The sequence below is a fragment of the Pseudophryne corroboree genome, chromosome 11 (genome assembly GCF_028390025.1).
Source record: "Pseudophryne corroboree isolate aPseCor3 chromosome 11, aPseCor3.hap2, whole genome shotgun sequence".
Lineage (NCBI taxonomy): Eukaryota > Metazoa > Chordata > Amphibia > Anura > Myobatrachidae > Pseudophryne > Pseudophryne corroboree.
In genome coordinates this window covers 274,070,471-274,214,649 of record NC_086454.1, presented here as the reverse complement: position 1 = coordinate 274,214,649, position 144,179 = coordinate 274,070,471, and positions in this window count along the sequence as shown.

Below are 144,179 nucleotides of genomic sequence, written 5' to 3'. Positions count from 1 at the left end.
TTCATCTTTCCTTGTACAAACTGGCTCTACAGTGGCAAGATGTTGTCCTCATCCTCAGATCCCCCCCTCAGTGTTTACATCCTGATCTTCACAGAGAAATAATATTCAACCAAAACCACATCATTAAGGTGTCAGTGGACTGCTTACGCTATTACCCAAAATTTCTGAACTTGACAATAACTTATGATGAATGCGCTGCAGGTGAAGTATAAGGGAGGATGTTCCTAGGTGGTTATTGTCCTTACCCCTACTTATTATGGATTGACAAAGGCAACAGATGGCTTGACACCTGTTGTCCGTATTTGTGGAGAAATAATTCCACACTGAAGAGGTGGCTTCTTTGGTATTTTGCCAAGGCATAACAATGGGCTTTTTCATCCCATGGCCAACAACTGCCTCCACTGCTGCCTTATTCAAACAAACCACATCACCATCAGAATCCTCATAGTCAGCTTCCTCTGCAGCGCCAGCTACACCCATATCCTCCTCATCCTGGTGTACTTCTACAGTGACATCCTCAATCTCAATATCAGCAACTGGACTGGCAGTGCCCCTACTAGCACTTGCAGGGGGCATGCAAATTGTGGTAGGAGCCTCCTCTTCCCATACAGTGTTGTGAAGGTCAGGCCAAGATATCGCAACAGCAGACAATGCCAGCACCCCTGTATTTTCACAACACCCCTGTATTTTACAGCATACAGCAGTATGTTTTTAATTTTTAACAACTGCACCTCTAAATTTTTACAACATACAGGACCAGCAGCACCCCTGTATTTTACAGCATACAGCATGCTTTCAATTTTTAACAACTGCACCACTGAATTTTTAAAACATACAGGGTCAGCAGCACCCCAATATTTTAAAGCATAGATGAGCAGTGTGCTTTTAATTTTTAACAACTACACCTCTGAATTTTTACAACATACAGGGCCAGAAGCACCCCTATATTTTAAGCATACAGGAGCAGTGTGCTTTTAAATTTTAACAACTGCACTCCTGAATTTTTATAGCCTACAGGGCCAGTGTAATGTTATTTAAAACAGCAACACCCCCATGTTTTACAGCATACAGCAGTGTGCTTTTAATTTTTAACTACACCCCTGAAGTTTTACAACATACAGGGCCAGCAGCACCCCTATATCTTCCAGCATACAGGAGGACAGTGCCCCCGCACCCTGTACAGCACAGTGACAGCCAGGACCGCAACACTTATGTACAGCTGCAGTACATGAAACACCAGTGACAGCCAGTGACAGCCAGGACAGCACCCCTAACAGCACAGATACACCACAGTGAGTGCAGCAGCACCCCTACAGAGCACACGCTAACCCCACCCGATGCCACCACCCACAGAGAGAGACAGAGGTCTGTCTCCCTCACTCTCCAAGTCTGGAGTGAAAATGGCTGTGACTTGCGGCTGTTTATATGGAATCTAAAACCCGCAAAATTCCAACAGCGGGATGATGACGTTTTGCCTCTTTCTGGTTTCCGAGTCTGGTGGGAAGTCCCAAGTCAGACTCGGACCCGGGCTCGGAGCATGAAGTTCAGGGGGATTCAGTTCTTAGGGAACCAAAACCGCTTATCTCTAATACATAGATATATATTCTATGACAGTTGATAAATTTTACTTTAATATTTAATTTGAACAGTATATATATAATTGATCATCTTTGTACAGTAACTAATTTATGATAGATAGATAGATAGATAGATGCAATTTTCAGCATTTTAACATTAAATAATACAAAATGATACAAAAAGACTAAAATGACTTGGAGTGCAAAAAAACTAATATGAAATCTGAAAGTTCAAAACCACTAGTACTGTAACAGATATATAGTATGCACATTTTTTTTTCCTAAACAAGCTTTAATTCGCAAACAGCAGGGCACAGCTCTTCCTGTCAAATTGCAGTACAGTGGGTGATATGAAGAGCCAGCGGGAGATCTTGTAAGTTATTACTGGACAGAGCTTGTGGATAAAGTGCTCCACTTATATGAATGTACAGAGAGATATTTCAGATATAAAGATAAGGAACATTTTAGATTGGAGAGCTACAGAGAGCTGTAAGAAGACAGAAATAATTGCATAAATCACCAGAGTTAATGTTAGGAAGTACTAGACAAATAGTGTAATCTTTAAATAAGCTTGTTAAGGGGGGGTGTAGTACTGCTGACCGGCGGTCTCCTGACCGCCGGTCAGCTTACCGACGCCGGGATCCCAGCAGCATACCGACGCCGGGATCCCGGCGGGGAGGGGTGATTGCAGCAAGCCCCTTGCGGGCTCGCTGCGCTCGCCACGCTGCGGGCTCAGTGGTGACCTGCAGTCACCACGGGTTCTATTTCCACTCTATGGGTGTCGTGGACACCCACGAGTGGAAATACTCCCTGTTGGTCGGCATGCCGACCATCAGGATAGTGACCCGTCGGGCTGGTGGAGGAGGTTATGTGACTGTCGGTCAGCTGACCGGCGGTCACATGAATACCACCCGTTAAGGGGTTAGATCATAGGTTCTCAAACTCGGTCCTCAGGACCCCACACAGTGCATGTTTTGAAGATAACCCAGCAGGTGCACAGGTGTATTAATTACTCACGAACACATTTTTAAAGGTCCACAGGTGGAGCTAATTATTTCAGTTGTGATTCTGTGAGGCGACCTGCAAAACATGCACTGTGTGGGGTCCTGAGGACCGAGTTTGACAACCTGTGGGTTAGATGACTGAACGAGTCCATTGGGGGTGCACCTTGCTGTAGATAAACTCTACATGAAGGATCATTTTAGTAATTAGAGTTATTTATAATGTTTAGGAACAAATTATCTGATGCTACATATTATTGACATCATTGCGCTGAGATATCCGCCCACGGCTACATTTAGACACAATAACACAAACAACTGAACTAAGCAATGACCAGGGAGATCAATGGTGTAACTTTGTTGACTGTTGCTTACTAGCATTATATTTTGTTGCTAAACTCGTTGAAAGTCTCTAGTACAATTGTGGACTGGCCTATCTTTTACTATCAGACAATGAGATTATTATTACCACTCCAGGATTGATGTTAAATTACAGCTTGAAAGCTCACTGCTAGAAGATAATATCATTACCAAAGTGTTCCACATGAAGACCAAGAATTTGTACCCTACCATATATAATAGACAATTCAAAAATGATGTATGGTTCTGTACGTGGAACAATAATCTTAATATTTTGAGAAATCAGGGTAATCGTTTATGTCCTATGCAGAAGTGGGTATGACCCACATCCCATGACCCATGACTCCTATTAAAATACCGGTAAGTTTACCAGTACCATTATCCTATGAAAATGGTTATGATAGTCCCAAACTATAACTATAAAAAAGCATACAAATCCTAAATATTATCAAAACAAGTAAAAACTATAAACTCAAAAAACAGCTACAATTGTTTTGTTACTGGGTGAGTTATTTTGTAAATCTTTTTCATAGTAAGCCTGTGTAATCAGTTTTATCTACAATTAAAATAAATTTTTGCTTTACGAAAAGTGACTTTGCTCTATACTTTTGTACATACCTCTACGACTTGAATTATCCATTGGGTGATGACTGGGGCCAATTAACTTTCATAACATTCATGACTAAAAAATGTGTACAAATTATGGTATTTGCATTGGCCATAATGCACTCTGCAAAAACTAACCTCTTATTCTTATTTTTCTTATGTTACTAGGGGACTGGGGATGCACGAAATAAGTAACGAAACCGGAAATTTTTTCGGATTTTGTGTTTTGGTTTTGGATTCGGTTCCGCGGCCGTGTTTTGGATTCGGACGCGTTTTGGCAAAACCTCCTTGATTCGGGTGTTTTTTTTTACAAAAAAAACTCAAAAACAGCTTAAATCATAGAATTTGGGGGTCATTTTGATCCCATAGTATTATTAACCTCAATAGCCATAATTTCCACTCATTTCCAGTCTATTCTGAACACCTCACACCTCACAATATTATTTTTAGTCCTAAAATTTGCACCGAGGTCGCTGGATGGCTAAGCTAAGCGACCCAAGTGGCTGACACAAACACCTGGCCCATCTAGGAGTGGCACTGCAGTGTCAGACAGGATGGCAGATTTAAAAAATAGTCCCCAAACAGCTGATAATGTCGATATTATCTTAAAACATAAAGCTATACTTTTAAACTCACTTTTACCATGGAGCCGCTGCGGCCGCTAAACTTAATATGCACTCTGCGTACCTTTTACGCTATTTGCGTAATGAGTCCAGTACCATGTACGGACTCTGCGTACAAACGCCGCGCTGGGGGTACAAAGTACACGCAGCGCGTACACACTCAATTAATACACTTTTAAACCTTATACAGTTAGGAAATGTAATACACTTTAAACCCTAGCAGGGAAAAGAGGACACAACACCGATTTGTAGTTAATCACTGGGTTCTGACACCACAGAGTAATATTTCTGAAAGGGGGTTAACAATACAAATTATGCACTACAATACAACTGTTATGAGCCACGGCTGTGGCTCATTCCTGTTTTGCATTTTTGTTCTGTATTTTATGTTATACTTCTGTTTATGTTCCCCGTGGGTGTCATGGGGTGCTCGGAGCTCACCCTTAAGGAGGGGATACTGTTATGAACCACAGGTAATGGTTCATTCCTATTTTATGTTTATAAAGTTGTCTTGCATGCCAGGATTTCCCGTTGCTCTGTTTTAGAATACTCTTGTCTGCTGCCGCTGGTGAGTCTGTGTAATTGCAGCTTGTTCCCATGTGTTCAGCCTCACCTGGCTGCTAATTGCATCTTGTCAGTTTAGAGTCATGCAACAGGGCAGCTGCATGGGATTATTAATTAGGCCTCTCTGTTATATGCTGGCTGTTTGCAATTCACAGATGCTGGTGATATTCCTTGGTTTGCAGTCTGCTTGAAGTGTGAGCTGGTTCCTGTCAGTCCCTGTGTTGATTCCTGTGTCAGTCCCTGTGTCGATTCCTGTGTCTGATCCCGTGTCCTGCTGTGAGGGGTTCCTGCCCTGAGGTCCAGTGGCTTTGCCTGTCCCTGGTCAAGTCTTCTGGTGTCCATCGGTCTGTCGTTTGGGATTCTGCCTGTCCTCCAGTTCTGAGAGTCGGTGTCGGCAGCATTAGAAGTTCCTGTCCGTTTGCCAGTATTCGTACCGGTTCCGTGAGTAGCGGCTCTCCCGCGTCCGTTGGCCTAGGCCGCTGTATTCCATTATTGTTTCTGTCCCTGGTGTTTTGCAGAGGGTTCTGCTTATGCTGTCACCGCCGGTACACAAAGGTATTGTGTCGGCGTGTGATCAGCATTTCCTTTGTTGTTCTTTCCCTTTGGCGGTTTCTCCGCACATACTTTAGGTTTTTAGTTAGCTTGTAGCCCCTGGCCTGTTTGCTTAGTTAGAGGTCCTCTTGTTATCATTCTGCCTCGGATTTCCCTTTGTCTCTCATTAAGACCGGGGGGCACCGGAGTTGGGCAGACATAATCCGCCCTTCAAACGTGGCTGCCAAGGGCTCAAGAAACCATAGTCTCGCAAGGGATTTCCGATAGCACGGGTGAGACAACAGAGTTAGGGCGCCAGGGGCTATTCCCTTTCCATTCCCCTTTCCCAGCGTTACGTCCTGGTGCTCTGGACTCACTTCATGAACATCTCCCTTGTTCTGAGCACCAGGAACCTAACATTATCACCAGCCATACCACAAAAAAGAAATAAAACTTTTTTTTCTTTTTTGGCCCAGTCCAGTGTCTAGTCTAGAATCCAGTCCTGTCTAGAATTCAGTGTGCAGAATCCAATCCGGTGTTTAGAATCCAGTCTTGTCTAGAATTCAGTGTGCAGAATCCAGTCCGGTGTTTAGAATCCAGTCCTGTCTAGAATTCAGTGTGCAGAATCCAGTCCGGTGTTTGGAATCCAGTCCGGTGTTTGGAATCCAGTCCGGTGTTTGGAATCCAGTCCGGTGTTTGGAATCCAGTCCAGTTTAAAAAAAAAAAAAAAAAAAAAGTCTTGTTTTGTTTAGTAAACATTTAGCCTTGCCTTTTCTTGTCTAGTTTTGAATCCTCCTATGTCTACTATGCAAGCCCTGCAGGCATCTCTCGCAGCCCTGAACTCTGTATTCAGTGCTTTGAGACCAGAGCGACTAGAAGTTTTGCAGCAATCCCTAAAGCAACTGCAAAACCTACTGACTAAAATCTTGCTCATCTTGCCAGAAGTCGTTGAGAGTACATCTATCTCTAAAGAGACTCTTGTTCACAGTATGGTGACAAGAGAATCCTCTGGTTTAATTGAAGAGAAAAGGTTTAAAAGTTTTCTGCGGCCCAGGCTCTCAGAAGAGGAGCGTCTGCGTTGCAGAAACTTAAACTTGTGCCTATATTGTGGGGGTTTAGGCCACTATCTGCAGACCTGTGAGTTGCGCAAGCCAAAGTGTGGTGACGAGTCTTGCCCTCTGGCCAAGTTGAGTCAGGATACATGACCTACTCCTGTCTCTACTGTGGCAGAGGTACTTGTCACACAACCCACACTAAAAAGCTCTCTGTCCTATAATTGGGGTCCTTGGGCAAGGGAGCCCCATTATAGATTCAGGAATCAAAAGAGAATGTTTCTCTCCTCTCTTGAGGTTCCTGTGGAAGCGGAGTTGCAAGCCCCTGGAGTGGTGCCCGATGCCCAGGGTCCTGGAGTGGTGCCCGTAGCCCAGGGTCCTGGAGTGGTGCCCGTAGCCCAGGGTCCTGGAGTGGTGCCCGATGCCCAGGGTCCTGGAGTGGTGCCCGATGCCCAGGGTCCTGGAGTGGTGCCCGTAGCCCAGGGTCCTGGAGTGGTGCCCGTAGCCCAGGGTCCTGGAGTGGTGCCCGTAGCCCAGGGTCCTGGAGCGGTACCCGATGCCCAGAGTGCTGGAGCGGTACCCGATGCCCAGAGTGCTGGAGCGGTACCCGATGCCCAGAGTGCTGGAGCGGTACCCGATGCCCAGAGTGCTGGAGCGGTACCCGATGCCCTAGCTTATAGAGGGACATCAAATATTATAGTTCAGGTGTCCATACCGGAAGGGGTCTCAGAAGCTGTTACCCCAGGTAGGGACTTGAAAAGCGCAACCCTAGAAAGGGTCTCTAAAACCATAGTTCTTGAAGGGAACTCGAGAAGCAAAACCCCAGAAGGGATCTTTGAAGTAATATCCCCAAGTGGGGTCTCGAGAGACGCAGCCCCAAAGAAGGGTCTAGAAGTCGCTTCCCCAGGAAAGAACTTAAGAAGCATAGCATTAGTGGAGGATCTGAACGTTATTGCTTCAGCAAAAGTCCCGGAAGTCATAGTCCCGGGAGAACTTTCGATAATTATCGACTCAGAGAGGGAGGCCGATGGCCCGATCCCAGTCAGGGAGGCCAACGGCCCGGTCCCAGTAAAAGAATCCGAGGTGCTGGCCCCAGCGGGGTTCCCGGAGGCCACTGCCCCAGCGGGGTTCCCGGAGGCCACTGCCCCAGCGGGGTTCCCGGAGGCCACTGCCCCAGCGGGGTTCCCGGAGGCCACTGCCCCAGCGGAGTTCCCGGAAGTCACTGCCCCGGGTGGGGTTCAGGAAGTCACTGCCCCGGGTGGGGTTCAGAAAGTCACTGCCCCGGGTGGGGTTCAGAAAGTCACTGCCCCGGGTGGGGTTCAGAAAGTCACTGCCCCGGGTGGGGTTCAGAAAGTCACTGCCCCGGGTGTGGTTCAGAGAGTCTCAGCCTCGAGTAAGGTCAATAGTGACCAGGTCCTAGCAAAGCACTCCAGTCAGTCAGATGGGAAGGAAACAGATCCTGACTCTGGTATCTCAACATCCATAATCTTTGATGGGAACTTAGCCCAATTTTTGGCACTTTACAAACATTATTACATTATTATGTTGTCTAGACCATTTCTGGGCATCACTTCAGAGAACCTTGTGCTTGTTAGGGTCTCCTGCCCTGTGCTGCCACGTCGTCATGGCAACCGGGAGACAAGTGCTAGTGGAGTAACCTGAGCGCAGCTGATACTCCGGTTCGGGTCTTTTGCTGTGCAGTGGTTATAGGCTCTGTGCACGGCAGGGGATCCGGTGCTGGTTTTTGTGCTCACAGTCTGTGAGGTCTGAGTGGGGCGTGGACAGCACCTGCTTTATAAGGCCTCTTTTCAGGGTAAGCAGATGTTGCTGAATCTCTGTTGGTTAGTCAGTTCATGAAAGTTAGCCAGTACTGTGTAGCTTTGTATTTGTTTGTTGCTTACTGCAAATAGGCCTGGGGATTTGGTATTACACTCTGCCAATCCAGACCTAGCAGTAAGACTGGAGTCAGTCGTTTAGCTTGCTGGGGTTCTGTTATTACTCTGTGAACTTAGCAAGTTTGCGGCTGTATTCTAACACTTGCCTGTCTAATCCTGTCTCACTGTGCTAGGTGTCAGGGGTCAGTTTAGTGGCAGTAAGCTTAAACCTGTGCACTGCAAGTGAGAATCAGGATTGTGGAGGCTCTCATTGTGTCTATCATTCCATCTCTTACCAAGGAGTTTACTGCCACACCCGTTGGTAACCCTTTAGGGTTTTGCTGTTGCCCTTAGCAACAGCATTTCGGGTTCTCTACGTATTAAAACACAACATCTTGCTTTTTACATCTGAGCAGTTCTAATACAAGGGAGATACCCAGTTCCTTAGCCTCTGGGCTTCTCTGTTCACTGTGTGTGTATTTTGTTACCCTATCACCTTCTGTGTACGTTATGTCATATTCCCCAGTTTGTCTGTGAGTCCATTTGTTTTGCATAACAGTTCAAACACCAGTACATTCCTGCAGACACTGGAGTGCATAACAGTTCTGACACTAGTACTTTCCTGCAGGCACTGGTGTGCATAACATATTCAGCAGCCTAATACTCCTGTTGAAATTTTGTGGGAATATGGAGCATACCCCTCAAAATACGTTGCAACAGGTGGTCGATCAGGTGCAGGTCCTGACTCGACAATTTAATGATTTGTCCATTAAAATGCACACCTCCCAGGCTGCTGGCGGAGCTCCCACAGCAGCAGCACCTGCAGGGGTTAAGGAGCCGAAAGTAAATCTCCCGGATCGTTTTTCTGGAGATCGCTCTCAGTTCTTTTGTTTCAAGGAGAGCTGCAAGCTATACTTCCGGCTTAGGCCTCAGTCTTCTGGGTCGGAGATTCAGCGGGTGGGCATAGTGATTTCCTTGCTACAAGGAGACCCACAGGTCTGGGCATATGGGTTGCAGCCTGACTGTCCGTCGCTTAAAAGTGTTGATGCTTTTTTTACGGCAATGGGCATGTTGTATGATGACCCTGACAAGACGGCCTCAGCCGAGGCTCAGATTTCGATCCTTAAGCAAGGGCGAAGGCCAGTTGAGGTTTACTGTACGGAGTTTCGGAGGTTGGCCCATGATACCCAGTGGAATGACCCAGCCCTGAGACACCAGTACCGAAGAGGTCTTTCTAACCAGATAAAGGACCAACTGGTACAATATCCCTTGCCTGATAGCTTGGATCAGCTCATGCAGTTATCCATCCGGGTGGATAGACGGCTGAGAGAGCGTAGGCTTGAAAGGGAGACTGAGATTTCCTTCCTTCCCAAGGGAACCTCAGACTCTGAGGAATTTTCAGAGGAGCCTATGCAGATTGGGGCTACCCGCCTCTCCTCACGTGAGAAGACGCGGAGGAGACAGCAGGGGTTGTGTTTGTACTGTGGGAATAAAGGTCATGTGGTAGTATCATGCCCAGAAAAGCCGGAAAACTTCAGGGCCTGAGGGTGATGGGAAATATCCTGTCAGGCCAGAAGTCAGAATTTCCCAAGAAGACTTTTATCATTCCGGTGACCTTGAAGATCCTCGGTCAAACTGTCAAGACTGAGGCCTTTGTGGACAGTGGGGCCGACGGGGTTTTTATGGACCGCCAATTCGCCCTGAAACACTCTGTTCCCTTAGTACCCTTGGCATCGGAAATTGAGATTTGTGGGTTAAACGGGGAACCATTATCCCAAGGTAAAATTACCTCTTGCACTAGCCAGATTTCTTTGTTTATTGGAGCCACACACTCTGAAAAATTGTCCTTTTATGTGACTGTCTGTACTTTTGCCCCATTGGTGTTGGGGTTACCCTGGTTAAGGGCCCACAATCCTCAATTTGACTGGGTCTCTGGGGAGATTCTTAGTTGGGGTACTGATTGTTTCAGGAGTTGCTTGAGCCTTCCAGTCAGGCTCTCGCAGCTAAGTTTGCCAGGATTGCCAGGGTGTTATGCAGATTTTGCGGACGTGTTCTCCAAAAAAGTTGCAGAGGTACTACCTCCCCATCGCCCCTATGACTGTGCTATTGATTTGTTGCCAAATGCTAAGCTTCCCAAGAGCAGGTTGTACTCCCTGTCACGTCCTGAGACTCAGGCTATGGCAGAGTACATTCAGGAGAACTTGGCTAAGGGATTTATCAGACCTTCACAGTCTCCAGTTGGGTCGGGGTTCTTCTTCGTGGGTAAAAAGGACGGTTCGTTGCGACCCTGCATCGACTTCAGGGAATTGAACCGTATCACGATTAAAAACTCATACCCACTGCCTCTCATTTCGGTCTTGTTTGACCAGCTTCGTACTGCCACCATTTTTTCTAAGATTGACCTACGCGGTGCGTACAATCTAATCCGAATAAGAGAGGGGGATGAATGGAAGACTGCCTTTAATACCCACTCAGGGCATTATGAATATTTGGTGATGCCTTTTGGGCTCTGTAATGCCCCGGCAGTCTTCCAGGATTTCATGAATGATGTGCTCAGGGAATATTTGGATAGATTCTTAGTTGTATACTTAGATGACATCCTAATCTTCTCCCATTCCCTGGAGGAACATCGGAAGCATGTACGCTTAGTCCTCCAGAAACTCAGAGACCACCGGCTTGGGGCGAAGCTGGAGAAGTGCGAATTTGAAGTTCAGCAAATCGCATTTCTAGGATATATTATCTCCCCAGAAGGTTTCCAAATGGAGGGTTCCAAGGTACAGGCAGTCCTGGATTGGGTGCAGCCCACTAGTTTGAAGGCGCTTCAGCGTTTCCTGGGCTTTGCGAATTTTTATAGACGATTTATCGCTGGATTTTCGTCTATAGTGGCGCCCTTGGTGGCACTCACTAAGAAAGGGGCGGATGTTGCTCACTGGTCTTGTGAGGCTAAAGCGGCTTTTGCCCGTCTCAAAAGGGCATTTGTTTCGGCCAAGGTGCTGCGACACCCAGATCCAGAGCGTCCTTTTGTGGTGGAGGTGGATGCCTCTGAGATGGGTATTGGGGCAGTGCTTTCTCAGATGGGAGTGTCTGATAATCGCCTTCATCCCTGTGCTTACTTTTCCCGTAAATTTTCGCCTGCCGAGATGAATTATGACGTGGGTAACCGGGAATTGTTGGCTATTAAGGATGCACTCGAGGAGTGGAGACACTGGCTTGAGGGGGCTAAGTTTGTGGTCTCAATTCTCACTGACCATAAGAATCTGGCATATTTAGAGTCAGCGAAGCGTCTCAATGCCAGGCAGGCACGATGGGCTTTGTTTTTTGCTCGCTTTAATTTTTTGATAACATATCGCCCTGGGTCAAAAAACATCAAGGCTGATGCGCTCTCGCGGAGTTTTGCTCCAATCCAGGAGACCACCGAGGAGCCGTTGCCCATTGTTTCCCCATCATGTATTAAAGTGGGCATTACCCAGGACCTCTTATCATTAGTCCTTAGAGCACAGGAGCAGGCTCCTCCAGACCTTCCGGTAGGTCTTTTGTTTGTGCCTCCTAGGTTAAGACAGCGAGTGTTCCTGGAATTCCATGCCAAGAAGTCTGCAGGTCACCCGGGTATTGCCAGAACTCGGGAGTTGCTATCTAGGGCGGTGTGGTGGCCCTCGGTGGCTAAGGATGTGGATCAGTGGGTTCGGGCATGTGACATCTGTGCCCGAAATAAGACTCCTAGAGGGGTTCCTGTTGACCCATTACATCCACTCTCTATCCCATCTAAGCCATGGACCCACATTTCAATGGATTTTGTGGTGGACTTGCCCAAATCCTCGGGGATGACAGCCATCTGGGTTGTCGTTGACAGGTTTTCGAAGATGGCGCACTTCGTTCCACTGGTTGGGCTGCCATCAGCCAGACGCCTGTCTGAATTATTTATGCTGCATGTTGTGCGTCTCCACGGGTTGCCACTTGATGTGGTCTCTGACCGCGGATCCCAGTTTGTGGCCAAATTCTGGAGGGCATTTTGTTCCGATCTCCAGATTTCTGTCAGCTTGTCGTCAGGCTACCATCCGCAGTCTAATGGGCAGACTGAAAGGGTGTACCAGTCCTTGGAGCAGTTCCTCAGGTGTTATGTCTCCAAGTGTCAGACTGACTGGGTTGCTCATCTGTCCATGGCGGAGTTTGCCTATAACAACGCGGCTCACTCTGCTACAGGGATCTCTCCCTTCCTTTGTGTGTATGGGCATCATCCTAAGGCCAATTCTTTTGACCCCCTGGACTCCACGCCTGGTGGTTCCTCTGTGGTTTCGGTCCTTAGAGGTATTTGGCGGAAAGTGAAGAAAGCCCTTGTGTCTGTGTCATTAGTGACCAAAAGGGTTTTTGATAAGCGGAAAAGACCCTGCAGCTTCAAATTAGGAGACTTCGTCTGGTTGTCTACCAAGAATTTGAAGTTGAGACAGCCATCTCATAAGTTAGGGCCCCGGTTCATCGGCCCTTATAAGATCACCAGGGTTATCAATCCGGTGGCATTTCAGTTAGATCTGCCCCGTTCTTTGGGTATCAATAAAACATTTCATTGTTCCCTTTTAAAACGGGCGATTAGTAATCCTTCTTCCAGTGGAAGACCTTCCCCTCTTCTAATACGTGGCCAGAGGGAGTTTGTTGTTGAAAGGATTCTTGACTCCAAGGTGGTTCGGGGTCGGCTGTCATTTTTGGTGCACTGGAAGGGGTATGGCCCGGAGGAGCGGTCGTGGGTGCGCAGTTGTGATCTTCATGCCCCCAGACTGATACGCTCTTTCTTCTCGCAGTTCCCCGATAAACCCAGTGGTAGGGGTTCTTTGACCCCTCGTCAGAGGGGGGGTACTGTTAGGGTCTCCTGCCCTGTGCTGCCACGTCGTCATGGCAACCGGGAGACAAGTGCTAGTGGAGTAACCTGAGCGCAGCTGATACTCCGGTTCGGGTCTTTTGCTGTGCAGTGGTTATAGGCTCTGTGCACGGCAGGGGATCCGGTGCTGGTTTTTGTGCTCACAGTCTGTGAGGTCTGAGTGGGGCGTGGACAGCACCTGCTTTATAAGGCCTCTTTTCAGGGTAAGCAGATGTTGCTGAATCTCTGTTGGTTAGTCAGTTCATGAAAGTTAGCCAGTACTGTGTAGCTTTGTATTTGTTTGTTGCTTACTGCAAATAGGCCTGGGGATTTGGTATTACACTCTGCCAATCCAGACCTAGCAGTAAGACTGGAGTCAGTCGTTTAGCTTGCTGGGGTTCTGTTATTACTCTGTGAACTTAGCAAGTTTGCGGCTGTATTCTAACACTTGCCTGTCTAATCCTGTCTCACTGTGCTAGGTGTCAGGGGTCAGTTTAGTGGCAGTAAGCTTAAACCTGTGCACTGCAAGTGAGAATCAGGATTGTGGAGGCTCTCCTTGTGTCTATCATTCCATCTCTGACCAAGGAGTTTACTGCCACACCCGTTGGTAACCCTTTAGGGTTTTGCTGTTGCCCTTAGCAACAGCATTTCGGGTTCTCTACGTATTAAAACACAACATCTTGCTTTTTACATCTGAGCAGTTCTAATACAAGGGAGATACCCAGTTCCTTAGCCTCTGGGCTTCTCTGTTCACTGTGTGTGTATTTTGTTACCCTATCACCTTCTGTGTACGTTATGTCATATTCCCCAGTTTGTCTGTGAGTCCATTTGTTTTGCATAACAGTTCAAACACCAGTACATTCCTGCAGACACTGGAGTGCATAACAGTTCTGACACTAGTACTTTCCTGCAGGCACTGGTGTGCATAACAGTGCTTTATCTGATTTATTCTTTTAGAGGAGAGCCTTTTGAGTGGGCGACCAGCCTAATGAAAGCTGAAGATCCCATTCTTCAGGATCCCCCAGCATTCAGTGATGCAATTATTAAAAGATATGGTTCCAAAGAAATTGGTTCAGGTTCCTCTAAGTCACCCGTCTTGTCTGCTGAGAGTCCACCAAATACTGTAAACTCGGCACAAGAGTCCCAGCCCGTTGTTTTGACTGCAGGATGTGCTTTTTTGACTTCTTCTTCTAATAATAGTACTTTACCAGAAAGTTCAGCTCCCAAGGGTAAGAGACCTGTCTCTGATTTGAACGCAGCCTTGCTGGGTGGTACCATCAGTTCAGACAATGTTTGGGGAATTACCTTGGTCAGACCTAAAGAGCTTTGTAAAAAGAAGAAGAAGAAAAAGAAATAATTTTTGACTCTTGCCTTGATAAAAAAAAAAGAGAGATTTTTTTTTTCCTTGTCTTGTGTCCAGTGGCCACCATCAAGGGGAGGGCACTGTTACAAGTTGTTGCTACAGCTTGTTTTTTGTTTTCTTGTCTGTTAGACCAGTGTGTCAGGTTTTTTTTTTGTATCCCTTGTTCTGGATAGTCTGAATTTTGGGGTCTTTTGACCCCTCCTCAAGGGGGGGTAATGTTATGAGCCACGGCTGTGGCTCATTCCTGTTTTGCATTTTTGTTCTGTATTTTATGTTATACTTCTGTTTATGTTCCCCGTGGGTGTCATGGGGTGCTCGGAGCTCACCCTTAAGGAGGGGATACTGTTATGAACCACAGGTAGTGGTTCATTCCTATTTTATGTTTATAAAGTTGTCTTGCATGCCAGGATTTCCCGTTGCTCTGTTTTAGAATACTCTTGTCTGCTGCCGCTGGTGAGTCTGTGTAATTGCAGCTTGTTCCCATGTGTTCAGCCTCACCTGGCTGCTAATTGCATCTTGTCAGTTTAGAGTCATGCAACAGGGCAGCTGCATGGGATTATTAATTAGGCCTCTCTGTTATATGCTGGCTGTTTGCAATTCACAGATGCTGGTGATATTCCTTGGTTTGCAGTCTGCTTGAAATGTGAGCTGGTTCCTGTCAGTCCCTGTGTTGATTCCTGTGTCAGTCCCTGTGTCGATTCCTGTGTCTGATCCCGTGTCCTGCTGTGAGGGGTTCCTGCCCTGAGGTCCAGTGGCTTTGCCTGTCCCTGGTCAAGTCTTCTGGTGTCCACCGGTCTGTCGTTTGGGATTCTGCCTGTCCTCCAGTTCTGAGAGTCGGTGTCGGCAGCATTAGAAGTTCCTGTCCGTTTGCCAGTATTCGTACCGGTTCCGTGAGTAGCGGCTCTCCCGCGTCCGTTGGCCTAGGCCGCTGTATTCCATTATTGTTTCTGTCCCTGGTGTTTTGCAGAGGGTTCTGCTTATGCTGTCACCGCCGGTACACAAAGGTATTGTGTCGGCGTGTGATCAGCATTTCCTTTGTTGTTCTTTCCCTTTGGCGGTTTCTCCGCACATACTTTAGGTTTTTAGTTAGCTTGTAGCCCCTGGCCTGTTTGCTTAGTTAGAGGTCCTCTTGTTATCATTCTGCCTCGGATTTCCCTTTGTCTCTCATTAAGACCGGGGGGCACCGGAGTTGGGCAGACATAATCCGCCCTTCAAACGTGGCTGCCAAGGGCTCAAGAAACCATAGTCTCGCAAGGGATTTCCGATAGCACGGGTGAGACAACAGAGTTAGGGCGCCAGGGGCTATTCCCTTTCCATTCCCCTTTCCCAGCGTTACGTCCTGGTGCTCTGGACTCACTTCATGAACATCTCCCTTGTTCTGAGCACCAGGAACCTAACAACAACAGAGTAAATGGCTACAGTCAATGTACATACGTGAGAATATTCGCATGCGCTTCCCGGTCCGGTCCTCCGCTTTCAGGTAGATAGCGTTGAGAGTCTTGTCTGTCCGGCCAGGCAGCAACAGGCTTTTTATACAATATTTCCAAAAGCAATACAATGGATACTGTAATCCCTTTGTCCATTGGACACAGGGATGCATCTCTACAGTACAGGAGATGTCATAGGTTGATTTGAAAAGGTGGGCGATGTCTTTCTCAACTGTTCTTGTGGGTGGTCTCCTCTGGATTCCTGCCGCATACATAATATACAGTAAATACAGTTTATATCTATATTCTGCTTCTGCACATAACTTTCCACAGGAATATGCGATCTTCCTCAAACCAGCACCGGAATGTTACCCTTAAAATACCCTACAGCTGGATACCAGACACCACCTTATAACCTTAGTCTGTCCCCTCCTATCATGCAAAGGTGAATCCCCTTGTTCTGGAATCATTTAAACTGTTGATACTTGCTGATTTGGAGCAGGGGGGCTATGTGTACAATGTGCACTATTTGGATTAAATATGTAATGTTTTGATAGCCCTCCATGCGTTCACAAATCCCACCGTAAATACCCACACCACGCGCAGGACCGCAGGAGCGACCATACGCAAATTGCGGATATGTGCACGCACGGCGGAACAAGTGCATGTGCAGTGGGCATGTGTGTGTATTTTATACGTGCTGTGTGTTCTGCAATATTTTTCGACTTTGACAGTCCACCCTTTGGCAGTCAACATTAACTGCCACTATCTAATCACTAAACAGAAAAATATCAATACAATATCTACAAACGATTGGATGGTAGGAGGAGAGTTGTAGGCGGGAAATGTATGACCTAGTGGGATAGTAAAAAGCATGTATGTATGAATCCATGTCTGAGGGGCATGTATCATTGTGCCGTAAATGTTCTAGATAAGCTTCGAGGTATTGCGAAGTATACATTAAATCCTTCTTATCCCGTATTAAGGGTATGTAAGTGGGCCAACAAACACTACCGAGCTCTTTTCGGCTTCTTGTTCCAACAAATGGGGTGCACATTTAGTTGATGATACATGGAGGGGGAACATATGTGAGTGCTAGTATATGTGGATATCACCTGTCGACTATGTGTGTCATTAATTGAAGGTTGTAGAGATGAAGATAAGACACATATATAAAATACATTCACATAACATTTTCATAATCATTCTTGGGTATGGTCGATGTCTTTTCCGGATGGGTGTATCTGGGCAGAGGGGGAGACAAAGGAAAAATGGGTGAAAGAAACAGGCCATGGAATTCATTTGCAATCCTTATCATAACACTGTCTCTATGGATGGGTCGTATATTAAATCTGCTGCTGTAACAGCGCCCCCGCTCCTTAAACTCATCAAATTTGTGCCGTGCTTGCGCCTCATTAGAATTCGAACACACCTAAATATCAAACCAATAATTATGACGACTCCCAGGATACAAAGGAGAAACTTTCCTACACTCATAATAACATTTTGAGCCCACTCTCCTAATCCTGAGAACCAATTTAGTGGGTTTAACCATGAGACCCAGCCGGTCAGCTCATTACCCACAGCGGTCAGGGTAAGGTTGTGTCTCCTCCGGAACTCCCACTTCAACTGCAATATATCATCCATCTTTTGATCGATAATCTCTGTGGGGTCGTCAGTGCTGTTTGTAATATACGTGCAGCACTTCACACCATATTGAGTTGCCAAAGTGACACAGTACCCACCCGTCACAGCTGTGTTATAATTGAGGACCATCCTGTGCTGGATCAGTTCTGTCTTGTAAGCTTGTAACTCCCTACCCGTATACCTGAAGGTGTCGTCATACATCTCAGTGATATTATCTATCAAGTTCGCTAGCGCATGGATATACCTATAATTTATAATTCCTCTGGCAGTACGGGTGATGTCTAATGCGAGAAGGAATTGAATTCCGGTGGATTCGTGGATCAAATCAGAGGCTACGTGCTCTGTCCTCTCTATGAGGTGTCTCTTGACTATGTGTTCATAGTGAGTATGAGTATAAGGAGCCTGAGCACTGCGGTGAACATCTTTCATCTTATCATGGGTTATGGTCATGCCTCTGGCAACACTCTTCCAACATAACACAATCCCTCTGAGTTCGGGGCAAGCCACTTATACGCCTTCCTCCCACATATGAAATAGGCATCATCAGGGAGACCATATGGGACAGAATATGACATTACCATATTACAAACTTTCCAAGTGAAAAACCCCATCCCTAGTTCTCCCATCTGTTCAGTACAAGTATCAGGCTGGATGATATGAGCACAGTACCCTGGTGATACTTCTCCAACCCACATAGTCTTGCTTCCTCGAGTATACCTATACCAATAATACATTCCACTGTTGGCTATTTGGCATACAAGTTCAGAGTCTATAGGTATCCTATCAGCTCTGTGCGAAAAGGCCATGGTCTGGTTATTCCATGTCACTTCCCAATTTCCCGGTTTTCGGTAATTGGAAATATTGAAACATAATAAGGATCTATCTACATGATACTGGTGGAGCTTCAAGCTAGGGGGCCTAGAAATATTGAATTTCTTGTCCACTGGTCTCCCACCCCGTAATTCGAGTACCTCATCTATTGCTAAAGGGTACGGTACTAATCCTGACTTGTGAGCACACCCAGCATTCTGTCTGGTTTAAGACCTTACCCACTAGTGAGTGGTAATCACTCAATGGATGACGGTCCATGTTGATATTAAGGTTGGACTGACATCTCTGGATGCACCCATCCTCGACTATGTTCTCACAATTCCTACAAATGCAATTTTCTAAGCCAATAACCCTTCACAGTGCCTCCGAGCTCCCTGACTACCAGATCACTTTCTGATACTCGCCTTTGCTCGAGTGATGTGTTGCTCTTGAGATTCTACAAATCCATTCTCGCCATCAGAACCCATTCCAGATCCTTTCTCAACCTCTCTGGGACCCTCACCAAAACAGACTGTCCTGGTCAACAACAGGATTAACAGGAAAACCCGGAACGCAGTCTCTTGGGGTAAGTCCATCTTGTTAAGGGAAGAGAAGGGAAACAAGAAGGGGGAGAAAGAGAAGGAGAGAAGGAGGGTAGTGGGAGATGGAGAAAATAAAAAAAAACTGGTGCGACAACTGCCTCTGGTCTTGTTGTTCTCCGCGATCAGGTGCCATCTCAACAGTACTGCCTCTCAACCTTCCCGTAACAGACACTCCAGTGATACGATGTTCTCTCCGAGTCAGCGACCTTTCTGTAGGGAACATAAATCTTGCATTTCAATGTGTTTAACTGTTGTGTATTATTAGTTGTGTGAAGTAAACCATCTTTGGAAAGTGAAAAGAGAGGGGAAATAATAAAATGAAAATTTGTCAGATTTGCGTTCACCGTCAGGCTGTCACACCATCATGTATATCGGTATCTATGCACAGTCTACCTTCACCAGTATTCCCATTCTCCACCCTTTGTGCATGACCAGGCACACTGATACTGGTGTCCCTATGCTAGTGAGATATACAGGATTTAGGCAGAGCTCTGAAAGACCGAGTAGGCATGTGGCGTTTGAACTATAATCCTGTCAGTGAACGTAAGAAATGAAGAGGAAACTTTGAAGACAAATCACAGAGTTTAGTAACAGGTAAGTTTGTAAAGGCAAAGAAGATTTTTACAAAGTTTGTCATCTGTATTGGGCACTACGGGGAATGATTCCCTAATCGGTCTGTTCCGTTAAAAAAAATTTTTTTTATGTGTGTTATATCTCTACTGGGACTATCCCAGCCATCAATCCAGTGTCTTGTCCATTCTAAGTTCATGGGGAACCCGGTATCCTTGAGATAATTTCCTCTACCTGTGATGGACATGCATCTAAAACAGTGAAATGCACTATTTGTCTTCGTGGGTATCTAACATATTTTGTGCTTCCTGGGTGGGAGCACTCTATATGTATACCATCTCTAACAAAACTCCTGTTAAGTTACTTAGAGGTCACTTCTGCTAGAGAGAGAAGCAGAAGTTTAGAGGTCTCCTCCTAATCCCAGTTAGTTCTGTCAAAAGGGTAAAGTTGCATTTATTCTGTTCTTCCCATTAACCGAATCTGTGTTTTTCTATACTGTATCGTGATTCCTTACTATATGTCCCTTGATCCCGTCTATGTGTTTAATAACGTGGCTTGTTTATTCTGTCTAGTGGTCTATATTGGCTATGTGCTGTACTGCTCTTACAATCTCTAGCAAAATGTCCTTTATTTTTACAAATGTAACATATTCTCGGTCTTTTGTTACTACTAGGGTTTCGGGGTTTGGGCTGATGAGACTTTGGTGTAAGAGCCTGCATACTTTCAATCCTCAGCCTCTCCTCTTGCAGTTTCCTATGCCTAGCAATATTCCTATGGTGTTTAATTGAGCACTCTCTAAGGCAAGCTACTGTGACCCCTCTCCAATTAGGCAAAGATGTTTGTACCCTGTCCCTTACTGTCTTATTGAGTCCGTCCATTAGCACTGACACAGCTACCTTCCTGTAATTCGTATCGTTCCCTGTATCTGATACCCCCATGTATCTATCCATTATTTGCAGGGCCATGTTATGCACACCAGTGCCTGCAGGAATGTACTGGTGTCAGAACTGTTATGCACTCCAGTGCCTGCAGGAATGTACTGGTGTTTGAACTGTTATGCACACCAGTGCCTGCAGGAATGTACTGGTGTCTGAACGGATAGGTATGCAAAACAAATGAACTCACAGACAGACTGGGGAATATGACATTACGTACACAGAAGGTGATAGGGTAACAAAATACACACAAAGTGAACAGAGAAGCCCAGAGGCTAAGGAACTGGGTGTCTCCCTAGTATTAGTAATGCTCAGATGGGAAAAGCAAGATGTTGTGTTTTAATACGTAGAGAACCCGAAATGCTGTTGCTAAGGGCAACAGCAAAACCCTAAAGGGTTACCAACAGGTGTGGCAGTAAACTCCTTGGTCAGAGATGGAATGATAGACACAAGGAGAGTCTCCACAATCCTAATTCTCACTTGCAGTGCACAGGTTCAGCTTACTGCCACTAAACTGACACCTGACACCTTGCACAGTGAGACAGGATTTAGGCAGGCAAGTCTTAGAATACAGCCGCAAACTTGCTAAGTTCACAGAGTAGTAAAAGAACCCCAGCAAGCTAAACGACTGACTCCAGTCTTACTGCTAGGTCTGGATTGGCAGAGTGTAGTACCAAATCCCCAGGCCTATTTGCAGTAAGCAACAACAAATACAAAGCTACACAGTACTGGCTAACTTTCAGGAACTGACTAACCAACAAAGATTCAGCAGCATCTGCTTAACCTGAGAAGAGGCCTTATAAAGCAGGTGCTGTCCACGCCCCACTCAGACCTCACAGACTGTGAGCACAAAAACCAGCACCGGATCCCCTGCCGTGCACAGAGCCTGTAACCACTGCACAGCAAAAGACCCGAACCGGAGTATCAGCTGCGCTCAGGTTACTCCGCTAGCACTTGTCTCCCGGTTGCCATGACGACGTGGCAGCACAGGGCAGGAGACCCTAACAGTACCCCCCCTCTGATGAGGGGTCAAAGAACCCCTACCACCGGGTTTATCCGGAAACTGCGAGAAGAAAGAGCGTATCAGTCTGGGGGCATGAAGATCACAACTGCGCACCCACGACCGCTCCTCCGGGCCATACCCCTTCCAGTGCACCAAAAATGACAGCCGACCCAGAACCATCTTGGAGTCAAGAATCCTTTCAACAACAAACTCCCTCTGGCCACATATCAGAAGAGGGGAAGGTCTTCCACTGGAAGAAGGATTACTAATCGCCCGTTTTAAAAGGGAACAATGAAATGTTTTATTGATACCCAAAGAACGGGGCAGATCTAACTGAAATGCCACCGGATTGATAACCCTGGTGATCTTATAAGGGCCGATGAACCGGGGGCCTAACTTATGAGATGGCTGTCTCAACTTCAAATTCTTGGTAGACAACCAGACAAAGTCTCCTAATTTGAAGCTGCAGGGTCTTTTCCGCTTATCAAAAACCCTTTTGGTCACTAATGACACAGACACAAGGGCTTTCTTCACTTTCCGCCAAATACCTCTAAGGACCGAAACCACAGAGGAACCACCAGGCGTGGAGTCCAGGGGGTCAAAAGAATTGGCCTTAGGATGATGCCCATACACACAAAGGAAGGGAGAGATCCCTGTAGCAGAGTGAGCCACGTTGTTATAGGCAAACTCCGCCATGGACAGATGAGCAACCCAGTCAGTCTGACACTTGGAGACATAACACCTGAGGAACTGCTCCAAGGACTGGTTCACCCTTTCAGTCTGCCCATTAGACTGCGGATGGTAGCCTGACGACAAGCTGACAGAAATCTGGAGATCGGAACAAAATGCCCTCCAGAATTTGGCCACAAACTGGGATCCGCGGTCAGAGACCACATCAAGTGGCAACCCGTGGAGACGCACAACATGCAGCATAAATAATTCAGACAGGCGTCTGGCCGATGGCAGCCCAACCAGTGGAACGAAGTGCGCCATCTTCGAAAACCTGTCAACGACAACCCAGATGGCTGTCACCCCGGAGGATTTGGGCAAGTCCACCACAAAATCCATTGAAATGTGGGTCCATGGCTTAGATGGGATAGAGAGTGGATGTAATGGGCCAACAGGAACCCCTCTAGGAGTCTTATTTCGGGCACAGATGTCACATGCCCGAACCCACTGATCCACATCCTTAGCCACCGAGGGCCACCACACCGCCCTAGATAGCAACTCCCGAGTTCTGGCAATACCCGGGTGACCTGCCGACTTCTTGGCATGGAATTCCAGGAACACTCGCTGTCTTAACCTAGGAGGCACAAACAAAAGACCTACCGGAAGGTCTGGAGGAGCCTGCTCCTGTGCTCTAAGGACTAATGATAAGAGGTCCTGGGTAATGCCCACTTTAATACATGATGGGGACACAATGGGCAACGGCTCCTCGGTGGTCTCCTGGATTGGAGCAAAACTCCGCGAGAGCGCATCAGCCTTGATGTTTTTTGACCCAGGGCGATATGTTATCAAAAAATTAAAGCGAGCAAAAAACAAAGCCCATCGTGCCTTCCTGGCATTGAGACGCTTCGCTGACTCTAAATATGCCAGATTCTTATGGTCGGTGAGAATTGAGACCACAAACTTAGCCCCCTCAAGCCAGTGTCTCCACTCCTCGAGTGCATCCTTAATAGCCAACAATTCCAGGTTACCCACGTCATAATTCATCTCGGCAGGCGAAAATTTACGGGAAAAGTAAGCACAGGGATGAAGGCGATTATCAGACACTCCCATCTGAGAAAGCACTACCCCAATACCCAATCTTAGAGGCATCCACCTCCACCACAAAAGGACGCTCTGGATCTGGGTGTCGCAGCACCTTGGCCGATACAAATGCCGTTTTGAGACGGGCAAAAGCCGCTTTAGCCTCACAAGACCAGTGAGCAACATCCGCCCCTTTCTTAGTGAGTGCCACCAAGGGCGCCACTATAGATGAAAATCCAGCGATAAATCGTCTATAAAAATTCGCAAAGCACAGGAAACGCTGAAGCGCCTTCAAACTAGTGGGCTGCACCCAATCCAGGACTGCCTGTACCTTGGAACCCTCCATTTGGAAACCTTCTGGGGAGATAATATATCCTAGAAATGCGATTTGCTGAACTTCAAATTCGCACTTCTCCAGCTTCGCCCCAAGCCGGTGGTCTCTGAGTTTCTGGAGGACTAAGCGTACATGCTTCCGATGTTCCTCCAGGGAATGGGAGAAGATTAGGATGTCATCTAAGTATACAACTAAGAATCTATCCAAATATTCCCTGAGCACATCATTCATGAAATCCTGGAAGACTGCCGGGGCATTACAGAGCCCAAAAGGCATCACCAAATATTCATAATGCCCTGAGTGGGTATTAAAGGCAGTCTTCCATTCATCCCCCTCTCTTATTCGGATTAGATTGTACGCACCGCGTAGGTCAATCTTAGAAAAAATGGTGGCAGTACGAAGCTGGTCAAACAAGACCGAAATGAGAGGCAGTGGGTATGAGTTTTTAATCGTGATACGGTTCAATTCCCTGAAGTCGATGCAGGGTCGCAACGAACCGTCCTTTTTACCCAAAAAGAAGAACCCCGACCCAACTGGAGACTGTGAAGGTCTGATAAATCCCTTAGCCAAGTTCTCCTGAATGTACTCTGCCATAGCCTGAGTCTCAGGACGTGACAGGGAGTACAACCTGCTCTTGGGAAGCTTAGCATTTGGCAACAAATCAATGGCACAGTCATAGGGGCGATGGGGAGGTAGTACCTCTGCAACTTTTTTGGAGAACACGTCCGCAAAATCTGCATAACACCCTGGCAATCCTGGCAAACTTAGCTGCGAGAGCCTGACTGGAAGGCTCAAGCAACTCCTGAAACAATCAGTACCCCAACTAAGAATCTCCCCAGAGACCCAGTCAAATTGAGGATTGTGTGCCCTTAACCAGGGTAACCCCAACACCAATGGGGCAAAAGTACAGACAGTCACATAAAAGGACAATTTTTCAGAGTGTGTGGCTCCAATAAACAAAGAAATCTGGCTAGTGCAAGAGGTAATTTTACCTTGGGATAATGGTTCCCCGTTTAACCCACAAATCTCAATTTCCGATGCCAAGGGTACTAAGGGAACAGAGTGTTTCAGGGCGAATTGGCGGTCCATAAAAACCCCGTCGGCCCCACTGTCCACAAAGGCCTCAGTCTTGACAGTTTGACCGAGGATCTTCAAGGTCACCGGAATGATAAAAGTCTTCTTGGGAAATTCTGACTTCTGGCCTGACAGGATATTTCCCATCACCCTCAGGCCCTGAAGTTTTCCGGTTTTTCTGGGCATGATACTACCACATGACCTTTATTCCCACAGTACAAACACAACCCCTGCTGTCTCCTCCGCGTCTTCTCACGCGAGGAGAGGCGGGTAGCCCCAATCTGCATAGGCTCCTCGGAAAATTCCTCAGAGTCTGAGGTTCCCTTGGGAAAGAAGGAAACCTCAGTCTCCCTTTCAAGCCTACGCTCTCTCAGCCGTCTATCCACCCGGATGGATAACTGCATGAGCTGATCCAAGCTATCAGGCAAGGGATATTGTACCAGTTGGTCCTTTATCTGGTTAGAAAGACCTCTTCGGTACTGGTGTCTCAGGGCTGGGTCATTCCACTGGGTATCATGGGCCAACCTCCGAAACTCCGTACAGTAAACCTCAACTGGCCTTCGCCCTTGCTTAAGGATCGAAATCTGAGCCTCGGCTGAGGCCGTCTTGTCAGGGTCATCATACAACATGCCCATTGCCGTAAAAAAAGCATCAACACTTTTAAGCGACGGACAGTCAGGCTGCAACCCATATGCCCAGACCTGTGGGTCTCCTTGTAGCAAGGAAATCACTATGCCCACCCGCTGAATCTCCGACCCAGAAGACTGAGGCCTAAGCCGGAAGTATAGCTTGCAGCTCTCCTTGAAACAAAAGAACTGCGAGCGATCTCCAGAAAAACGATCCGGGAGATTTACTTTCGGCTCCTTAACCCCTGAAGGTGCTGCTGCTGCGGGAGCTCCGCCAGCGGCCCGGGAGGTGTGCATTTTAATGGACAAATCATTAAATTGTCGAGTCAGGACTTGCACCTGATCGACCACCTGTTGCAACGTATTTTGAGGGGTATGCTCCATATTCCCACAAAATTTCAACAGGAGTATTAGGCTGCTGAATATGTTATGCACACCAGTGCCTGCAGGAATGTACTGGTGTCAGAACTGTTATGCACTCCAGTGCCTGCAGGAATGTACTGGTGTTTGAACTGTTATGCACACCAGTCCCTGCAGGAATGTACTGGTGTCTGAACGGATAGGTATGCAAAACAAATGAACTCACAGACAGACTGGGGAATATGACATTACGTACACAGAAGGTGATAGGGTAACAAAATACACACAAAGTGAACAGAGAAGCACAGAGGCTAAGGAACTGGGTGTCTCCCTAGTATTAGTAATGCTCAGATGGGAAAAGCAAGATGTTGTGTTTTAATACGTAGAGAACCCGAAATGCTGTTGCTAAGGGCAACAGCAAAACCCTAAAGGGTTACCAACGGGTGTGGCAGTAAACTCCTTGGTCAGAGATGGAATGATAGACACAAGGAGAGTCTCCACAATCCTAATTCTCACTTGCAGTGCACAGGTTCAGCTTACTGCCTCTAAACTGACACCTGACACCTTACACAGTGAGACAGGATTTAGGCAGGCAAGTCTTAGAATACAGCCGCAAACTTGCTAAGTTCACAGAGTAGTAAAAGAACCCCAGCAAGCTAAACGACTGACTCCAGTCTTACTGCTAGGTCTGGATTGGCAGAGTGTAGTACCAAATCCCCAGGCCTATTTGCAGTAAGCAACAACAAATACAAAGCTACACAGTACTGGCTAACTTTCAGGAACTGACTAACCAACAAAGATTCAGCAGCATCTGCTTAACCTGAGAAGAGGCCTTATAAAGCAGGTGCTGTCCACGCCCCACTCAGACCTCACAGACTGTGAGCACAAAAACCAGCACCGGATCCCCTGCCGTGCACAGAGCCTGTAACCACTGCACACCAAAAGACCCAAACCGGAGTATCAGCTGCGCTCAGGTTACTCCGCTAGCACTTGTCTCCCGGTTGCCATGACGACGTGACAGCACAGGGCAGGAGACCATAACAGGCCCGATGGAAATATTCAGATGTCATTTCATTTTCCCTCTGTTTTATGGAGAAAATTCTTCTCCACTCAGTGGGGAAACACAACTCTAGTTGCCTATTAATTTGTTCTATATTTTCCTGATTGTTTCTGTCAGTCATAGGACTATCTGACTCTAGCCTACAATCAGTGGTACATTTTTGGGTGTCAATATTAGGGGGTAGGCACTAGTGATGAGCGGATTCGGTTTTACTCGGTTTTACTCGGTTTTACTCGGTTCTCAAAACGGCATCTTATTGGCTCACGGATGTCACGTGTTTTGGATAGCCAATAAGATGCCGTTTTGAGAACCGAGTAAAACCGAGTAAAACCGAGTAAAACCGAACCTCGCTCATCACTAGTAGGCACGCTTTCAAAACTATCCGCCAGTGTGTTTTTGTCGGTTCATACGCATTACCCAGATCTCTGTTAAATTTCTGACATCTGGCTAAATGCTTCCGAGGGTCAGGGAATTCTGAAATGATTGATCGCAGCTCATCTCTGGGCCACGGGCAATACATTGCATTATTCCTGGTGAGGACTGCTTCCTGACTATCGGTTCCCCCATTGGGAGTTACTATTTCCAAGACAAAGTGTAATCCTACCGTTCCGTTCCTAATCTGTTTACATTGAGATGTTGTTGTTTCTGTGCAATGAACTGTCTCATACTTACCGGTAGCTGTGACCTCACCAGTTCTTTCATTGGGGAATACTGTTACTGCTCTACCTGGTTGGACAGGTCCCACCTGAGTTTCCTGCAAAATGACTGCTTGGAGGAGAGCTGCGATTTGGCTGAATCCTTCATCTCCCTGTGACCTAAAACCTTGGAGAGACTTCAAAACAGGATACATTTTGCGAAAGTTAGGGTTAATACATTGCTCTTTCATATTACTATCATTTACGGATGTATCATTGACTGTAGCCTTCTGTTCCCCTTCGACCTGTGTCGACAATGGTGTGTTTGTGTTCTCATTCCTGCTAGGTTTGGAACCTGCTGCATATGTTAATTTCTCTTGCATATCGCCCTCTTGCTGCCATAAGTTTAAACAATCTGTATGTCTAATCCTTTGTTTTCTGGATTTTATTTGACATATCCTACTCCTTAAATTCTGCAATACCTCTGGTTCAAAACTGTATACCTTAGGGAATGGTTCCCTATCTTCCGCAGTCATACATTCCCATTCATTGCATAAAAGTTCTGTGTACCTCGCTGACCCCCTGGGCCACGGCATGTCAACCTGAACCCTGGTTGAACGTCCCTTACTTGAGCAACTGGCCCCCATATTTTGCAGGTATTGCCCTTTCGGCTAATCCCACACAAAAAAAAAAAAAAACTCAATATAAGGCAACGGTGAAAGTTCTCCGAGCGCTCTTCACCCGCTCACCGCCCACGTTGGCAATACACTGTCGATAGCAAAGGCAATGTACCCAACTTAGGGCCCTATGTAACCTCTATTTACTGGAAGTTTCTGGGAATAACTTACCATTTCCAGTAAATATAAGACGTTGGAGATTACCTGAGAGAGGCCAGCGAAAACTCCCTAAACCTTTATTATACACAAATCACGCTTGCGTATGCTATATACAGCGCTAATGATACCGCGATTTTACGCAAAGCTCATAAAAGGTATCACGTTGCGCTAAATATTGCACCCACGAATGCGCGGTCCAATCGCACAGCGTATAAGTACTTAGTACTTATCCGCCGTACGACCACTGGAATCGATTTTCAGGCTGCGAAACCTCAGCCGGAGCGTATAAAAAAAAACTAAATGGGTAAACCTTCGCTAACCCCCTGGACCGCGGTACTCTAACACAATTGGCTACCTTGCTCCTTTGTATTTAAATCTATATTAACATGAGTCAGCTGTCTCACGCCACCAAGTCTCCACTCACTTGATGTACCACTCGACGGGATCCCGAATTCCCTGGGTCCACTACGTTCTCTGTTACGTTTGCTCACTCACGTTCACTCATTCAAATACACTTTGGTTTTTCTGTACAGAAAATTATCTTTCATTCAGATAAACAGCTTAACTACCAGAGGCAATACAGTAAAAAAGGTTTTATTTAAACTAAATCTTGGAAACCAAGCAATTTGTGCTTATGTAGCGTGGCTACTGTCCCGCCCCTAAACTAAACAATGCTATTGTGTAATTTGTACTTAGTGGTCGTACCCTTACGCACGTTGCGTAAACACGCGACCGTGTGTATGTCTTTACGTTGCGTACGCAGTCCCGTCCTTTGTCCGAGACACGTGTACAAAAACCGTACGTCCACAATAGCACAAATCCCACACTTCTATAAATGTAAACGATATTACCTATAATCGCTCACTTAACACAACACAGTTTCTTTCTGTATAAACCTTTTTAACTAGGCCAGACTGTGTTTGTGTTTTACGTTTACTTCCTTAATATTTATTCTATATTTTAACTAAATAGCAACAAATTTCTCCGCACAGGTCTAAATGAATCTAGTAATCAGTACTTATGGCAACAATGTGAGCAGGTATACAGAGTACAGGTGTACACTTGTGTTGTGTGTGCATTTGGCGCCAAACAGAAATTCACAGACTTTTTAAATAGCTTTGCGTATTTACTCTACGGGTCCCACCAGCATCCCTACAAACCATGCAGAGCAGACGCCATCTAATCAGCAATAAAATAGGGTTTCCAGTGTATCCTGCGGCCAGAAAAAGGTTTACATAGGATACCTGTCCGCCCTTTGCAGATAGATAAAGTCTGCTTTAACCTGCTAGGCTACGGGTATGTGGAAAAAACCGGACGATGCCCCCATTTGATAATGTCGATATTATCTTAAAACATAAAGCTATACTTTTAAACACACTTTTACCATGGAGCAGCTGCGGCCGCTAAACTTAATATGCACTCTACGTACCTTTTACGCTATTTGCGTAATGAGTCCAGTACCATGTACGGACTCTGCGTACAAACGCTGCGCTGGGGGTACAAAGTACACGCAGCGCGTACACACTCAATTAATACACTTTTAAACCTTATACAGTTAGGCAATGTAATACACTTTAAACCCTAGCAGGGAAAAGAGGACACAACACCGATTTGTAGTTAATCACTGGGTTCCGACACCACAGAGTAATATTTCTGAAAGAGGATTAACAATACAAATAATGCACTACAATACAACAGAGTAAATGGCTACAGTCAATGTACATACGTGAGAATATTTGCATGCGCTTCCCGGTCCGGTCCTCCGCTATCAGGTAGATAGCGTTGAGAGTCTTGTCTGTCCGGCCAGGGAGCAACAGGCTTTTTATACAATATTTCCAAAAGCAATACAATGGATACTGTAATCCCTTTGTCCATTGGACACAGGGATGCATCTCTACAGTACAGGAGAGGTCATAGGTTGATTTGAAAAGGTGGGCGATGTCTTTCTCAACTGTTCTTGTGGGTGGTCTCCTCTGGATTCCCGCCGCATACATAATATACAGTAAATACAGTTTATATCTATATTCTGCTTCTGCACATAACTATCCACAGGAACATGCGATCTTCCTCAAACCAACACCGGAATGTTACCCTTAAAATACCCTACAGCTGGATACCAGACACCACCTTATAACCTTAGTCTCTCCCCTCCTATCATGCAAAGGTGAATCCCCTTGTTCTGGAATCATTTAAACTGTTGATACTTGCTGATGTGGTGCAGGGGGACTATGTGTACAATGTGCACTATTTGGATTAAATATGTAATGTTTTGATAGCCCTCCATGCGTTCACAAACTCCGCCGTAAATACCCACACCACGCGCAGGACCGCGGGAGTGACCATACGCACATTGTGGATATGTGCACGCACGGCAGAACAAGTGCACGCGCAGTGGGCATGTGTGTGTATTTTATACGTGCTGTGTGTTCTGCAATATTTTTTTACTTTTACACAGCACATGATGCAAAGAAAAAAAGAGGTGCACCAAGGTCGCTGGATGGCTAAGCTAAGCGACTCAAGTGGCCGACGCAAACGCCTGGCCCATCTAGGAGTGGCACTGCAGTGTCAGACAGGATGGCAGATTTAAAAAATGGTCCCCAAACAGCACATGATGCAAAGAAAAAAAGAGGTGCATTGAGGTAGCTGTGTGACTAAGCTAAGCAACCCAAGTGGCCGACACAAACACCTGGCCCATCTAGGAGTGGCACTGCAGTTTTCTAGCGAGAGGATGAGTGCTTCCATCCTCACGTGAATCTGAACCACTAGCCATGAACATAGGCCAGGGCCTCAGCCGTTCCTTGCCATTCCGTGTCGTAAATGGCATATTGGCAAGTTTACGATTCTCATCAGACACTTTTAATTTTGATTTTTGGGTAATTTTACTGAAGTTTGTAGTATACCTGACGACACAGAGGTAGAGCAGTGGACCTCTGTACCGTACTGCTATATATATACTGGTGGTCAGCAAAATTCTGCACTGTCCTCCTACTATATACTGCGCACAACTAAAATGCAGCACAGGTATGGATGCATAGTATACTTGACGACACAGATGTAGAGCAGTGGACTACTGTACCGTACTGCTATATATATATATATATATATATATACTGGTGGTCAGCAAAATTCTGCACTGTCCTCCTACTATAGACTGCGCACAACTAAAATGCAGCACAGATATGGATGCATAGTATACTTGATGACACAGAGGTAGAGCAGTGGACTACTGTACCATACTGCTATATATATACTGGGGGTCAGCAAAATTCTGCACTGTCCTCCTACTATATACTGCGCACAACTAAAATGCAGCACAGTTATGGATGCATAGTATACTTGACGACACAGAGGAAGAGCAGTGGACTACTGTACCGTAATGCTATATATATACTGGTGGTCAGCAAAATTCTGCACTGTCCTCCTACTATATACTGCGCACAACTAAAATGCAGCACAGGTATGGATGCATAGTATAATTGACGACACAGACGTAGAGCAGTGGACTACTGTACCATACTGGTACTGCTATATATATACTGGTGGTCAGCAAAATTCTGCACTGTCCTCCTACTATATACTATGCACAACTAAAATGCAGCACAGGTATTGATGCATAGTATACTTGATGACACAGAGGTAGAGCAGTGGACTGCTGTACCGTACTGCTATATATATACTGATGGTCAGCAAAATTCTGTACTGTCCTCCTATTATATACTGCGCACAACTAAAATGCAGCACAGGTATGGATGCATAGTATACTTGACGACACAGAGGTAGAGCAGTGGACTTCTGTACCGTACTGCTATATATAAACTGGTGGTCAGCAAAATTCTGCACTGTCCTCCTACTATATACTGCGCACAACTAAAATGCAGCACAGGTATGGATGCATAGTATACATGATGACACAGAGATAGAGCAGTGGACTACTGTACCGTACTGCTATATATATACTGGTGGTCAGCAAAATTCTGCACTATCCTCCTACTATATACTGCGCACAACTAAAATGCAGCACAGGTATGGATGCATAGTATACTTGATGACACAGAGGTAGAGCAGTGGACTACTGTACCATACTGCTATATATATATATATACTGGTGGTCAGCAAAATTCTGCACTGTCCTTCTACTATATACTGTGCACAACTAAAATGCAGCACAGTTATGGATGCATAGTATACTTGACGACACAGAGGCAGAGCAGTGGACTACTGTACCATACTGCTATATATATACTGGTGGTCAGCAAAATTCTGCACTGTCCTCCTACTATATACTGCGCACAACTAAAATGCAGCACAGGTATGGATGCATAGTATACTTGATGACACTGAGGTAGAGCAGTGGACTACTGTACCGTGCTGCAATATATATATACTGGTGGTCAGCAAAATTCTGCACTGTCCTCCTACTATATACTGCGCACAACTAAAATGCAGCACAGGTATGGATGCATAGTATACATGATGACACAGAGATAGAGCAGTGGACTACTGTACCGTACTGCTATATATATACTGGTGGTCAGCAAAATTCTGCACTATCCTCCTACTATATACTGCGCACAACTAAAATGCAGCACAGGTATGGATGCATAGTATACTTGATGACACAGAGGTAGAGCAGTGGACTACTGTACCATACTGCTATATATATATACTGGTGGTCAGCAAAATTCTGCACTGTCCTTCTACTGTATACTGTGCACAACTAAAATGCAGCACAGTTATGGATGCATAGTATACTTGACGACACAGAGGCAGAGCAGTGGACTACTGTACCATACTGCTATATATATACTGTTGGTCAGCAAAATTCTGCACTGTCCTCCTACTATATACTGCGCACAACTAAAATGCAGCACAGGTATGGATGCATAGTATACTTGATGACACAGAGGTAGAGCAGTGGACTACTGTACCATACTGCTATATATATATACTGGTGGTCAGCAAAATTCTGCACTGTCCTTCTACTATATACTGTGCACAACTAAAATGCAGCACAGTTATGGATGCATAGTATACTTGACGACACAGAGGCAGAGCAGTGGACTACTGTACCATACTGCTATATATATACTGTTGGTCAGCAAAATTCTGCACTGTCCTCCTACTATATACTGCGCACAACTAAAATGCAGCACAGGTATGGATGCATAGTATACTTGATGACACTGAGGTAGAGCAGTGGACTACTGTACCGTGCTGCAATATATATATACTGGTGGTCAGCAAAATTCTGCACTGTCCTCCTACTATATACTGTGCACAACTAAAATGCAGCACCGGTATGGATGCATAGTAAACTTGATGACACAGAGGTAGAGCAGTGTACTACTGTACCGTACTGCTATATATATACTGGTGGTCACAGCAAAATTCTGCACTGTCCTCCTACTATATACTACAATGCAGCACAGATATGGAGCGTTTTTCAGGCAGAGAACGTAGATATTTTCAGCACACTGAGCACAGATATTTGCAAGCACACTGAGCACAGATATTTGCAGCACACTGAGCACAGATATTTACAGCACACTGAACACAGAAACTGAGAGAACGCAGCCACGTCCTCTTGCCATCATCTCCAAAGCACGAGTGAAAATGGCGGCGACGCGCGGCTCCTTATATAGAATACGAATCTCGTGAGAATCCGACAGCGGGATGATGACGTTCGGGCGCGCTCGGGTTAACCGAGCAAGGCGGGAAGATCCGAGGCTGCCTCGGAACCGTGTAAAATGGGTGAAGTTCGGGGGGGTTCGGATCCCGAGGAACCGAACCCGCTCATCACTAGAAATAAGAATGATGGATTTACGATACATATCCTATTAGCCGCGAACAACTAACTGCAGGTGCAAGTTCCAGTTGTGATGGTGAGTAAATGCTTGAAATGGCACCCATACTTAATCCACTCATGGCCCCTTCTATTACCTAATTCAAACACTTTTGTTTGCAGCCCTATGGGGATGCAAGAAAAACTCTGTGAATCCGGCGCTACCATTTGGCAAATGGGGGCATATTTGTTTCTGCACTGTGGGGACATATCTGGCACTATGGGGGCATATGTGGCACTGGGGGCATATGTTTACCTTGCACTGGGGGGTAATATGTGTATCTGGCACTCCATTATTGGAGGCATATGTCTATGTGCCACTATTGGGGGCATATGTATATCTGGCACTGTGCTGTTGGGGTTATATGTGTATCTTTCACCCCATATGTGTATCACGCCCCTATTTTCATTGACCACACCCCATGTGGCCACACCCATTTTTTGGTGCACACACAGTACCACTAAGCAATTTTTTTTTACTTGCACCACTGTCTAAGTCTCCCATCCACACTCATTACTCGCTTCCATGATTGCAGGACCTTCTTTGGGCTGCACACACTCTGTGGAATGCACAATAAGACTCTCCTCTAGTCTACAAACCTTCAAGCGTTCCCTGAAAACTCACCTATTCAGGCCAGTTTATCAAATTCCAGAACCACTCACATAACCTTCATAAATTTTCCTAGCCAATTATATCTCCACTGTACAGTCCACACATATACTTACATATCTTTTCTTCCTTCACTTTCCCTTCCTCCTGACCTCGGTTCATCATTGCTGTGTGACCATATCATGCAGCCCACTGAGAACTTTTGCAATCTGATGGACAACTATGCAATAGATAGCACCTATCCTTGGGGGTAATTCCAAGTTGATCGCAGCGGGAAATTTTTTAGCAGTTGGGCAAAACCATGTGCACTGCAGGGGGGGCAGATATAACATTTGCAGAGAGAGTTAGATTTGGGTGGGTTATTTTATTTCTGTGCAGGGTAAATACTGGCTGCTTTATTTTTACACTGCAATTTAGATTGCAGATTGAACTCACCACACCCAAATCTAACTCTCTCTGCACATGTTATATCTGCCTCCCCTGCAGTGCACATGGTTTTGCCCAACTGCTAAAAAATTTCCTGCTGCGATCAACTTGGAATTACCCCCCTTGTGTAGCAATGCCTATTTCCCTATAGATTGCAAGCTTGTGAGCAGGGCCTTCCTACTACCTCTATGAATGTTTGTTATTACCCTGTTTTGTTTTATCATTGTTTCCAATTCTGAAGTGCAATGGTATTTGCTTCTCTAAATAAGAAACTGTTCATAAATAAATAAATAAATACTAGTGATGTGCACCGGAAATTTTTCGGGTTTTGTGTTTTGGTTTTGGATTCGGTTCCGCAGCCGTGTTTTGGATTCGGACGCGTTTTGGCAAAACCTCCTTGATTCGGGTGTTTTTTTTACAAAAAAAAAAAAATCAAAACCAGCTTAAATCATAGAATTTGGGGGTCATTTTGATCCCATAGTATTATTAACCTCAATAATCATAATTTCCACTCATTTTCAGTCTATTCTGAACACCTCACACCTCACAATATTATTTGTAGTCCTAAAATTTGCACCGAGGTCGCTGGATGACTAAGCTAAGCGACCCAAGTGGCCGACACAAACACCTGGCCCATCTAGGAGTGGCACTGCAGTGTCAGACAGGATGGCATTTCAAAAAATAGTCCCCAAACAGCACATGATGCAAAGAAAAAAAGAGGTGCACCAAGGTCGCTGGATGGCTAAGCTAAGCGACCCAAGTGGCCGACACAAACACCTGGCCCATCTAGGAGTGGCACTGCAGTGTCAGACAGGATGGCACTTAAAAAAATTAGTCCCCAAACAGCACATGATGCAAAAAAAAAAGAGGCGCAATGAGGTAGCAGTGTGACTAAGCTAAGCGACCCAAGTGGCCGACACAAACACCTGGCCCATCTAGGAGTGGCACTGCAGTGTCAGACACGATGGGATTTCAAAAAATAGTCCCCAAACAGCACATGATGCAAAGAAAAAAAGAGGTGCACCAAGGTCGCTGGATGGCTAAGCTAAGCGACCCAAGTGGCCAACACAATCACCTGGCCCATCTAGGAGTGGCACTGCAGTGTCAGACAGGATGGCACTTCAAAAAAATAGTCCCCAAACAGCACATGATGCAAAGAAAAAAAGAGGCGCAATAAGGTAGCTGTGTGACTAAGCTAAGCGAACCAAGTGGCCGACACAAACACCTGGCCCATCTAGGAGTGGCAATGCAGTGTCACGCAGGATGGCCCTTCAAAAAAATACTCCCCAAACAGCACATGACGCAAAGAAAAATGAAAGAAAAAAGAGGTGCAAGATGGAATTGTCCTTGGGCCCTCCCACCCACCCTTATGTTGTATAAACAGGACATGCACACTTTAACAAACCCATCATTTCAGCGACAGGGTCTGCCACACGACTGTGACTGAAATGACTGGTTGGTTTGGGCCCCCACCAAAAAAAGAAGCAATCAATCTCTCCTTGCACAAACTGGCTCTACAGAGGAAAGATGTCCACCTCCTCCTCATCATCCAATTCCTCACCCCTTTCACTGTGTACATCCCCCTCCTCAGAGATTATTAATTCGTCCCCACTGGAATCCACCATCTCAGGTCCCTGTGTACTTTCTGGAGGCAATTGCTGGTGAATGTCTCCACGGAGGAATTGATTATAATTCATTTTGATGAACATCATCTTCTCCACATTTTCTGGAAGTAACCTCGTACTCTGATTGCTGACAAGGTGAGCGGCTACACTAAACACTCTTTCGGAGTACACACTGGAGGGGGGGCAACTTAGGTAAAATAAAGCCAGTTTGTGCAAGGGCCTCCAAATTGCCTATTTTTCCTGCCAGTATACGTACGGACTGTCTGACGTGCCTACTTGGATGCGGTCACTCATATAATCCTCCACCATTCTTTCAATGGTGACAGAATCATATGCAGTGACAGTAGACGACATGTCAGTAATCGTTGTCAGGTCCTTCAGTCCGGACCAGATGTCAGCACTCGATCCAGACTGCCCTGCATCACCGCCAGCGGGTGGGCTCGGAATACTTAGCCTTTTCCTCGCAGCCCCAGTTGCGAGAGAATGTGAAGGAGGAGCTGTTGATGGGTCAAGTACCGCTTGACTTGACAATTTTCTCACCAGCAGGTCTTTGAACCTGTGCAGACTTGTGTCTGCCGGAAAGAGAGATACAACGTAGGTTTTAAATCTAGGATCGAGCACGGTGGCCAAAATGTAGTGCTCTGATTTCAACAGATTGACCAGCCGTGAATCCTGGTTAAGCGAATTAAGGGCTCCATCCACAAGTCCCACATGCCTAGCGGAATCGCTCTGTTTTAGCTCCTCCTTCAATGTCTCCAGCTTCTTCTGCAAAAGCCTGATGAGGGGAATGACCTGACTCAGGCTAGCAGTGTCTGAACTGACTTCACGTGTGGCAAGTTCAAAAGGTTGCAGAACCTTGCACAACGTTGAAATCATTCTCCACTGCGCTTGAGTCAGGTGCATTCCCCCTCCTTTGCCTATAAAGTAAGCAGATGTAAAGGCTTGAATAGCCTTTTGCTGTTCCATCCTCTGAAGCATATAGAGGGTCGAATCCCACCTCGTTACCACCTCTTGCTTCAGATGATGGCAGGGCAGGTTCAGGACTGTTTGCTGGTGCTCCAGTCTTCGGCACGCGGTGGCTGAATGCCGAAAGTGGCCCGCAATTCTTTGGGCCACCGACAGCATCTCTTGCACGCCCCTGTCGTTTTTTAAAATAATTCTGCACCACCAAATTCAATGTATGTGCAAAACATGGGACGTGCTGGAATTTGCCCAGATGTAAGGTACGCACAATATTGGTGGCGTTGTCCGATGTCACAAATCCCCAGGAGAGTCCAATTGGGGTAAGCCATTCTGCGATGATGTTCCTCAGTTTCCGTAAGAGGTTGTCAGCTGTGTGACTCTTATGGAAAGCGTTGATACAAAGCGTAGCCTGCCTAGGAACTAGTTGGCGTTTGCGAGATGCTGCTACTGGTGCCGCCGCTGCTGTTCTTGCTGCGAGAGGCAATACATATACCCAGTGGGCTGTCACAGTCATATAGTCCTGAGTCTGCCCTGCTCCACTTGTCCACGTGTCCGTGGTTAAGTGGACATTGGGTACAACTGCATTTTTTAGGAGACTGGTGACTCTTTTTCTGACGTCTGTGTACATTTTCGGTATCGCCTGCCTAGAGAAATGGAACCTAGATGGTATTTGGTACCGGGGACACAGTACCTCAATCAAGTCTCTAGTTCCCTGTGAATTAACGGTGGATACCGGAAACACATTTCTCACCATCCAGGCTGCCAAGGCCTGAGTTATCCGCTTTGCAGCAGGATGACTGCTGTGATATTTCATCTTCCTCGCAAAGGACTGTTGGACAGTCAATTGCTTACTGGAAGTAGTACAAGTGGTCTTCTGACTTCCCCTCTGGGATGACGATCGACTCCCAGCAGCAACAACAGCAGCGCCAGCAGCAGTAGGCGTTACACTCAAGGATGCATCGGAGGAATCCCAGGCAGGAGAGGACTCGTCAGACTTGACAGTGACATGGCCTGCAGGACTATTGGCTTTCCTGTGTAAGGAGGAAATTGACACTGAGGGAGTTGGTGGTGTGAGCTGCAGGAGCTTGGTTACAAGAGGAAGGGATTTAGTGGTCAGTGGACTGCTTCCGCTGTCATCCAAAGTTTATGAACTTGTCACTGACTTCTGATGAATGCGGTCCAGGTGACGTATAAGGGAGGATGTTCCTAGGTGGTTAACGTCCTTACCCCTACTTATTACAGCTTGACAAAGGCAATACACGGCTTGACACCAGTTGTCCACATTTCTGTTGAAATAATTCCACACCGAAGAGGTGATTTTTTTTGTATTTTGACCAGACATGTCAATGGCCATATTCGTCCCACGGACAACAGGTGTCTCCCCGGGTGCCTGACTTAAACAAACCACCTCACCATCAGAATCCTCCTTGTCAATTTCCTCCACAGCGCCAGCAACACCCATATCCCCATCCTGGTGTACTTCAACAGTGACATCTTCATTTTAACTATTAGGAACTGGACTGCAGGTGCTCCTTCCAGCACTTGCAGGGGGCGTGCAAATGGTGGAAGGCGCAACCTCTTCCCGTCCAGTGTTGGGAAGGTCAGGAATCGCAACCGACACAATTGGCCTCTCCTTGGGGATTTGTGATTTAGAAGAACACGCAGTTCTTTGCTGTGCTTTTGCCATCTTAACTCTTTTAAGTTTTCTAGCAGGAGGATGAGTGCTTCCATCCTCAGGTGAAGCTGAACCACTAGCCTTGAACATAGGCCAGGGCCTCAGCCATTCCTTGCCACTCCGTGTCGTAAATGGCACATTGGCAAGTTTACGCTTCTCCTCAGACGATTTTGATTTAGATTTTTGGGTAATTTTACTGAGCTTTATTTTTTTGGATTTTACATGCTCTCTACTATGACATTGGGCATCGGCCTTGGCAGACGACGTTGATGGCATTTCATCGTCTCGGCCATGACTAGTGGCAGCAGCTTCAGCACGAGGTGGAAATGGATCTTGATCTTTCCCTATTTTACCCTCCAAATTTTTGTTCTGCATTTTTTAATGTGTGGAATTATATGCCAGTAATATATCAATAGCAATGGCCTACTACTATATATACTGCGCACAACTGAAATGCACCACAGGTATGGATGGATAGTATATTTGACGACACAGAGGTAGGTAGAGCAGTGGCCTACTGTAACGTACTGCTAAATAGTCTATACTGGTGGTCAGCAAACTGTGCAAAACTGAAATGCACCACAGGTATGGATGGATAGTATACTTGACGAAACAGAGGTAGGTAGAGCAGTGGCCTACTGTACCGTACTACTATATATTAAATACTGGTGGACAGCAACCTGTGCAAAACTGAAATGCTCCACAGGTATGGATGGATAGTATACTTGACGACACAGAGGTAGGTAGAGCAGTGGCCTACTGTTCCGTACTGCTATTTATTATATACTGGTAGACAGAAAATTGTGCAAAACTGAAATGCACCACAGGTATGGATGGATAGTATAATTGACGACACAGAGGTAGGTAGAGCAGTGGCCTACTGTACCGTACTACTATATATTAAATACTGGTGGACAGCAACCTGTGCAAAACTGAAATGCTCCACAGGTATGGATGGATAGTATACTTGACGACACAGAGGTAGGTAGAGCAGTGGCCTACTGTACCATACTGCTATATATTATATACTGGTGGACAGCAAACTGTACAAAACTGAAATGCACCACAGGTATGGATGGATAGTATAATTGATGACACAGGGGTAGGTAGAGCAGTGGCCTACTGTACTGTACTGCTATAAATTATATACTGGTGGACAGCAAACTGTGCAAAACTGAAATGCACCACAGGTATGGATGGATAGTATACTTGACGACACAGAGGTAGGTAGAGCAGTGGCCTTCTGTACCATACTGCTATATATTATATACTGGGGAAAGCAAACTATGCAAAAGTGAAATGCACCACAGGTATGGATGGATAGTATACTTGATGACACAGAGGCAGGTAGAGCAGTGGCCTACTGTACCGTACTGTTATATATTATATACTGGTGGACAGCAAACTGTGCAAAACTGAAATGCACCACAGGAATGGATGGATAGTATACTTGACGACACAGAGGTAGGTAGAGCATTGGCCTACTGTACCGTACTACTATGTATTATATACTGGTGGACAGCAAACTGTGCAAAACTGAAATGCACCACAGGTATGGATGGATAGTATACTTGATGACACAGAGGTAGGTAGAGCAGTGGCCTACTGTACCATACTGCTATATATTATATACTGGTGGACAGCAAACTATGCAAAAGTGAAATGCACCACAGGTATGGATGGATAGTATACTTGACGACACAGAGGTAGGTAGAGCAGTGGCCTACTGTACCATACTGCTATATATTATATACTGGTGGACAGCAAACTGTGCAAAACGGAAATGCACCACAGGTATGGATGGATAGTATACTTGACGACACAGAGGTAGGTAGAGCAGTGGCCTACTGTACCGTACTACTATATAATATATACTGGTGGACAGCACCCTGTGCAAAACTGAAAAGCTTCACAGGTATGGATGGATAGTATACTTGACGACACATCGGTAGGTAGAGCAGTGGCCTACTGTACCGTACTGCTATATATTATATACTGGTGGACAGCAAACTGTGCAAAACTGAAATGCACCACAGGTATGGATGGATAGTATACTTGACAACACAGAGATAGATAGAGCAGTGGCCTACTGTACCGTACTGCTATATATTATATACTGGTGGACAGCAAACTGTGCAAAACTGAAATGCACCACGGGTATGGATGGATAGTATACTTGACGACACAGATGTAGGTAGAGCAGTGGCCTACTGTACCGTACTGCTATATAGTATATACTGGTGGTCAGAAAACTGTGCAAAACTGAAATGCACCACAGGTATGGATGGATAGTATACTTGACGACACAGAGGTAGGTAGAGCAGTAGCCTTCTGTACTGTACTGCTATATATTATATACTGGTGCACAGCAAACTGTGCAAAACTGAAATGCACCACAGGTATGGATGGATAGTATACTTGACGACACAGAGGTAGGTAGAGCAGTGGCCTACTGTACCATACTGCTATATGTTATATACTGGTGGACAGCAAACTATGCAAAAGTGAAATGCACCACTGGTATGGATGGATAGTATACTTGACGACACAGAGGTAGGTAGAGCAGTGGCCTACTGTACCGTACTGCTATATATTATAAACTGGTCGACAGCAAACTGTGCAAAACTGAAATGCACCACAGGTATGGATGGATAGTATACTTGACGACACAGAGGTAGGTAGAGCAGTGGCCGACTGTACTATACTACTATATATTATATACTGGTGGACAGCAACCTGTGCAAAACTGAAATGCTCCACAGGTATGGATGGATAGTATACTTGACGACACAGAGGTAGGTAGAGCAGTGGCCTACTGTACCGTACTGCTATATATTATATACTGGTGGACAGCAATCTGTGCAAAACTGAAATGCACCACAGGTATGGATGGATAGTATACTTGATGACACAGAGGTAGGTAGAGCAGTGGCCTTCTGTATCGTACTGCTATATAGTATATACTGGTGGTCAGCAAACTGTGCAAAACTGAAAGGCACCACAGGTATGGATGGATAGTATACTTGACGACACAGAGGTCGGTAGAGCAGTTGCCTTCTGTACCGTACTGCTATATAGTATATACTGGTGGTCAGCAAACTGTGCAAAACTGAAATGCACCACAGGTATGGATGGATAGTATACTTGACGACACAGAGGTAGGTAGAGCAGTGGACTACTGTACCGTACTGCTATATATATAGTTATACTGGTGGTCAGCAAAATTCTGCACTGTCCTCCTACTTTATACTACAATGCAGCACAGATATGGAGTGTTTTTCTGGCAGAGAACGTATAATATTGGTGGTCACTGGTCAGCAAAACTCTGCACTGTCCTCCTACTATATAATACTGCTGGTCCCCAGTCCCCACAATAAAGCAATTAGCACACTGAGCATAGATATTTGCAGCACACTGAGCACAGTCAGATATGGAGCGTTTTTCAGGCAGAGAACGTAGATATTTGCACTTGCAGCACACTGAGCACAGATATTTGCAGCACACTGAGCACAGATATTTGCAGCACAATTTGCAGCCCACTGAACATAGAAACTGAGAGGACGCCAGCCACGTCCTCTCACGTTCATCTCCAATGCACGAGTGAAAAATGGCGGCGACGCGCGGCTCCTTATATAGAATACGAATCTCACGAGAATCCGACCGCGGGATGATGACGTTCGGGCGCGCTCGGGTTAACCGAGCAAGGCGGGAGGATCCGAGTTGCTTGGACCCGTGAAAAAAAAGGTGACATTCGGGCGGGTTCGGATCGTGAGGATCCGAACCCGCTCATCACTAATAAATACATAAATAAATATATAAACATACTCTAGCTGAGAGATGTTCAAAGCTAATTGAATTCCCTTCATAGAGTACAGTTCTTTTCAAAACTATTCAGACCCATGACCACTTCTCTAATTTCAATGAATAACATATCCTACACTTTAATTTTGTTCTCTATAATATTTTTATTATAATGCTCTGAACCTCAAGGTTTGCCACATACAGCAGATTATTTTACCTACTGTATAGACAAAAAAATCTCAACATCAGGCAAGCCTTGGTATCCCCAGTATCTGATTCCTCCAGTTTATGGATGGCCCGTCAGGTAGAGATGATGGTCCGTTAAATCAATTGGCCCCAATGTAGATTTCGGTTGCTAGGCCAGGTGCCTACTGCCTAAGTATAAATTTCATACGCTACAACTCAAAACATAAATTCAGGCACCATGCCTGTGGCCCAGTATTAATTCAGGGACTAGGCATATGTGCTGTTAAAAGCAGAAAGGGAGTTAGCCAGTCCCCCGAACTGTACTGAAGTCGTTTTCCAACCAAAATCTCTTTGTTATTCAGCAAACTCTATCCCGTTTTCCCAACAAAAGCTCTACCCATTTTCCCAACAAAATCTTCCCATTTCCCACCCTGGCCCCCACATTAAGATAGGACACCATCTCCCTTGTGAAACGTTGAAAAAGGTCACTGTCACTGTTGTCGTGATGCTACTTGTCCTAACCACCAAGGTATTAGATTTTACTGATTATTGTCTTTGTTTGGTGCGTCTTTTAGTACATCCTTGGCAGCAACAGGAGGGTTCGATTGCATTCAGGAGACAGTGCCCATAAGGGACATCCCCATCAAGTCCACGCAGTTAGTACCCGAAAGGGTCAACTTATTGTATATTTGCATTGTTTTTTCTATGGGCGCTTCAATTTCCTCCTATTACCAAACTATTAAATTGTTTGGAATTGATCTGGGTGTGGGTTTGCATGATAGATAACTTGGACTGTTGGCTCCACTGGGGCAGGAACTGATGTGAATAAATAAACTTTCTGTGGAGCGTGTCTGGTACTATTTTGGCACTCTTTAATGGAGCAATATTAACATCATGCAAAAAATGTGTGGCATCGTTACGTTATGTTTTGTAACATTGCATTTTGATTTTGGGGTTTAGTTACTCTTTATGTTGGTAAACTCTGCTAGCTTGAAACTAGTTGTAGAAACCTTGGAGAGGTAACATTTTTAGATAAAGTTTGGCTGGTCGATTCTCAAAGGTATTGGGAAATGCTTGTACAGCATGTATATGTCTGGAAAGTTTAAAAAAGTCAAAACAGCGTCTTAAATATTAAAGAAGGTCAGGGATCAAAATAGGTCATGGGTTTTAATGCAGATAGAGAAAGGGCAGACTAGACAGGTCAAGCTGTCTCTCTTTGGCCATCATATGCCATTAATCCAGTAGAAGCAGGTCGAACAGGTCACAAAGGAGGATGCCGCAGGCCAAGAGGAATGCTCACAAAAGACTTGTTCCCATGTCAGAAAGAGTGACCATGCATATAGATTTGAGTTGTGTAGTTATATAGGAAGAGACAGTTTCCAGCAAACTGAAAATACAAACCATTGTAGCCAAAGGGTGAAAAAGTAAATAATGCTGTGTGCATTATAACAAGATGTATTCACTAAAAGGGGGATTATCAGCGTCCTCATGTCCATCCCTGTGCAGCGTCTGTGAGCCTGGGTTAAAGTGACAAAATAATTGGTTTATAAAAGAGATTTATTTTATTTATCGACCTATAAATGCTCCGTAAACTACAGAGGGAGAAGTCATTGTGAACAGAAAGTACCTATTTCTCTGTGTACTTGCGTTATGTAATGTGTCTTGGAAATGCCATAATGTTTCACTCACCAATTTAAAATAAGTGATCACCCAAATGTTACTGACTCAGTCTAATGACCAATGTTTTCGGCATCATAAATACTGGGGAACAATACAATAGATCCACTCCCTCTCTGTTGTGCAAACTAATTAAAGTGAATAAACTAATATATAAATGAATTCAAACTAATATAAATTAATATCTTGCGCAAACCAATATAAACATAAGGAGTAAATTTACTAAGATGTGAGTTCTATTTAAAATGGGATGTTACCCATAGCAACCAATTAGATTCCAGGTGTTATCTTCTAGAAGGTGCTAGATAAATGAGAAGCAGAATTTGATTGGTTGCTATGGGCAACATCCAAACTCAAATAGAACTCCCATCTTAGTAAATTTACCCCTAAGGATCAATAGTTATTATTCACCCTTACCAGCAAAAATCTGAATAGAGCAAGCACAAGAAAAAGAGATAGAGGAAGAGATACTAGCTTCTTCTTCTTCTTCTTCTTCTTCTTCTTCTTATTATTATTATTATTATTATTATTACTACACTGGGGAACAAAAAAATATTTTCCGTGGTGCCTGGAAGTTTAGACCTGATTCTGGGTATTTGTGTACTGCTTATTCTGAAAATACCATCCCTTTCGTTCTAGGAGCTCTACTTTTTGATATGTTGCTGACGTCATTACTTATTGTTCTTACGATTACTTTATAAATACGTATGATTTTGCTGATGTTCTGTCTAACAACACTGAACCCGTGGAGAATATGGTCACTCTCTTCCGTACACTTGGTTGTAACATGAGCATCAAAGTGCATTACCTCCACAGTAATTTGGATCTATTTCCACATTGTCTTGGTGATGAAATCAACGAACAGGGTGAGCGATTTCACCAGGAAATAATGTCCATAGAAGAACGGTACCGTGGGCAATGGGATATGCATATGATGGCGGACTACTGTAGAAGCATCCACTGCAAATGTCCAAGAACATCTCATTGCTGGAAATTACCAAAAGTGGTTTTAGCAACAAGTCTCAATGAAGAAACTTGCTTTGCTGTTCATCTTCTAGGCTTCTTGGAATTGATCTTCATACCTTCCTTTGATTGACATTCATTACATGTATAATACCGTATGTATAAATGTAAAATTTGTACGGATATATGTCATATCTTGATAAGCACACCTGATGGACAAAAACTAGTTCCATCTTCAGAATCTACGACCCCAAATGTCCCCAAAAAGCGTCTCACATCTCCGTCACCAAAAGTTGTGTTTCCCAGTGCTATTATTACTATTATTAACAGTTTCTTATACAATATAGCGCAGAATATTCTGCTGCACTTTATAATTGTAACAACAATAATAGAACAAATCTGAGTAATATACCGACATAGAGGTAGAAAGGCCCTGCTCGCAAGCTTACAATCTATAGGGCAATAGGTTATGATAAACAAGAAATAGGTGCTATCTATTGCATAATGGCCCTGCCAGATTGCAAAGGTTCTTACTGGGCTGTGTGATATGGTCACAAATCAGTGTTGGCCACTGGCCAGGGTCAGAAGGGGATGTGTTCAGCATCCCAACGGTCAGGATGCTGATGGTCCTATGACTGACGCTGGAATCCCGACACTACTCAGGAGCCCAGTGTCAGAAACACTGACAGCCAACATCCTAAAGGTAAGTATTGGGGTTCGGGTTTGGGTGGAGGTGTGGGAGGGTAAGTGTTAGGTACTAGGGGGGTGGATAACCCTAGGCAAAACCCCCAAGTGTGAGCCCTAGCCACCAGACCTGGAGGGTTAGGGTTGGGGGGGGGGGGGGGGGGCGAGGGTTAAAATACTTATCCGCTCTGATATCCAGATCTTCACTGTTGGGATGCGACTGTTGCTCATGTGACCGCTGGCATCCCGACCACCAGTATTTAATACCGATCCTATCAGGAGGATGTGAAATTGATTAAAGACAAAATATTCTGTATTAGGTTATGTGTGGACTATATAGATATTATGTAATTGGGTTGGATAGTTACAGTATGATGGTTATGTGGGCGGATTGGGAATCTGAATAGTTTGCCAGAAGCGGTTAGTTTTGAGGGAACGCTTCAAGGTTTGGAGACTAGAGGAGAGTTTTACTGTTCTTGGGAGAGTATTCCAGAGTGGATGCATCCCTAAATAAGTACTGTAATCATGAGTGGGAATGAGAAATGCACATGGATGAGAGATGCAGATCTTGCGCAGACTTAAGAGGTCAGGTAGGGAGATATTTTGAGATAAGCAAAGAGATGTACTGTATGTTGGTGCAGTTTAGTTAATAGCCTTGTTTGTAAGTAAAAGTATTTTATATTCAATACAGTAGAATACTGGAAACCAGTGGAACGACTGACAGAGCGAATCAACAGGCGATGAATGGTTGGCGAGGAAGATCAGCCATTCAATATGGATTTTTGTAGTAAGAGTCTATATTTGGGAAGACCAGTAAGGAGATAATTGCAAAAATCAATGTGGGAGATAATGAGTGCATAAATGATATGTTTTGCAGTGTCTTGTGTAAGATATCGTCATATTTTGGATAGGTTTTTTTTAGATGCATTAAAAATGATTTTAAGACACATTGAATGTGGGGAACAAAGGACCGTTCAGAGTTAAGGATGACCCTGAGCTTGTTAGGTAGGGTTGGTTGTTGAGTTACAGTACTGTATCAACAGTGATAGACACATCAGGTTGGTAACTATTATTGGCCGATGGAAATATAATTAATTCGGTTTTGAAAATATTAAGTTTGAGGTGGCGAGATGGCATCCAAGATGACTTGGAAGAAAGGCATTCAGTGATGTGGATCAATACAGATGATGAAAAATCTGGGGAGGATAGGTACTATAGATTTAAGTATCATTGACGTACAGATGCTACTGAAAACTGAAAGAGTTGATTTGTTTGCCAAAAAGATGTGGTATAGATTAAGAAAAGCAGAGAACCTAAGACTGAGCCTTAATGTACTCCAACTGATAGAAGTAGTAAAGATGAGATGGATTCAGATAAATGAACATTGAAAGAGCAATTAGATAGGTAGAATGAGAACCAAGAAAGGGTTGTGTTCTGAAGACCTAGGGATTATATTGTTTGTATGAGGTGACTCATCAACAGTGTGAAAAGCATCAGAGAGATCAAGAATAATAAATAGGGTGTAATGACCTGTAGACTTACCAATGACTAGGTCATTCACTATCTTATGAGGAGTTTTGGGAGCAAAAGTCTTAATGAAGTGGGTCCAAAAAGTTGTGTGAGTTAAGAGTGTGTGAGGCAAATGTAAGCAAGTCTCTCAAGTAGCCTGCTTGAGAGAGAGAGTCAGAATTTTTTTTCTCTGAGTAATCACTACATGCTTTAGTAGTGATGGAAAGATACCAGTAGATAGCGAGAAATTACAGATTTTAGTTAAGGTTGGGATGAGCACAGGAGATAGATCTTTACTGAGATGTGAGGTAGCAAAGTATGAGAATGAGACTACTTTAGATACGTCATCTTTATTTGTAATATCAAATGAAGAGAAAGTGCCAGAGTGTTCAGTTTGAGAATTGAGCTGGTCACTGGCTGTGGAAGAGCATACCATTTCATTGGATCTTATCAATCTTGTTCTTGAAATAGGAAGCAAGATCTTGTGAACTGATAGTAGCTGGTTGGTTGGGCGAGGAAAGGATAAGAAGTGATTAAATGTATTGAAAAGTCACTTGGGGTAAGAGGCTTAAGCAGAGATTAAATATTGGAAATATGTTTGTTTGGCAGTGTCCAGGGCAGTATGATGAGTAGTAGATAGTCTTACAGTATATGTGAGGAAGTAACTTGGAGTATGAAATCTATGCCACTGATGTTCTACTTTACGTGAGTTTTTGTAGGTGTCTTGTTAATTTAGAGTGCCATGATTGCAATCTGTGTCTACATGGAGTGTGATGGGTTGCTGAGGCCACTTTATTGAGGGTTATTTCTAGAGTCTGGTTCCGGTGTGATACAACTGTCTCAGGAGAGTCTGCTGTATCACAGAAATTGCAGAGAGTTGGATAGTTTTTCAAAGAAATAAAACAACTAGCCCAGGTTGGATTATTCCTTTTAACTTATTGCCACTTTAAATAAGGTCAGGGGGTGTTAGGGGTGTGTAGATGGAATTACAGAGAGTTGCATATGCAGGGATCTGTCTGATTTCAAAAAGATCTTTTGCACCAGATATAGGGCTGGTGCAAATGTGCGCTAACAGTGATGCCAGCTATTAGTAATAAGAAAGTGGTGTGGTAGCATAGATGTACAGTATACAACTCAGTATACGGGCGAAAATCAGCACACATGTAGAGCCCAGGACGAAAAGTCAAATTGCCACCTCTCTTTAAAAAAAAAAAATCTATAGTGTTTTATGTGTGTATAAAACAAAAATACACCGACCTTACCTATATGGTGGTTTCTCTGCATTGGATAAACTCTGAAGAAACTGATCCTTCCTGTACAGAGAGTGTCTTCAGTCAGCATAGTCAATATTTGTGTAGGAGAGCACGTAGTCCAGAAGAGCCCTTTTTGTGTACAAACATAAACAATGTCATCATCATACAACAGAGATTCAACTAGACTCCTGTGTCCCCCTATGTCCCGTGTTCTCTCTAGCCTTATGCACCCTATGCCTCTCCAGCATCCTGCCCCCTCTATCTCTCCAGCCTCCTGCCCCATCACTCCAGCATCCTAACTCCTGTCACTCCAGCCTCCTGCCTCAATGCGACTCCAGCCTCCCAACCCATGTTTTTACTAGAGATGAGCGGCTTCGGTTTTACTCAAATTTACTCGGATTTACCCGAATCTCCTTATTGGCTATCGGATGTCAAGTGTTTTGGTTAGCCAATATGAAAAATCCAGAAAATAAGAAATGGCAATAATTCTGGCGTAAAGATCCAAATAAATCCGAACCCGCTCATCTCTAGTTTTTACAGCCTACTGCCTCATCACTCCAGCCTCCATCATCCCGTCAGTGCAGCAATCTATCCTCACTTCAGCCTCCCTGTCACTCTCCTGTCTCCAGTCTCCTGTCTCTCCAGATTCCTGCCTCCTGTCACTCCAGCCTCCTGCCAGTCACTCCAGCCAGCTGTCTCTCCATCCATCATATTCAGACTCAGTCACACAGATATACGAATCTTGCACATCAATCTGATCTGTGCCAGCTAGCAATGTAGTTTTGTCCCTTCCAGTTGTTTTATTTCTGCAAATAAGATGCACATTTTGAGTCACCATGGACCTGGCATGCTGAAAGGGGTTATTTGCTGCAACTAAAGCCACAGTGTTTGAGAACACATCTGCAGTTTCCAAATTTCATTGACAAAATTTGTTGTGCAACATTCTCAGATCTACTTCAACCAAATCCCAAAGTAGAACATTCGGACCTTCACAGTCTCACATTTAATCATGGGAAAGTAATTACTATGCCAAGTTGACATGCATAATGTTGGCACTGTAATGTCAACATTGAACATGTCAACACTGGCAACATGTCCATATGTTCAAAATGTCAACCTTATGTACGTCTACTTTATGAACATACTATGTGAGCATTAGGATTAGCCTGCAGTTACGGTTAGGCTACAGTTAGGGTTAGCATTACAATTAGGCTGCAGTTAAAGCTAGGATTAGCCTGCAGTTAGGGTTAGCCTGCAGTTAGGGTTAAGCTGCAATTAGAGTTAGGCTGCAGTTAGAGTTAGATTTAGGCTGCAGTAAGGGTTAGTGTTAATATTAGGCTGCAGTTAAAGTTAGGGTTAGTCTGCAGTTAGTGTTAGCTTGCAGTTAGGGTTACGGCTAGCGTTAGGGTTAGGCTGCAGCTAGGGTTAGCATTGGGGTAGACTGCTGTCAGAGTTAGGGTTAGCTTTAGTTGTAGGCTGCAGTAAGGGTTAGCGTTAGGGCTTGTCTGTAGTTAGGGTTAGTCTGCAGTTAGGGTTAGTCTGCAGTTAGGGTTAGGGTTAGGCTGCAGTTAGGGTTAGCAATAGGGGTAGACTGCTGTTAGAGTTAGGGTTAGCTTTAGTTGTAGGCTGCAGTAAGGGTTAGCGTTAGGGCTTGTCTGTAGTTAGGGTTAGTCTGCAGTTAGGGTTAGGGTTAGGCTGCAGTTAGGGTTAGCAATAGGGGTAGACTGCTGTTAGAGTTAGGACCAGCTTTAGTTGTAGGCTGCAGTAAGGGTTAGCGTTAGGGCTTGTCAGTAATTAGGGTTAAGCTGTAGTTAGAGTTAGGGTTAGGCTGCAGTTAGGGTTAGGCTGCAGTTAGGTTTAGGTTAAAGTAGTACTATCAACATTCTCACTGTCGACATGTACAATGTTGTCATTTTAAACATGTCGATATTCTGCCAGTGTTAACATTGTAAATATCAACATGTCAAATGTTGACATTGTGACCATGTCAACGCTCTAAATGTCCACATTCAGACTATGGGGTAAATTTACTAAAATGGGAGTTCTATTTAAGATGGGATGTTGCCCATAGCAACCAATCAGATTCTACTTCTCATTTATCTAGCACCTTCTAGAAGATAAAACCTGGAATCTGATTGGTTGCTATGGGCAACATCCCATCTCAAATAGAACTCCCATCTTAGTAAATTTACCCTTATGTCTGTAATCTGATGCTGACATTCTGAATGTCGACATTGGATAGCACTGGAGTAGGCAACCTCTGGCACTCCAACTGCACCAGGTTGCCTACCCTTAATATTCCGCACACCACCGGTCATGAGCAATAAATTCAAATGTGAATGAATGACCTCAATATGGAATGGTAATCCACGGAGTGATGAATAAAGGGGGAACTCAGACATTGTGGCCCCTGCATCTGTCATCTCTGTGAAGTGCCTTCTTCTGTCAGACATTTCGTTTTTCTCTAAATTTTGTTGCAATTTTACTCATCTCTAAAACCAGGGTAAACTCAGCATACAAAGGGAAAATCCTCTTATTCTCTTTGAAATGACATAACAGCTCAGATCATTACGCATTGGTTTCCTTATGAAAATAACTGGTAAATTACAAATGAAAGGTAAGACCTGTCTATAGAAGATCTATTTAGACTATAGTTACATCCATTTATATAGATTAGACCTGACTATAGTGCATCTATTTTTTTTTAAATAAATACCTATAAAAGATTCTAAATTATCTCTGCCTTGTAATAACATGGCTTGTATCTTTCCAATGCTCTATGCTTGAAGAACAGTTTAATTTGATGCAATTTTCCCTTCATTTTCCCTTTTTTGTCTAAAAGAAGTAATATACTGTACAGTGAGAAAGTGTAAAATTGAGAATTCAGTACATTGATATTCTATGTAACTAGAGTAAGCTAGCTGCAATGTAGAGATGAGTGTAATTTCCAAAAGCCGTTCCGAGGAATATTCCCCATGCTCTTTATTTGCTCTCTATATTTCATATGCTGCACTGTCTAAATTTGACTGTAACTGTTCTCAGTTACAATCACATCACACACCAGGACAAATGTACCATTACTGTCCCAGCTGATTCAGAGTGGCATGCAAGTGCCATCAAATAAATGCAGATCTTTGATGGTATTCATACACATCTGGTGGGTACACATTGCCGGCAAGTGTGGGTTAGCCATGCCCTCGGAGAGGCAGGTACCCCATCTTGGCCCACTCACCTATTTCTGGTGGCCAAGATGGGTTTAGGCCTGTGGGGGGCCCCCGGGGCAACAAATCTGTGGGGTCCACAGCAATAAAATTGCCACAGCACCCTCCTGCCTATAATACAGCCCTAGAGACCCCTCTCTCCTGTGTGCTGTGCCATGGGGGAAGGGACGGGAGGGCAGGGGCCAGCTTGCAGACAGGGAAGGTGTAGTGCTGTGACTGTCAGGGGCTGCCAGCAGGGAACTGATGATTTTTGCCATGATAACTGGGTTTGGGAGAGGAACCGCGATCACACACACTTGCAGCAGCCACAAGCGGGAGAAGCTATGCCAGCAAACACTAGAAAACTCCTCCTTCAGGTCCTGGTGACAGTAGGAGGCACATGATCACTGCTGGGAGCCTGCACTCTGCTGCTGCTCCCGGTTTAAGTAAGTTATGGATACCTGCTCTCCTCACCGCTGATGCCTGTGCATTAATTGAGCCATTAACTCCTAGCAGCCATGACCTGGCTGCCTGCATTCTGCGGCATGTGTGGGTGTAGAGTGGGATGGGTGGGGCATTTGTAGCATTGTGGGGGGGGGGCAATGTGTAGGGGCCTCTGGGAAACTGCCCCGTCTCTACCGCTTTTAATCCAATCCGGCCATCTGATGTCACGGCCATGCAGTTGCAAGCACCTGCCGACATCACTTTCCCGTGCCCAACAGAGGGGTCTGTTCATGAAGCAGTGATAAGAGTGGAGAAGTGAGCCTGTGTAGAAGATGCCCAAGGCAACCAATTAGCTCCTACGTATAATTTTATAAAGTGCACCTTATAAATGTTACCGCAACACTGATTCTTTGCAATGGGCAACTTCTCCACTGGCTCACTTCTCCGCTCTTTCTACTGCTTCATGAATAGACCCCCGAATTACTTACTGCACACCCTTATTTTAATGCATCCTGGTGTTGTCGATAATGATTTTAGGAGCAATAAAAGTACTATACTGTGTGTCTCACCATTATACACCATCATCACCTTGTTTAACTAGAATAATAACTGCACAGAGCCTTACACATCTCAACCTAATCCACCATTCTATCATTCTTGCTCAGTGTCTCCCCCTACAGTGTCACCTTTGTCTGTCTGCTCCTCCTCTGTAGATGGTAAGCCCTCTTGGGCAGAACACTTTTCATACCATCATCACCTCTCCACTGCCATCAACGACACCCAACCTTTGGGTTCATTTGGTGGTGCTGTGTTAGATATTATGACTGCATACAATATGCTACAAGCTTAAATCACATGCAGCCGCTGCAAACAGAAACATGGCGGATAGCTGTCTGCCTTCGCAACTAGGCTGCGCAGGAAGAGAGCTACTCTAAACATGCAAAAGCATCGCCGCTGTGCGTGGGGGGCTTGATCCAGCATGCGGTGCGGATTTGCCCTGTGCTGGGCGTTCCACCCGCTTGTTAGGGTAATGGATTGTAGATGTGCGATTTTCCGCACATCTACGATCCATGCTGAATTGGGCCCTTTGTACGGTGCTGTGGCTCTCTTATGGACCATAAAAATAGAGGATAATAATAATAATTATTATTATTACTGTATTTCAGGTAAGAAAACTTCTACATTTTAGGCCAACTCAATCATCTCGGCAGACCACAGCTATAACAATCGCAAACTATGTGCCTGATTTAGAGATATATACACAAAGCCGTATTTTTCTCAGTTCAATGATCGTCTGTCTGCTCGTCTGTCTGAAGTTGCATTGCGTATGAGCTGCAATTATCTTAGCACATTGGTTGCAGAGAGGCTTTATTCACAAAGTGATTGACAGTCAGAGAGCGTTTGTCAACAGTAACATGGAGTGGGAGCAAACACGCAGGCGTGTTGCAATCGTTTTTGAGGGATGTTTGACACTACATCTGCAATCCAATATGCAACAGCAATGTTACTGTACCTCCTGCGACTCAGAACTTCGATGATCGACTGATCAGCAAAAAATGCTGCATCTTTGTATACAGCCACTGCCGGTGGCTGTGACATTTCCATACTTTCTCCCAGCCACCGCATACAGATATGCTGCTGCAAATGCATCTCCCTAGATATCTCTGAATTAGCCCCCATGCTTTACATAATGAGGCACCACCACTTTTTTACTATGGAAATTGGGTTGATCCTGCAAATAGCCTAGCTTTGGGATTTGATGAAAACTATTCAGTATATTGGGCCTGACTGATGTTTGTAAGTAAAGCAAAAAAATCAATTAATTTTGTGTCTGGAATAAACCATGTTGCCAGGCAAAGGGAGCAAATACATTTTCATTTTTCTGTGCATGGTATATACGATCTGATTTTGCATGTAACCCACAAATGTTAGACAGAGTTATTCTTACACTGCACTTTAGATTTCAGCTTGAACACACCCCACCCAAATCTAATCTCTCTGCACATGTTACATCTGCTCCACCTCCAGTGCATTGTGGTTTTGTCCAGTCGCTTGCTTTTATGCTTTGCTTACAAACATAAATAAAGCCCATTGTATTTAAACATTGTGGTATTTAAAATAATACATGCCTTGTATAATTGCCGCTTTAAAAAAAACGACCGAGATCGTCAAGGCATTCCGCACCTCCGTCAAACTCGGACCATGGGGGTCATTCGTGATCGTAGCTGTGCTAAATTTAGCACAGCTACGATCATGTTCCCTGACATGCGGGGGGACGCCCTATACAGGGTTAATCCATCCCGCATGTCAGTGCCGGCCCCCCCACAGAAGTGCAAAGGCATCGCACAGCGGCGATGCCTTTGCACTTCAGGAGTAACTCCCGACCAACGCAGCTTAAGTGTGCTGGCCGGGAGCTACTCCTCGCTCCCCGGCCTGCAGTGGCTGCGTATGACGTCACGCAGCCGCTGCGGCCCGCCCCCCGTTTGGTCCGGCCACGCCTGCGTTGGCCGGACCGCGCCTACGAAACAGCGGCCAAACACCGCTGTTTCGCCCCCTCCCACCCATCGATCACCTCTGCCTGTCAATCAGGCAGAGGCGATCGCTGTCCTGCTACGGCCTTCGGCCATCCGTCATGCGCAGGCGCACTACGGCGCATACGCAGCAGGACCCGTACGCTCTGCTGCGTTAAAACGCAGCGAGCGAACGGATTGGAATGACCCCCATATTACGAATGTCCCTGGTGCGTCACAAGAATATTGGAATTGCGGCTGTTCCTGCTATCAAAGCAAGACCAGCTCCTGCAGGCGAAAACTGGAAATTCACTATCAACAAAGATGATCAAATTATCTGTGGAAGTTTGCACAGCAATGTCCCAGCAATGTACTTAATCATAATGCAAAGCCACCATTTGGTATTTATTTAGTGGACACTTAAATGTTGTTTCATCTCTCCATCAACACTGAATTACTTATTTAAACTGGGAAAAATGTGATATCTTCCATCTGCTCGTGTCATTAAATGACAATGTAACAGTCTCTTTATACAAAAAATCAATTGGACAGAACATATTAAAGAAATGATGGAATTACAAACTCTGATGGCTACAAAATGATGATTTGCATTCTAAAACTGAAATGCTGCATTTGCCATCAGTATTTTTGATGATGTGTATAGAAAATGATATTCAAAGTCAAGTGGCAGAGAAAAAAAAATTGAATGACAGACTAATGAAATGTTCCTATGCTTATTTACTGTCAATTTAATTAAACCATACAATTACCTACAATTAAACAGTTCATCCATTATGTGCTATACCTGTTTTTACACTATTGTAATACAGAAGATCAAATGACTGATGAGTCTACTAAACATGCAACAATGGCACACTACACATCAGATGAAGACAAAAATGAAAATATTGATTTCTTTAGTAACATAGGAGCTGATTTACAGGTGGATGCTAACAGCACAGCTGCTACGTCTTTCTACACAGCGGCTGTGATTGTGTAAAAACTGCAGAAGGCATTACAAAAAAAATCAAAACAGGCTTCGGTGATTGGCTGCAGCATCCGAATATGCAGCATCAAATTATTTGTATGAATATCGGACATCTAAGTAAACCACACCCCTGTTTTCTGGAACGCTCTCCATTGTCGCCTCCAAAGGCCAGCATGCTATGGCTTTTCGTGACACTGTGAGCAGTTTTGCAGGACGACATCTGAATGTGCAATGTGGCTCATGCACATGTGCAGATCATTTAACATTGGAGATTAATTTAAATAATATATTTATACAGGTTGAGTATCCCTTATCCAAAATGCTTGGGACCAGAGGTATTTTGGATATCGGATTTTTCCGTATTTTGGAATAATTGCATACCATAATGAGATATCATGGTGATGGGACCTAAATCTAAGCACAGAATGCATTTATGTTTCATATACACCTTATACACACAGCCTGAAGGACATTTAATACAATATTTTTAATAACTTTGTGTATTAAACACAGTGTGTGTACATTGAGCAATCAGAAAACAAAGGTTTCACTATCTCACTCTCACTCAAAAAAGTCCGTATTTCGGAATATTTGGATATGGGATACTCAACCTGTATATATATCTGAATAAGGCTCTTGGGCAAAAAATGCAGATCTGCATTAAACGGGGCAAAGAGCAATGCTAAGTGCAAGTGTCAAGTGTCAGCATTGATTTCTAATTAGTACACCCTTGTGGTAGACCAACCTGGACATACATGGCCAGCCAGTAGATTGCATGTTGGCCTGCTATTGTGGTAATAAGTAGTGATGTGCAACGGAAAATTTTCGGGTTTTGTGCTTTGGTTTTGGATTCGGTTCCGCGGCCGTGTTTTGGATTCAAACGCGTTTTGGCAAAACCTCCCTGAAATTTTTTTGTAGGATTCAGGTGTGTTTTGGATTTGGGTGTTTTTTTTACAAAAAACCCTCAAAAACAGTTTAAAACATAGAATTTGGGGGTCATTTTGATCCCATAGTATTATTAACCTCAATAACCATAATTTCCACTCATTTCCAGTCTATTCTGAACACCTCACACCTCACAATATTATTTTTAGTCCTAAAATTTGCACCGAGGTCGCTGGATGACTAAGCATAGCGACCCAAGTGGCCGACACAAACACCTGGCCCATCTAGGAGTGGCACTGCAGTGTCAGACAGGATGGCAGATTTAAAAAATAGTCCCCAAACAGCACATGATGCAAAGAAAAAAAGAGGTGCAATGAGGTAGCTGTGTGACTAAGCTAAGTGACCCAAGTGGCCGACACAAACACCTGGCCCATCTAGGAGTGGCACTGCAGTGTCAGACAGGATGGCAGATTTAAAAAAATAGTCCCCAAACAACACATGATGCAAAGAAAAAAAGAGGTGCAATGAGGTAGCTGTGTGACTAAGCTTAGCGACCCAAGTGGCCGACACAAACACTTGGCCCATCTAGGAGTGGCACTGCAGTTTTCTAGCGAGAGGATGAGTGCTTCCATCCTCATGTGAATCTGAACCACTAGCCATGAACATAGGCCAGGGCCTCAGCCGTTCCTTGCCACTCCGTGTCATAAATGGCATATTGGCAAGTTTACGCTTCTCATCAGATGCTTTTAATTTTGATTTTTGGGTCATTTTACTGAACTTTTGTAGTATACTTGACGACACAGAGGTAGAGCAGTGGACTACTGTACCGTACTGCTACAGTATATGTATACTGGTGGTCAGCAAAATTCTGCACTGTCCTCCTACTATATACTGCGCACAACTAAAATGCAGCACATGTATGGATGCATAGTATACTTGACGACATAGAGGTAGAGCAGTGGACTACTGTACCGTACTGCTATATATATATACTGGTGGTCAGCAAAATTCTGCACTGTCCTCCTACTATATATACTGCGCACAACTAAACTGCAGCACAGGTATGGATGCATAGTATACTTGACGACACAGAGGTAGAGCAGTGGACTACTGTACCGTACTGCTATATATATACTGGTGGTCAGCAAAATTCTGCACTGTCCTCCTACTATATATACTGCGCACAACTAAAATGCAGCACAGGTATGGATGCATAGTATACTTGACGACACAGAGGTAGAGCAGTGGACTACTTTACCATACTGCTTTACTGGTGGTCAGCAAAATTCTGCACTGTCCTCCTACTATATACTACAATGCAGCACAGATATGGAGTGTTTTTCAGGCAGAGAATATAGATATTTTCAGCACACTGGGCACAGATATTTGCAAGCACACTGAGCACAGATATTTGCAGCACACTATATAGAATACACTATATAGAATACGAATCTCGCGAGGATCCGACAGCGGGATGATGACGTTCGGGCGCGCTCGGGTTAACCGAGCAAGGCTGGAAGATCCGAGGCTGCCTCGGAACCGTGTAAAATGGGTGAAGTTCGGGGGGGTTCGGATCCCGAGGAACCGAACCCGCTCATCACTAGTAATAAGCAGTGGCCTGCTGACAGGATTTCCAGGCATTCTCTAGAATGGACCAATCATTTTCAGTTGGATCATTAGAGCTGTTGATTGATTTGGGGCCACATATGCCGTGACACTGTACTTCTACAGATATCAGCACTTTGGGGCAGATGCAGAACTGAGTGCAATTTGTTGTAATTGCTCCAGCATTACAGGCATGGAACTTAAGGGTCTACTTACTAGGCCCTGGAGAGTGATAAAGTGGAGCGAGATAAAGTCCCAACCAACCATCTCCTGTCATTTTTTATTTTTTTTAAAGCCTGTAACATGGCAGTTGTGAGCTGTTTGGATGGAACTATGGCCCTCATTCCGAGTTGTTCGCTCGCAAGCTGCTTTTAGCAGCATTGCACACGCTAAGCCGCCGCCTACTGGGAGTGAATCTTAGCTTAGCAAAATTGCGAACGAAAGATTCTCAAAATTGCGAATAGAAATTTCTAAGCAGTTTCTGAGTAGCTCGAGACTTACTGTGCCACTGCGATCAGTTCAGTCAGTTTCGTTCCTGGTTTGACGTCACAAACACACCCAGCGTTCGCCCAGACACTCCCCCGTTTCTCCAGCCACTCCCGCGTTTTTCCCAGAAACGGCAGCGTTTTTTCACACACTCCCATAAAACGGCCAGTTTCCGCCCAGAAACACCCACTTCCTGTCAAAAACCTCGTAATGCCGTGAGTAAAATACCAAACTTCTTAGCAAATTTACTTGGCGCAGTCGCAGTGTGAACATTGCGCATGCGCAGTTTGCGGAAAATCGCTGCGATGCGATGAAAAAGAACGAGCGAACAACTCGGAATGAGGGTCTCCCATATCCAAAATGCTCGGATATGGCCCTTTTTTGTGTTTCCCCCCAGGCGTGGGGGATGTCGGGGGGAGTTTGGTTTGGGGAGGAGGGGTGGGGGGTCAAAATGGATATATGAAATAGCTGCACAGCATTCTCAGACAGCATCACTACTTCATTACAGCAATTGCTTTCAAAACACTGTCAAATTAGACCTTGAAGTTCCAAATAGATGAATAAACTGCAACCTTGAAGCAAACCAATATATTTTTACATAAAAGGAATATCTAGTTCCTATAAGAACTAATGTTTTTTTTTATATATATTTCTATAAACCTTTCCATAGACTAACAAGAAGGACGCAGTGTAATATGGGGCACAGTGCTGACAGTGATAACAGCAGGGCAGTGTCGGAATGGTATAAGAAGGGCCCACCGAGGAAACTCTGTGTTAGGGGCCCATGATTAAGGGGTATGGGCAGGCACCATAGGTGGTGTGGTCAACCACCACAGAGGAGAACTGGCAGGAACTGTTTTTATTATGCTAAAGCCTACAGACGACTAGGGGAGGGGACAGCGGTGTGTCATGACCACACATTTTGATTGGCAAAAGGGTGAATCTTGGTGTAGTACAGATGGTGTAATGGTTAGCATTACTGCCTCACAGCACTGAGGTCAAGAATTCTATTCCCACCTAACTGTGTGGAGTTTGTATATTCTCCCCGTACTTGCGTGGGTTTCCACCGGGTACTCCAGTTTCATCCCATAATCTAAAAATATAATGGTAGGTTAACTGGCTCTTGACAAAAATTAACCCTAGTGTGAATGTGTGCGCGTATACATATGGTAGAGAATATAGTGGGTCATTCAGATCTGATAGCACGCTAGGTTTTTGCCCTGTGCTGCGGTCAGGTCAGAATTGCACATGCGTATGAATCGCAATGCACAGGCGCGTCGCACAGGTACAAAGCGGATTGTTGCTGTGCGATGGGTTTAACGAAGAATCCATTCGCACAGCCGATCGCAAAGTGATTGACAGGAAGAAGGCATTTGTGGGTGTCAACTGACCGTTTTCTGGGAGTGGTTGGAAAAACGCAGACGTGTCCAAGAGTTTGCAGGGCGGGTGTCTGATGTCAATTCCGGGACCGGACAGGCTGAAGTGATCGCAAGGTCTGAATAAGTTCTGGGCTACTCAGAAACTGCACAAATATTTTTTGTACAGCCCGGCTGCACATGCGATCACACACTTGCAAAGCAAAAATACACTCCCCTATGGGCGGCGACTATCTGCTCGCAGCAGTGCAAAAATCCCCTAGCGAGCGATCAGGTCTGAATTAGGCACATAGATTGCAAGCTCCACTGGGACAGGGACTTATGTCAATGTCCAATTATTCTCTGGAAAGCGCTGCGGAATATGTGTGCGCTATATAAATAACGGGTAATAAATAGTGATGTGCACCGGACATTTTTCGGGTTTGGATTCGGTTCCGCGGCCGTGTTTTAGATTCGGACGCGTTTTGGCAAAACCTCACCGAAAATTTTTTGTCGGATTCGGGTGTGTTTTGGATTCGGGTGTTTTTTTACAAAAAACCCTAAAAAACAGCTTAAATCATAGACTTTGGGGGTCATTTTGATCCGATAGTTTTATTAACCTCAATAACCATAATTTCCACTCATTTCCAGTCTATTCTGAACACCTCACACTTCACAATATTATTTTTAGTCCTAAAATTTGCACCGAGGTCGCTGGATGGCTAGGCTAAGCGACCCAAGTGGCCGACACAAACACCTGGCCCATCTAGGAGTGGCACTGCAGTGTCAGGCAGGATGGCACTTCAAAAAAATAGTCCCCAAACAGCACATGATGCAAAGAAAAAAAGAGGCGCACCAAGGTCGCTGTGTGACTAAGCTAAGCGACACAAGTGGCCGATACAAACACCTGGCCCATCTAGGAGTGGCACTGCAGTGTCAGGCAGGATGGCACTTCAAAAAAATTGTCCCCAAACAGCACATGATGCAAAGAAAAATTAAAGAAAAAAGAGGTGCAAGATGGAATTGTCCTTGGGCCCTCCCACCCACCTTTATGTTGTATAAACAGGACATGCACACTTTAACGAACCCATCATTTCAGCGACAGGGTCTGCCACACGACTGTGACTGAAATGACTGGTTGGTTTGGGCCCCTACCAAAAAAAGAAGCAATCAATCTCTCCTTGCACAAACTGGCTCTACAGAGGCAAGATGTCCACCTCATCATCATCCTCCGATTCCTCACCCCTTTCACTGTGTACATCCCCCTCCTCACAGATTATTAATTCGTCCCCACTGGAATCCACCATCTCAGGTCCCTGTGTACTTTGTGGAGGCAATTGCTGCTGGTGAATGTCTCCACGGAGGAATTGATTATAATTCATTTTGATGAACATCATCTTCTCCACATTTTCTGGAAGTAACCTCGTACGCCGATTGCTGTCAAGGTGAGCGGTTGCACTAAACACTCTTTCGGAGTACACACTGGAGGGAGGGCAACTTAGGTAGAATAAAGCCAGTTTGTGCAAGGGCCTCCAAATTGCCTCTTTTTCCTGCCAGTATACATACGGACTGTCTGACATGCCTACTTGGATGCGGTCACTCATATAATCCTCCCCATTCTTTCAATGGTGAGAGAATCATATGAAGTGACAGTAGACGACATGTCAGTAATCGTTGGCAGGTCCTTCAGTCTGGACCAGATGTCAGCACTCGCTCCAGACTGCCCTGCATCACCGCCAGCGGGTGGGCTCGGAATTCTTAGCCTTTTCCTCGCACCCCCAGTTGCAGGAGAATGTGAAGGAGGAGATGTTGACGGGTCACGTTCCGCTTGACTTGATAATTTTCTCACCAGCAGGTCTTTGAACCTCTGCAGACTTGTGTCTGCCGGAAAGAGAGATACAACGTAGGTTTTAAATCTAGGATCGAGCACGGTGGCCAAAATGTAGTGCTCTGATTTCAACAGATTGACCTCCCGTGAATCCTGGTTAAGCGAATTAAGGGCTCCATCCACAGGTCCCACATGCCTAGCGGAATCGCTCTGTTTTAGCTCCTCCTTCAATGTCTCCAGCTTCTTCTGCAAAAGCCTGATGAGGGGAATGACCTGACTCAGGCTGGCAGTGTCTGAACTGACTTCACGTGTGGCAAGTTCAAAGGGTTGCAGAACCTTGCACAATGTTGAAATCATTCTCCACTGCGCTTGAGTCAGGTGCATTCCCCCTCCTTTGCCTATATCGTGGGCAGATGTATAGGCTTGAATGGCCTTTTGCTGCTCCTCCATCCTCTGAAGCATATAGAGGGTTGAATTCCACCTCGTTACCACCTCTTGCTTCAGATGATGGCAGGGCAGGTTCAGGAATGTTTGGTGGTGCTCCAGTCTTCTGTACGCGGTGGCTGAATGCCGAAAGTGGCCCGCAATTCTTCGGGCCACCGACAGCATCTCTTGCACGCCCCTGTCGTTTTTTAAATAATTCTGCACCACCAAATTCAATATATGTGCAAAACATGGGACGTGCTGGAATTTGCCCAGATGTAATGCACGCACAATATTGCTGGAGTTGTCCGATGTCACAAATCCCCAGGAGAGTCCAATTGGGGTAAGCCATTCTGTGATGATCTTCCTCACTTTCCGTAAGAGGTTGTCAGCTGTGTGCCTCTTCTGGAAAGCGGTGATACAAAGCGTAGCCTGCCTAGGAACGAGTTGGCATTTGCGAGATGCTGCTACTGGTGCCGCCGCTGCTGTTCTTGCTGCGGGAGGCAATACATCTACCCAGTGGGCTGTCACAGTCATATAGTCCTGAGTCTGCCCTGCTCCACTTGTCCACATGTCCGTGGTTAAGTGGACATTGGGTACAACTGCATTTTTTAGGACACTGGTGAGTCTTTTTCTGAGGTCGATACATTTTCGGTATCGCCTGCCTAGAGGAATGGAACCTAGATGGTATTTGGTACCGGGGACACAGTACCTCAATCAAGTCTGTAGTTGCCTGTGAATTAACGGTGGATAATGGAAACACGTTTCTCACCGCCCAGGCTGCCAAGGCCTGAGTTATCCGCTTTGCAGCAGGATGACTGCTGTGATATTTCATCTTCCTCGCAAAGGACTGTTGGACAGTCAATTGCTTACTGGAAGTAGTACAAGTGGTCTTCCGACTTCCCCTCTGGGATGACGAGCAGCAACAACAGCAGCGCCAGCAGCAGGAGGCGTTACACTCAAGGATGCATCAGAAGAATCCCAGGCAGGAGAGGACTCGTCAGACTTGACAGTGACATGGCCTGCAGGACTATTGGCTTTCCTGTGTAAGGAGGAGATTGACACTGAGGGAGTTGGTGGTGTGGTTTGCAGGAGCTTGGTAACAAGAGGAAGGGATTTAGTGGTCAGTGGACTGCTTCCGCTGTCATCCAAAGTTTTTGAACTTGTCACTGACTTATGATGAATGCGCTGCAGGTGACGTATAAGTGAGGATGTTCCGAGGTGGTTAACGTCCTTACCCCTACTTATTACAGCTTGACAAAGGCAACAGACGGCTTGACACCTGTTGTCCGCATTTGTGTTAAAATAATTCCACATCGAAGAGGTGATTTTTTTTGTAATTTGACCAGGCATGTCAATGGCCATTTTCGTCCCACGGACAACAGGTGTTTCCCCGGGTGCCTGACTTAAACAAACCACCTCACCATCAGAATCCTCCTTGTCAATTTCCTCCTCAGCGCCAGCAACACCCATATCCTCATCCTGGTGTACTTCAACAGTAACATCTTCAATTTGACTATCAGGAACTGGACTGTGGGTGCTCCTTCCAGCACTTGCAGGGGGCGTGCAAATGGTGGAAGGCGCCACCTCTTCCCGTCCAGTGTTGGGAAGGTCAGGCATCGCACCCGACACAATTGGACTCTCCTTGGGGATTTGTGATTTAGAAGAACGCACAGTTCTTTGCTGTGCTTTTGCCAGCTTAAGTCTTTTCATTTTTCTAGCGAGAGGATGAGTGCTTCCATCCTCATGTGAAGCTGAACCACTAGCCATGAACATAGGCCAGGGCCTCAGCCGTTCCTTGCCACTCCGTGTCGTAAATGGCATATTGGCAAGTTTACGCTTCTCCTCAGACGCTTTTAATTTTGATTTTTGGGTCATTTTACTGAACTTTTGTGTTTTTGATTTTACATGCTCTCTACTATGACATTGGGCATCGGCCTTGGCAGACGACGTTGATGGCATTTCATCATCTCGGCCATGACTAGTGGCAGCAGCTTCAGCACAAGGTGGAAGTGGATCTTGATCTTTCCCTATTTTACCTTCCACATTTTTGTTCTCCATTTTTAATGTGTGGAATTATATGCCAGTATCAATAGCAATGGCCTACTACTATATATACTGCGCACAACTGAAATGCACCACAGGTATGGATGGATAGTATACTTGATGACACAGAGGTAGGTAGAGCAGTGGCCTACTGTACCGTACTGCTATATATTATATACTGGTGGTCAGCAAACTGTGCAAAACTGAAATGCACCACAAGTATGGATGGATAGTATACTTGACGACACAGAGGTAGGTAGAGCAGTGGCCTACTGTACCATACTGCTATTTATTATATACTGGTGGTCAGCAAACTGTGCAAAACTGAAATGCACCACAGGTATGGATGGATAGTATACTTGACGACACAGAGGTAGGTAGAGCAGTGGCCTTCTGTACCGTACTCCTATATATTATATACTGGTGGTCAGCAAAATGATGCACTGTACTCCTACTATATACTACAATGCAGCACAGATATGGAGAGTTTTTCAGGCAGAGAATGTATAATATTGGTGCTCACTGGTCAGAAAAACTCTGCACTGTACTCCTCCTATATAATAATGCTGGTCCCCAGTCCCCACAATAAAGCAGTGTGAGCACAGATATATGCAGCACACTGAGCACAGATATGGAGCGTTTTGCAGGCAGAGAACGTATAATACTGGTTGTCACTGGTCAGCAAAACTCTGCACTGTACTCCTCCTATATAATACTGCTGGTCCCCAGTCCCCACAATAAAGCAGTGTGAGCACAGATATATGCAGCACACTGAGCACAGATATGGAGCGTTTTTCAGGCAGAGAACGTATAATACTGGTGGTCACTGGTCAGCAAAACTCTGCACTGTACTCCTCCTATATAATACTGCTGGTCCCCAGTCCTCCCCACAATAAAGCAGTGTGAGCACAGATATATGCAGCACACTGAGCACAGATATGGAGCGTTTTTCAGGCAGACAACGTATACTGGTGGTCACTGGTCAGCAAAACTCTGCACTGTACTCCTCCTATATAATACTGCTGGTCCCCAGTCCCCACAATAAAGCAGTGTGAGCACAGATATATGCAGCACACTGAGCACAGATATGGAGCGTTTTTCAGGCAGACAACGTATAATACTGGTGGTCACTGGTCAGCAAAACTCTGCAGTATACTCCTCCTATACTACTGCTGGTCCCCAGAATAAAGATATTTGCACTGCAGCCCCCTGAAACAAAGTGAGAGGATGCCAGCCACGTCCTCTCACTATCATTTCCAATGCACGAGTGACAAATGGCGGCGACGCGCGGCTCCTTATATAGAATCCGAATCACGCGAGAATCCGACAGCGGGATGATGACGTTCGGGCGCGCTCGGGTTAACCGAGCAAAACGGGAGGATCCGAGTCTGCCTCGGACCCGTGTAAAAAGGGTGAAGTTCGGGGGGGTTCGGATTCCGAGGAACCGAAAGCGCTCATCACTAATTATTATGACCACCAGCTAATAGCCAGAGTAATCGCCATGTGCAGCACAGATAGCAGCTATGCGGGCTGAACTGTCATTTTAGAGACACATCTGGTAGCCCACAGGTTCATTTTGATGGTGAGCTGCTCCACTGTGCCATGTCGGTTGGCCCATATGCACCTTCGCAGCATTCATTCACCTCTCACATCAATGACACATGGTACTCCGCAGTTTCCACGTTGGGTATTCGTAATGGTGCCATTTGTCCAGTCATGATACACCTTCACCACAACAGCACAAACTGCGCTGTTTCAGAAATATGGCCACCCTTGGTCCGAAAGCCGATAATCATCCCTTTTTGCAACTTGGATAAATCGCCCATTTTACCTATGTCAGCAACGAGTGATATGTGTGCAGGTGGCCTATCGCACAACTTATATACCCACCAAGCCAGCGCACAAAATATGCCGTACTTCCTGGGCTATGCACTGCCGACATCAAATGTAGGAGGTGGACATAATAATGTGAGTCAACTGTGTAGCTACTGTGTAAAATGAAGACAGGGTTTAGATATACATAAACATACTGTAGGTCATTTTAGCAAACTATAAAAATATGGGGGTGATTGCCATCTGATCACTGCCATCTGATCACTACTGCGCATGCGTATGTACCGCAATGCGCATGCACATCGGACAACAACAATGGGCATTGCCAGTCAGCAACAAAATGGTGCGAAAAAATCTGAACACACGGGCGTTCTCAAGGTGATTGACAGGAAGAGGTCATTTGTGGGTGGCAAGTGACCATTTACAGGGAGTGTCTGGAAAAACACAGGCATGTCCAAGCGTTTTCAGGGAGGGTGTTTGACGTCAGCTCCAGCCCCGATCAGCCTCTTCTTATCGCACTGTAGGAGTAAGTCCTGGGCTGCGCAGAGACTGCACAAAGTTAATTTTTGCAGCTCTGCGTACACATGGGATCGCACACTTACACGGTAAATTTACACACCCCCTGGAGGCGGTGACTATCCGAACGCAGGACAGCAAACTTTGCAGCCCAGCAATCAGTTCGGAATTAGCCCCAATGAGCGTAACATTGTCAGAGTGAACTGCTACAGTATATTTATTCATTTTGCGACTTCTATAGCATAAAAAAAATTGCAGCCAAATAAAGCTCTTTATTAATTGTGCAGAAATGCACGGATACAGTATATGTAAAAGACAGTATTATATCAAATAATGAATTACTAGAAACCATACTATTTTAGCACTTGGCTGCTGCATTATAATATAATGTGTGCTAGGCCCCCTGGTCTTGCTAGGGCACTTTATTTCCACGTAATACAATGGGAATCTAAAGTTTAGTGCGTATTTTATTGCATTTTCTACAATAATTTACCCGTATTTCTATACAATTAAGGTTCATTTTTCACTTGGCCTACTCAGTACCATTACTCTCACAGCAACTTGACATTTGTGTCTTACAAATTAGCCTTTCAACAATGAAAAGAATACATTAAAATTGCCAAGTTATATTATGTTATCTAATGTGCTAAAACGAGGTTTCGTGTTGACTATTGGGACATGAAAGATGAGCATGTTTTAGCCCTTCTGTTGCCCCAGTTTTACTAAATAAACTTTAAATTCTAATGATTTGCTAAAATACCACATTTGTCAAGTAAAAAAATATCTTGTAAGCAGATGGCAGCACGATCTGATATAACAGGATGTGAGTTCCTGGAACATTTACACTATGTGCAGATTCACAGAAGGCATCTGTGAGATGATATGTGAAGCTCCTGCAGGACCCGGTGTAGAAATACCAATCTCACAAAACCCCATATTACTGAATTGATGCAAAAGCTTCCAAAATAAGGTCACATCGATAAAGATCATCATAATTTTTTGTGTTCTAGCTTTTGAGTCTTTATATATTATATCATGGTGTTATCGTGCTCTTCATTCAGAGGGTCACTCAGGTGAGGTTATTCCTTCCTACTCCTGTTGCAATGATTTGCCATATGCAACTGCGATTAGATGCTTACAGTATATGGGCAGGAGCTAACTTGTGCAAAAGGATGGCCACTGTGATTGTATCCATAGCATATGGTGCAGATTATTGCAGAAACAGCTGCTAATATACAGGTATGAACGCCTAGAAAACACCGACCTGATGGCCATGACATGGCTGTGTTCACATGACCACTCCCCATTATCACTTCCAAACGCTGACTTCCTGTCAGTCACTTTGCGACTAAAATATTGCTGCAGCCGCTCTCTCGAATCACTTGCATGTGCACACTGCGGTTCCTATGCATGCGCAGAGTGAAAACATTGAGCAATATGCGTACAACCACCGCTTTGCATCAGCACCTGAAGGATTCCCTAAATCTTGCCAAACACCATTGATTATACCCATAACTCCAGTATTACAGGTAGCAGATTCTACCCTTCATAAGAGGGGACAAGAGGTTTTTTGGAATAATGAAATCTAAAGCAAGAAAAAACAATAGAGAAATTTACTTATGGTTATATACTTATTGCTTGTAAATATTATATACTGTATACCTGTGCCATACTTGCCTACTCTCCCAGAGTTGCCAAGAAGCTCCTGAAAAGTGAGAGGCACTCCCAACCCCATGGGAAGGTAGGCAAGTCTCCCAGGGCTGCTCGTACCCACAGTCAGGCAAAAAAGTGAAAAAGAACTCCAGACTCCCACTGCCAACAGTGGAAAGTAGCTAATCCCTGAGTAGGATGGACAGGGGATAACAAACAGAGTCATACATTGACGAGCTCAACAATTGAAACAGTCAACTCATTAACAATTGCTAAACAAATATAAGTAATTCATAACACAGGGTGAATATAATGCTTGTAGCTGGAAGATTTCCAATGCCCCAACAACTGGATCTCCCTGACGGAATACCCTGCCAACACGGCCAACGTAGCAGCTCCAATCCAAAATGAATGCGTACCAAAAGTCATGGGTGAAAGGCCCATGCTGGCCAGACAGCGACTTAACATCCAGCTAAATTGATATTTTGTCAAGGGCAGCCCATCATAATGCAGCAGCCAGGACCTCCCCCACGGAGGGCATAACTGCAGAATAGCGGGTTGCCAAAGTCACTGGGCAAATGAGCTCATCTAAAGACGAGACCAATGTGACCCATCGACCTCTACCTCTTGGAGTGACGCAGTCCATCTTGGAGCAACGCAGTCTACACAGCAAGGACCTCTCACCCACCACCACGTCCTCTTGAAGCATGGGCGAATCTTTCCATTTACAGTAGACGACGCAACCAACTCCAAAATACGAAAAGCTCCATGATATACCATGGAGAAAGCCAATTCGAATAACAATGCCTCAAAAAACGTAGATGTAATCTTGGCAACTGCTCCTATGATTGCTAACAGAAGAGCCGCATCGATCGAGCATCTCTATCATGCGGCATTGGCGCCAGCCGCACCCACCCTTTAAGAGCCTTTTCATGGATGAATCTCTTTGTAACGTCAGGGAGACCCTTCAGTTTAGCAAAAAAATTTAATCCCTGCTAAGTACCATGAGACAACCGCAATTGACCTACCAGCGACAAAGAGTTGCCAAATAAAAGAAAGCATCAGCCGATGCCCACTCTTACCTCCATGCCCCCATCCACGGGCAAAATCTTCCCACTCACTCCAAGCTTGACTGTAAGCCTTGAGCATAGTCGGGGCTATTGATCGCATCGCTAATCCCTCCAGGCCGGTCCACTTACCTGCCAAACATAACATGGACAACAAATCCCAAGAGCATCAGTCTCAGGCGCCAATAACCAAGATCTCCCCATTGTCTGCGGGACAAGGCATTGGCAATTCCATTGTCTTCTCCAGAAACATGCTGCGTGCAAAACAACACATTCCAATGCAAACAAGCCAACACAAGCTGCGCAAGCACCAGCAACACAACAAGCTACTTTGGGAGTAATTCTGACCTGATCATACCATCAAATTTGTTAGCAGTTGGGCAAAACCATGTGCACTGCAGGGGAGGCAGATATAACATGTGCAGAGAGAGTTAGATTTGGGTGGGTTATTTTGTTTCTGTGCAGGGTAAATACTGGCTGCTTTATTTTTACCCTGCAATTTAGATTTCAGTTTGAACACACCCCACCCAAATTTAACTCTCTCAACACATGTTACATCTGCCCCCCCTGCAGTGCACATGGTTTTGCCCAGCTGCTAACAAATTTGCTGCTGCGATCAACTCTGAATTAAGCCCTTTGCCCTCTGATTGTTAATCGCATGCACCACGCCCAGATTATCGCATCTGAACAAAATGCTGCGATTGGACAAACGCTCTCCCCAAACCTCCAAGACTACCATGATTGGGAAAAGCTCGAGCAGCAAAAGATCTTTAGTAAGACCCTGACAGGACCATTCCTCAGGCCAAGAAGCCATGCACCAAGATCCATCGAGGTAGCACCCAAACCCCGAGGAACCCGCCGCGTCAGTAAAAAGCTGTAATTCAGTGTTGTCGACAACCGGAGTCAACCAGATCCGCAATTCATTAAACACGTCCAAGAAAGAGGCCCAAATGGACAAATCTCTCTTAATTTTGGAAGACAAGCGAATGAAATTATGAGGTCTGGAACGCACCGCCGTGGCCCTTTCCAACTTTCAGCAAAAAACCCTGCCCATTGGGATGACCCAACAAGCAAAGTTCAAAAGGCCCAACAAAGATTGAGCTTGCCGAAACATGAACTTGCGTGACACTAAAAACTGCCCAATAACTTCACGTAACTTGGAAACCTTGGCCTGAGGAAGGCGACATGAACCTACCACTGTGTCGATTTCGATTCCCAAAAAAGATAAACAAGAGATGGGCACTTCAGCCTTATCCTCAGCCACTGGCACTCCAAAGTGATAGAATAGTGCTCTAAGGCTAAATAACAACTCGCTGCAATGCCCGGAATCCGCAGGCCCAATGTATAGGAAATCACCAAGGTATTGCGCTACCTCATGACCCCCCATAGAAGACTCCACGCACTAATGCAAAAAAGTGCTGAACTTTTTAAAAAATGAGCAGGAAACGGAACATCCCATCGGCAAACACTTGTCAATGAAATACTCCGTCCCGATACGAAAACCCATAAACCGGGATGAGTCCGGATGTAAGGGAAGTAACCGAAAAGCCGATTCCACATCAATCTTAGCCATCAGAGCATGTGGACCGTAAGCCTGCACGATACCGAGAGCCTCGTCAAACAACTGGTAGACCACTGAACAGTGCTCAGGAGGTATAGCGTCATTGACTGACGACCCTGACGGGTAAGACAGATGCTGAATGAGCCTAAATGAACCCGGAGTCTTCTTAGGCATAACCCCCACTGGAGAAATAACCAGATCCTCCAGAGGGGGCAGAGCAAATGGACCTGCCATTCTCCCAAGCCAAACCTCCTTCTCAACTTTATCACGTAAAACCACCAGAAAAGTGCGAGCTGACTGAAGATTCCTCAGGGCCCTAACTCTCACCTCGCCCACAACCGGCAGGCGGAAGCCAAACTGAAAACCTTGTAACAAAAACTCTGCATCCTCCTTATTTGGACATCAGCTCAGCCACTTGGCCATAGTATCCAACCTGACTGGCGTAGGAGCCCTAATGAGCATTTCCTCCACCGGCGGGTTTTCCAACCTCCAACTTACCAGCTTTTGGCCCTTGTTGATTCCCCAAAAAAAACATTTAGAGGCTGGGTGAAATCCACTGCAGCGCAAGCATAAGTGCCGAAAACGACACTTGCGGCATAATGAGCACGACAAATTATTGTATGCGAAGCATTTCCCTCTTGCTGGTGACTGCACATACCCTCGACCAGCACCCCCTGCCTTCCGACCAGACGTGGCATCTGCACTAGCCCCCTGTGCAAGAGGACCTGCCAGCTGACCATCTGCCCCAGTACTTTGGGGCTCCTTTGAGTCTTGAGTAGACTGAGTGGCGTCCAACCACACTTCAGCGTCCTTACACCCAAAGTCTATGATCCGCAGGCAGTCCAGTTTGTGCCAAAACTTTTCATCATAGGTATGCCATTCTGACTTTTGCTGCATATCATGTATAAGGTGAATGCACCAAAAAATAGGGGTCATTCTGACCTGATCGCACGCTGCGCTTCGATGCAGCCGTGCGATCGGGTCGGAACTGCGCATGAACTGTGGCCACATTGCACAGGCGCGTCATTGCCCGGCAACGGCCGTCGTCAGGCAGCTATGCCGCTAGCAAAGAAAGCGGTTGCAGCGGCGACCGCAAGAAGATTGACAGGAGGAAGGCGTTCCGGGCGTCAACTGACCGTTTTCTGGGAGTGGTGCAGCGAACGCAGACGTGTCCAGGCGTTTGTAGGGCGGATGTCTGACGTCAATTCCGGGAACATCAATGCTGGATTCATCGCACAGGGTAAGTAACTCATAACCTGGTCTTGTTCTGCACAAAACTTTTTTTGCATAGCAGGGCTGCACAAGCGATCACAGCCTTGCTATGCAAAAAAACACTCCCCCATAGGCGGCGTCTAGTTGATCGCATGGGCTGCAAAAAGTTTCAGTGTGCAGTCAACTTGGAATGACCCCCAATGTTCATATGCTCCTCCGACCTATCATCCAAATAGCAAGCAGCAAACACGTAGAAGCCGGCCAGCCAGATATCATATGACCAAAATTCGTCAGCCCCTACGCCCCCTTTAGCTCTAGCCGCCTTAAAATAGGATTTTAATTACCTACCGGTAAATCCTTTTCTTGTAGTCTGTAGAGGATATTGGGGTCCATATTAGTACCATGGGGTATAGATGGGTCCACCAGGAGCCATGGGCACTTTAAGACTTTGATAGTATGGGCTGGCTCCTCCCTCTGTACCCCTCCTACCAGACTCAGTCTAGAAACTGTGCTCGAGGAGACGGACATCTTAGAGAGAAGGATTTTACACAGATAGTGGCGAGATTCACACCAGCTCAAACAGACAAGGCAAACCAAGCTAACCAGCTTGAAAAATCAGCAACGGCTGAACAATGGCCCTCATTCCGAGTTGATCGCAGCAGGAATTTTCTTAGCAGTTGGGCAAAACCATGTGCACTGCAGGGGGGGCAGATATAACATGTGCAGAGAGAGTTAGATTTGGGTGGGTAATTTTGTTTCTGTGCAGGGTAAATACTGGCTGCTTTATTTTTACACTGCAATTTAGATTTTAGATTGAACACACCACACCCAAATCTAACTCTCTCTGCACATGTTATATCTGCATCCCCTGCACTGCACATGGTTTTGCCCAACTGCTAACAAAATTCCTGCTGCGATCAACCTCGGAATTACCCCAAACAGTACTTAACCAAGAACAAAGCAGTACTGAACTAAGTAACCACTGCAGGATCATGAAGCGCTGGGCGGGCGTCCAGCATCCTCTACGGACTACGAGAAAAGAATTTACCGGTAGGTAATTAAAATCCTATTTTCTCTTATGTCCTAGAGGATGCTGGGGTCCATATTAGTACTATGGGGATGTACCAAAGCTCCAAGAATGGGAGGGAGAGCGCAGAGGCTCTTGCAGAACTGATTGACCAAACTTTAGGTCCTCAGTGGCCAAAGTATCGAACTTGTAGAACTTAGCAAACGTGTTCAACCCAGACCAAGTAGCCGCTCGGCAAAGCTGTAAAGCCGAGACACACCGGGCAGTCGCCCAGGAAGAACCCACCTTACGAGTAGAGTGAGCCTTAACAGATTTTGGACACGGCAATCCTGCCATAGAATATGCATAGTGGATAGTGACCCTGATCCAGTGAGAGATCGTCTGCTTAGAAGTAGGACACCCAATTTTCTTGGATCATACAGGACAGAGAGTCCAATTTTCTGTGACAAGCAGTCCTCTTCACATAGATTTTCAGAGCCCTTACAACATCCAAGGACTTTGACGGAATTGAGGAGTCAGTAGCAAATGGCACCACAATAGGTTGTTGATATGAAAAGCTGACACAACCGTTGGAAGGAATTGCTGAAATGTCCGTAGCTCAGCTCTATCTTCATGGAAGATCAAGTAGGGGCTTTTACAAGACAAAGCCCCCAACTCCGACACACGTCTAGCAAAAGCTAAGGTCAACAAAGTGACAGCCTTCCACGTGAGAAACTTGACCTCAACCTCCTGTAGAGGCTCAAACCAATCCGATTGGAGGAACTGTAACACCACATTAAGATCCCAGGGTGCCTTAGGTGGCACAAAGGGAGGCTGGATGTGCAGAACCCCTTTCAAGAAAGTCTGAACCTCAGGGAGGGAAGCCAGTTGTTTCTGGAAGAAAATGGATAAGGCTGAAATCTGGACCTTTACGGATCACAACTTCAGGCCCATATCCACACCTGCTTGCAGGAAGAGGAGAAACCGTCCCAGTTGAAACTCCACCATAGGAAACTTCTTGGATTCACACCAAGATACATACTTTTTCCAAATGCGATGGTAATGTTTAGACATTACTCCTTTCCTAGCCTGTATCAGGGCAGGAATAACCTTGTTCGGAATGCCCTTCTGAGCTAATATCTGGCGTTCAACCTCCATGCCATCAAACATAGCTGCGGTAAGTCTTGATGAGCGAACGGCCCCTGTTGCAGTAGGTCCTCCCGAAGAGGAAGAGGCCTCGGATCCTCCAGCAGTAGATCCAGAAGATCCGCGTACCAAGCCCTTCTTGGCTAGTCTGGAGCAATGAGGAATGCCTGAACTCTTGTTCTCTTTATGAGCTTTAGAATCCTGGGAAGGAGTGGAAGTGGAGGAAACACGTACACTGACTGGAACACCCACAGAATCACCAGGGAGTCCACCGCCACTGCTTGCAGGTTTCTTGACCTGGAACAGTACCTCCGAAGCTTCTTGTAGAGATGGGAGGCCATAATGTCTATTTGAGGTACACCCTAAAGATTTTTCACCTCCGTGAACACCTCCAGATGGAGGCCCCACTCTCCTGGATGGAGATCGTGTCTGTTGAGGAAGTCCGCTTCCCAGTTGTCCACTCCCGGAATGAAGATTGCTGACAGTTCCAATGCATGCCTTTCTGCCCAGAGGATGATTCCTGTTACCTCTGAGATTACAGCTCTGCTCTTCATTTCGCCCTGTCGGTTTATGTAGGCCACCGTCGTTACATTGTCCGACTGCACCTGAATGGCCCGATCTTGTAGAAGATGTTCCGCTTGCAGAAGACTGTTGTACACGGCCCTTAGTTCCAGAATGTTGATTGGAAGAATGGATTCCAGACTTGACCACCTTCCTTGGAAGGTTTCCCATTGGGTGACTGCGCCCCAACCTATGAGACCGTGGTTAGAAGGATCCAGTCCTAAATCTCAAACCTGCAGCCCTCTAGAAGATGAGTCAATTGTAGCCACCGCAGGAGTGAAATCCTGGCTTTCGGTGATAGACGTATCCTCTGGTGCATGTGCAGTTGAGATCCCGACCACTTGTCCAGGAGGTCCAGTTGGAAGGACCGTGCATGAAATCTCCCATACTGAAGAGCCTCGTAGGAGGCAACCATCTTCCCCAGAAGGCGAATGCACTGATGAACCGATACCCGGGTAGGCTTCAAGACATCCCGGACCATACTTTGGATCACCAATGCCTTTTCCACTGGCAGAAATACCCACTGCACTTCCGTGTCGAGGACAATCCCCAGGAAAGACAATCTCCTTGTCGGCTCCAAATGTGATTTTGAAAGATTCAGGATCCATCCATGTTCTCATAGCAGTCGAGTCATGAGAGCAATGGACGGCAACAACCTCTCCCTGGAAGATGCCTTTATCAGCAGGTCATCCAGATAAGGAATGATATTCACCCCCTGCCTGCGGAGGAGTATCATCATATCTGCCATTACCTTGGTGAACACCCTTGGTGCTCTGGAGAGGCCGAACGGCAGTGCCTGCAACTGATAGTGACGGTCCAGCAGCGCAAATCTGAGATAAGCATGGTGTGGCAGCCAATTCAGAATGTGGAGGTATGCATCCTTGATGTCCAAGTATACCAGAAACTCTCTCTCCTCCAGTCCTGAGATCACTGCTCTCAGAGACTCCATTTTGAACCTGAATTCCCGTAGATAAGGGTTTAGCGTCTTCAGGTTCAAAATTGACCTGACCGAACCATCCGGTTTCGGTACCATGAAGAGGTTTGAATAGTAACCCTGGTTTACCAATTACACCTGCCCTTTCCAATTTGTGAATGGCTTCCTGAAGGATTGCCCTGTCTGCCAGCAAAGCTGAAAGACCTGAATCAAAGAACCTGTGGGGTGGGAGCTCTTCAAACTCCAGTTTCTACCCCTGGGACACAATATCCTATACCCAGGGATCCAGACCGGACGACACCCAGACGTGATTGAAACATCTGAGCCTTGCTCCCACCTGCCCATTCTCCAGGCAGGGAGGTCCACCGTCATGCTGAGGATTTTGAGAACACTGAGGCAGGTTTCTGGTCTTGGGAACCTGCAGGTGCCGGGTTTTTTGGATTTGGCTCGGCCACCCCTGAAGAACGTGGTAGGAGTCTTGGACTTTTTAGCTTTTGCAGACCCAACGGACTGCACCGAAGACGTAGAAAAGGGTTTCTTCGTTGTCTGAGTAGCTGAGGGAAGAAAGGTAGACTTACCAGCTGTTGCCGTGGAGATCCATACATCCAATGCTTCCCCAAAGAGAGCCTGACCTGTGAAGGGTAGGTTCTCTACACTTCTCCTGGATTCCGTGTCTGCAGACCATTGGCATAGCCAGAGTCCCCTGCGTGCTGAGAAAGCCATGGACGAAGTCCTCACAGTCATATTACCCAGGTCCTTCATGGCTTCCACCATGAAACCCGCAGAATCCTGTATGTTACGTAAAAACAATTCAATGTCACTTCTATCCATAGACTCTAAGTCCTCTAGTAATGTGCCTGAACACTTTACTATGGTTTTAGAAATCAATGCACAGGCAATAGTGGGCCTTAACGCCACTCCTGAAGCAGTGTATATGGATTTGAGCGTAGTTTCAATCTTGCGGTCTGCCAGTTCTTTCAAAGCGGTAGACCCCGGAACAGGTAAAACCACCTTTTTAAACAGTCTAGATACAGAAGCATCTACTATAGGCGGGTTTTCCCACTTTTTCTATCATCCTCAGGGAAAGCAAAAGCCACAAGAACCCTCTTTGGGATCTGGAAATTTTTCTCTGGATTTTCCCAGTATTTTTCAAATAATGCGTTTAATTCCTTAGATGCGGGGAAGGTCAGGGAAGCTTTCTTATTGTCTGTAAATTAAGCCTCCTCCACCTGTTCAGGTGGTTTGTCAGTAATGTGTAACACATCCCTAATAGCCTCAATCATGAGTTGCACCCCTTTTGCCAGGGAACCCTCCCCTCCCCCCGCAAATCGGCATCACCCTCTGCCATGTCAGAGTTGGTGTCTGTGCCGACCTGCATAATCAGAGCAAGTGCACGTTTTCTTGGACACACCAGGGGATTTCGAGGTAGTGGGGACAGAACCAGACAAAGGCCCTCATTCCGAGTTGATCGGTCGCAAGGCGAATTTAGCAGAGTTACACACGCTAAGCCGCCGCCTACTGGGAGTGTATCTTAGCATCTTAAAATTGCGACCGATGTATTCGCAATATTGCGCTCACAAACTACTTAGCAGTTTTAGAGTAGCTCCAGACTTACTCTGCCTGTGCGATCAGTTCAGTGCTTGTCGTTCCTGGTTTGACGTCACAAACACACCCAGCGTTCGCCCAACCACTCCCCCGTTTCTCCGGCCACTCCTGCGTTTTTTCCGGAAACGGTAGCGTTTTCAGCCACACTCCCATAAAACGGCCTGTTTCCGCCCAGTAACACCCATTTCCTGTCAATCACATTACGATCGCCGGAGCGATGAAAAAGCCGTGAGTAAAAATACTATCTTCATAGCAAAGATACTTGGCGCAGTCGCAGTGCGAATATTGCGCATGCGCACTAAGCGGAATTTCACTGCGATGCGATGAAAAATACCGAGCGAACGACTCGGAATGAGGGCCAAAACCTCCACAGATTGTTATAAAATCTGTGATTCAGTCTCATAATGTGCAATCCTAGTAGAAATCTGGGATATCATTCCCTGAATAGAAGCTACCCACTGGGGCTCGGATTCAGAAGGCTGAGACAAAATATTACATTCCTGAGTACATGGAATGGATTCCTCTGGAGAAGATATATATTCTGATGCACAAGACACAGAGTCCCTGGACATGGTTATGTGATAATTTGCACACACACACAGGAAAATGTCAGACACAGTTTCCCCCAAGTACCTTCAGAGAAACAGAGAGATTGGAGCAAGCACACACAGTGCCCCAGTCGGCAGTTACAGAGTAATTGCCTGGCACTGACTGTGTACCTTAATAGATTACACAGTAATTTACAGCCTCCTCTTCCCCCTTCTACAACCCCCTGGTACCGCACAGGATAGCTGGAGTCGTGTGGAGGGCAGCGCTCCCTGTCAGCGTCTCTTAGTGATGAACTGCAGGAAGAAAATGGCGCTGGTGAGCTGCTGGGTCCGCTCTGAGGAGAAGCTCCGCCCCCAAACATGGCGCGGCTTCCCTCACTTTACAGGATTATACTGGCCTGAGGTAATGCATTCTAGTACTAGAACTAACATCGCTGATAGGAGAAGTGACCAGTTTTTTTAGGGTATATGCGCTGGCCGAGGGCGCCCTTCACAGCGCCACACCTGATGTACCGCTGAGCTGTCCAGAGCGCAGTGTCAGTACTGCGCTCCCACCCTGATGCCGCCATTTACACCGGCTCCCCGCTTGTCGGGTCACCGGTGACACACTCACAACCACGATCTTCTGGCTCTGTTAGGGGGTGGCGGCAAGCTGCGGGAGTGAGCGGTCGCCTCGGGGGCTAACGATCATCACCCTCAGGAGCTTAATGTTTTGTCAGCGGAAATAGTGGCCATTAACCTCTGAGGGTTGGACACTACTCCCCCCCTAAGTACCACGAAGCAGGGAGGCTGTTGCCAGCAGCCTCCCTGTGCCTAACATCTTTAAAAAAAAAAAAAAACTAGAAAAGCTCTAAGAGCTCCCATAGCTGTGACCGGCTCCTCCGGGCACATTTTCTAAACTGAGTCTGGTAGGAGGGGCATAGAGGGAGGAGCCAGCCCACACTATCAAAGTTTTAAAGTGCCCATGGCTCCTGGTGGACCCGTCTATACCCCATGGTACTAATATGGACCCTAGCATCCCCTAGGATGTAAGAGAAAATCCTTTTTAGCCTCATCAGTCAGCACAAAAATGTCCACATAATCACCTCTACTGATATTTCTTCGGCAGCTATCACGCAGGCCCCTCAACACTGCCATGTAATCGCAGTGCACAACTTCTGGCAGATTGTGGTGTTTCTTAGCCCTGCAATCGCTCTCACTAAGCTGCTTGCGCCTCTTCCACCTCTCGCGCTGCGCAGCCGCTCTTTTGGCATACTTGACAGCATGCTTCTTTGCTCTCGCTGAGCTACTAACGCCAGACACCAGCGAAGATGAGGATGAAGAAGAGGAAGAACTGTCAGAAAAAGGAGAGGAGGAGGAGGCTGAGGACAAGTCCTCACCCCCGCCATCAGATAAATTCGACACCTCAACTGATGCCTCAGACTGCTCAGACCCAGACGCTTACGCTGTTGAAATCTCAAAATCCCCGTCTTCCTCCTCATCAACCTCACTGAGACCATCTGAAAAAGAAGACAAAACACGGGCCAAGGCAGAAGCCTTGAGAGCAGGAAACCTGGCAGGAGGTACCCTAGCATGCGCCTTACGCCTGCGAGAAACCGCCATCGGCCAACTGTGCAGCTGCATCCCCCAAATCCCGACAAGCATGCACAATCTGCCCCACCACCGAACCCAACAGAATGGCAGAAACCTCTCTGCCCCGCAGCGCTGCAGAAGTCCCTACAGAATCAGGGGACACAGCCGCAGCAAGGGGGGCCAAAGCTGCCACCACTGATGACAGCGCAGATGCCAAAGTAACTGGGTCAACCTGATCCGCAACCACATTCCGACCCCTGAACGATAAGGACTCTGACTCCACTGGTGCCCCACCCTGTCTCCTACCCTGCTGCCTGGGGCGTAAAGAGGAGGACCCTGCAGCTACATGGCTGTAGCCCTGCCTGGGTGACCTGCAGTCTGCTCCCTGATCCTATCCCTGGTCACTTGAGGTTCCATCTCCCCAAGCCACCCAACCTGCCCTGTGCTCCGCTGTGCCTACCTACCCCTGCCCCAGATCGGGAGCTCCCAGGTGCTTGATCCCTGGATCTCCCAACAGCTGCAGGGGTGGCAGAACTATTTTGCTCTGGGTGTGCGCTCCCGCGCACCCGCGAATCCAAGGATTGTCATTCTGCTCTCCATAACATTTTACTTCATGCTTGCTCAGGACCCGCGGGACATCATGTCATTCTGATGGCAATAACCTTTACTGAACTATTTCTGTATGATCCAATTGTGTGTCATTATTATATGGCTGAATCAGTGGTTCCCAAACTCTGGGCCTAATTCAGGTTGGATTGCATAAGTGATCCAACAAGCAGATTCCCAATAGTTGTTTATAGAATGGACCCTGCGATTGCATCGCAGTAATGAGAACGCCCTTGCCTGATTGACAGGCAGAAGCATTCGCGGGGAGGAATTGGGGCGGTGACCGAGAATGGGAGCGTTTCGTCCCTGATTTTTGCAGAAGTGGTGAGCCCAAGAGATGCAGTTTCCTTGGCCTTGCAAGCCGCCATGCGACGGCCAGCCTGTGTATATTGAGGCTTACTCAGCTGGCAGTCTGCGAGGAACCTCGTGACCTCGGCACTGTAATCAGAACTGCACAAGGAGGAATGCTTATGCCTCCTACTATATTTGCAATGCTATGGATTGTGCGCCTAATTCAGTATGGATCGTTAATCTGAGAGATTACAGTTGTCTGCAAGTAGAAAGGCTCCGCCCTGACATGAAGAAAAACGCCCCTGTAAATTTGAGAACGCATCGCAGATCATTATCCACTCACAAATGCACGCCTGCATTTTTTCTGACACACCCAGGAAACGGCAAGTTTTTGCCCAGAAACGCCGGCTTCCTGTCAGTCAAACAGCGGCTACATTGCATTTATGATCTGTACACATTTTCTGTCACTATTACCTCATGCGCGTGCACAATGTGAATGCTACGCATGCACAGTTATTCGATAATCGCTCAATTTACAAATTCTCTAATTAGCGAGCCATGCTGAATTAGGCCATCTGTCCTCAAGGCACCTAACACTCCAGGTTTTAAGGATATCCATGCTTAATCACAAGTGATTTAGTTAGTGCTTCAGACAATTTGATTATACCATCTGTGCACAAGAATGGATATCCTTAAAAACTGGAGGGAACCTTTAGGACCAAGTTTGGGAAACCCTGGACTAATTACAGTAGCTCTCTGTTTGCATCTTTTTTTATTATAAATAATTGAAATCAGTGACTTGGGATGCAGGATAGACTTGCCCAATAAAATGTCAGCATGCAGCATTAAAATTATATCATATCTCATATGGAACAGCAGTATTTTGTTAGTCATATAAATTATAGTTTGATCTATGCAACAGAATATTGAATATCAGGGTTTTTTTTAGGTTTAGTATCTCTTTAAAATGCTTTCTTCTTCAGTTCATACTTTGATTGTCATCTTTGGTTATAAATAATCATGCATAGTAAACATCAACGTGAAGGTTAGTACAGCCACAAAACAGTTGACAGGTGTATTAGTCAAATTAAAGTACTTAGCGACATCTTGAGAGCTTTAATGACTGGGGATTTGCTTGTTCTCAATGAAGGAGTACAGAAATAAAATATGAAGTCAGGGAACAACAAAGAGAAATACCACAATGCCTCAAACGCTAGATGAACGTATCTGAGCTTGTAATTTCCTCTTGAAGGAAAATAAATTTGACAGCCCTAGCTAAAATTAAAGTAATGATCGACATCTCTAGGAGAAAATCCATTGTCTCTCCAATTTATTCAAACAATGATTTTTTTTTTAAACTAATCTCCTCCATAAGAGTATTGTGTATGTCTTCTGTCTTACATAGCATAACTTCAGCTGAATGATAAATCTATAGACTGCTCTTGAAAGCCTATAAAAGTTATAAATTGCTTTTTCCAGCATGTACAAAAAAAAAAAAAAAATTTTAAAACCAGGACACGTGTGTAGATTTTGTGTGGAATACCTTGTTCTTGCGGCTGATTGTTCAGTTCCAGATGCAGTGACATGGCTGATTAGGCACAGGATCTGCAGCCTTGCAAAAATCAGTGATTAAAAGAGGCTCTTTTCACACTACATGAATGCTTGAAAGACATAACTAATTTCTCACATTCGCGCGTTCCTGCAAACGGAGAGTCTGAGCTTCTGGCTGGACAGCATGGGGTTAATGGTGCTTAGATATCTGAGGACCCACCGCCACCAACAATCCATGTTTTAAAGATATGTTCAAATGAGAACAGCCAGGTAACTTATTTAATAGATCGTCTGGCCATCCATCAACAGATACAGCTGCGATAATGAAGTACGCAGTCATTCTGTCACAATATACCCTGATAAGAATGTTTGATGGGACTGGTTAATATTCATGCCACTCTTTCTAAGGTTCAATATTCAGCAGGTCCTGATTCTGTATCTTACCTACAGAGGAGATGCCAGTGGCCTAATATCACAATTTAAAAGGACACAATTATGTATAAATATAATAAACTATTTCACAGAGAATATAAATAAATATATATATATATGTATATATATTTTTTTTTATTTTATTTATTTTTTATTGCTTACTCTACCCGAAGACTTCGTACATTGTTTTCTTCTATACAGTGAATTTTTCTTGATATGGACAGAAATAGTCTAAACAAACTTGTTTAAGAGTCTACACCTGGTTATTTTCACACAGTTAGTGCAGCATCATTAATTTACCGCAATATTTAATCAGCTAGTTCTGTTGCATACATTGTGCATCACTGCAGCTCCTCCCCCCAGCCCCTTGTGCCCTTAGGTAGATGCTGCAGTGGGGGCAGCTCGGGAGATGCCAGGGAGTACATGTTTTGTTGCCTTGCCTAGACCAGCTGTGAGCTTGGGAGGTCCTCAGGTTGCCCGTGAGCTTGTTTGAGCCTCGGTACTAGGGTAACAGAGATGGATCATCCACTCAATAACCTTGGCTAGTGCTTAGGGCCCAGTGGGCACTGAGAAGGCCAGATTACACTGACCTGTTTACCTCTCATTGTTTTTCTGGGAAATAGAGATAGATGGGGGCCCAAACATTTGTTTTGCTTAGGGCCCCATGTGGTCCTAATTAGAAATGCACCCATACGTAGACAAGCTTTTCTAGAGGTCTACTGTATCTCTTACACAAGCTATTGTAGAAGGATGGCCTAAATATATGCAGTGCTATTAATGACTACCAGTGGCACTATCTAGCTACTTCTAATGGAATGTTTGTAGATCGATCTCCAGTTGATAGTAGTCCATTTATTAGCACCATTGCAACATTTTACATATGAAATCAATTAGCATCCGTTTATTCACAGTATAAAGCTGGCCCCTCCCCCTCCTCCTCCCACACCGCAGACCTTGCACCCATAGATGATACTTACCTGTCCGTCAGCACAGCACAACTCACTGCTCATGAGAAGTAGATCAATCACTGTGAAAGTGGTGTGGGCACCATGTTCCCAAAAATCAACACATGTGCAGTAGGCTCTGGCACAGTGCCAGAATCTACTATGTGCATGCGCTTATGAGTGAGGGGGGGGGGGGTACACATGGAGGCAAACACAATACTCAAGTAGAGTAAGTGGAGATCAGGATTTTGTGATGTACATTAGTTCTGGTAATTTTGGAAGCAAGAGGGTAGGTTGAGGTGCAAACTCATGTACAGTAGTGATCTTTTATAGCTGGAAATTGACGGACACTATTTTTAAAAATCTTAGCACATAGGGGGTAATTCCAAGTTGATCGTAGCAGGAAATGTTTTAGCAGTTGGGCAAAACCATGTGCACTGCAGGGGGGGCAGATATAACATGTGCAGAGAGAGATAGATTTGGGTGTGGTGAGTTCAATCTGCAATCTAAATTGCAGTGTAAAAATAAAGCAGCCAGTATTTACCCTGCACAGAAACAAAATAACCCACCCAAATCTAACTCTCTCTGCAAATGTTATATCTGCCCCCCCCCCCCTGCAGTGCACATGGTTTTGCCCAACTGCTAAAAAATTTCCTGCTGCGATCAACTTGGAATTACCCCATATTTGTTTACTCATCTGTAATGTCTGTTTTGTCAAAAGAAGATTGAAAATGACAAAATGCTTATATTTGCCTATATGCAGGGTTGGGTTCCTGGTTTGCTACTAATTCACATCATTGGCACTGCACAATTGCAGCTGATGGACATTTTTTTTTAAACGGCATTCAATTACAGGGCATGGTTTGTCCCTTCATGAACTTGCCTACCTGACAACACTCCACCATAACCCAGCCTCTTCAGCGTAGGTGTAGATGCAGTCGATAAGCGTATGACGCTGCTTTGCCTACACCTACGTGCGCCCATTCTTGGAGCATGCTCATCATGAATCCACAAAATATTCACATGGCACCTATTCAACTCATATATAATTTTACACCAGAGACCTGTCCCATCAGAAAGAAGGCTCGGATAATGGAGGAACCCAGTTCAGCCGAAACTACCTCTGCTAAATTCGGTTTTAACTGGTTGATCAACAAATGAATTTATGGGTTTCCAAATTGCGCACTCAATTCTTCAAATCTGTTACAAAATGGATTTTCAAAGACTCAGTAGTGCTAAACATGTAATTTAATTGTCAAAGCCCTTACTTTGGTTGATTAAAAAAGTAGCAGTGCAATTCATAGTTTTGCTCTGTAAGATAACTAAATTACATTTAAGATTCCTTTGAAGAAAAACAAGAAAGAAAATGACAGGTGTACAGTTTGGGGTTATGTTAACCTGATGATATGGTTTTGAAATGCACAATGACCTCATTATCTCATTCACTGTCTTCCTATTCATCAAATTACAATTATACTGCAAAGATTAAAATTGATGCAGCTACTTCCTGGGACAATCAGAAACTGAAGATTCCATGAAAGTGCATATTGGAATACTGTGATACAGCCATTTCCTCTACAGCTATTCATTTTTTCTTTTTAAAGGAATAGGTACATTTGTAGCAAGTAAAAACTATAATACATCTTCCATTAGAAGCAGACACTTGGCATTTTCAGCAAACATAAATACTCTTCAATCTGTATTATTATTAGACAATAACTGTTGGCTGTATAGACAGGCTCGGGGGCCTGATTATGAGTTGTAAGTAAAGCAAAAATAGCATGAAATTGAGGTGTAAAACCAAGTTGCAATGCAGGCTGGACAGATTTAAAATGTGCACGAGAGGTCCATCAAATATCAGAGGATATCAGAGGTCCAGAAAAAGCCTTTGTTTTAGTACAATTTCTACTACATTCACCAGTGATAATTACAGAACTTCGAAAAGCTCCCATTCATTTCTGTGTCCCCATTCACCCTCAATTGGATCAATTCAATTAGGGGTGATGTTCTCAACCCTGCAAGTAACTGCATTTACTGCTAAATTCTCTGATTTTTGTTTCCAGCCCCATAGGCTCTGTACAAAAATCAGCAAAATCAGTGTGAGATTGGATTGTGAGAGGGTGAGTTCCACTGACGTTTCCCATGTTTATACATTGTTGCAATGGCAATTTGCCTCCCTTCACCAATAATTGAATTGACCCCATTATGTGTGCTGCATATCCAAAATTTAAATTAATTGGCACATAGAAATGAATGGGAAGAAGTTAGTGTTTGGGGGGTGGGGGATTATTACTGTTCAATATTGGCAAAACTCCAGAAAACAACATAGATTTTCCTCTATAGGCAAAAGTGGAGGGAAGGGAGGGAAAGAATGCGCTAGCTTGGGTGATGAGAGGGAAGGCAGTTTACAAAATTAAGGGTTGCAGGTCTTGGTCCAGTATCTTTGTAGTTCTGCCCCATGCTGTCTGCAATGTTAGAATGGCATCACACTGCCCTTTACACAGGCTGCACTGCACCTGAATTATGAAATTTCACCACTACCTTGTAATTGGTTGCAGAATAATTTTTAACTTGGAAACCATGCCCTGAGTTATCAGGTGTATTCCAAATCAATTTGCATTTTGTTTATTTCATTTTTTTCTTTGTGTGTCCAAGTCTGCCTGGAGTCTTCAGCAGAGTGGATTGACTTTTCTTCACATTTATAGACATTTGGAAATCTTTATTTGAGTTAATTGTCATTTGCTAACACTGTGTGATTACTCTGAATATTGAAAGCTCCCACTGCAATTACATTCATAAAATCGTAGTATACGTTCAAAAACAAGCATTATTAAATTGATGACAAATGATTCAACCACTTGATTAAAAACTTCTGGATTGCTATTGATTTGGGAAAAACAATTAACACTGCTGGGCAGCTCTGTGGACTTAGAAACACAGTGGAAAAAAAATGAATGACTGAACTGCTCTGAAATTCACTGCCAGGCTGTCACTGAGCTACACTAGACAAAAGTGATTGGACAATCCCGCATAAGCAAAATGGTGTGCTTCTGCAGCAGACATGTTCATGAAGGTATATAACAGATAGAGTAGTTCTGATTAGATCATTTGCTAATGAAATGGCTTGATGGAAGGAGCACCAAGTTTGAAAAGGGTATCATCGTAGGCTGCTCAATCAGAGGTATGAGTGCAAGAAGCAATGTGGGTGTTAGGAAAATTCCTACATCAACTGTGTCTTTTGTCATTAATGCACGGAAGAAAGAGCAGGTGGTCGTCCCATGCATATCACTGCACCATAGGCGTGTGCAGACGCCGACAAGGGTTTGCCATTCCGGACTTCCCCCTCTGCCGCATTATGGTCAACTCTCCACCTCCCCATTCACGACATAGACTGCTCACCTGGGTGGCCCAGGTGAACAGTCTTATGTCCCAGAGCAAGGGGTGGAGTCTGATATCTGGTGGTGGTGGGGGGGAGTCTAGAGCGGCACCCCCGTGTTGGTGTCTGCACGCGCCTATGCACTGCACATGAATTCCAAATGGTCGCTAATGTGCTACTTTTATAGGACGGCCCATGTTTTTGGATATTATGGACGAGCAGCTGCTCATAAACCTCTAATCACAAAGAAGAATGCAGCCCAGTGCTTACGATGGTGTAAAGAGCGCAAAAACTTAAAAGTGGAACAATGGTGGTGGGTGTTATGGAGTGGTGAACTAGGATTTACCATTTTCAGATCAGATGGACGTGTTTGGGTTTAAAGATTGCCAGAAGATTGAATAATGCCAGAGTATACAGTACCTACAATAAAGTGTGGAGATGGTGGTGGTAGACTCTGTGCTCCCTACATTTTGGCAGTTCTACAGATACAATAAATGTCTTTATGAGGACAACAATGGCATGTTTCCAGGACAACCCTGGACTGGTATACAGGAAAAATCAGGAACCTGGATGACCTGGCCAGCTCAGAGTACAGATCTAAACCCCATTGAGAACCTCTGGGATGAATTGGAGAGACTGGTGCATCCTAGGCCGACTCAACCTTCTTCAATGTCACAGTTGGCCACTGTACTTAAGGTGGAATGGCTATACAAATACCTGCTGTTGTCCAAGAACTAGTGGACAGTTTACCAAGGGTGTCTGCAGTAATCACTGCATGTGGTGGACCTACAAAGTATTGACATCAATAAAATCTCATTGATCTACAGTATTTGCTGTCAGTATCCAATCCATTTTCTCTACATAGCTAAGATGAGTCTCATGAGTGAGAGTAATGCTGGGTGCAAACTATCCAATTATTGGGCCAATGAGGTGATATATTTGCAGATTGGCCTGATAATTGGATATTTTACTGTATATGCAGGAGTGTTGGAGTGTTTTAAGTCAATAAACAGCTTCGAAAGCTCCTGTAATCATGGACCAATATTGCACATGGTACACACGCAATGTCGTTCCATACCTCCCAATTCTGTTCAAGAGATGAATAGGAAAGTGCACGCTGAGCAAGAAATTGATCAACAAGTACGTGTGCGTTCCGATCTGATACTCATTCCGTCATATCGGAGCATTTATTGGATTGGCAGCACCCATCAGGTAGTGCGCGCTCGGCTTAAGACAGAAACTTGTTAAGTATGTTTTAAGCTGTTTGCAGGCATCCACAAATTGCATGCCCTTCTCAAAGGTAAATCGCTAGGCCCACTATTCAGCAGTTTGGAGAATGAAAACTCAGACTAATGCAATATGTGTTGGTTTGCAAACCCCAATACCTCATGTAGTTTAGTTAAAACTGAATAGTAAAAAATAGATTTGTGCAGAGGCTGATGAGTTGTAGTGTTCTGTCAGACAATGTGACTGCCCCATCCCCCCCCCCCGTCCCTTGCCAGGCACACTTTTTTTTTAGCATATTTAAAAATAAAGATAAAAAAAAACCTTAACTGGCAGGATTCACTGATATTCGTAGGGAGAGATTTCAATCAGATGTGCGGAATTAGGCAGATATGTGATTTTGTGCTATGGGAGATATGGCTATATGGGTTTCCGATAATATGACTTGGCTGAATCAGAAGAAACAGGTAATCTAGGGCACTTATTCGGAGGTGGATGCAGCATCGGTGTCAGACAGGTTGGCCGATTCTTTGTGTCTGTGCATGCGTTTAGATCGCACTGTCCATGCCTCCACCATGCATTGGTTAATGCTGCCGGACACTAAAAAATTTTGATGCAGAGAGTGGCAATTTTGGTGGGGATCCCTGGAAGGTAACGGGGATGGGAGAGTGAGTTAGCTGCTAGCTAATTGTGATGATGCATAATCCATAGTCTTTGTTCTCCTATCTAGATTACTTCTCAAACCTCTGGTGCCAGTTATTAATCTCTGCAATGTGGAAGTAACATAGATTCTGTGCACATAAAACATGTAAAGCAGAAGTGCACATATCCTAACCTGGCTGCTCTAGAATTGATAACCATATACTCTCTCATCTGTTGTGACTTACAAGTACTGCCACACTACACTAGCTACGCTGAATCTTGTCTGATCTTGGAAACTAATCAGGTGTAGGCCTGGTCAGTACTTGGATGGGATTCCACCTAGGAATACCAGGTTCAGAAATAACATAAATTCACTACAGAAAGCAGAAGTAGTGGAGAAACTCTCGGTGTGAGCATTGGTCTCTTTTCTATCTCTGTCAGGGAACCTTGGAGTTAACACACATCATATTCAATCAGGTATAACTCACATTTAAGTCTAGAGAGTGTGAATATTTGGGTTATTTGGCACCCTCAAATTTATCTACAAGTTTATAATTTTAACATTTGCCAGGAGTGATATACAGTATTAGCACAATCAAATATACAGATATTGTCATCACAATAACACTGTTATTTGTATTACTTTATATTTTCACCATTGGTTCACTAGAGGGTGCATCTTTTTGAATATCATAAATAATCTACAATAAGGACACCCTGTATTTAATGTATAGCACACCCACATCCAAGAATTCTTGATATATACTTAGCTCCTCATATGCAACCCCAATGAGTTACTTTATCTTTCTACTGTATATTCTTTATATGTATATCCCCCTTTTTTAAAAACATAAATATTAAAAGATACATTTTAATAATTACATTTGATAACACAAGTGTGCCTCAACACAGAGTCTTTCTTTTTGCTTTTTTTTTTTTTTTTTTTTGTTCATTGATATCACTGATTCTGGAAGTGCCACCAACTGGAGAAATTATCCATATCCTATTTTTAAGCTTATGACTTATACTTATTGTTGGTCCTTTTCTGAAAAGAGCCTTACAAGAAGCTCTATCACTTTTGTCTGCTGCAGAACCATCCCCACAACAGCTAACTAATCAGATCAGATCTCCTTGGGGGTTTCAGACTGGGTTTTGATTTGGTGCAGATCCACAAAATTCAGGTGGATTTGTATTTCTGGAGAACTAAACCACACATCTCTACTCTGAACCAGGCCCAATACACAATATCTATCTATCTATCTATCTATCTATCTATCTATCTATCTATCTATCTATCTATCTATCTATCTTTCTATCTATCTATCAGTCCCTGATAAAAATTAGGGGTGGCTCTCAATATGCCGGCTGTTGGGATCCCGGCGCTCAGCATACCGGCTGCCGGGATCCCTTCCGCCGGTATACCATCAAATATTCTCCCTCTTGGAGTGTCCATGACACCCCTGGAGGGAGAATAAATAGTGACGCAGCGCTGGATGTTTAGTGCAGCCGGGAGTTCCATGAGGCATGTGGGCGGTGTCCTCTAGGTGGAGCAGGTAACGTTGATTGAAGTGATCTGACCTGGGTATAAATGTTTCATTTGTGTACTCTGTATGTATTATGCTGTCCCTGACGACGGGGTCTATCCCTGAAACGTAGAATCTAAATAAAGGACGTTTTTATCTTCATTAAAGACTGGTGAGTGCTGCTTATTCCCCATGCATATATTAGCTCAATACTAAGAGCTTAAGAGGGCTCTGCAGCAAGCATTGTTATTATCCTATAAGGAGTGCCGGGCATCTGGAAACTATATATATATAAAATTAAATGCAGAGGTGGCACTAAAGGGTGGGTGCTGAAAGATGGGCACCAGGGCAGGGGTGACCAGGAGTGCAGCGGGAGGCTGCAGCTATATGGGACACTCACACACGCAGCCCAAGTTATGTGTGATACTTAGTTCTGCTAGAGGCATGTTGCCATGGAAGCCCTGAGCCCCGGCAGCACTCTCCAGCTGCTGCTCCCGGTATAGATACTACTGATTCACAATGGGCAGAAAGAGCAGGGTGGCCAGTCTGTACTCTACTGCTTCTCCTGGAGCAGTAATGTTTACACAGATCTTCCAAAGCAGTGCGCACAAACATCTACCGTATTAAAGGTGAGGAAAGATGAGCAAATGTTTGGTGGCTGGCCAATCTCCAGCAGTTTGATGAGCCAACTATGGCTCTCATAACTCTCTATGTTATAACTTCACATCCCTGTTCCCCCTTGTAGTATTTTTCATTAACTGCTGTATGCGGGGAGGTTCAATATGGTGTTCGAAAAGGTGGAAAGCAAAGATCCCAAATATAGAAGAAAGAAGTCTATACAATAAAGAAAGTAGAAAGGAATGAAGAAAGAAAGTCATAGGACAAGAAGATGGAAGTCCACACCACAGGGACCCCTTCTAGAAGAGATCATGCTTCTCCCTTTGCAAGCACCCTTCAGGTGAATGTTCCAGGACCAAGCAACTATGAGATCAAGAGAGGATCCATTGCTGATCACAAGGAGGATCATGTAGGAGTGTCACTGACAACTGCAGGGAAGGGTCAGCACAAGGTCATTCCCTCTGTGTCCTGCAGAGCTTGCTAGTTAGTTACTTAGTAACTAGACCATTGTTACAGAGTATGACCTAGGCCCAATCGATGATTGTAGGCATAGTACCTTGTCAGCAGGGCACTAGGCCATGGGCAAAGTTAGTATGTCATTAAGCCCATGGGCACTTTGTAATCAGACACAAGGCCCAAGTAGCTGTGATGGCATAAGGCCCATGGTGACCAAGCTATAATAGGAAGCACAAACCTGTGCAATGGCCAGATGGTTCCATAGGTTACAAGCAGGCCACGTGTGTGGGTGTTGAATATCTAGTGCCACTGGCTTAATTAGGCTATGGAGGTTTGTGAGACCTGTGCTCATGTCCCCTCTGCAGTATAACTATGTGTGTTTAGCATTAGGCTTACCACCCATACAGCAGATTGGTAAGCCCCTGATTTGCAATGACCCCTATCTATACACTGCATTAGGAACAGTCCAACATCCAGGGTTACTCTGTCCCCAGTCACTAATTCTGCCAGTATTCAGGTCCCTAAAAAAAGGTATGCTGCTGGTAAGATGTTGCAGGATGACTTTAGCTTATTCCTTCTACTCTTTAATCATTACCTGCATCCAAGTCTCTCAGTTGGCAATGTACAACCAGGGTTGGTTTGGAGTACCCCTGGGGTTTTGATGGAACTCTCACTAACAGGAATTGATAACTGGAATATACTCACACCAATAATGACATAGAGCACAAATAATGGGCCTAATTTAGTATGAGTTGTAGTACAACTACAACTCATTTCTCTAGCATGGGGGGGGGGGCTGTCCAGCATGGGGCAAGGCTGCCCCGCATTACTTCTCAAAGTACTGAGGTCATGGGTTTGATTCCCACCATGGCGCTAACTATGTGGAGTTTGTATATATTCCCTGTACTTGTGTGGGTTTCCTCCAGGTACTCCAGTTTCCTCCCACAATCCAAAAATATACTGTCAGATTAAGTGGATCCCAACAAAATTAACCCTATCGTGAATGTGTATGCGTGTACATGTGATAGGGGATATAGATTGTAAGCTCCACTAGGGCAGGGACTGATTGATGTAAATGGCCAAATATTATCTGTAAACCACTGCGGAATATGTGTGCGCTATATAAATAACTGGTAATAAATAATAAAAAGTTTACAGTACAGTAGATCCAAGGCAGGGGGCCTGGATGGGATGTACTTTGTAATAATATTAAATATATTCTATATTGCATGTCTCTCCTCCTTTCCTGCACATAGCCATTCAGCACTGGACAGCGTCTTCTGCAATAATGTCTCTTTAGTTCTATAGGCTTTCCAGCACAGGGATAAAGTCCGTTTTGCTTGTCACCCCCTTCCCAGAGTCAGGCTCCCCTCTGGATGCCACTTCCTGTTGATACTGTTTTTACATTAACACCCATGGCCACACACTCAGAAGTATGCTTGTGTTTTCTTGCACTTCAATACAGTCCACCATGGCTCCTCACAAGAATGTCATACTGTGTATGTACAGTGACTTAAAATACATTGCTTTATGAAACATGCATTTTTTTTTAGGACAAAAAGGGTTTTGTTTTTTTAAATTTTACATAAACAAAAGGACAATGCAAATGGGAATATGTATCAATATTATTGTTTCCAAAATAATGTGAAAAAGGGTGTCACATGATCTTAGTATCACCTAAATGTACTAATGGGCTATTTGAGAACAATTCACAAAATTATCCTCCAAGCCCCTAAATTTGAATGTTTCTAGTAAGCCGATCACATGTCTCATACTTGTACAGGCTGAGTATCTCTTATCCAAAATGCTTGGGACCGGAGGTACTTTGGATATGGGATTTTTCCGTATTTTGGAATAATTGCATACCATAATGAGATATCATGGTGATGGGACATAAATCTAAGCACAGAATGCATTTATGTTACATACACACCTTATACACAAATCCTGAAGGTAATTTTAGCCAATATTTTTAATAACTTTGTGCATTAAACAAAGTGTGTGTACATTCACACAATTCATTTATGTTTCATATACACCTTATACACACAGCCTGAAGTTCATTTAATACAATATTTTTAATAACTTTGTGAATTAAACAAAGTTTGTGTACATTGAGCCATCAGAAAACAAAGGTTCCACTATCTCACTCTCACTGAAAAAATTCTGTATTTAGGAATATTCCGTATTTCGGAATATTTGGATATGGGATACTCAACCTGTAATAGGAAATGTGATCTGGCGAATGGTGGCTCATGCACAGTTGGACTTTTAGGGTATTTGTCATGAAAAATACCCTGAGCAGTTCGGCTGGGAGGTTTCACAGAGACAGAGATTTTTCGCAAGTACTGTCCCTGTATGCAATAATTGATACATCCCTGCAATATATTCAATTATCACATTGCAGATTTGGGCTATATTTAACACATCCTATCGGCATCTGAGAAGCAGATTTTGATACTATGCGCCAAATGGTAAACAAATTACCAACACAACAAAATTGTTTAAATAGTAGAAAGGATTAATAAACCCATAAAAAAAATTCTATATACCCCCTCCTAGGGTTATAACAGTGGATTATATGTCTGTTGTATTATACTGTGTTGCTGTATGATGTTGTAATTTGCTTTGTATTGATATTAGTACACAGTAGGTTGCCTAATAAGGGATAGTGCACACAAATAGCCGGTAGTTGTGTTTCACACTAAGTGGTCAGTTGTAGAGCCTGTGTGTTGTTAGTTAGGCTATTGTGGGTGTAACACATTGTTCTGTTAGATAGATGTAGAGCAGCTGTAAGAGAGCGCTGCTATATGTACTGTATGTTTATTCTGTGCAGGAGCTGAGATACAGTGACACATCCATCAAGGTAACCAGAGTGGCCATGGTGAGAAGAGTTTATATGGTAAATGTATGAAGCAGTGATAAGTGTGGAGAAGGGATCCAGTGGAGAAGTTGCCCATGACAACCAATCAGCTGCAGTATATAATTTTATAGTATACTTATCACTGCTTCATACATTTACCACTATGTTGTATGTTTTTTCCTGTAGGTCTGTTCTGTCCAACGCATGTGGGTGCTAGAACAGACTCACAGCATTACCCACAGGCTGGTCAGGTTGTCAGGTCGGTGCTACTGACAATGGATTTCCCCTAGTGTGAGAGCACTTATAGTTATAGATGAGTTTATCGTGATTTGTCAACTGGAATTGGAGGTCTCCTACATGTTGCCTGTTCCTCACATCTTTATCTTCCTTAGAGATTCTTCCAACTTGCGTTCCAGGTCCATCTGCAACAGCTTAGCAGCCTGAAGGTGAGAGCAGGCAGAGCAAGATAAGAGCACATCTACACCTGCAAGACTCTCTCCACACCTCTCCGTAGCTTCTCTGTGCATTTCAGCAGGAAATTTTAAATGGCAATACTAGTGATGAGCGGGTTCGGATCCTCGGGATCCGAACCCGCCCGAACTTCACCTTTTTTTTTACGGATCCGAGCAACTCGGATCCTCCCGCCTTGCTCGGTTAACCCGAGCGCGCCCGAACGTCATCATCCCGCGGTCGGATTCTCGCGAGATTCGTATTCTATATAAGGAGCCGCACGTCGCCGCCATTTTTCACTCGTGCATTGGAGATGATCGTGAGAGGACGTGGCTGGCGTCCTCTCAGTTTCTATGTTCAGTGTGCTGCAAATATCTGTGCTCAGTGTGCTGCAAATATCTGTGCTCAGTGTGCTGCAAATATCTGTGCTCAGTGTGCTGCAAGTGCAAATATCTACGTTCTCTGCCTGAAAAACGCTCCATATCTGTGCTCAGTGTGCTGCAAATATCTGTGCTCAGTGTGCTAATTGCTTTATTGTGGGGACTAGCAGTAAAATATAGTAGGAGGACAGTGCAGAGTTTTGCTGACTAGTGACCACCAGTATTATACGTTCTCTGCCTGAAAAACGCTCCATATCTGTGCTGCATTGTAGTATATAGTAGGAGGACAGTGCAGAATTTTGCTGACCACCAGTATAACTATATATATATAGCAGTACGGTACAGTAGTCCACTGCTCTACCTACCTCTGTGTCGTCAAGTATACTATCCATCCATACCTGTGGTGCATTTCAGTTTTGCACAGTTTGCTGACCACCAGTATATAATATATAGCAGTACGGTACAGAAGGCAACTGCTCTACCTACCTCTGTGTCGTCAAGTATACTATCCATCCATACCTGTGGTGGATTTCATTTTTTACACAGTTTGCTGACCACCAGTATATAATATATAGCAGTACGGTACAGAAGGCCACTGCTCTACCTACCTCTGTGTCGTCAAGTATACTATCCATCCAAACCTGTGGTGCATTTCAGTTTTGCACATTTTGCTGACCACCAGTATATAATATATAGCAGTACGGTACAGTAGGCCACTGCTCTACCTACCTCTGTGTCGTCAAGTATACTATCCATCCATACCTGTGGTGAATTTCAGTTTTGCACAGTTTGCTGACCACCAGTATATAATATATAGCAGTACGGTAAAGAAGGCCACTGCTCTACCTACCTCTGTCTTGTCAAGTATACTATCCATCCATACCTGTGGTGCATTTCAGTTGTGCGCAGTATATATAGTAGTAGGCCATTGCTATTGATATATTACTGGCATATAATTCCACACATTAAAAAATGGAGAACAAAAATGTGGAGGGTAAAATAGGGAAAGATCAAGATCCACTTCCACCTCATGCTGAAGCTGCTGCCACTAGTCATGGCCGAGACGATGAAATGCCATCAACGTCGTCTGCCAAGGCCGATGCCCAATTTCATAGTAGAGAGCATGTAAAATCCAAAAAATTAAAGTTCAGTAAAATGACCCAAAAATCAAAATTAAAAGCGTCTGATGAGAAGCGTAAACTTGCCAATATGCCATTTACGACACGGAGTGGCAAGGAACGGCTGAGGCCCTGGCCTATGTTCATGGCTAGTGGTTCAGATTCACATGAGGATGGAAGCACTCATCGTCTCGCTACAAAAACTGCAGTGCCACTCCTAGATGGGCCAGGTGTTTGTGTCGGCCACTTGAGTCGCTTAGCTTAGCCATCCAGCGACCTTGGTGCACCTCTTTTTTTCTTTGCATCATGTGCTGTTTGGGGACTATTTTTTAAATCTGCCATCCTGTCTGACACTGCAGTGCCACTCCTAGATGGGCCAGGTGTTTGTGTCGGCCACTTGGGTCGCTTAGCTTAGTCACACAGCTACCTCATTGCGCCTCTTTTTTTCTTTGCATCATGTGCTGTTTGGGGACTATTTTTTTCAAAGTGTCATCCTGTCTGACACTGCAGTGCCACTCCTAGATGGGCCAGGTGTTTGTGTCGGCCACTTGGGTCGCTTAGCTTAGTCATCCAGCGACCTCGGTGCAAATTTTAGGACTAAAAATAATATTGTGAGGTGTGAGGTGTTCAGAATAGATGGAAAATGAGTGGAAATTATGGTTATTGAGGTTAATAATACTATGGGATCAAAATGACCCCCAAATTCTATGATTTAAGCTGTTTTTGAGGGTTTTTTGTAAAAAAACACCCGAATCCAAAACACACCTGAATCTGACAAAAAAATTTCAGGGAGGTTTTGCCAAAACGCGTCCGAATCTAAAACACGGCCGCGGAACCGAATCCAAAACCAAAACACAAAACCCGAAAATTTCCGGTGCACATCACTAGGCAATACTATTCAATGAAAATTGCAGCATGTTTTGCTTTGAACAGTGCTGCCTCCTGCTTATGCATGTCTGCTTTTGCTTCTCCTTAGTAAATCTACCCCAAATATAATTAAATTGGTAGTGAACATACAGTAAAAGATACCAAAAAAGTTCATTCTTTAAAGAAAATGATCATGACATGGCTGTGATCTAACAAAGCCTCTTGTAAGTTCTATGGAGTCTAACATTTGCTCCGTCTATAACTAAACCCACTTTCGCTAATGTGTTCAACCATATCTCCCACTTGCTTCAGGATTTGTCATCCCCTTATTACTCACTCTACATGCAGAGACATCTGGTTTTGAAGCATACGTTAGCAACTGTTGTCTTCTGCAAGGATTCACTAACACAAGATGTGTTTTTTCATGTTCCTCTATTCTTTGAATTATATAACATCAGTCTTTAACTTACTGTAGAAGATTTACAAAATGTCAGACATTCTAAACAAGATAAAGCTATGTTTTTATTATTGTTGCATTATGTCAACCAGAAATTATTTGTTTTATCCGTTTGATTGAAGACTTTGTTCATAGATGGGTCACTGGTGCTTAGCTTTGGCTAGTAATTGAAAAACAAGTTTTCTCTGATACTGTAGTATGTGCTAAACAAGCTTCAGACACAGAAACAACTTTAAAAGATTTACTGTGGCATATTTTCCGATGGTACTTTAAATATTTTTGTTTTTCCACATTTTGTTGCAACACCCTTTCTGTTTCTGTCTGCAACATTTAAAAAAAAAATCAAAAATAAGATAAAAATGAATGCAAAATCTAAAAATACATGCAATACATACAGAATTAATCTGAGATCATCTATGTGTTTATATAGTCCAAAAGAATGTAATAAAAATTATATGGTTATGATATTTTAAAATTGAACTATATTTTAATCCATATGCATACCGAGAGGTTTATACTAGAATTCAACAAGAGATACAACATGTAACATCAAGACAGACTGACATTGATACCAGTGGTGATGTGGTAAAATAAATGATCACGTTTGTAGACATTACAAGCTATATTATAATAATGGGCTTGTTCAAATCACTAGCAAATGGTCAGTGTTTGTAACATTCTGATTTTCTGATGTACTTTGCCAATTATAGAAAAATAGAGCCTCTTCTAGCCAAGATCCTGTCTGGTATGGTAGTATAGCAGGTGGACATGTGCTTCAATGCTTTTCCTCCAACTGGGATATTTTAAACACCTCTGATAATCAAATCATGTGGGATAATTCTGCAGCAGTATGCCACTTGGCTATTGCTTGAAGGGTTTGCTGTATTGGGACTCAGTGATTCTCCTTACACTAAAGAGGAATTACCAGCAATACTCTGCTATGCTGCAGAACTGTAGGAAGACAGAGCTGAGACTGGTGATAAGCTCTCTTTTGCAAGTTAGGTGTTCCAAAGGCTGCTCTGCAGTGACAGACAGGCAAGGACATAGCCAGATTAAGGGGGAGGATGCAGGGCATACTGTACCCCGGGCCTCCCTTTGTCAGGGCCCCCCCGGCCAAAGCACACTGATATCACTAGCTTTCCCTCTTAATGTGAGAGCCAGAATGATAGCAGGACAGTATGCTGTGCAGACAGAGACACAGGAATAGCATGTTTCATGAGCTACCGGCAGAGCTTTCTGACCACAGGAGAGATAGGAGGTTGAAGAGAGCTGTAAGTAACACAGGGATCCCAGCTTCTCCTCCTCACTACCTGGGTGTCTTGAGTCCTGTGTAAAGTTTTATGCAACTAAACCATTTGGGTCTAGAGATAGAGACACACACATGGTCCTCCTGAGTCCTGTCCCAGTATGTAAGTAGTACAGAGGCTGCTGCTATTATTGCATGCGACAAGATAAATTATTTTAGTTTTCTATATGTATTTTAAGGTTGTTTAAGTTGCCTTTGTTCCACTACAAGAAAATGTTATGAAATAGTTGTCTTCAATTAGGTGGAGCTATAAACAGTACCTAGGCATTAAACTATTAGTTTAAAACTAATATACACCACTGCTTTAAATTTAATATACACAATCTATAACTCCCACCATGACCCATTCCTGGAGGGACAAAATGTTTTCTACCTGGACTTCCTTCTTAATTTATGATTGCAAACACCTGTGTTGAAATACCTTTCTTAGCAATTAAATAGTTCAACAAAGGTTACATCAATCATATATTAAGAGGAAAGTCCAGGTAGAGAGCATTTTGTCCCTCCTGAAATGGGACATGTTGGGAAGTATGCACAATCTAATATATATCCCCCACCTTCCACTGGGCCCCCCTGTTTTAAGTGCCCTGGACACCCCCAAGGCTTAATCCGGCCCTGGGCAAGGGGCAAGGTGTCCACTGTAAGTCCGGCAGCCTCATACCACTCTCCCTCTTGAAACCAGCACCCCTACTAGAAAACACAAAAAAGTCAACTGTCAACAGGCAGCTCCATCAGATCAGCAGATCACCAGGAAAATTTGCAGTGAGCCCTATGGCCAATCCACCCTTGGTCAGGGGGTCTGTAAAAAATGGATTTATTTACTGGAAATAGAGTTTTAAGAACTCCCCGACTGTCCCTGCTGATTTTTCCAACCATGGTCAATGGATATCTCTGTGTGATCTTCAACAACAAAAAATCCCATATACTGTACTTAGCCGTTTAGAATTCCTTCAAATTTGCCCTTTTTTACACTCCCTACCCTCACTCTCTGTCCTCCGAGCCCTTACCCCTTTTGATAGTCTATGTAAACATCACCTTTTGTCTATGGGCTTGATTTCAGAGCTTTATGCTGTCCTTCTAGATGCCACTCTCCCCTTCTTTGAGGTCCCATGAAATTGCTTGGGAGTGGAACCTTGGACCTCCTCCATATGTTGAGGCATGGGATGACATGAGACTGGGGATAGCCAAAAGCTCTATTGCAACCAAAATAAAAGAGACTGCATACAAAATCTTTAATTGCTAGTATTACACTCCTGAGAGACTTAATAAAATGTTCCCATCCTCTTCACCTGATTATTGGTGAGCATGTGGCTACAGGAGTACTATGATCCATATATGGTGGACTTGCCTGAATATTGTTCGCTTGATCCCAAATGATCCCTGGGTATTTTTGTTGTGCTACCCTCCTTCAGCCCTCAGTAATTTTTCCCAAAAAATTGGCCCACACATTTTTGCTGCAGGCAAAGCACTCTCCCCTTCTTCTATCTGCACTCAAGATCCAGCTGTGGCATGTTGCAGCAATGAAGGAATTCATTTTCATTACTTTCATGATCGGGGTCACCCGAGTTTGGGCTCCCTAGTTGTTTGCTGATTGTAGATCCTTGTCCCCTTACTCTTGATTATTAACTTCGTACGTGGCAATGCTGAGTGATATACAACTCAGGTGAATCTCGACATGAGTCTGAAGGGGTACAACTGGGTTGTAATGGGGTATTTGCATGTAGGTAATGTTTATCCAGGGCATGTTGACTGAATTGTGGGCTATGTAGATTTGTGTGCATGCAGAGAGATAGATACTGTGCCTATTTTCAGATGAATCTCAATCTCTACCACCACGGATAGGATTTGTGCAAATGTACTGTATATGGATAATTATGATGACTACTTGAGTATATGAATAGCGGGGATGGGTACAATTATGCATACGACCGAATATCCACATTTTTGTTTGTGAACCTTTGTTAAACACTGAAACAGCCCCTGATCCTCTAAGTCTCCCAAGGTGCACTCACAATCACCCAAGGCCATTATTTATAAACGTTTTCCTTGCAGCACTCAATATAAGAAGCACAAACACAAGTGCATGCATTGTTTTACACCTGGTGAACTACCAGGAGACTTTGGGGGTCAAAGAGACTTGGACGCTGATGCGGCCCGCAGCACAGTTTGGTGATGCGGCATTGGGGGTGTGTGGTGGGCCAAACAGGGGCGGAGCGGGACCATTTTCGGGGCAGCTCCGTGACATCACACACAGCTGCTATGATTAAATAAATAGATGCTGACTGCCATGCGCTGCCATGTGTCAATCTTAGTGTTGATACATCTGCAATAAAATTTCGGACGCATCGGGAGGTGGCCTCGCACATGCTGGGCAGCCCCCAGCATGTGAGGAGATGGATGCAGATCTGGCTACGTATGCAGCAATCTGCATCCATCTCTGAATAAGGGCCTTAATGCAGTTCTTTGCTGTGGTTTCTATTTATTCACTTTCCCAAGACAAAAATGGCAAATTACTTATGCACAGAAACTTTAACTGTGTAAATATGAACTATGCATTGTTAAGAATAATTATATTTTCATGTGAAGTTTACAATCCCACCGAGGTAAAAAGGAAATCTCCAAAGTGGAAGTGACCGGCTAGTAAAGAAATAATCTTCCTGAAGCTGAAGGCTTCACATCATTACCCTGTAAATATCGGGGGGGTTGCAGTGCAACCTGCAACTGGAACAGAGTCCAATGTGTGCAATGCAGTGCTACCCCCCCCCCCCCCTCACAACCCCTTCCTCCAATACCTGCTGCTGGCAGCTCTATCTCTCAGGTGATATCTACTGGAAGATTGCACCAGAAATGTAGATAGCAACACACTCTGGCCCTGTGCCAGTCCTTGTACTATTTTTGCAACCTTTTTCACTTTCTGTATTTTACATTTTGCAGTGCAACAGCAATTTTCGTCCAGGTCCCTGAAAATGAAAATTGGGGGTTCAACTGCACCTAACATCTTCTATCAGTCTATTTTTTTCTATTTAAAATAATATAAATAAAGTTAAAAGTGTTAAAAAGACCAAGCCTTTATCCCCAGGAACCTTGAGGAATTGCTAGACTAAGTATATATTTGGATTTTTTTGAAGCAAAAAGAACAACTCTGAGCAACATTAAGAAACACATTCTGGAGTGCTGGTTGCTATAGTAACTTTTCCTAGCTATGAAACACTTTAATCTTATGGATTAGTGTTGAGTGTGTATTGTCAGTGTTTAAAGCCTATATTCATGACTCTCTATAGTTTATGTAAAAGTTGACAAAAAATTAGCAAAGACAGAGGATATATAATTTGTATTATAAAGTTATAAAACACAGCTTTAACACTCCTGCGATTAGTTATCATGTCTGGACCTACAATCAGTTTAAGAGCACCAAGGACCATGATATTGATGTCTTTTTTTGTTGAAGCTCAGCTTACCTTACATGACATATTTACTAGTCCTTTTTGCCCCCACAACTTGTCCACAATTCTAAGGCTGCCCATATACCTAAAGATCATCTGTCCAACCATCCAACTATTTAGCTTAATGAAGAATAGTTTTTCAAACCAGCGCTCCAAAACAGCAGGGCTGCACCGTCCGCTGAAGTGGTCACCCCCACTCCCAAAGAAACGTTAGACAATTCACAAAATGCAGATGTGTGCACCCCTGGGGTAGTACGGGATAAGTATTTGAGTGTTAATTTTGTATAAAATCGTCAGATATTCAAATCCTTCCTTTTAGATCAGAACAGAGTTCCTCTTCGTTCCCCTTGTTTTCTATGAATAAAAATTTTAGCTCTGCTCTGACCCAACATAGTTCAAAATTTTTATTAATAGAAAACAAGGGGAACGAAGAGGAACTCTGTTCTGATCTAAAAGGATGGATTTGAATATCTGACTATTTTATACAAAATTAACACTCAAATACTTATCCCGTACTACCCCAGGGGTGCGCACATCTGCATTTTGTGAATTGTCTAACTATTTAGCTTGTTTAAAAGAAAATCTGGTAATGCATGGGAGCAAACAAAGGACAAAAATGGTAATTCAGACAAATTAGTTAAACAAATTTAACCTATTTTTGTCTGGTTTCCAGTGTTTGGGAGCAAATGATCTCACGTCATGTGCTTCCATACATTACCAGACTTTCTTTCCAACAAACCAACTTGGAAGATTGGACAAATAATAATAAAGTGTATCGTCAGTCTAAGCCAGGCATGTCCAAACTGCGGCCATCCAGCTGTTGAGAAACTACACATCCCAGCATGCCCTGACACAGCTTTAGCATTCTCTGACAGCAAAACTGTGTCAGGGCATGCTGGGATATGTAGTTTCACAACAGCTGGAGGGCCGCAGTTTAGACATGCCTGGTCTCAGCTATTGTGGCAAATTAAGATACTTACCACATATGTCTGAAGAAGGTCCTACTCTCACTCCTGCCTGAAGAACTCAGGGTAGGGCTACATTCAAACAGGTAAAAAAGAACACCAGAGTTAGTTAGCGTTATATAGGGAAAGAGGGAGCTGATAGCGTCAGGGAGAAGAAGACATGGTTTTAATAGATGCCAATTAGTTTAGAGCTATGATGAAGCTTAGACTTATAAAGGTGCTGGTTCCAGTAGGCAGGGCAATTGATACTAGAAAAGCTGGTCCATTCAATTGAGAGATGAACTATGTTGGGTCAGAGCTAGAGATCTACAAGGGAGAATTTGATGTGCATTTGAATATTGTTATTGTGTACCGTCCTGACAAAATAAAGTACAAGTATTCTTCACCAAAAGCATGCTCTGAGGTTTTAGTTTCAAAGAATCCAGACAACATATAACTAATACAATACAGTCAAGCCAGACATATTAATGAAGCTGTAAGTGAGCTACAGTACATACTGTAGGGCCTAATTCAGTAAGCGCCACGAAAGTGCTGAAAATTCTATTTGGCGATTTCAGCACTTCTGTGCATGCGCGCACACAGGTGTGCTCATGTGCAAGGTCTTAAACTGCAATTGCAGGCGATCGCAGTCTTAGACCTGGAGGGGAACGAGAGCGGGGTGTCGATGATGCCTTTTGTCGGATTCGATGCTACATTTTAGGGGTGCTGTCCGGACAATAGAGGCTTGTCCGGACCGATGGAGGGGTGGGCCGCGGCGACTGCGTGACAGCACATGCAGCCGCTGCAACCCAAAACATGCCCTTCGACTGCCTATGCAGCTAGGCTGAGTAGGCAGGGGGCTACCTCATGCAAGCAGATCGCTGTATATTGATGTGCTTGCATGTTTGTGGGTAGGGGGTGGAGGCCCCCTGCATGTTAGCGGAAACCCAAGCTGAATTAGGCCCTTAATTAGTTTGGTAACATAATGTTATCTCTATGGTAGGGGTTCAGAATCAACCAGATTATGAGGTACAAAGTTAGAACCCAAAGAATAGCCAAATTTAAAGACCAGGGAAGGCAGTAATAAAGCAGAGTCTGTATACAAGTCGGGTCAATGTGGTGAAAAGCCAATTCCAACCATTGAACGTGTGTTAATGTGAGGATACCGGGGTAATGTTTCATTATTTTCTCCCTGACAGCTGACTGGTCTGGCCATAGATCAGCTTTGTGTGTTGCCCCTGGTCCCAACAAAAGTTAAATAAATCAACCTATAGTGATAAAAACTACGTCACAAACAGTAGATGAAATAAGCACCTTTTTATTATTATGAAACATTTTTTTTACAAGCTTGAGAACAAGTATCAGGTGGTTCACTGCACTGCAAACTACTGTATACACATATTTATCAACAGTGTATGTGTACAGGTGACTTCAGTATACAATCCTAGCCACAGAGTCCTCAACATACCTATTATATATTGAGCTCACTCTCTTTTCATATTTGGTGGATACACCTTAGCAAATTATGGAACCTTCATAATCCACTAGCAGCTTGAACATAAGCTGTCCTGTGACCATTCCAACTGTGGATATAACTCTGGATCTGCACTGCCAGTAGGCAGAGACCTCTCTGCCCTGTACAGCACCTGCATTTTCCTAAACACCTCTCATGATTTTTCAGTGGCTTCAGAATGACAATTCTTTAGCCTATAACCTCATCAAGGATTGAGTTTCCACTAACCTCCTAAAATCTTTAGTTTACTTGCATGTATATTGCTGTGTGTGGCTCCAGCATATGTGCTAAAGAAGGAGCATATAGATGTAATGGCCCTGAGGCATTACATTAAACTGACAGTGCACAAACAAAAGAAATGTTACACAATAATAGCAGTGTGCATGTAAACCCACAAGGAAACATTTGAGAATTATACAATGAGCATAACATACAAACAATACAAGCAATACATACTGTATAGAGGGCTGCAACTTTTGACTCACTTTGCAGCTCAGGCTCATCTTTACCATAACTGAACTGTTTCTCTCAGCAGTTTTGTTCTGGAGTAAATATGGAAAGACATCCTAATCTTATATTTTAAAAAAGAAACAAAACTGCATGTGACGTGTAACTAGTAAATACTTCATAACTGATTTCTAGTCAGATGCTTAATGTGGTTTCATTTTAAGCTTGTAGTACCTCTATTTTATCTCTTAAGTGTCATATAATTCTACAGTTGCCTATTCACAATTGTTTCCTTGTTCTGTACATGTGACCTTGGTTCCTCCGCGACAGGCATCCTGTTATAATTATTTTGCACTAAGTACAGTACATCAATTAGACTTTCTAGAACTGCACTGATTCTTCCAAATAATTCCATGGAATAATAATATTTTGCAAACAGTGTCCAAAAGAATTGGATAAAATAAATCTCAATGCACGAAAATTCTATCTGATATAATATTAAAATGTAAATTGTATTTAAAACATTGTATATGCACAAAGTGAAATAAAATTAAAATTATTTTTTTTATCAATCTAAATAAAAGTTACATTTTATCATTATGGGCGGTATCCAATTAGACACAGTAATTTACCATGGCTAATTGACTCACCCGGAGTTATCCTTTCATCCCTAATGCTGGCACTTATCAGCAGGGGAGTCACTTCCCCTGATGATAATCGATGTGGCCAGCCATGAAATGGGGGTACATCCTCGTATGAGGGGGCGTGGCTTAGTGGAAGGATGCATGGCTTATTTGGTGGTGGAATGGCCTCACAGGCCGAATTTATGTTTTCAGCACTCCAGGGGTTTCGGGTGATGCGGGCTGCCCCTCCAGAGTGCTGTGGCTGCAGCTCCTATACATTGACGGAGATGAATGCTGCACCCGAGTGCGACCCACATGCCCCCCCCTCCCCCACACCACCCCTGTGACGCCACTGCTGATATGGGATTTTGTTTCGCCTGCCTATGTATTTTCATGCAAGAAGGGTCATTTTACTCACAAAAAGAGCCAGTTTTCTTAGCAAGAAAAATTACTGCAGCTAATCCCATATATCAGATTGTGTTTTCATGCACCGAAACGGATGCTGTATACTTATTTCCGTGGTTGAACCCCTTTATGTAATTTTGAAATATTAGATACATTAACATCTACATACATTAAATAGATATTTGAAAGGGCTGTACTATCTGATTTTATTTATATATAGTATATAAAACCATACCCTCCAACATTTTACACATAAAAATCGGTACAAATTAGAAAAGGGGGCGTGGCCACTGGTAAAGGGGCGTGGTCACGTCCCTTTTCTTATATTTTTAATGGACGTTTGGAGAGCCAAAAACGGTACAGACCATAGAAAAAGGTACTGTACCTATTAAAAAGGTACATTTGGAGGGTATGTAAAACAATTCCAGTGCTGTGATCTCTCAATCTTTGTACCAATAATAATATTTAACCCGTGTCCTCATCATCCTTCTCCTTCTGCAGTTGTATACAGTAAGTCAGGCTCCTGTACCTGGATGGATTTTAAGTAAAGAATATGGGATTGCTTGAGTAATGTCATTAGTTATACACAAACATTTTCAAAACTATTCTTCCCCTTCATGTGCAAGGGAGTTTGCACTGTTTTTGAGATGATTATTATAATGAGACATTTGATTGACACACATTTATGATTTAAACAAAGTCAATAAAGCAGAATCAGTCAAACATCTGCCTGCTCAGGAACTGTAGAAATGTAAAAGAAAATATAATACTGCAATTAGAGATGCATTGCATCTCTAATTGTGATCACAAAGGATATGTGTCACTCATTGCTGTTTAATATCTTCTGTTTGAAGGTTGCTGGAGAGGGGAGTGGGCACCCAATGCACTGGTGCATGAGCAGTTTTGGGGTGGGGGGGACAAGACTATTTGGACAGAAAATAAACATAAACTAATGCCAAATACTTATAACTGGGTTTCAGTTAAGTTGCAATTTTTTAGTATAATCTCAGCCCGACAAGCAAACATCAGTGTACTGTGGGGCTAATTCAGTAAGGATTACAAATCCTGATAATTAGCAGAATTTGCAATCCTTTGGAGCACATGCTGGGGGCCACCCATCACTGCACAAGGCTGCCCAGCATGCTGACCGCCGGCTCCCCCCGTTGAACAAGCAGAAATTGCGAACGCATCACAATTTCTGCTTGTTTGCAGAAACTAGGGATGGCTCATGCTGGCGCAGTTTGATTGCGGCGGCTGTATGTGATGCCACACAGCTGACGTGATCACGTCCCTGGCACGCCCCCATTTGGCCACCTTTGCCCCCTGTTCGCACCGCACCGCTCTCGCAACGCTCCGTCTCCTCCCTGGAAATGGAGCATTGCCCACCCCCCCCTGACTCCCGAGCGCCTCTGCCTGATTGACAAGCAGAGGCGATGGTATTTTCTGCACCCCTACCGCAGAAAATGCGGGATCATGCGCAGTAAGGGCGCTGCGCATGCACCCACATCTTTCTCTCAATATTTGCAGTTGGATCACTTACTGCAATCCACCGGAACTAGGTCCTGTATTCTCTTTCTTTATAGATATTTTCCACCAGCAGAATTCTTAACTTTATCTGTATTTTATTTCCTTTTGGAATAACACACTAATAATGAATACATAAATAAAATCACAGCAATCTGCCACAATCTCCAAATAAAAGCATGTATTTATGTGAAGTTGTACATAACAATAGAGAGGCATAAAAAGGCTTTAGAAAAAACATGTAATGTTACTTCTTTCACCTATAAAAAAAACATAATATGCCACCATACTTTAATCTGACACATTTGTTACACTGCTGCAGTTAGATCGCTTGCCTTGAAGGGTCACAACATTTGTAAAATGCTGCTCACGGCACTACTTTGTGATGCATTGCAAGACGGGATCTTGATAAATATACTCAATTTGTCATACTGTATAAACTCTTGCAAGCAAGATGTCCTTTAAAGCACAAGTAGACTACAGCCTAATTTCCCAGCTAGTGTTGATCTCTATTTTCCTTCTGATGTATTAAAAAATGCTAATTCAATAGGCTTAAAAAAAAAATCAGTTTTTTTTTCTAAATTTGCAGTTTGTAGCATTGCTACAAAATACTGTGAACATAATCAACTAAAGGGTCTATTTACTAATCCTTGGATTGAGATAAAGTCGCTGGAGATAAAGTACCAGCCAATCGGCTCCTACAGTAACTGATATGCCACAGGCTGGGTATGAAAAATTATAGTTAGGAGCCGATTGGCTGAAAGCTTTATTTTTATTTATGTCATGTCAAAAGGGTAACCACCAGAGCTGGCCCTAGGCATAGGCAAACTAGGCAAATGCCTAGGTGCACAAGCAGCTTCTGCTGATTAAAATAATATGCAGCATGTCTATATTCTGTGTGTGACTGAGGCTCTATCTGCATACGAAATGCATTATTAATGTGCAGCATTAAGTGTATAAGGTGTACTACAGTACTTTGTGGCATAACGTATAGAAAGGGCATTACTGTGTGGTCTAATGTGAATAAAGAGCAATATGGTTTGGTGTAATGTGAATAAGGGGCACTACTGTGAGGAGTAACATGGTACTAATGTGTGATGTAATGTGAATAAGAGACACTTTTGCATGATATAATGTGAATTAAGTTGCAGTACTGTGTGGCATAATTTCAACTGGGGGTATTATTGTGTGGCCATACCCCTTCTGAGCAAGAACATGCCCTGTTTTGGGCTGCGCACCGAATGTGCACACTGTTACTATTTAAAATATAGGGGGTAGGAGCACCAAAATGAGGACTGCCATGGGTGAGGGGTGATGATACTGGGAAAGGGGTACAGGGTCAGAAGTGGAACTAGCATCTGTGCAAAAGGGCACCAGCTAAAATCTTGCCTAGGGCATCATATTGGTTAGGGCCAGCTCTGATCACCACCCTGCCTTTTTTTTTTACATGTCTATTATACAGTACTTGTACGTGTTATTCATAGGGCAAAAATATAATAGATAGACATAATGGTACTTTTGTGTTTTAGAGAAAAGTTAGTAAATGTATAACAGGCAGGTTCCGATATGAATGGTCTACAATGTTAAGGTCGACACTCATTAGGTCGACCACTATTGGTCGACATTGACATGGTCGACATGGACTAATGAGAATGGTCGACACATGAGACTACGCCAACACGTGAGAATGGTCGACGCATGAGAATGGTCAACAGATGAAAGGACACATGAAAAGGTCGACAAGAGTTTTTTAACTTTTTTTGTGTCGTTTTCTGCGTAAAGTGATGGGGAACCCCAATTAGTGCACCACGTCCCCTCGCATGGCTTGCTTCGCTACCGCTGTGCTCGGCACAGGTTACCGTTCCCAATCGTAGTCCACGTGGATCGTAAAGTATGAAAAAGTTGCTAAAAAGAAAAAAAGTCAAAAACTCATGTCGACCTTTCCACGTGTCGACATTTCATGTGTTGACCATTGTCATCTGTCGACCATTTATCCATGTCGACCATGTCAATGTCGACCATTAGTCATCGACCTAATGAGTGTCGACCTTAACATTGTCGACCATCTGAACGTATACCAACAGGCAGACGTACAGTACTTTCTCTGTTGTCCTCAGCTGTTATCACAATCTTCCCCCTCACCAATAGGTATACCCAAAAGTAGTCAAGTGAAAAAAAAACTACTATGACACAATGAGGGGAATTTGATTGTTTATATCGTACTCAATTTCCCGTCTAAAGTGACCAAGATCGCTGGGCGATATTCAATTGTCCCCAATTTTCACGCTGATCGCGCCCATTCGAGTTGGGTTTAGGTGCGCAAAGCACCTAAGCCCCACTAGACTAGCAAGCATGAAAAGATCTGTTTGGGTGCTTAAATGGATCTCTTTACGCGCATTTCAGTTCACCACCTCCAAGGGTAGCGAGCTGAAATTAGCTACTCACGCCCACCAGCAGCAACATTTGAATAGCTGCCAGTGGGTGCTCCCGGGTGTTGGGACCTGCAATAACATTTGAATTAAGCCCAATGTGTGCTATTGTAGGCTTTATTCTTAATGTGCTAAATTCACAAACGGTGTGTAATTACCATTGGCGCCAAACCCTATATAAAAAAATAAAAATAAAAACAATAAACTTCTCTTCTGTTGCACTTTTCATTATACTGTATGATAGGTTTCATGCCTAGTGGAGAGAAAAACAGACACAAATAGTGCAATACTGTATAAGCAAGTGATATTAGGCACAAACATTTATTAAAGGCATACCGTATAAAACCAAAGTTAGATCACAATCAAAGAGATATGTAATATGGTATCTGGACTATAGGTCATCAGTCAAAAGGTCGATAGTCAATAGGTCAACCACTAATGGTTGTCATTTATTAGGTCAACATGGTCAAAATGTAAAGATGTAAAAGGTAGAGAGTACAAAAAGTTGACAGTTTCAAAAAGTCGTCAGGTTCAAATGGTCGACGTGACAATGGTCAACACAAGTTTTATTATTGTTATTACAGGTTGAGTATCCCTTATCCAAAATGCTTGGGACCAGAGGTATTTTGGATATGGGATTTTTCCGTATTTTGGAATAATTGCATACCATAATGAGATATCATGGCGATGGGACCTAAGTCTAAGCACAGAATGCATTTATGTTTCATATAAACCTTATACACACAGCCTGAAGGTAATTTTAGCCAATATTTTTAATAACTTTGTGCATTAAACAAAGTGTGTCTACATTCACACAATTCATTTATGTTTCATATACACCTTATACACAGCCTGAAGGTCATTTAATACAATATTTTTAATAAGTTTGTGTATTAAACAAAGTTTGTGTACATTGAGCCATCAGAAAACAAAGATTTCACTATCTCACTCTCACTCAAAAAATTCCGTAATTCGGAATAATCCATATTTCGGAATATTTGGATATGGGATACTCAACCTGTATTCATTTTGTAGCTGTACATAGTTTATATTTATCCAGATAGCTAATTTCTACACATAGAAGCAAGAGATGTTGACAGTTGATAAGTACTAATTGGTACATCTTGTCTACCTACGTTTAATTAATTATTTATTCTAACAAACAGACCAGAGTTTTTGCAAAGCCTTATTAGATTCTTTTACAGTTATTCAATATGGAATTTTTCACCAGCTGTCCATTGTTACTGGGCTATGTTCTAGATCAGAGCAGTGGTGTGAAGTGTTCATAAAGCCCAAATAGTAGTTTAATTAGTGGTGGAAATATCAAGATAGTACAGGACATAACTAGAGACCCACCAAAAAACAATGCACCAGTTCTGTGATGTTAGAATCACTAGGAAGTGGATAGAGGAGAATAATTATGGCCAAGAGGGCAAAGTGAATCCAGGCCTCACTAATGATCTATTTCACACTACATTATCATGTATAGTTCACTTACAAATCATAACACAATACATCCAAATTCTTTTAAAAAAATGAGCTTTGCATAGCAATGGCAACAATTTTAATGCAGAACATAAAAGTGATATCTAAAGCTGGGCACACACTTGTCCAATCCTCTGAAGATCCGTCTCACGACCATCCAATTTCTCTGACATTGGACATGTGTACCCTCCGCTGACTGACCCGTTCCCCCGATCATGGTCGCCTTTCAGTTCTCCTTGTTTCTAAACATGCTTAAAAACAAGTAGATCAAACTACCTACTAGCCAGCTGATTGCGCAGTGTATAGGCTGCTGAGACCAGAGCTGGTTACCGTTCTCAACAAAAAATATGGTACTTCTGCATATTGTCAGAGTTACATCTGTGCTGCATCTGGAGGGATTCTGTAACCATTCGCCAATGCTGCAAGACCTGATAGACATAGCGGTGGGAGGTGGCAGTTATGGTGGCAGGCCTGGATCCTGCAGGCATACTATGGCAGCATTTCCCATTTTTAAAATCCAAGATGGCTGCAGTGAGGCAATTATGGCTCGCCGCATCATTGCCCCACCCCTTGTCTATTATTAGCCAGCATGAGACAACGGGTGTCAGTCCAACAGCGGAGGAGGAGAGGGGATCCCATTTTATTTTTGTGGTCCAACCTTTCCAAGTAATTCCAACCCTGGGCTGACTAGTTTTGTGGCTGGTAAAGGTGCTGGCAGGGGGACCTCACACTGAGTGTTCCTCTGTTACAGTATGTCATTATCCTCCTGACAGGCTCAGTCTGGTGCTGGTTGTTTAAAAAAAAGTTCCTATTTTCCATTACCAGCTAAGGCTCAAGGATCCAGGGCTGTTTTAAAAAAAAAAAAAATTGTGGGACTTAACTTTTTTTTTATTATATGGGAAACAATAAAATCCCATATACTAATGATGTTAATAATTCTCAACCTCCCCCTTCAATATAATATTCCTCCCATTCCCATCACGACATTATCATTAATAAATCCCCCTTCCCCCACATCCAAGTTTATTTTTCCAGCAGATTATTTCAGGATACGCAGATTGGAGGTCTGCTGAAGAATTGTGTTTTGTGTCTGCTTGGAAGCAATTTGTGTGTATACTTTATTAGATTCTGTCTCTGTTCACTTAAAAAAAATAATGATCTCTAGGTGAAAAGCAGAATGGAAGTGGTCACTTTGAGGGGAGTCACAAAACACTACAGAAGTGTCCTATTTTACAAGCATTTAAACTCCTGATTGAATATTAAACATTCTATTAAGAAGCAAATCCCCAAATGTTTAAGCACTTTAGTTGTCAATCTACATCTCTAAGAGCAAACTCATTGGCTGGCTTCATTTTAGTTTTCTCTAGTAAATTTAGTAACTCTTAGTCCTTTTATATTCTACAGTAGTGTGTATATCTATCTATACACACACCTTGTATACTCTACAGTATTGCGTATTTCTATCTATACACACACACACACACACACACACACACACACACACACACACATACACACACACAAACATATAATTTTTATTTGTTTTAAACAGTGGTCAGCTTGTGTATCCATTGGACACACAGAGCTGATCCCCGTAGGCCAGTCCCCGCATAGCTTTCTCTGCCAGGGGGGCAGAGAAAGCTGGGCAAACGCTTCAGAACACAGTGCTGCCCTGTGATTTTGCAATCAGTTGGCCTTTTTGATTATCACAGGGCACCCTGTGGTGTTTTTTTCTATGTTTTTTAAGTAAACTCGGCCACATTGCATTTCCAATTATGAGTATGGGAAATGCGATGTGGGTTACAAAAAAAAATGACAATTAAAGTGTTTGGAGCAGTTTTTCATATAAACTGCTCTGAAAGCCATTTAATACTAAAATAATGTGAAAAGGGTGTGAAAACACCCTTTTTCAGATTATTTTAGTAAAAATGATGTTAATAAATAGGCCTCTAAGAGCATCTCAGTTGCGCCGGCATCTTGCCCCATATGGTGTATTTCAGGCTAGGTGTAATGAGGTCCCATGTGTAAGTTTGCTTTGCACATAGCATACTCTGCCATAAGAGGTTGCATATGTGCCACATAAATAGCAGGTAAGTGGCGCTGGAAAGGGGCAGCTCACTTTACAGCAGTGGGGGTCACAGCAGCGCACAGGATCCGGCGGCCGGCAGCCCTGCAGGAGCAGTGATGACCAACTCTCTGGACTTGTAAGTATATTTAGGGTGCAGGGGGTTCGCAGAACACGTGGGGTAATTGCGACAGGGAGATCAACCCGGCGGTGGCAGTAGCGGTGATGTCGGTGGTGGTGGAGCATGCACAGAGGAACATAGGGGTATTTTTCCCAATAAATACCACGATGATGCTTTGGACAGGCATTGCAAAGACAGCGATGCCTGTCTGCAGCATCATCGTGGACCTCATCGTGGACCTGAATAAGGCCCTCAGAGTACTAAAGATGCTAGGTTGCAACTTTAACAGAAATTACAAAGTCACAGATGAAGTACAGCAGAACTTGCCATTAGAAAAAGCTACATCCGCTTCATTGCAGTGCTTTTTACACAGATTCAGACACAGTCACACACAGCTGTACAAATGTCGCACAACAAGTTGATCTGTGCAATCTAGCAAAGTAGTCTTGTTGCTTCCAGTTGTTTTAATTACGAAAATAAGACACACAATTTGAGCGGAAAAAGACACTCGGCCTGGCCACGTCACCTGGGTCCTGGCACACCAAGAGGGCTGTTTGAGGTCACTAAAGCTACCATGTATGAGGATAGATCTGTACCTTAGAGTAAAAATTATTAGTTGGATACCTCCCATCTTTTGCCACTATGGAACCGGGACCCGCTGCATCGGAGTCGCACCCTCTGCTGAAAAGGGTCGGTGCCTCTGGAGGGGTGGTGCCATTAATGGAGGGGCAGGGCCTAATACTGCCATCCCCATTTTTGTCATTTTGGGGGTGTGCCCAGCACTCAGCACTCCCTGAGCAGTTGAGCAGCCCTCCCTGCGCTGCTTGATGCCACGCACATGCACATGGCATCTAATCAGTGATCACCACCTGCTTTGAATAGCAGAGCAGCGGTGATCACTGGCTCTACCAATCTGTCCCCCACCCGCAGGACACGGCAGCTCATGGTTGGGACAGCGGGACAGGGACCAATTTGCAGGACTGTCCTACTGTATTCGGGACAGCAGGGAGGTATGAGCTGTAATTATTTTTATTATTATTACTTTTAGCTTCATTATGTATTTCAAAGGAATTAGATATTACCTCCTAAATTATTTATTTATTATTATCTCTGTGTTGATTTCGATATTTATGAGCTTAAATTGCACCAAATCCTGGATTTTCTACTGCAACCAGCAGTAAATGGGTTATGTGTACTGTATGCTGGAAGTAACCTTATCATTTCTTGCAGATGCATCTTAGAAAACAGCAAATGTCAAACCGTCTTAAAAGGGCTAAACAAGAATTACTTTGTATTCCAGAGATATCTCCTGGAAGTTAGATCGCATTATGTGGCAGTGTCATTACCCAAAATGAAGGATATGTAGTTTCCTTTTTGGATATGTGTGAAATGTGTCTATTACGATAGCACTAAGAGACAACTTCAACCTATAAATATGTATCAAAGGCTGAATTCTCTACTTTTTCTTCCAATTTTACATACATCTTTCATGTGCTACATTTAGAAGAAAATAAGCCTGCAGACTGAGCTTTCTAAAAAAAAATGTATTAAAGTATTATTATAAATGTAAAAATAACAGTTACATAATAATAAAAGCAATGGATATCCTGATTATATATATTTATCCCTGCACAATAAATGTTCTATAAAATCTTATTAGCACTTATGTTTTTCCTGTGACTTGTTTACAATTGCAGTCACCGTGGTTTTTGGTGCATGGGGAATTTCCTCTTGGGCACTGTGTTTTATTCTGACCCCTTTGGCGGTCTGCGCTCAAAATTCAATGACCTGTTTTCACCCTTTAGAGAATGAATTTAACAGCTTTGCAGATAAGAGGTATTTAAAGATCATCTCCTAAAACTCAAGGATATAACGTAATTGTGGCGAGGGAAGGGGGGAGAGGGTGGTTGAACAATTGTTTTAAGGTTTACTTTTGAACTATTTCTCTTTGGAATACTGTCTTTGAAATCACTTTTCTTGTTGTTGTATGTATTGACATATCAATATATTAATATATCATTCATCAGCTGTACGAACAATATATCCCATGTTGGGGGTTATTCATAGTCCTTAGCAGTTTTTTGCTATATTAGCAGAAACTTTTAAGGATCAAATTGCATGCTGGGGGCTGCCCAGCAAAGGAAGAGGCCGTCCAGCATGTTTGGCCCCACCCTGCCATGCAAATGCATCGCAGAAATCTAAATAGAGGACAACCCCCTGCATACCAAGCTGCGTATGCGTCACACAACCAAAATGTTTCCAATCGCAGGTGATGTCATATTGCTGCCCCGAAAATAGCCATAACATGTCCTGAGTTTCTGGCTCCAATCCCCCCCTTATGCCATCCTAATGTCAATCAAATTGTGATGGCATCCTTCTGGGATATGATAGCAATCTGACTGCCCATGCGTGTGCACTGCAAACATTGTGCATGCGCAGATGGCCAAAGTCGGCCAATCTGCATTTTCACAGCCATAGCGACCAGGTCTGAGTAAGGCCCCTTGTGTGCCCAGATTAACTCAAGAGTTTTACTTGTTATACAAATAACTCAGCCCTGTCGAAAGCAGATCATTGGTACAACAGAATAATTAACATACAGTAGAATCGAATCACTACTGTTCCTTAAGACATACACAGACAAAAGTTCTTGAAAAGCAGCCAAATACTTGAATTAAGTCTGAGGAGACATAAGTGGCCAGTTTTTTTCTATGTAAAGTGAACTGGCCAGCTGGCTAGTCTGAGTTACAAGGGGGCAGAAAAGGTGGCCTGGGGGCTGGTAAGGACTTCAGTGAGTGACAGGATAGCCAACATACAGGAAAAGGGGAAGTATTTTTAGCAAGTGATTCAGTGGAGATACGCACTCACCTACAGTACACAAATTTTAATATGTGGATTCATGTGATGAATGTGCTATAGTAATTTTGTTGGAATGTTATTTTCTCATGTATTTCATTCTAAAAGCCCAGTGGCAAGCAGTGCTCCTCAGCGGCCTTTTGTCATGCCATAAATAGGGCTGACACTTTCCCCGGATAAGCAACGAGCTTGTTGTGACCTCAAGGGTCAACCTGGATGTCATCTCAAGGATGGGTCAGTGCTAAGCCAACTAAAAGAAAGTGGTACCACTCAACTCAGTTGTGCAGGGGTGGGAGCCATTTTTCCACACCTACTTCATAAGTTAAAAATCAACATGCGGCTGTTTTTCTCGCCACCCTTAATTACCATTTCTAATTTGATCAATACATTCAGCTATGACCTCTTTAATAGCAATTCTGTAACATAGAAACATAGAATTTGACGGCAGATAAGAACCACTTGGCCTATCTAGTCTGCTCCATATGTTATCTGAGTAGTCATTTATATATATAGAGTATGGGTTATAAGGTTATTGAAATTAATAAAACCACTGGAAAACTTAGTAGTTCCGTAAACGTCCCCTTCATTCTCCTGCTGTTAAATGATTCTCCCACACACCTCTGCGCTGCCTTGATTGCTGATGTGTGTACCAGCCCTGATTACTCTATAAAGCTGTATATAGATACTTTAAGTTTTCCTTTAGAAAGTTTATGTAGCAATAAATAATTCACCAGCCAGTCACATTCAATATAGATTGCAACTCATCAGTATTTTGATCCCAGCGTGAGGACCTAGCAGATATTTTCTTGTCCTTTTGAATTTAATAGACTGAATTTACTTTCATATTGTGTTTGCACACATATCTGGAAAAGGAGTATTTCAGATAAATGGTTTGTCAGGAAACCACAATAAAATACAAGGACTGGACCTTTTTCTGACTGTTTTTTAAAGTGGAATGTCAGTAATTCTAAGAGTTCATTGCACCAATTGGAAATATTAATTTATCATAATTTAAGCTATAAGCATATATGAATCTATACATACAATCGATCATACACAACAAGCTAAATAGCCATTGAGTGCAGTCTACAACAAGGCAAAACCTAGTTTTATCACTCTACCACTCTTGTCACCATAGCTTATTCTAGTTTATTGTTCTAAATTCTCTTAAGGTCCAGATGTGTAGTTTAACCTATAGACTTTAGGCATTTCAGGGATTTTTTAAAAAGGTGCCTCCATCATTTACCTAACAGAACGATGTATCAACTCAGGACCATAACTAGGGGGGGGGGGGCTTGGGGGGCATGCGCTCCTGGTGCAGGATTTGAAGGGCGCCAATGAGTTACAGAGGAGCAGGGTTTATTTTTTATTTTTTTACCGGCAGTGCTGTGCTGCTCCAGTGAGACAGCAGACAGCTCCCAGGGCAATGTACCTGACCCACCTGTCTGCCCACAGCTGGCTCTGATGCTGTGCGGGTGAGCTCCAGTACCTGGGATCTCTCCTATGTCGGCTACTGTCTTAAACGCTCTTCTTTGCCATGCAGTGCTGCGACTAGCATGCGGTGCACTGTACAAGCTATAGAAGTGCACTGTGCACCCAGTTAGCAGTATCAACCTCCACTTTGCCTCCCAGATGGGGGGTTTTGGTGTAGCTTACAGGGGGTGTAGTGCAGTGATGTAGTGTAGCATATAGGGTGATGTAGTGTAGTAATGTAGTGTAGTATATAGGGGCACGTAGTGCACTGATGTGGTATAGCATATAAGGCAATGTAGTGTAGTGAAGTAGTGTAGCATATAGGGTATGTAGTGCAGTGCATAGGGGCATGTAGTGTAGTGATGTAGTTCAGCGTGTAGGGGATGTAGTATAGTGATGTAGTGCAGTGGATAGGGGAATGTAGTGCAGTGATGAAGTGTTATGATATAGTGCAATGTATGGGGACACACAGAGGAGCATGTAGTTCAACACGCTGGTGGGGCATGTGATGCATAGGGCATTTGAGGCACATAGGGGAATATTATCCAGTAGTATCCCCTTTTACATTTTTTTTGATAATCTGACTATTATAGTCTGATAGGGGTTTTTTTTTTTTTTTTGGGGGGGGGGGGGGGGGCTCCAAATTACTGCCTTGCCTGGGTGACGAAAATCCTAGTTTCGGCCCTTATCAGCTGTAAAAAATGTGAATGAGCCACCTGACCATAGCTTAGTTATTGTGATTATACTGTACATACTCGGATGAAGCATAATTTCTGCTGAAATAGATTTTGGTTCTTTCAAATAATCCATTAACCCTCACAGATCTTTATCTCTCCTTATTGGTATGGAAGGTAGGCATAATAATTTTCTTGTGGGCAGGGGCACTTTAAGAGAGGAGTCTGTGTGCAGATTCTGGGTGGGCCCCCTCCTCTCAAAGGTGCTGTAGGTTCCGGTATTGTGACAGAGTCTACTGCGCGTGCGCAGATCTCTGAAAACATGGTGCCCACCATGGTCCAGAGACAAATTTCATACTGCTCATGCATGGTGGACATTTTGGGTGTGATTTCTGCAGCTGTGGCTGTAGCGGCTGCAGCACCCATCATGGGACACCGGAAAGGTAAGTATTAAAACAACATGGGTGCAGTATGTGTGGTATGGGCCCCCTCTGAACCCGTGGTTACGTGTGCACTGCACATTTTAAAACCATGATTTAAACGCCAGTGCTTGTGGGTCAGGGTCAGATTAAGGTTTGTCGGAGCACCAGGGCATATATTTTAAGGGGGCTAATAAAATTGTCAATAAACTATTCTTGTGATTTTTAATAAAAAGATGAATGGTAATAGTAAATACTCCCAGCACCACAAATGTGTTAAACACAGTAGTGCCCCCATTTCACATTATGGGGTACATTTACTAAGCAGTGATAAGAGCAGAGAAGTGAGCCAGTGGAGAAGTTGCCCATGGCAACCAATCAGCACTGAAGTAACATCTAGAATTTGCATACTATAAAATGATACAGAGCTGCTGATTGATGGGGAAATTTCTCCACTGGCTCACTTCTCCGCTCTTATCACTGCTTAGTAAATGTACCCCTCAGTCACACAGTAACCTCAGTTTATGTTTTCAACATTGTCCACTCCCTGGTGATGTATTTATGTGTGGGATCCCCCCAGTGTGTGTTGGTGGGGTTGGTGTCCAGGCAACCTCCCCTGCTGCCCTTTTGGTAATCCAGCTGTGTTGTGGGTTAATCCTAAAAGCGCTCTTGGCAGCACTCTGCTTCCTGGTGCTGGCAGCCTCTCCCCCTCAGTTTGATGTCAGGCACAGGAAGTCACAGAATGATAACAATACTATGGCCCTGATTCAGAGCTATATGCTCAGAGTGGGACTGGCACACAGATTTACAGGAGAAATCCCTGTGGGGCGCCAATCCCTCCTTTAGGGGTCAGTATCATAGGTGAATTTGGATGCTTAGTTTGTTTCTATGGAAAATACAGAAAGATTTGCCCTCTTGTCTATCAAAGGGGGCATTCTAACACACCCCTGTCCCTTCCATTAGGAAGGTGACCAGTTCTTTGCATGTCCTCCCTAATGGCTGGCCAAGTCCTTCTGTTGTGACTGGCCAATACCGCTGCCTTTCCTGGTCAGTGCGACTGTGTAACACTATGGCTAAAGCATTCCGAGCTGCAAATTTGTAAACAGCTAATGTGCAAAAATACATTAATGGAAAAATATTCTAATGGAAATGGAAATTTAGCCACCTGGAAATGTATTAGATGCCCACAGACACCATCACAAATCCAAGCAGCTGCATACAAAGACACTATAATTGACCATCTGAGTAGCAGTACAGTTATACGGAATGGCTGTGGAAACTGAGACAATGACGCCATGTTTTCCGTGTGTGTTCCACAGCTGTATACTGCGACACGCTCAGAAAATGGTTGCAGCATGCCTGTGTTTTTGCTGCCACTCCCCATTCCCTCCCCCAAACAGTCCCTGATTTTCAGTCAGTCGGCAAATAATTCCTCACTGCGAGTGACATCACTAAGGTCCCTTGGCACATGCGTAGTATGATTTAGACACATGCGCAGCTTACCGCTAATCACTCAACACTGTAAATACTAGAGATGAGCGGGTTCGGTTTCTCTGAAACCGAACCCGCACGAACTTCATGTTTTTTTTACGGGTCCGAGCAGACTCGGATCCTCCCGCCTTGCTCGGTTAACCCGAGCGCGCCCGAACGTCATCATGACGCTGTCGGATTCTCGCGAGACTCGGATTCTATATAAGGAGCCGCGCGTCGCCGCCATTTTCACACGTGCATTGAGATTGATAGGGAGAGGACGTGGCTGGCGTCCTCTCCATTAGAAATTAGATTAGAAGAGAGAGAGAGATTGTGCAGAGTCAGACAGAGTTTACCACAGTGACCAGTGCAGTTGTTGTTAGTTAACTTTTATTTATTTTAATATAATATATCCGTTCTCTGCTATATCCGTTCTCTGCCTGAAAAAAAACGATACACAGCAGCAGCCAGTCACACAGTGTGACTCAGTCTGTGTGCACTCAGCTCAGCCCAGTGTGCTGCACATCAATGTATAAAAGGCAAAGCTTATAATAATTGTGGGGGAGACTGGGGAGCACTGCAGGTTGTTATAGCAGGAGCCCCCAGGAGTACATAATATTATATTAATTTAAAATTAAACAGTGCACACTTTTGCTGCAGGAGTGCCACTGCCAGTGTGACTAGTGGTGACCAGTGCCTGACCACCAGTATAGTAGTATATTGTTGTATGTATTGTATACTATCTCTTTATCAACCAGTCTATATTAGCAGCAGACACAGTACAGTGCGGTAGTTCACGGCTGTGGCTACCTCTGTGTCGGCAGTCGGAACTCGGCAGGCAGTCCGTCCATCCATAATTGTATTACAATATATACCACCTAACCGTGGTATTTTTTTTTCTTTCTTTATACCGTCGTCATAGTGTCATACTAGTTGTTACGAGTATACTACTATCTCTTTATCAACCAGTGTACAGTGCGGTAGTTCACGGCTGTGGCTACCTCTGTGTCGGCAGTCGGCAGGCAGTCCGTCCATCCATAATTGTATTATTATTATAATATATACCACCTAACCGTGGTTTTTTTTTCATTCTTTATACCGTCATAGTGTCATACTAGTTGTTACGAGTATACTACTATCTCTTTATCAACCAGTGTACAGTGCGGTAGTTCACGGCTGTGGCTACCTCTGTGTCGGCAGTCGGCAGGCAGTCCGTCCATCCATAATTGTATTATTATTATAATATATACCACCTAACCGTGGTTTTTTTTTCATTCTTTATACCGTCGTCATAGTGTCATACTAGTTGTTACGAGTATACTACTATCTCTTTATCAACCAGTGTACAGTGCGGTAGTTCACGGCTGTGGCTACCTCTGTGTCGGCAGTCGGCAGGCAGTCCGTCCATCCATAATTGTATTATTATTATAATATATACCACCTAACCGTGGTTTTTTTTTCATTCTTTATACCGTCGTCATAGTGTCATACTAGTTGTTACGAGTATACTACTATCTCTTTATCAACCAGTGTACAGTGCGGTAGTTCACGGCTGTGGCTACCTCTGTGTCGGCAGTCGGCAGGCAGTCCGTCCATCCATAATTGTATTATTATTATAATATATACCACCTAACTGTGGTATTTTTTTTCTTTCTTTATACCGTCGTCATAGTGTCATACTAGTTGTTACGAGTATACTACTATCTCTTTATCAACCAGTGTACAGTGCGGTAGTTCACGGCTGTGGCTACCTCTGTGTCGGCAGTCGGCAGGCAGTCCGTCCATCCATAATTGTATTATTATTATAATATATACCACCTAACTGTGGTATTTTTTTTTCTTTCTTTATACCGTCGTCATAGTGTCATACTAGTTGTTACGAGTATACTACTATCTCTTTATCAACCAGTGTACAGTGCGGTAGTTCACGGCTGTGGCTACCTCTGTGTCGGCAGTCGGCAGGCAGTCCGTCCATCCATAATTGTATTATTATTATAATATATACCACCTAACCGTGGTTTTTTTTTCATTCTTTATACCGTCGTCATAGTGTCATACTAGTTGTTACGAGTATACTACTATCTCTTTATCAACCAGTGTACAGTGCGGTAGTTCACGGCTGTGGCTACCTCTGTGTCGGCAGTCGGCAGGCAGTCCGTCCATCCATAATTGTATTATTATTATAATATATACCACCTAACCGTGGTTTTTTTTTCATTCTTTATACCGTCATAGTGTCATACTAGTTGTTACGAGTATACTACTATCTCTTTATCAACCAGTGTACAGTGCGGTAGTTCACGGCTGTGGCTACCTCTGTGTCGGCAGTCGGCAGGCAGTCCGTCCATCCATAATTGTATTATTATTATAATATATACCACCTAACCGTGGTTTTTTTTTCATTCTTTATACCGTCGTCATAGTGTCATACTAGTTGTTACGAGTATACTACTATCTCTTTATCAACCAGTGTACAGTGCGGTAGTTCACGGCTGTGGCTACCTCTGTGTCGGCACTCGGCAGGCAGTCCGTCCATCCATAATTGTATTATTATTATAATATATACCACCTAACCGTGGTTTTTTTTTCATTCTTTATACCGTCGTCATAGTGTCATACTAGTTGTTACGAGTATACTACTATCTCTTTATCAACCAGTGTACAGTGCGGTAGTTCACGGCTGTGGCTACCTCTGTGTCGGCAGTCGGCAGGCAGTCCGTCCATCCATAATTGTATTATTATTATAATATATACCACCTAACTGTGGTATTTTTTTTCTTTCTTTATACCGTCGTCATAGTGTCATACTAGTTGTTACGAGTATACTACTATCTCTTTATCAACCAGTGTACAGTGCGGTAGTTCACGGCTGTGGCTACCTCTGTGTCGGCAGTCGGCAGGCAGTCCGTCCATCCATAATTGTATTATTATTATAATATATACCACCTAACCGTGGTTTTTTTATACCACCTAACCGTGGCAGTCCGTCCATAATTGTATACTAGTATCCAATCCATCCATCTCCATTGTTTACCTGAGGTGCCTTTTAGTTCTGCCTATAAAATATGGAGAACAAAAAAGTTGAGGTTCCAAAATTAGGGAAAGATCAAGATCCACTTCCACCTCGTGCTGAAGCTGCTGCCACTAGTCATGGCCGAGACGATGAAATGCCAGCAACGTCGTCTGCCAAGGCCGATGCCCAATGTCATAGTACAGAGCATGTCAAATCCAAAACACCAAATATCAGAAAAAAAAGGACTCCAAAACCTAAAATAAAATTGTCGGAGGAGAAGCGTAAACTTGCCAATATGCCATTTACCACACGGAGTGGCAAGGAACGGCTGAGGCCCTGGCCTATGTTCATGGCTAGTGGTTCAGCTTCACATGAGGATGGAAGCACTCAGCCTCTCGCTAGAAAACTGAAAAGACTCAAGCTGGCAAAAGCACCGCAAAGAACTGTGCGTTCTTTGAAATCCCAAATCCACAAGGAGAGTCCAATTGTGTCGTTTGCGATGCCTGACCTTCCCAACACTGGACGTGAAGAGCATGCGCCTTCCACTATTTGCATGCCCCCTGCAAGTGCTGGAAGGAGCACCCGCAGTCCAGTTCCTGATAGTCAGATTGAAGATGTCAGTGTTGAAGTACACCAGGATGAGGAGGATATGGGTGTTGCTGGCGCTGGGGAGGAAATTGACCAGGAGGATTCTGATGGTGAGGTGGTTTGTTTAAGTCAGGCACCCGGGGAGACACCTGTTGTCCGTGGGAGGAATATGGCCGTTGACATGCCAGGTGAAAATACCAAAAAAATCAGCTCTTCGGTGTGGAGGTATTTCACCAGAAATGCGGACAACAGGTGTCAAGCCGTGTGTTCCCTTTGTCAAGCTGTAATAAGTAGGGGTAAGGACGTTAACCACCTCGGAACATCCTCCCTTATACGTCACCTGCAGCGCATTCATAATAAGTCAGTGACAAGTTCAAAAACTTTGGGTGACAGCGGAAGCAGTCCACTGACCAGTAAATCCCTTCCTCTTGTAACCAAGCTCACGCAAACCACCCCACCAACTCCCTCAGTGTCAATTTCCTCCTTCCCCAGGAATGCCAATAGTCCTGCAGGCCATGTCACTGGCAAGTCTGACGAGTCCTCTCCTGCCTGTGATTCCTCCGATGCATCCTTGCGTGTAACGCCTACTGCTGCTGGCGCTGCTGTTGTTGCCGCTGGGAGTCGATGGTCATCCCAGAGGGGAAGTCGTAAGCCCACTTGTACTACTTCCAGTAAGCAATTGACTGTTCAACAGTCCTTTGCGAGGAAGATGAAATATCACAGCAGTCATCCTACTGCAAAGCGGATAACTGAGTCCTTGACAACTATGTTGGTGTTAGACGTGCGTCCGGTATCCGCCGTTAGTTCACAGGGAACTAGACAATTTATTGAGGCAGTGTGCCCCCGTTACCAAATACCATCTAGGTTCCACTTCTCTAGGCAGGCGATACCGAGAATGTACACGGACGTCAGAAAAAGACTCACCAGTGTCCTAAAAAATGCAGTTGTACCCAATGTCCACTTAACCACGGACATGTGGACAAGTGGAGCAGGGCAGGGTCAGGACTATATGACTGTGACAGCCCACTGGGTAGATGTATGGACTCCCGCCGCAAGAACAGCAGCGGCGGCACCAGTAGCAGCATCTCGCAAACGCCAACTCTTTCCTAGGCAGGCTACGCTTTGTATCACCGCTTTCCAGAATACGCACACAGCTGAAAACCTCTTACGGCAACTGAGGAAGATCATCGCGGAATGGCTTACCCCAATTGGACTCTCCTGTGGATTTGTGGCATCGGACAACGCCAGCAATATTGTGTGTGCATTAAATATGGGCAAATTCCAGCACGTCCCATGTTTTGCACATACCTTGAATTTGGTGGTGCAGAATTTTTTAAAAAACGACAGGGGCGTGCAAGAGATGCTGTCGGTGGCCAGAAAAATTGCGGGACACTTTCGGCGTACAGGCACCACGTACAGAAGACTGGAGCACCACCAAAAACTACTGAACCTGCCCTGCCATCATCTGAAGCAAGAAGTGGTAACGAGGTGGAATTCAACCCTCTATATGCTTCAGAGGTTGGAGGAGCAGCAAAAGGCCATTCAAGCCTATACAATTGAGCACGATATAGGAGATGGAATGCACCTGTCTCAAGTGCAGTGGAGAATGATTTCAACGTTGTGCAAGGTTCTGATGCCCTTTGAACTTGCCACACGTGAAGTCAGTTCAGACACTGCCAGCCTGAGTCAGGTCATTCCCCTCATCAGGCTTTTGCAGAAGAAGCTGGAGGCATTGAAGAAGGAGCTAACACGGAGCGATTCCGCTAGGCATGTGGGACTTGTGGATGCAGCCCTTAATTCGCTTAACAAGGATTCACGGGTGGTCAATCTGTTGAAATCAGAGCACTACATTTTGGCCACCGTGCTCGATCCTAGATTTAAAGCCTACCTTGGATCTCTCTTTCCGGCAGACACAGGTCTGCTGGGGTTGAAAGACCTGCTGGTGACAAAATTGTCAAGTCAAGCGGAACGCGACCTGTCAACATCTCCTCCTTCACATTCTCCCGCAACTGGGGGTGCGAGGAAAAGGCTCAGAATTCCGAGCCCACCCGCTGGCGGTGATGCAGGGCAGTCTGGAGCGACTGCTGATGCTGACATCTGGTCCGGACTGAAGGACCTGACAACGATTACGGACATGTCGTCTACTGTCACTGCATATGATTCTCTCAACATTGATAGAATGGTGGAGGATTATATGAGTGACCGCATCCAAGTAGGCACGTCACACAGTCCGTACTTATACTGGCAGGAAAAAGAGGCAATTTGGAGGCCCTTGCACAAACTGGCTTTATTCTACCTAAGTTGCCCTCCCACAAGTGTGTACTCCGAAAGAGTGTTTAGTGCCGCCGCTCACCTTGTCAGCAATCGGCGTACGAGGTTACATCCAGAAAATGTGGAGAAGATGATGTTCATTAAAATGAATTATAATCAATTCCTCCGCGGAGACATTGACCAGCAGCAATTGCCTCCACAAAGTACACAGGGAGCTGAGATGGTGGATTCCAGTGGGGACGAATTGATAATCTGTGAGGAGGGGGATGTACACGGTGATATATCGGAGGGTGAAGATGAGGTGGACATCTTGCCTCTGTAGAGCCAGTTTGTGCAAGGAGAGATTAATTGCTTCTTTTTTGGGGGGGGTCCAAACCAACCCGTCATATCAGTCACAGTCGTGTGGCAGACCCTGTCACTGAAATGATGGGTTGGTTAAAGTGTGCATGTCCTGTTTTGTTTATACAACATAAGGGTGGGTGGGAGGGCCCAAGGATAATTCCATCTTGCACCTCTTTTTTCTTTTCTTTTTCTTTGCATCATGTGCTGATTGGGGAGGGTTTTTTGGAAGGGACATCCTGCGTGACACTGCAGTGCCACTCCTAGATGGGCCCGGTGTTTGTGTCGGCCACTAGGGTCGCTTATCTTTCTCACACAGTCAGCTACCTCATTGCGCCTCTTTTTTTCTTTGCGTCATGTGCTGTTTGGGGAGGGTTTTTTGGAAGGGACATCCTGCGTGACACTGCAGTGCCACTCCTAGATGGGCCCGGTGTTTGTGTCGGCCACTAGGGTCGCTTATCTTACTCACACAGCGACCTCGGTGCAAATTTTAGGACTAAAAATAATATTGTGAGGTGTGATGTGTTCAGAATAGGCTGAAAATGAGTGTAAATTATGTTTTTTGAGGTTAATAATACTTTGGGATCAAAATTACCCCCAAATTCTATGATTTAAGCTGTTTTTTAGGGTTTTTTGAAAAAAACACCCGAATCCAAAACACACCCGAATCCGACAAAAAAAATTCGGTGAGGTTTTGCCAAAACGCGGTCGAACCCAAAACACGGCCGCGGAACCGAACCCAAAACCAAAACACAAAACCCGAAAAATTTCAGGCGCTCATCTCTAGTAAATACCAACATTGCGTACAACTATGAATCAGTCTCTATGAACAGAGATGGCCTGGAGCAAATTGGTGTCCTAGTCAATATTTTATGATGATGTTCTAAATGGTAATTCCAATGACTTGCTGTGACTATGAAGCACAACAGACTTCCTGTTGCCCTGTAATACAGATCACACATGACAAGTTACCCTTGGTACTGTGACTCACAACGCGGGTGCAATTGCGTCCCACTTACGTGTAACTCTGGATCAACTACTCAGAGGTTAAGTACAGAAGGAAAACACTGTCATGTGGACTGTGAGCAAAAACAAGCAAGGGTTTCCCATGTAGTATTAGTAAGCGAGGTTCCCACAGAACCTGGTAGCTAATTTAACCTTCACCTATATGTAAGTATGTGAACAAGGACAGATGTGTAGCGAGGGTGGCTCTGGTGGAGCACAAGCTCCAGGCACCAGCAAAGTTAGAGGGCGTGCCACTGCCTAACCCCTGCTCCACACCGCTATGCCGTGGACCGCTGTACAGGCAGCCACAGAGCAGCAGGAGGAGGAGCAGAGGTGGTGCACACTGACTCAGACTCTGAGACTAGGTAGAGAACAGGGCAGGCCAGACCCATGAGCAGGAGATACTGAAAGTCGACACATGCTGGAGATCTGCCTGTCTTTTTTATATGGCTCATTGTGTACAACTGTGCTGCACCTCTCTCTGCCCCAGTTGCTGCATAATCTCTCTCTGCCCCAGTTTTTGCAACATCTATCTCTTTCCTGGAAGCTGCAGCACATGTCTCTACTTCAGATGCTGCCCTAGCTGCTGCAGCACCTATTTCTGCCCAAGCTCTGCAGCACCTCTCTCTACCCCGGCTGCTGCAGCACATTTCTCTACATTGATCCCATAGCACATCTCTCTGCCCTAGCTGATGATGCAACACCTCACTCTGCCTCTCAGGCAGCTGCAGCACCTCTCTGTGCCCCTCATGCTGCTGCGGGGCAGCTCTCTCTGTACAAGGGAGAGGGGTACCAAAACATACCCTTGCTCCGGGCACCATGGCACCTAGCTACACCTCTGAACAAGGGTACATGGGAATGTATCTATATAATAATATACAGTATGTGCAAATGTGTGTATCCATGGTGTAATAATACAATACGGTGCTCCCTACTGTTAAATATTAATTATTAATATATAAGAAGTTACCATGAAGTGCTGTGACCTGTACTGTGTAAAAAAATACACTGAGGTTACAGAACTCCAGTGACTTATAACATCCCTATATTTAACAGTATTGGTTCATCATTTCGTAGCTATCATTGTAGTAGCATTAGCTATACTGCAATACACAACACTGATTGTCTACAATTATGTAACTGTCCTATCACAAAGACTTCTGTACAGACCACCCCAAAAATCAAACTAAGTTAAGAAACACAAGATCTGACATATTCATTACACAGATGAACAGATCATTTCACTCATTTCTGTATTTTAGTTTTAGAACTCTTTCAAAATGTTCTTTCAAGCAATCAAGCAAAATGATTACACATACTCACAACACCAATGTTTGCAGCTTCATTATCAAACCATTGTTATGATTTTGAGAGAAGTTATATTATTTAATTTCCTCTTTTGTATATGCTCAAATAGGAAACAGCTTTCATGTTAGTAAAGGAAAAACGCCAAGCTTTGGTTATGTCTAATGTTTATTATGCCGTGATGATTTTTATGTGTCGTATTTGTCAAAGAGTTGATCAATATGGCTGCAATTTGACTATCTCCTGCACTGTATAATATCCTGGTGTTACATATATATATATATATATATATATATATATATATATTTGGTTGTGGGAAGCTTAAATGATCAATAATCAGCCACTAGATGTCAATATCAACAGTGACAACTACAGGCTGCAAAGGGGTACTACAGGCAAAAATGTACAACGTATAGTGTTGTGCATTTAAAAGTTACATCCGTCAGCAACAACAGCAGGTTTGTTTCAAACAGCAGATTGAGCATTACAAGCCCTATAGGAGCTCTTAAGAGTCTGTCCTGATATTATCAAACCTATTGCCATAAAAGCCCTGTGTAAATATAAATGTAAATAAAAAGGGCTACAAAACTTCAAGCAGGGGGTTAAGGATTGGTAACTACTTTGTGACAGTGAACCTGTGCTTGTAGACTGACTCAGCATGCATAAAAGCCTGTATTCACGACCTGTGCAAGAGTAAAGAGAATTGAGGTTATGGAGAGCAAACTGCTAGTGTCAATAAGCCCTCAGAGACCATTTAAAGCATGGGTTGCATAGACATTGTAATAGAAATAAGTTATAAAGTTATAAAACATGTAAACAAGCGGAGTGATACAGTATAACAGAAAGTTCAGTAATAGTGCATAGAATCTTAGATTAGATTACATTTTTGAGACTGTTAAACATTTTACAGTGGTTAGTTTTATACTATTTTTTTATTAGATTCCATGCTGCTCCACTGTATCCATTATTTGAACAGTAGAGGTAACACTGTATCAGCATAAAGCATACCAGTCTTGCCGGATGACTTTAATGGTTAATGTTCCATAACCTGCAGACCTGTTGGGAGTAGTAGACATTACTGCAGTGGTGGCTAAAGCTTTCTCTATCCTGCTTCCTTTTTTTTCATTATGTTGAAGACTGAACTTTGTTTCAGACTAATAGTCCATGACAGTATGCTGAGGAAATGAGACTTTACTGAGATATAGGATATATAAAAATTGTGACAAATTGCTCTGACAAGGTACAAATGTGAGATATAGAAATGAAATCTCTCAGCATGACCAGCCAATATTGATAGTGTTGTTTTATATTATGTATCATAAAACTAATGGAATATTGGAAGAGTAATTACATGTTCTTATTGTCCGTGTTCTGCAATGGCTGACTTTACCTCTGAATGCATAGTAAGGCATAGCAATAGTATAAAAAGCTAATAAATGACACTAACTGAAATAAAAAAAGAACAAAATATCTATATTTACATAGTTTAGTCCAAGTATATGGTTTTCAGAACAAAATGCATAAGAAAAATGGAAAAGGCATTAATAATAAAACACGTATATACAGTAGTAGTTCTGTATTAGCAGTCTGAAAGTAATATTCCATGTCAGACTTTTTGCAAAAAGCTTATGGTAAGCATCAGGATGCAATACTGAGACCTAACAACAAACTAATTGCAAAATCGTGTTTGCAACTTTCTAGGTTAAATTCTGTAACCTTCACCTTGAAGTTTGAAAGAAATCTGAGCAATTACACAGTTTATAAAATATTGTTTGCTGAATAAAATTGCTTGCCATATGTACTGAAGCAAACATTATTTTTATTAATTCTAGTCATTCTGAAAAGTAAAATGTATTTCACTTCTGTATGAGACCCCTTTTATTATTCTTCACTACCCATGTACAGTAACAAATAGGTAAGTCCTATCTTCTAGCATTTAGACATGTGAAATCAGAACAAACTAAAGGTGCATACACATGGTGAGATTTTGACTATCTTCGATTTTGATTTTGCGATATCCCTGAATGCCCGCAGCCCTGAACTACTGATATTGACTATCTTTACTTGAGATTTTGACTATGTGAGATATTGACTAAGTACCAATTTTGACTATACTATGCAGTGGCGGACTGGGTCAAGAAGGGCCCACCGGGGGAATGCAGTTATAGGGGCCCATACTTAGGAGTGTGGCCAGCTTACAAAGAGGGTGTGGCCAGCCTCCACAGAGGCTTCAAATACACAATAGTTTAGTGCAGTGCAATGTAACATATCTACCATGTATAATACAAGTGCACAGTCTGGAACCTGATCCCTAGAGGAAGGAGTGGGCCCTCAGGCAGTGGGGCCTACCGGTGGTTTCCCTGGTACCCCTGTGGGCCAGTCCGACCCTGATACTATGTACTATATTGTAGAGATGAGCGCCTGAAATTTTTCGGGTTTTGTGTTTTGGTTTTGGGTTCGGTTCCGCGGCCGTGTTTTGGGTTCGAACGCGTTTTGGAAAAACCTCACCGAATTTTTTTTGTCGGATTCGGGTGTGTTTTGGATTCGGGTGTTTTTTTCAAAAAACACTAAAAAACAGCTTAAATCATAGAATTTGGGGGTCATTTTGATCCCAAAGTATTATTAACCTCAAAAACCATAATTTACACTCATTTTCAGTCTATTCTGAATACCTCACACCTCACAATATTATTTTTAGTCCTAAAATTTGCACCGAGGTCGCTGTGTGAGTAAGATAAGCGACCCTAGTGGCCGACACAAACACCGGGCCCATCTAGGAGTGGCACTGCAGTGTCACGCAGGATGTCCCTTCCAAAAAACCCTCCCCAAACAGCACATGACGCAAAGAAAAAAAGAGGCGCAATGAGGTAGCTGTGTGAGTAAGATTAGCGACCCTAGTGGCCGACACAAACACCGGGCCCATCTAGGAGTGGCACTGCAGTGTCACGCAGGATGGCCCTTCCAAAAAACCCTCCCCAAACAGCACATGACGCAAAGAAAAAAAGAGGCACAATGAGGTAGCTGTGTGAGTAAGATTAGCGACCCTAGTGGCCGACACAAACACCGGGCCCATCTAGGAGTGGCACTGCAGTGTCACGCAGGATGTCCCTTCCAAAAAACCCTCCCCAAACAGCACATGACGCAAAGAAAAAAAGAGGCGCAATGAGGTAGCTGTGTGAGTAAGATTAGCGACCCTAGTGGCCGACACAAACACCGGGCCCATCTAGGAGTGGCACTGCAGTGTCACGCAGGATGTCCCTTCCAAAAAACCCTCCCCAAACAGCACATGACGCAAAGAAAAAAAGAGGCGCAATGAGGTAGCTGACTGTGTGAGTAAGATTAGCGACCCTAGTGGCCGACACAAACACCGGGCCCATCTAGGAGTGGCACTGCAGTGTCACGCAGGATGTCCCTTCCAAAAAACCCTCCCCAATCAGCACATGATGCAAAGAAAAAGAAAAGAAAAAAGAGGTGCAAGATGGAATTGTCCTTGGGCCCTCCCACCCACCCTTATGTTGTATAAACAAAACAGGACATGCACACTTTAACCAACCCATCATTTCAGTGACAGGGTCTGCCACACGACTGTGACTGATATGACGGGTTGGTTTGGACCCCCCCCAAAAAAGAAGCAATTAATCTCTCCTTGCACAAACTGGCTCTACAGAGGCAAGATGTCCACCTCATCTTCACCCTCCGATATATCACCGTGTACATCCCCCTCCTCACAGATTATCAATTCGTCCCCACTGGAATCCACCATCTCAGCTCCCTGTGTACTTTGTGGAGGCAATTGCTGCTGGTCAATGTCTCCGCGGAGGAATTGATTATAATTCATTTTAATGAACATCATCTTCTCCACATTTTCTGGATGTAACCTCGTACGCCGATTGCTGACAAGGTGAGCGGCGGCACTAAACACTCTTTCGGAGTACACACTTGTGGGAGGGCAACTTAGGTAGAATAAAGCCAGTTTGTGCAAGGGCCTCCAAATTGCCTCTTTTTCCTGCCAGTATAAGTACGGACTGTGTGACGTGCCTACTTGGATGCGGTCACTCATATAATCCTCCACCATTCTATCAATGTTGAGAGAATCATATGCAGTGACAGTAGACGACATGTCCGTAATCGTTGTCAGGTCCTTCAGTCCGGACCAGATGTCAGCATCAGCAGTCGCTCCAGACTGCCCTGCATCACCGCCAGCGGGTGGGCTCGGAATTCTGAGCCTTTTCCTCGCACCCCCAGTTGCGGGAGAATGTGAAGGAGGAGATGTTGACAGGTCGCGTTCCGCTTGACTTGACAATTTTGTCACCAGCAGGTCTTTCAACCCCAGCAGACCTGTGTCTGCCGGAAAGAGAGATCCAAGGTAGGCTTTAAATCTAGGATCGAGCACGGTGGCCAAAATGTAGTGCTCTGATTTCAACAGATTGACCACCCGTGAATCCTTGTTAAGCGAATTAAGGGCTGCATCCACAAGTCCCACATGCCTAGCGGAATCGCTCCCTTTTAGCTCCTTCTTCAATGCCTCCAGCTTCTTCTGCAAAAGCCTGATGAGGGGAATGACCTGACTCAGGCTGGCAGTGTCTGAACTGACTTCACGTGTGGCAAGTTCAAAGGGCATCAGAACCTTGCACAACGTTGAAATCATTCTCCACTGCACTTGAGACAGGTGCATTCCACCTACTATATCGTGCTCAATTGTATAGGCTTGAATGGCCTTTTGCTGCTCCTCCAACCTCTGAAGCATATAGAGGGTTGAATTCCACCTCGTTACCACTTCTTGCTTCAGATGATGGCAGGGCAGGTTCAGTAGTTTTTGGTGGTGCTCCAGTCTTCTGTACGTGGTGCCTGTACGCCGAAAGTGTCCCGCAATTTTTCTGGCCACCGACAGCATCTCTTGCACGCCCCTGTCGTTTTTTAAAAAATTCTGCACCACCAAATTCAAGGTATGTGCAAAACATGGGACGTGCTGGAATTTGCCCATATTTAATGCACACACAATATTGCTGGCGTTGTCCGATGCCACAAATCCACAGGAGAGTCCAATTGGGGTAAGCCATTCCGCGATGATCTTCCTCAGTTGCCGTAAGAGGTTTTCAGCTGTGTGCGTATTCTGGAAAGCGGTGATACAAAGCGTAGCCTGCCTAGGAAAGAGTTGGCGTTTGCGAGATGCTGCTACTGGTGCCGCCGCTGCTGTTCTTGCGGCGGGAGTCAATACATCTACCCAGTGGGCTGTCACAGTCATATAGTCCTGACCCTGCCCTGCTCCACTTGTCCACATGTCCGTGGTTAAGTGGACATTGGGTACAACTGCATTTTTTAGGACACTGGTGAGTCTTTTTCTGACGTCCGTGTACATTCTCGGTATCGCCTGCCTAGAGAAGTGGAACCTAGATGGTATTTGGTAACGGGGGCACACTGCCTCAATAAATTGTCTAGTTCCCTGTGAACTAACGGCGGATACCGGACGCACGTCTAACACCAACATAGTTGTCAAGGACTCAGTTATCCGCTTTGCAGTAGGATGACTGCTGTGATATTTCATCTTCCTCGCAAAGGACTGTTGAACAGTCAATTGCTTACTGGAAGTAGTACAAGTGGGCTTACGACTTCCCCTCTGGGATGACCATCGACTCCCAGCGGCAACAACAGCAGCGCCAGCAGCAGTAGGCGTTACACGCAAGGATGCATCGGAGGAATCCCAGGCAGGAGAGGACTCGTCAGAATTGCCAGTGACATGGCCTGCAGGACTATTGGCATTCCTGGGGAAGGAGGAAATTGACACTGAGGGAGTTGGTGGGGTGGTTTGCGTGAGCTTGGTTACAAGAGGAAGGGATTTACTGGTCAGTGGACTGCTTCCGCTGTCACCCAAAGTTTTTGAACTTGTCACTGACTTATTATGAATGCGCTGCAGGTGACGTATAAGGGAGGATGTTCCGAGGTGGTTAACGTCCTTACCCCTACTTATTACAGCTTGACAAAGGGAACACACGGCTTGACACCTGTTGTCCGCATTTCTGGTGAAATACCTCCACACCGAAGAGCTGATTTTTTTGGTATTTTCACCTGGCATGTCAACGGCCATATTCCTCCCACGGACAACAGGTGTCTCCCCGGGTGCCTGACTTAAACAAACCACCTCACCATCAGAATCCTCCTGGTCAATTTCCTCCCCAGCGCCAGCAACACCCATATCCTCCTCATCCTGGTGTACTTCAACACTGACATCTTCAATCTGACTATCAGGAACTGGACTGCGGGTGCTCCTTCCAGCACTTGCAGGGGGCGTGCAAATGGTGGAAGGCGCATGCTCTTCACGTCCAGTGTTGGGAAGGTCAGGCATCGCAACCGACACAATTGGACTCTCCTTGTGGATTTGGGATTTTGAAGAATGCACAGTTCTTTGCTGTGCTGCTTTTGCCAGCTTGAGTCTTTTCATTTTTCTAGCGAGAGGCTGAGTGCTTCCATCCTCATGTGAAGCTGAACCACTAGCCATGAACATAGGCCAGGGCCTCAGCCGTTCCTTGCCACTCCGTGTGGTAAATGGCATATTGGCAAGTTTACGCTTCTCCTCCGACAATTTTATTTTAGGTTTTGGAGTCCTTTTTTTACTGATATTTGGTGTTTTGGATTTGACATGCTCTGTACTATGACATTGGGCATCGGCCTTGGCAGACGACGTTGCTGGCATTTCATCGTCTCGGCCATGACTAGTGGCAGCAGCTTCAGCACGAGGTGGAAGTGGATCTTGATCTTTCCCTAATTTTGGAACCTCAACATTTTTGTTCTCCATATTTTAATAGGCACAACTAAAAGGCACCTCAGGTAAACAATGGAGATGGATGGATTGGATACTAGTATACAATTATGGACGGGCTGCCGAGTGCCGACACAGAGGTAGCCACAGCCGTGAACTACCGCACTGTACTGTGTCTGCTGCTAATATAGACTGGTTGATAAAGAGATAGTATACTCGTAACTAGTATGTATGTATAAAGAAAGAAAAAAAAACCACGGTTAGGTGGTATATACAATTATGGACGGGCTGCCGAGTGCCGACACAGAGGTAGCCACAGCCGTGAACTACCGCACTGTACTGTGTCTGCTGCTAATATATAGACTGGTTGATAAAGAGATAGTATACTCGTAACTAGTATGTATGTATAAAGAAAGAAAAAAAAACCACGGTTAGGTGGTATATACAATTATGGACGGGCTGCCGAGTGCCGACACAGAGGTAGCCACAGCCGTGAACTACCGCACTGTACTGTGTCTGCTGCTAATATATAGACTGGTTGATAAAGAGATAGTATACTCGTAACTAGTATGTATGTATAAAGAAAGAAAAAAAATCCACGGTTAGGTGGTATATACAATTATGGACGGGCTGCCGAGTGCCGACACAGAGGTAGCCACAGCCGTGAACTACCGCACTGTACTGTGTCTGCTGCTAATATATAGACTGGTTGATAAAGAGATAGTATACTCGTAACTAGTATGTATGTATAAAGAAAGAAAAAAAAACCACGGTTAGGTGGTATATACAATTATGGACGGGCTGCCGAGTGCCGACACAGAGGTAGCCACAGCCGTGAACTACCGCACTGTACTGTGTCTGCTGCTAATATATAGACTGGTTGATAAAGAGATAGTATACTCGTAACTAGTATGTATGTATAAAGAAAGAAAAAAAAACCACGGTTAGGTGGTATATACAATTATGGACGGGCTGCCGAGTGCCGACACAGAGGTAGCCACAGCCGTGAACTACCGCACTGTACTGTGTCTGCTGCTAATATAGACTGGTTGATAAAGAGATAGTATACTCGTAACTAGTATGTATGTATAAAGAAAGAAAAAAAAACCACGGTTAGGTGGTATATACAATTATGGACGGGCTGCCGAGTGCCGACACAGAGGTAGCCACAGCCGTGAACTACCGCACTGTACTGTGTCTGCTGCTAATATATAGACTGGTTGATAAAGAGATAGTATACTCGTAACTAGTATGTATGTATAAAGAAAGAAAAAAAACCACGGTTAGGTGGTATATACAATTATGGACGGGCTGCCGAGTGCCGACACAGAGGTAGCCACAGCCGTGAACTACCGCACTGTACTGTGTCTGCTGCTAATATATAGACTGGTTGATAAAGAGATAGTATACTCGTAACTAGTATGTATGTATAAAGAAAGAAAAAAAAAACACGGTTAGGTGGTATATACAATTATGGACGGGCTGCCGAGTGCCGACACAGAGGTAGCCACAGCCGTGAACTACCGCACTGTACTGTGTCTGCTGCTAATATATAGACTGGTTGATAAAGAGATAGTATACTCGTAACTAGTATGTATGTATAAAGAAAGAAAAAAAACCCACGGTTAGGTGGTATATACAATTATGGACGGGCTGCCGAGTGCCGACACAGAGGCAGCCACAGCCGTGAACTACCGCACTGTACTGTGTCTGCTGCTAATATAGACTGGTTGATAAAGAGATAGTATACTACTAATATTATATATACTGGTGGTCAGGTCACTGGTCACTAGTCACACTGGCAGTGGCACTCCTGCAGCAAAAGTGTGCACTGTTTAATTTTAATATAATATTATGTACTCCTGGCTCCTGCTATAACCTATAACTGGCACTGCAGTAGTGCTCCCCAGTCTCCCCCACAATTATAAGCTGTGTGAGCTGAGCAGTCAGACAGATATATAATATATATAGATGATGCAGCACACTGGCCTGAGCCTGAGCAGTGCACACAGATATGGTATGTGACTGACTGAGTCACTGTGTGTATCGCTTTTTTCAGGCAGAGAACGGATATATTAAATAAACTGCACTGTGTGTCTGGTGGTCACTCACTATATAATATATTATGTACTCCTGGCTCCTGCTATAACCTATAACTGGCACTGCAGTAGTGCTCCCCAGTCTCCCCCACAATTATAAGCTGTGTGAGCTGAGCAGTCAGACAGATATATATAATATTATTTATATATAGATAATAGATGATGCAGCACACTGGCCTGAGCCTGAGCAGTGCACACAGATATGGTATGTGACTGAGTCACTGTGTGCTGTGTATCGCTTTTTTCAGGCAGAGAACGGATTATAAATAAAACTGGTGGTCACTGGTCACTATCAGCAAAACTCTGCACTGTACTGAGTACTCCTAATGCTCCCCAAAATTAGTAAATCAAGTGTCTCTCTAATCTATTCTAAACGGAGAGGACGCCAGCCACGTCCTCTCCCTATCAATCTCAATGCACGTGTGAAAATGGCGGCGACGCGCGGCTCCTTATATAGAATCCGAGTCTCGCGATAGAATCCGAGCCTCGCGAGAATCCGACAGCGTCATGATGACGTTCGGGCGCGCTCGGGTTAACCGAGCAAGGCGGGAAGATCCGAGTCGCTCGGACCCGTGAAAAAAAACATGAAGTTCTGGCGGGTTCGGATTCAGAGAAACCGAACCCGCTCATCTCTACTATATTGTACACAATATAGGGTGTAATTCAGACTTGATCGTAGATGTGCTAAATTGAGCACATCTACGATCACTTTCACAGACATGCGGGAGGAAGCCCAGCACAGTGCTAGTCCACCCCGCATGTCTGGCTCTGCCCCCACAGGTACAAAAACATCGCACGGTGGGGATGCTTTTGTACCTGAAGAGTAGTTACCTACCAACGCAGCTTCTGCACGCTGGCAGGGAGCAACCCTTCGCTCTCCGGGTCGCAGTGGCTGCATGTGACGTCACACAGATGCCACGGACCACTCCCCGCACAGTCCAGGCATGCCAGCATTGCCTGGACTGTGCCCACAAAATGGCAGGCCAGCGCCGCCAGCCTGCCCCCTCCCGCCCAGTGAATGTCTATGTCTGTCAATCAGGCAGAGGTGATCGCTGAGCTGAGATGTCAATCACGTCTCTGGCATGCACAGTTCAGACAGTTCTGAATTAGCCCCTTAGTCAAGATTGACTTGCCTGCACAGTCTATCTTTTCATGCGATGCCGACACCAAGGGAGCGTGCATCGGTATCGCAAGTTGTGTACGCATGCTGCGATTTGCAGTAACTTTCCTTACGATTTTTACTATATAGTCAAAATCGTAAGGTTACATCGCACCATGGGGGTCATTCCGAGTTGTTCACTCGTTGCCGATTTTCGCAACGGAGCGATTAAGGCAAAAATGTGCATGCGCATGGTACGCAGTGCACATGCGCTAAGTATTTTAGCACAAAACTTAGTAGATTTACTCACGTCCGAATTAAGAATTTTCAGAATCGTTGAAGTGATCGGAGTGTGATTGACAGGAAGTGGGTGTTTACGGACGGAAACTGGCCGTTTTCAGGGAGTGTGCGGAAAAACGCAGGCGTGTCAGGGAAAAACGTGGGAGTGTCTGGAGAAACGGGGGAGTGGCTGGCCGAACGCAGGGCGTGTTTGTGACGTCAAACCAGGAACGAAACGGCCTGAGCTGATCGCAATCTGTGAGTAGGTCTGGAGCTACTCAGAAACTGGTAAGAATTTTTCTATTCGCAATTCTGCTAATCTTTCGTTTGCAATTCTGCTAAGCTAAGATCCACTCCCAGAGGGCGGCAGCTTAGCGTGTGCAATGCTACTAAAATCTGCTAGCGAGCGAACAACTCGGAATGACCCCCCATGTGTATACGCCTTTAGACTCGCCGCTGGTCTGCCCAAGTCTTGCCTGATCTGCCCAGACTCTGCCCAATTCTCCTTGGGCAAAGCTCCACATCTTTAAAGGAACGCATATTAGGACTAGTCCGCTAAAAAATTGGGACAGTTGTGTTGAACGGGTATGTGCCCCTACCACACACCTAAAGCCGGAAGCCTGACCTATCAGCTTTTCGAAAAAAGCTACAGAAATGTACGTATCAGGAAGAATTTTTTGGCAAGTTTTGGCTTGGAAGACAAATACAAGCAAGTATCCTTGGCTCTTCTACCATGGTGTAATGAAACCATATGGAGGCATGTTTTGTCTAATGCGGGTGTTTAGTCAATGAAGTTCTAATACAATTGTTGTCTCAGAGCTATATTCAAACTTATATACAACACTTACCCTTCCAGACTGACTAGTATATTCATTATAGCTTATATCCCTGCATATAGCAAGATTGCCGGCAGGGCCCACTTGCCACTTTACACTTTACATGTACTGTATATAAATAAATAAATATATTGAATGCAGAATTTGTTTTAATGACCTTAGCCAAAACAAAACCTTTTTGAGGAGGTGGAATGGGTTTGGACTAGAGATGAGCGGGTTCGGTTCGTCGAGATCCAAACCCCCCCGAACTTCATGTGGTTTATACGGGTCCGAGGCAGCCTCGGTTCTTCCTGCCTAACATGCAAAACCCGAACGGGGGAAAACATCATCATCCCGCTGTCGGATTCTCACGAGATTCGGATTCCATATAAAGAGCCGCTCATCGCCGCTATTTTCACTCGTGCATTGTCGATTGAGTGGAGAAGACGTGGCTACGTTCTCTGCCTGAAAAGCTCAATATCTGTGCTCAGTGTGCTGCATTGACCACCAGTATATAGTAGTACAGTACAGTAGGCCATTGCTGTATCTTGCAGCTCCATGTCAGACTCAGTTCTATTCTCCTGATCAGTGCTCAATATCTGCTGCATTGTTGTGACCAGTATATAGTAGTACAGTGCTGCATTGTGGTGACCACCAGTATATAGTAGTACAGTACAGTAGGCCATAGCATTATCTTGCAGCACTGTGTCACTTCTAGTATCCTGATCAGTGCTTAATATCTGTGCTTAGTGTCAGTGCTACATTGTGGTGACCAGTATAATACAGTACAATAGTCCAGTGTTGTTCGCGCTGCTCAGTGTCAGTTCTCCGTAATATCATCAGTGATCAGTATAATCAGTTCTCAGTATAATCAGTGCGCTGTTAGACGTGCGCCCATTTTCTGCCATTAGTGCATTGGGATTTAGACAATTGATGAAGTTATTGTGTCCCCTGTACAAAATCCCATCTAGATTCCACTTCACTAGGCAGGCTATAGCGAGATTTTACAAATTAATATCAGTGATTTATAATTATTAATTACAGTGATCTTGCCAAATAATTCCAGTGATTTTGTCATTTTCTTCCAGTGATTTGGACCAATAATACCATTGATTAGAACGAATAATTCCTGTGATATTGAGGTGTTTGTGTCGCTTAGCTTAGCCATCCAGCGACCACAGTGCACCTCTTTTTCTCTTTTCTTTGCATCATGTGCTGTTTGGGGACTATTTTTTTAAGTGCCATCCTGTCTGACACTTCCGTATATGTCCAGTGGTACTGACATTTGATAAAATTCCCGACATTACTGCCAGTTAATTCCAGTGATTTTGTCATTTTCTTCCAGTGATTTGGACCAATAATACCATTGATTAGAACAAATAATTCCTGTGATTTTGTCATTTTCTTCCAGTGATTTGGACCAATAATACCATTGATTAGAACAAATAATTCCTGTGATTTTGTCATTTTCTTCCAGTGATTTGGACCAATAATACCATTGATTAGAACACCTGTGATATTAAGGTGTTTGTGTCACTTAGCTTAGCCATCCAGCGACCACAGTGACTCTCTTTTTCTCTTTTATTTGCATCATGTGCTGTTTGGGGCCAATTTTTTTAAGTGCCATCCTGTCTGACACTGCAGTGCCACTCCTAGATGGGCCAGGTGTTTGTGCCGGCCACATGGGTCGCTTAGCTTAGTCATCCAGCGACCTCGGTGCAAATTTTAGGACTAAAAATATTATTGTGAGGTGTGAGGTGTTCAGAATAGACTGGAAATAAGTGGAAATTATGGTTATTGAGGTTAATAATACTATGGGATCAAAATGACCCCCAAATTCTATGATTTAAGCTGTTTTTGAGGGTTTTTTTTTTAAAAAAACACCCGAATCCAAAACACACCCGAATCGGACAAAAAATTTTCAGGGAGGTTTTGCCAAAACGCGTCCGAATCCAAAACACGGCCGCGGAACCGAATCCAAAACCAAAACACAAAACCCGAAAAATTTCCGGTGCACATCACTAGTTTGGACAGAGGCATTCAAGTGTTAGCTCAGTATCTAGTCATTTGCTTATCCACAGATATGCCTTCTAGGATGTGTAGTTCTTGATGATGATGATGATAATTATAAGCAGCATAATCTGTATGCCTCAAAATCAGATGCTTTGATTGTTGACCTTTTCAACTAACAGTACTGCATTATATAAGGTAGCGACTTTGCATTGCTTTCCATTTGCATACTATTTGCATATTATTGTCATATTTGTATATTATATTATACTGTCAATTTGTATATTATAAGCTATATTGTATTCTAGGATGAAACTTTATTGCAGCTTTGAAATAGTTGGTAACTGCTATCTTAGTGTTTGTTTTAGTTGAGTTTTATGGCATGCTCTGTAAACGGGGGTGGGATGTTAGGCCTTGACTGCAATTACTAGAAACACATGGATACTTACCATTCATAAGGATGATGCTTGGCTGAACAACAGCCGGCTGAACTGGGCTTTATTATAAGGGCTGTTTAAAAGAGCAAAGAAAATATTAAAATATAGATTTACCCAGGACTTACCAGGACGAAAACAGATGGAAACATACCACCGACAAAACAGAAAAACATCCTCCCTTCCTTTCATTCCCAATCATCTATGCATTTCAGCGTATGTATATATTTTACCAACTACAATCCTCATGACCTCTAAGAACAAAATGCAACCAATTTTGTATAAAACTATTTACATTGTGATTTACATGTGATTGTACATACCTGTTTGTCACTTTGCTCTATCATGCACAGCTAACATACAGCGTAACAACACCAGTAAATAGGCACCTGAACTTTTAACTTGAACAAGTGAAACCTTACACTCTCAGCCCTGATAACACTGGTTTCATCGCAAACTAACTATGTTCCACAAATTGATTTTCTGCATTGCTCTTCATGGAGTAGTCATAAAGACCATTGCATCATTCAGTCTCCCAGCAACTCAGCCCTCTCTACATGTTGCCCCCTCAATTCTACACTCCCCTCTTAATAGCACTCATTATCTTTTTACTTCCCTATACTCATTGACAATAACATCTACAACCTCTCACCATAAAAAACTTTCACAAACCTCTGACACCCACATTTATCTCTCTCTTCTGCTTCTGATAGCTGGTGACATTTCACCAAATCCAGGACCCAGCCACTTGCATCGCTCACATTCACCTGATTCACAGCAACATAGAAATCCAGCTAACCTCATAAACATCACATGTCTTCCATCACCCTCCAGATCACTAAAATGTGCCTTATGGAATGCACGCTCTGTTTGTAACAAATTAACATCCATCCATGACCTCTTCATATCC